Consider the following 121,888-nt stretch of genomic DNA (forward strand, 5'->3'; position numbering starts at 1 on the left):
GGAATGTTATCTATACAACGTAGCCCTTATTTGACGCGATTTTATATCGATTGCAAACGTTACAGAACGATTAAAAATCATGACTCGAGAATGAATTGCCCCTCGGTGAAATACGTATTTTCAAGAATCATCACGCCGAATTACGCGATAAATACTGCGGCAAACACACACGCGCACAATAAATGTAAAGTTAATACATATTACTCTCACCAATTATAAGTCACGACGCCACTCGTTCGGGAGCCGGTCCGTCTCGTGTCTGCCGCGTTACGATGGCAGTGGATGGCAGCCAGCGAGTGAGTGGCGACGAAATGTACGAGGTGGGGCTGATGGGGTGGGCGACTACTGCGCGAGTCAAACGGCTAGTCAGACACCCGTTTGGTTGATCGGAGATAATGAGCAACTTTCGCAGGCGTTGATAGAACATAAACCTCGCCGAGCACCGACGAAAACAACAAACCGCGAGGCCACGCACCGACTTTGCAGGTAACGTCGTTTCAAAGCTTCAATTGAATTAATTCAACGGTAACCGTCTGATATGCCGCGGCCGCTCGCCGGCGGCTCAGAGCTTTCGTACGTGATACTGGCTGGGACGCGGGGGCTCGACTCGCGAGCAGCCAATCGCGGCTCCTGACTTTACGGCGGCGTGGCGGGGCGACGGCGCGACGGCGCGACGGCGCGACGCAAGCAATACGCGACGCATTTCATATCGGCGCGAGACGTTGTCGGTCGTGTATTCCTTTCTCGTGAATCTCGTCAACGAAAAGAAATCCGGTTGCAAAGAATTGCGTGCTGAGCGTGTGCCGAAACTGCCGAATACTCCGTTCCTTCTCGTGTCGACTGCAACGAGCGGAATGCCGTGCTGGACGCCGTGTAGTATCATCCTCCCGAATATGATTTGACGGTTCTCCCGCAGTGCTCCGTGATCAGTGAGTGAACTGTACGTGAAAAACGAATGTTTCGGAGCAAGATACATTTAAATCTTAATAGACAATCGTCGTCCCGTGTGTCGCGGTGAGACGGCAACTCAAAAGTCACGTCTCCTCCGTTTCGATTCCTGCTCCGAACGAGTGAATCGCGCGAGACAGTGCTCTAATAAATTATAGCTCTCATTAACCGCGAGAATTAATAATTAATTGATCGACTGAAGAGAACGATCGCGCGCGTTTAACGTCCTCCCGTGATTGTACGAAGGCCCAGTCGCGATCGCGAACGAGCGAGCGAGCTTGCGTGCGAATAACATCGTGAGTGCGAACAAATTCAAGTGTGCGTCCACGAATATATTCCGTCTTTCGTTAAAGGATTTATTAAAACAGGCATTCGTTCATTCGTCGTAATTCGTCGTAAATGGTACAAATTTATTTGTATATATGCTCTTCTCTTTTCCTCACAATCTCTGCTTTATGGAAAATCAACGTTAAATTGTATCATTTGTAAAGATTTCTTCCTTATCCCCAGGTTCGCGAGTGTTTGCAACTTGGCGAGACGCGCCTCTCGGTACGCGAGTCGGATGGCGTCGCGGCGTGACGTCGCAGTCGTTTCAAATCACGCGCGAGTAACAGCGGGCGCGACAAGCCGACAAGTGTTCGCCGGCTACTCCGGAGTCCGGGTTTCGTCTCGCGAAAGTCGTGACATTTTCTTCGACCGGTGTCTGACAACGACGCGGCTCGCAGGATGGGTGTCACTGTGTAAGTAGCAATATTCGTGTGTCTCTAAAAATACGCATGATTCCTTATCGCGCGATCGGCCGCGTACGAGAAAGAGATGCGTGTCGCGTCTCGCCGGGAGACGCGCAGAGGTTATGTCGCACGTGTGCCCGGCGCCGTCAGCGCGACGCGCCGCGCCGGGTTATCCGCGGTGATCGACGACGCCCGTCCGATCCTACGTGAGCGAAAGAGTGATTTGCGTGTGCTATCGGTGCAGGCTGCAGCAGTACCCGATGATCGAGAACCGCACCGGGCCGCAGACCATCGAGTTCCTGACGAAGCGGGTCGTCGCCCTCGGCGCCGTGCAGGTGGGACAGTTCCTGGTGGACTGCGAGACATACATGTCGGTGCCGCAGCTTGGTAAGTACGTTTTTCCCTCTGCGATTTAGCGTCCGCGAGTTCGAATTGAGTTTCGCAAGTTTCGCGTTCGAGCTGTGCTGCAGCGTTAGCTAGTACGCGGCCGTTGGCACAGATGGCCGCTGCTTGGCCATTTGGAAATCCATTTCGCGACAAAACGCCTTGTTATTATTTGCAATTTATTAAACCTTTGAATACGCGCCGTTATAATGGTTCTTCTACTAATGTTTTTTTTAAACGAAAGAATGCAGTGTCGAACTGCAGTGGCTCTCTGCGTTGAGAGAGTGTCTATATTAAGTACATCATATATATTACTCATTTTTGGTTTACTGCATATTACATTAAATTGCATCAATAAGATTGCGAAAATGAACGTAAGTGTTAATTGTATCGAAAGAGATTTTTTTTCGTAAATTTAATAATTAACGTACACAAGTTCAACGGTGGAAAATATTTTTATTTGGAAAATATTTTTTTAAATTATTTAAGATATATTTTGATATTACAATATCGAAGCATTTTCTAATATTTTTTTTATTCGAAGTTTTTTTAGATAGTTATTTTTGCGGTTGATTATTTCAATGATTAGTTTGGATGAAAAAATAATTATTACTACGGATTGTTAATTCCAATAGTCAAATGGACAGTTCGCTTCAATTACCATATTTAACCATATGGTTTAAGAAGCATACGTGTATATAAATGATGCATTAAATTGCTGTAGTTTAATTCGTTATTAATTTGTAACATAGAGATACGATGCATTATGGTGTGAAGCAGCAGATGAGCAAACTCCGATCACGCATCAATGAAGCTCGTTCCGCAGCTGAGCTATTTGTAGAACTTTGCGTCCAACTCGTAGCGAAAGCGATTAAACCGATACTCTCAATGCCTGCTTTCAAAGTTTTAGAAATCGGCCGTAGAAATTACTCGACACCTCGAAAAATCGATATCATTGCCAGTTTCCAAATTGCTGAAGATCTCTAGGCGTTACAAAATAACAGAAAAATGAGACTCAAAAGAATAAGTAAAAAAACGAAATTATTCGAGTTGTAAAATTATCAAACAGTATTATTCCGAAAATATAATGTAATTAAAAAGTTCATTATCCATTTTCTTTTTGCATCCATAAAAATACTGAAAATCTGTGCAATTTAACGGTATTTTAAAGAATACTTTATAACATGCCATAAGCTGTCTTAAATTTTTTTCGGAAAAAGTTTTCCAAATGTGAATAATTTGGAAATTTAATTTTCTATAGATTTTGTACACTTGTATTTTTCTAACATTGTTTAAAGAATATAAGGTTTATGAGAGGTTTAGGCAACAAATTAATTCAATTAATAGATATACTTATCTTTTTTTTCATAATTTGTCTCTTCTTTTGGCGTTTATACATGTGTATATGGGTCTCTATACAAACACGCAAGTGTTGGTTCCACCGGAAGTAAGTATTAGCGAGATTGTATATCCAATACGTCATTCGTTATATCTAGAGAGGTGTAAACGCAAACGCTAACAAAATCACTTAAGTACATACTTATACGTAACATAAATACACGGTATTGCCGGTCGAGGGGGTACGTATTCTCCCCCTTTAAAGCAATAAACCACCGTCGTCGCGTCGGCAAGATCGCGTTTGTGCCACTATTATTTTAATTAAACGAACGTAATGGCCGGTCTCTGAAACAAATTAAAGAGTTTCCTATTACTTGGTGTTCTCGTTACGTCGAAGAGAAAGCGTAGGAGAATCGATATCCTATATATTCGATGGTAGAATTCGAGTTCGTGTTCGGCGAGAAACCGACGAGCAGTCTTGTCTCACCCTCGCGCAGAGAAGTAATTCTTTCTTATATACGATATTACGCGCTCCGTCGCGTCGTTCAAGTTGATTTTCCCGTTACGTCGCATTGCAGAGACGCAACGATAGAGTAGTAATAGTCTAAATATTAACTCTATGAAGGTACAAATACACACAGCTAATATATATATACCCCTAGGCGTCATTACAAAAATATTAAATCTAGCAAGCGAAGCTAAACGTGGCTCGTTATAGACAAGATCGGTGTGTGTGTGTATATATATATTTATTTCTTTTTGTCTACTCCGTTCTCTTTCCTCTTTCTTTCTCTCTTTTTCTCTTCATTGAAAATACGCCTTCGTAATTTTATTATCCGTGAGGATATAATATGCATATAAGATTTAATCATCTTAGCGACGGCCAGCGCTAATTCCCATTTGAATTGTTTATTGTCAATAAATTGTATAGTGAATTTATTGTCGTTAAGTAGAATTATATACGCGATCCGTTCTTTCCGTGCAGAAAGCTTTCTGATCACGTTCAGATATAGTATATCGCGTGTAATATATAAATTCGAACTCCTAGATTGAATCTCTATTTACTTGTAATCTGATTGCAACGCGCTAGGTATTTTTAATTCGCTAATGCGGATTAAGATTTCAATCTCGAGTTACAGTCTTCGCCGATCTCTAACGTTTGCCATTTTTCGTTTTGCATAAAAAGGACAAAGGGGTAAATTTATAATACCGTGGCACGTCTAAAAGCTGCTGTCATCGTTAATCCACAATTACACGCACACTCATCCACGAGTTTTCTCGCACTCGAGCACATACGTAACCGCGTACGCGACACAGACATCTATTTATCGGGACTATCGTGATCCTAAACGTGCAGTAATGCGAAATCTGATTCCGGAATTTCACTATTACCGCTACATATTACGACAAATTTTCAATTCACGAGAGTGCACAGTGCAGATTTTTGTTCGATATAGTTTAACATACCTACAGGGAAAGGAGGAGATTTTCGTTTATTTTTTTTTCTTATTACGTGTGGAAGATCTGACGCAATGTGGTCGCTGCGAATATTCAATATGCCACTCGGGCAAATAGTAAAGCTCGCTTATTCGGCGCGGTATACTAAGAACGAGATAATCTTATCATATTTTTTACAATTTACGTAAAATCCGGAAGTTGATCGTATATCCTACGTATACTCGTTTCACGAGTATTGCACCGCGTTAAAACTAATTATATAGACGTTATTCAATACTGCATTCAAGCCCTTGAGCATAAAATATACGGTGCTTTGAAAATATATATACCATTGTAATGTTGTCCTTTGACTGGCTTAAACATTCGTAGATGTATTGATAATTCAACAAATTATACTTCCATAGCTTAGATAATTGATGATTGAATTATTTTTTGTAGCAAAAAAAATGATTTGATTACCTAGGCTTAATATTAAAAAATTGAAGAGTAATCATACCGAAATTTTTTCCGATAAAATATTAATTAGAATGCACTGATATATATTTTTTCAAAACACTCTATGTAACATAATTAGTAAGATGTTTTTGCATAGGAAGTAGCGTGTACTTGTTTTCTTGTAGACAGTAATGCCGGTACCGAAATATTATTTCTTACGTGATATGTCGTTTTCCGAATTTACGATTTCGACGTTGGCAATATTATTGTTCTCGCGTATCATATACGTGTCTTTTATGTGTATAAAAAATGGAATGTATTTTACGAATCGATATAGTTTGCGCAAACGCAGATTTTTCTCTCTCTCCCGCCGCATCGATCGATCACTGTCTACAGAAATACGCGAAAATATTTAAGTACAGGGATTTAATGTGCTTCCGCGACTTTCATACACTTCGTTACGTATAGGATATGGCAGGGATATGACTCACGGGTACGATAGATAATTACAGACGATCTCTGTTTGCGGCACGCACGACGAAAAATTTCCTCTTCATATCGTATGTCAGTCTATCAAATCCGATTCATTATACTATACATTCAGCATTTTGTTTTTCGTCGATATTATGTAGTTTTGATATAAGGGATATTATAAGGGAATTTTTCCCCGTGACAATTACCACAGTATACACACAGAAAAAAAAATATTCTTGATTTGAAAATATATTTAGTTTAAAGTTCCAACAACATGGAAATCTTGAAATGAAATTATATTGCGTTAAACGAAGAAAATTTGCTTGAATGAAGTCATTATATAGTTCAACCAAGAAAAAAAATGTTGAAATAAAAAGTTGAAATTCTTATAAGAAGCTTATAGTAATCTTGCGTATATACGAAACAATCTACATCTTCTTATTAGAATTTCAACTTTTTATTTCAACATTTTTTTTCTTGGTTGAACTATATAATGACTTCATTCAAGCAAATTTTCTTCGTTTAACGCAATATAATTTCATTTCAAGATTTCCATGTTGTTGGAACTTTAAACTAAATATATTTTCAAATCAAGAATATTTTTTTTCTGTGCATAGTTACATAAACTGTCTTCCACAAAGTGTAGTCGACTTCTAACAAATATTTCGTCGTAAATCTCTCTCTCTCTCTCTCTCTCTCTCTCTCTCTCTCTCTCTCTCTCTCTCTCTCTCTCTCTCTCTCTCTCTCTCTCTCTCTCTCGACGTTATTCTACAAACTATATAAAAATATAAAATACATACATCATTATGACTTTCGTCTAATCGCGATTTCGCCATTCGAATGGCTACACTTTTGAGATATGCAGGAAATCGTCGAAAGCAGAAGACTTGAAGGAATAACGAACATTAGTTGCGCAGATGAGGGATTCGCCCTCGCATCCGCGGATATTTAGCATAGCTGCTTCCAACTTTACACGTAGTACATATGCATGATTTCTTAATAAAGCTAATAGTACCGAATTTCGCTCTACCGGCTTCGCGAAATTAGCAATTTGTGGTATTGTCGAGAATTTGTTTGTCGGCTATATCGCATCGTATTGTCGCTAATTGCGTAAGTTCCACGAATACGATAGAGACATATATGTATATATAATATACAATAACCAATGTACACAATATGCATCTTATATGAAACATATGTAGATATATCTACAAATCGATATTGTCGTAGTTAAGTCATTGGCGCCTGTGCTACGCAACGAGGCCTGAGATATTCTGAGTTTAGCAAAATTTAGCATTTTGCAAAAAGTATACACTATATATTGTCGTATCCTTCTAGTAACGCGAATGCCCCAGTAGCTCACTGTTTGGCTGTAAAAACATCGTTTTCAGCGTTGGTAATTTTCTTTTACTCTTTCTCTCGAGGCTCATCGCGATATTCTCGAAAGAAATGGTGCTCGAACACCATTAGGTAAACCTGCTAAAAATATATAGTAGCAGAAATTATTGCAAACTCATTGCATATCGATTACTTTACAGAAAGACTAGCTTGGCAGTCTACGAGCAGTCTATCGAGTCTATTCTAAGAACTCTGTTAATATCGTTTTACTCGTGGCATACATAATTATAAATATTTTTATTCGCGTAATATATTGTCGCTTTCTTGCTTGGAAAGTACGGTATACGAGAGTGTGTTGCCTCTTGACGCGAATAAGTCTTGAATATTATCAAAAATTTATTATCATAGAATCTAATTCAACCTGATGAAAAAGAAACTATATCTCATCCGAAAACTAATATAAAATAGATAGTACGACAAGCATGTAGTAGCTCACACGTTACGATTTTAGATCTAATCTGATGCTAGTATATATGTGTAGGTATTATTTGGTATCGTTTTTGATCATTTTTTACAATTATTTGCATCTTTAAAAATATTTCAAAGAGATATGATACTAAGTAATTAGACAGTGCGGAATGAGCATAACAATTTATGTCGTGTATAACAAATAAAAAAATTAATCTAACTCTGTAAGATGACTTTTAAAAGAAAAAGCGTTATCACGCTTTTTTTTAGAAAAGTTACGTAAGAGCAACTATTTAAAGCTCGATGATATAACTTCGTTATCAGTCGAGAAACGATTTAATTATTAAAGCCAGACGTGAAGGCAATTTGTGACTCGGTTACTCAATTATTTTCTTCGTGTCTTTCTTTTTTCCTCACGCGAGTAAATCCTTTTTACATCTTAATAAAGATATGTTATTATTAAAACGATATGAATCTGACGAGGAAGGGAATTTCTGTATATCGATCTCTACTGCTGATAAGTCTTATGATCGACTTAACACAAAAATCTAAGCCAATTTATAGAGTAGAAAATGCTTCCGTTCGTTAAATGCGTCCGGAACGAAAGATTCGAGACGGCCAATCGGCCGTTCGCGCATATCTGCTTGAGATCGTGAGCCACGCGTATCGATGGACGGTCTATCGATGAGAGAACTCCCGACCGCTCGTTTTTATCGCATTTCTCTTTAGATCATAAATAGCACGTCTTGTAGTAAATGAAGGCGACCGTGTCCTTGCCGAAAGTTCTGCATTCCCTCTCGTAGTGCACCTCGCCCGGTCCGTATCTACCGCCTCGCGGATACGTATCTAATCTCGACAGGCTTCTACAAAGCTTGAGATAATCGTCGTCGAAGGGCGGCTCGTCCTCCTCTCGACGATACCTGTTACGTCGACGATAATTGTCGTCGAGGAGTCTCTCCTCCCGAGTGCCATCCCCACCGCGGGCGGATGGAAGATACGTGACGTCGTCGAGTTTCAAATCCGTTAGATCCTGCAGGCTCTTCGGATACGCGCGCCGTCCTCCTCCCTCCGGGGAGTCGCGTGCTTGATCCTTGAAGTTGATGGTCCTGCTGCGCCGCGGCAGGGTCGAATAATACGACCTCTCGTCCCCGCCGTGATTGATGCCGTTTCTCAGAATCGGCTTGGAGACACACGGACCCCCTCTCGCGAGGTCCAGCTCTCGTCTCCAGGTGTCCGCCGTGTCGTAATCCGTTTCCGCGTATTCGCGCCTTCTGGCGCGACGGGGCTCTATCTCGTTAAAACGACGAACGTAACTCGCGTCGACTCGCGTTGGGTCCCGGATATAAGTGCTATTGGAATACGCCACGCGTTTCTTCTGTCCGCCGTTTCTCCGCGGCCGCTCGTAATCACGATTCTCCTGTTGGCGATGACGGTTCTCGCTCGTTTCTCGATCGGTTCGCGGCGGAGGGTCGTTTCTGATCACGTCTCCGTTAATTCCGAGCGCGTCACGACGTAACGTTTCGTCGATCGAGCGACGAATCGGTAGCAAACCGCGGGACTGCATAAAGTTCTCCACGTTCCTGCCGATTCTATTGGTCTTCTCGGCGAAGATGCCGCAGTAATCCGACAATTTGCGGTGAGCGACGCGCGCAGACGGCATCGCGATGCTGGAAGTCGCGATTGACGGATCGCTGCGGTAGAGATCCCGCGGATCGTGCTCGTTCGGATAAGCGCCTCCCGGTAAAGGCTTGTTCGCCTTCTCTAAGTTCGAGAGACCCCCCGTCAGCGAGGCCTTATACTACCGTGCTTGCGCATAATCCGGATTCATCTCGTCCAGCTGCTTGCCCTTCGTCTCGGGCACGCAGCAGACTACGAAGCATAGCCCGCAGACCGCCACGGCGGCGTAAAACCAAAAGGCTCCATGTAGACCGAGACTCTAAAATAAAAAGTTGGAAATTCTCACTACTCAAGTTATTAATTACAGGATTACAGAAGTTAATTATTAGTTAATTGTAGAAAGTACTATTGTATTGGATAAGTAAAATTTTATATCTGGGCGAATTACTCTAACAAAATAATATCGTTGTTTAAACAAAATGTAATGTTCCTTTTTATGGATTTTCTCGTTTAAAATCTTATAATCCTGAACCTAGTTTCTAAACTTGGTCTTCATAATCCAAGCAACTTGTCAGTGTCTTAAGTAAGAAAATGAAAGTCTGCTCACCTGCTGGAAGTCCATAAAGAGCTTGATCCCGAAAAACGCGCAAAAGTAACTGAAGCTCGTGCTAATGCTGGACCCGAGGCCGCGGTACTCCAGCGGAAATAGTTCGCCAATCAATAGCCAAGAAATTGGCGATATGCCCAGGGCGAGGGCGGTCGTGAACACGAGGACGCAGAGTAGCGGTATCCAGTCGTGCTGGCCCACCACCGCTGAGTCCACGTAGCCCAGATTTTGCGTTTGCGACACGTAATACGCGTAGCTGCCGAACCCGGCGAGCGCCAGTGACATGAAAACTGTACTGGCTATCAAAAGCGGCAGTCTGCCGACTATGTCGATTAAAAATCCTGCGGGCGAGACAATTTCGTTTATAAATACGACAAACGCGAGCAATATCTTTAATAAGAGAAAGAATAATTTGTTTCATTTACGATCATAATAATCCCATTAATTACGGAATTTAATATTGCCGAGTATTATCGATATTATTTAATATTGCTTGTGGTACCTGACAATAAAGCGGCCAATAGCTGTACAAATCCGATCGCTATGGTCGCTCCGTGAGGATTCATTCCGCCCAGGGTCTGTCGAAAAATGATTACCGCGTAGTAATTAAATGCATTCGCGCCTGAGAATCGCTGGAAAAACATCAGGCCGCACGTGATAGCAATGGGTTTGTATAGCCTCGGTGTAAACATACTGTTCTTGAAAGTTAGCTCGTACTGCTTAGCCCTCGAAGCCAGAATGTTCGTTTTGATGACCTGAAGGCATATCGTTAACCATCCCGAATTTACAATTATTTATTTATAATAATTATCGAATTATCTCTCGTCGATTTGCATCGAGAATTCGAGAAAGATATGAGAAGGAAGCTATTTTATTCTGAAAGTTATCTGTTTTCCAAAAATCTGAAAATCACCTGCAGCTCGTGTCTTATATCAACATGTTCTCCGCGCAGCCACTGCAAACTGTTGGCGGCCTCGTCATCTTTGCCATTTAGCACGAGGTACGACGGTGTCTCGGGTATAAAGAGAGTCCCCAAAAAGAGCATTGACGGCGCGACGGCCACTAGTAGCGCGCTTTGCCGCCAATTCAGATACGTGCCGGCTATGTATGACAGCAAGACACCAACGTGACCGAGCACCTTCAACATCGCCGACAAACACCCGCGGATGCCCGGGATCGAGATTTCCGATATGTACACCTGCCGAAAGAAATTTGCTCGTACGTCGACCGAGTAGTTTAAAAATCAATTAAATCGAGTCTTTTTTTTACCTGCGCCACCATGGTGATGACCGAACAGCAAAGCCCGCCGATGAAACTTGTGACGTACACCAATTCCACGCACGGTGAGACGCACGTTAAGACCCAGGCTGCCGCCAGGGGCAAGGATGTCATGCGTAAAGCTAAACGACGACCTCTCCGCATTATCCAGTCGCCGATCATGGCACCGAACCAGGCGCCCAGCATGGACAGCGACGCGACCCACGAGGCTTCCTGTTGCGTAACCGAAAAAGCCAACCTGCCGACAAACCGTAAGCGCGATTAGAATCGGCATATTGTCTGGACGCCGCGCCGGGTGTAATTCAGGCGCGTCCAGGAGACACTCTCGATATATTGCGTATTGTTCCCAAAGTGTCCGGGCCGGACGTCAGGTGCAAACGTAATCGCTCTTGGCAGCCGCGTCTCGGCTGTCGAGTATTATTTGTGAACAGCTTCTCAGTAGAGTTCGCGTGTTGTCGTCGTGCAGTAGACGCATCCCGAAATTAGCAACCAGGAACGTAACGCTCGAATAAAGCCACAGCGTGGATATAATTGTCCACGTCTGTCGACGTTTCGAATTGAAATTCGATATTATTTAACGCGACAGATTTTCATCCGTACAACATGAGAATGTTTTTCTTACCTTATATTTATATAATTTAGTTATCGAGTGTAGCAGATCTCCTTACCACGTGTCATTGTTGGGTGATTGATAAAGACGGGGCGGTTGATTATCCAATATAGAGTCCAACGCGGGCGAGGTGTAACCCTTGGCCAAACCGGAGGAAAGAGTTCCCATAGACAGTGCCAGGGTCGCCAGTACCTATCCAGATAAACAGGCTTTGATGAACTCGCGCGTGAAAATGGTCTTTTTATGCTGACGCGAAAGAATTTATGCAGGAACGCGGTGTAACACACCGCCACCGGTGCGAACGTCAACTTCATTTATTTTACGACGAGTGACTGAAACTTACGCCCGTGTATTCATTTTACCGCGTTCTTTGTGGACGCATACCGCTCTATAAAGATCATAGAGTCCGGTAGCGTCGAAAGGAGTCGTAACTCCCACGATGTGATCTACGTTCACCTCGTGTGATATTTCCGTTTGCATTGCGCGCACGTTTTCAATTTAAAAGGATTTATCTCGACTCGCTACATCCGCATTATCGAAAATCTATCGATATAGAAACACGAGTCGGCGTACTCTGTTTTTATTTTTTTGTCGAATTTTCATCTTATAACGTCTCGTCGAAAAGCATTCTGAATAGCGGTGAAACTGCAATGTAACGCTGGGTATAAATCCGTCCATCGCGTACCATGATGCACCAGTAATGCACACTATACATCTAGAGTGAATGCATCGCGAATTCGTGCTGCCACGGGGGTGCAACCGACGAACAAATTGCTAGCCACAAATTGAAAGCTGGCTTGGCTTCTCGCTAGGAATACTAAACATTTCGCGTGGCCCTACATTTATGTGCATGCATATGTATACATCTGCAACATACACATATTCAATTTCAAAGTACCGCGACGCTATATACGCATCCTTCACGCGACGACCGAACGCATGTAAGTTCCCTCTCGTGGATATTGTCTATATGCAACCGCGGGCGTGTATCGCTTTTCTAAACAACGTATAATTTTGTGAGGGATAATCTCGTGACGAAACTTTTGGAACGTGTGGAAGTACAAGATTAGTATTCTGTAGCGATTTTACAGCAGGAAGATATATATATGTATAAATTCGCGACTCTTTTCACTAACTCATTGAACTTAAACGTCAAACTAACTCTTCTGGACGTCTTATCTTTGTCACCGCATGCACGCTCAGCATTCGCGAGCTTACGATGAGAAATGAGTGACGTAAGAATATCTGCGCCAAGCTCTCTGTCTATTTGTTTTTGCACAGTAGATATCTTTACACGGTACGCGTGCATTTCTTATGGTGCATAAATCTCCGAATCTAAGATAAATGTACCAATGCCTGGACACTTAAGACATATGTCTGGGACACCTTTATCATTTTAGTTTGTAAATAAGTATATCGCGAATTTTAAAATCAAAGATAAAAATATAATACAAGAAAAATATTTTTATCTTTGATTTTAATTCGCGTTTTAACTTATTTAAGGACTAAAATGATAAAAATGTCCAGACATACGTGTCCAGGCGTTGGTACATTTACCTTAAATGCGATAACTTATCTTATTGGTATCCCGATTCCCATTGTTTTATCAGTTTTGCGAGATAAGTAGACCAAAAGAAATAAGAAAACTACTACGAAACAATAGCAGTACTCAAATATAAAGCTAAAATATTACGTAATTTCCATTCCATTTATATTATGTGAATGCATTACAGTAAATCAGAAAATTTCGTTCCTGTATTCTGGATCTCTTACTACAATACTAAAAAATGTTGCTTCGAAAGCACTTCCATCGCATTACGCAACTCTAGTTTCTTGATTCGCGTTATTATCCAGTCTATTCGTTTAGACAACTTATCATTTATCTTGTTCCACAAAACACAACGCGCTCGCGTTAATCCATAAAGCCACATTACTCACGATAATCGATTATAAAAATTCGCTGATATTTCGTATTAAACTTCGACGTTTTCTCGACGTGGATGTGTAATTTACAGCGTAATGCGAGCAACGAAAGTGCCGGTAGTTCGATTTTAATGCGCGATGACCCGTCGTAACTCATATTCGCGGCGAGCGGGACGACGAGCGCGTATTCGATAAGGAATTTCAAGCGGCGCCGCCGATCCCACATAAATTTGCATGCACTTTCAATTATCTCTCTCGCCATTAGGAGCAGCGAGCGTAAACGGTCGTATTATGCGATTGGACGTGTCGCCATGTGTAACCTTTCTATCGTCTCGCCAGAGAGGCGCACGATACTGTCGTCTCCCCTGGACGATAATAAGGCGTGTATCGCCCCGAGCGCCGCTTTGCAATTAGACCTTCTTTTCTTTCCTTCGTCTACGTCCGTTGACCGTGTGAAAATTATAATGTAATCTAAAACATAATTCTGCGCGCCTTACCGACTAATTGGTACACGGTGATAAAGTCTTGACTTCGGAGGGGAAGGACAAATTTACGACTATATCCCCGCTTTCCATTTCGACGCTATCGAGATTTGTAATTACGATAGTACGTCGAGGTACAAGTTCAGCCGACATGTCGCGAGAATTCGTACTATGTGCCTTGCAGTTAAAAGCAAATTGCGCGTAGCTTTCGGATTTGTTAGCTGTTATCAATCTGTTATTAATCTCCGTAATAATTTTTATCTTCAACTATACATCGTCGACTTTTTTGATGGCTCGAGCAGACCGCGGAGAAAACACGTCGGATACCGTCAATTTTAATTATTCGTTATAATATCGGTATGCGCGAGCAGCAACAGCGGTAATGGACATGAGTTTACGAGCGCGCTCGGCCTGAGTCGCTTTCTTCGACTAATTATCGGGGCCGCGCGATGAATAGCGCATTCAAGAAAATGTTAGGCACGGTAACGAGCGCCGATATGTTTCCCGTTTCTTAGAGCGGTGATGGAGAATTTGGAATATTAATTACGGTTTACGAGATACGTTAAGGGTATACGAGCCGTGTTTATCTGCGCGCGAGCCGCCGCGCGATATCGCCCCGCAATGCTGATACAGGCGAACGGTTTCTATTAACGACACACACGGGGGATTTTAACGAGCTAAAAAGAAACACGCATACTCTCTCGCGCGCTCACGTGACGAGAGCGTATTTCCCTTCCGAACGTAAGAAATTCGCGCTCCGAAACGCTTCGGGCGATATTATTTTTGGGCGTTCTTCCTCGCGTACCCTTCTTTTGCGCGCCTCTTTCTCTTTCTGCCTATCCTCTCTCACTCCCGGGCACGACGTTAAAAGCTCGTTTGCATCGAGCCGTGCGAAATACTCGGAGCAGTTCCGCAAGCGCGGGGGATGTGCGTCAGAGCGTCGGGTCGAAGTTAGCCGGGGGAGCCATTAGCTTAAAACTATTAGTCGACTGTGGGGTAAAGACGAGAGAGAAAGGGAGAGGAAAAACGAGCTTTAAAAGTCGACTCCCGCTTATACGATTATGAGGATGGTTGGTCTCGGTGATGCTGTGTTAAGTGCGCACCCAGTGTATGTGGGTGTACGACGGCGGTCTTCTCCTGCCCTACCCGAAAGGCCTTCGTGCGCGATATCCATTTTAAACCGGACCACTCAATTACGCTCGGTGCTATCTTCGGTGTTTGCATATCAATATGGTTCCTCGCCAAGCAGAAATAAAAAAATTCGTCGCACTCCGCCCGTCCGATTATTTAAGAACCGCGTCTTGCGAACACCGATGCCGGAGGGGCACAAATTGCCGGCGTGCGCTGAGTAAAAATATCCATAATCGCGTTAGAAATTCAGTAGCTACAGAACCACGAGAAGAATACATCAAAATCGCGCCTTCGATGGACTGTTCTTTTGTTGCCATTCTTATGCCTTTGACAAATCTCTGATGAGATACGTTGCATACGATAGTCATCTAAATTTCACACTTAATTGATATAAAGACGATTATTTATTATTAGCGTAAACTTAACGAATTAATAACTTTATTGATGATATATGATATACTTGTGACATGTGATGCGGCCTCGTCGCCGTCGACGTCATATGTACCACGGAAGCCCTGGGCATTTTGAAATTGTCCTCGTCCTCGTCCGGTATCGTTGTTACCTGCAACAAAATGCAAATGACGATCAATATCACCGATAACTAAACCAGCATCGAATTTGTTTTTCCTTTACTTTGTCGCGCGCGGTTATTTTCTTCGTTTCCGGTCGTACCATTTTTATACCCGTATACGTCTTGTTTTATTTTAACTTCTTTTTGAAACCGTTAGAATCGAAAGATTCTTAAAGTAATTCTCCCTGTCTTCACTTTGAGGAAGTACGACTCTGATATATTTTCATCACAAAACTTTCTTTCCGCTGATAGCACACTTTCCCGCCCTCTCTCTTCCAGTCTGCTGACCACAGAATCGTTAGCTGCCCTTTTGGGGACGAGAGTGGGCCGTCAATCATTTGTATTATCTTACCGACTCGAACGCAAGTCACCCAGGCAATAGCCGAACGGCTTAAGAGACGCTGCTACTGTGAGAGCTGTCATCTTGGTTATCGCGTCAAGCTCGTTGGACCGAATAACGAAAAGATGTTAGATTTATGGGTTAGAGCGCATTAAATACACGGAAGTGCGAGCGATGTTGGTATACTGTCGTGACATTACGCGCGTTATATTTCATTCGCCGAAGTTATTACCTAGCATTTTACGCGTTGATCGTTCGACGATGATGATCAACGCGTGACCCGCATATTGAGATATATCGATCAACTTGGTAAAAGAGACGTGGGAGTGAACGCGCGATAACCCGGGTTTACGCGTATCAGGCGGCCGCTTTATTACGCTCGTTCCGATTTAACGATCGACGGCCGTTATTGTTCGAAGACCTTCGTCAATATGGACGTCGACCTTAATACCGGCGAATTTCCTTTAGAGAACTCCCGAAGCGCTCGCTTCTCCTGAAAAGCTCACCTTAAAATTGTCCCGTTTTTATTAAACCGCGGAGCTAGATGCTATATGCGTTAAGTTTTTCTTTTGCAGCTTTTACAAATTACGGTGATTAATCACGCGTGAACGCTGATAAATTAAATCACTCGCTAAATTTAATTATAATTCCATAGTACAGTTCAATTATAGTCTGATTATAGGCTGCATATGAATATATTACACTTGTGGACGACGGCTGGGCTGCCGTAATACGCTTAAGTAACCTTGAAACGGAAAATATAGAGAGCCAGGCGTCAAGTAGTCGTTAGATCAGACCGCCGTAAAATGACTCTATCTAAATCATCGTCAAGCACTCTCTCCATTATGGATATTAAGATCGGATCTCTTAGCCCGCCGGCGTACCCTTTTCGTTGTTTATTTATGCGCACCTGATGGTGGCCGGGATCCGATTCCTCCGATAGTTTAGACTTGAAGGCTGTCATTGCGACTTGCGGCGTGTGTATTTAAGACGACATTAGATATCCAGCGACACTCGAGGACTTTCCGATATCGCGCAATCTCGTGAGTTATACCGAGGGTCGTTCCGTTCACGCCTTTCGTGAACGGATTTACGACGAACTGGTTCTGTCTGACAGAATTTTGCACGCCGATTCAGCGAACGCTCGCACGAAGCTGTTCCGTAAGAGCTAAGAAGACGTCTATGCATCTATAAAAGAACCAACGCTCGCATGACGAAACGAAGAGAATATTCTAATGCGTGCTGATTGAGGCACTCAAGCTTTAAGTCTCAGATCTTTTAAGACTTTCCCTCAATTAAGAAAGAAAATGACACTTTATATAAACTAGGATTTTTCTCCGATACCGTTGATGTCTTCGTAGACTGCGAATATGTTTCAAATATCCTCTGACGAGCATATAATCGTCTTAGTTGGCATCAAGCGACGATGCGAGCTAATAGCCGAGTACATCAGCGAAAATCAATAAGGAACCATAAGGCGATGGCGAACGACACGAATGTTTCCCACTTAATGCGAGTCTCCTGGTTATTCATGCGATGTTACCGATCTCCCGAGGTTCGCGGTTTTTTTTACCCTCGCCCCGTCGAATCTCCGATTAGTCTATTTCACTTTGTCCTCCCTTCCTTTTCCGTCGCTTTTCTCCTCCCGCGCTATCTCCCTCCCGCTCAGGCTGGCATCGCCGGCGTGACGAATGAGTTAGCCGATTTTCAATAATCGACAAGATGGCAGATAAGTCTCATAGAATCTACCAAATGCGATTTCTCACGTTTCCTTCCTCCACCTAGATTCCATTCGCGGATTTATTTCCCCGAGTATGCGGCGCTGTGGGCATCCCCGGCAAATCGTGTCGCAAAATCAATATCTCGAGATACGCTAGGGAATTCCATGAGGACGATCACGTTTCGGAATAGAGTTTGCAGATAGTTCGCGAACTGTGCAGTATGTAACACTAACCTCCGTCCCATTCGTATCGTCGTGAAAAACATATCACACGAGGGAACGGAGGATAAGAATGGAAGAATGGGTGGGCTTTCTCTCGTATGGAAAATACGCTCGTGAAAAACGCGCAAAAATGATTATCGCGCGCAACAAAACGTGAAACGCGAGATTTCTTTATACAAATAATAATTTCACGTAACAATAACGACGAGTTGTATGGTTTATATCATATTTTCGTTGTTACGTTTCGAAATGGTAATACAATATTCCGTGGAATATCGGAATATCGATAAAAACGGGCGCGAGTCGCGAGCGTCGGCTCCGCAATTTATCTTTTCCAAAGCGGAGCGGCGTAAAAACGTCGTTAAAACGCTTCGTACTATAAATTTCGCTTTGACCGCTCTTTTTCTTTGTAAATGCAGAACCAAAGATAACGAGAGTAAAACGGGCCTTTTTGCACAGCCATCGGCTGCGCGGCTAATTGAACGGCGAGCGAGCGAGCGGGCGGTAAAAGCACGAAAACGCTCGACACGTGTACGCGTTTCTGAATTTATAATTCGACACCGGTCGCATTTACCTCGTCTCGGAAATTGTGTTCGTTATTGATTAATTGAAATCGCGTTTGTACGGCGCGGAGACGGAAATCGCGGGCGGGATAATCCGGAAATTAATAAATCCCGCGCGTGAGAGTTTCGCGGTAAACGAATCGCGCGAGAAGCATGGCACACGTAGCGTAGAACGTTTATAGTCGCGAGTAAATCTGTGCAACGTGCGCCTGGAAGGCGGTCGTACGGCGGATCCTATGGATAGTGCAAGACGCTTAATAATAATTTCGTGCCGAGATTTAATAAGAGATGCCCCGCTCTCGCCCTTAGTCACGAAGAACGGCCGCGCCGCGAGCTAAAAGGGGGTTGGCCGCTGCCGTTTCGAAATCGTTTCATCGCGCGTTCGTTCTTCGAGGGTACCGGGGGAAACGTAACTTAATTACTGATTTTTGCGATAAGGCGGGAAGCTCCGTACTCTGGCCGACGAGAAATAAATGGGAGAAGCCGCGTGTGCGATCTCTACCAACGAGAGGAAATGCACACAGAATCGACCTACGTATAACCGCGCTATTAGAATTTTATCACTGCACCGGGGGACGAGCGGCGGAATAATAACGCGATATACAGGCTCAAGTGTACACTGCGGTGTATAACGATATATCGTCGACCTAAGGAGGGGATCTTTTTAATCCTGCCCGTGATATTCTCTCCTTGCGCCAAAGCCGCTGTGGGTCTCCCCTATCAACTTGACGTAATTAATTTCCAACTTGGCAATTTAATAATTCTAGATTAAACTCTATGTATCGTGCCGATTTTCAACAAAAGATAAACCCAGCATCTCCGTGATTGTACACGCGGCGAATCAGGCGGTAGCGAGTGATTGTCTCTTACGCGGCGTATCACTTCCAATGCAAACATCAAACAGAGACGTGATTAATCCGCGCGCGACGTTCATGAGAACGTATTACGTGTCGTACGTATTAGTGTGAGATAAAAGGTTTTGTACGCGCGCTTGTGTAGTATCGATCCGCGTGTTCCGACATTTCTTACCAAGACATCCACGACGCTTAAGTCCGTGGATGCGACGCTCGTAACTGCACTAATTCACGTGCGACAATTACGACAAATTATAATAGAATTGTGCAACGCACGCTATACTCCGCTGCGTCGGCATTTGTCGTTCCACTCACGTATCTCTTTCGCGAAGAGAAAGAAAAAAAGAAATTGTAAATAAATTATTATTACCATCTTTTCTCGCGAAATTAATCCTTGCACCGTACATAGAATTCTTGATTTTTTAATGGAATAATCTTACTATAAAGAGATTTTCAGGTTAATAATTAAAAGAAAATGTTTTATTAGTCTTAATCAAAGCGGAAATATTTTAATGAATGCGTCCAGTGGCACGTCAAGATTCGAGAGGTAGCAACTTTTAATCTCAACGCTTTTTGCCACGACGTTCTTTACTAGCCTTTACGAGGGGATCCTCCACGGACGGATTTCATTAACGTAAGCGTTTCTGCCTTGCACGAAAACACAAAGAGGCGAAATGAACACCGGAGATATCATTCGCCGGTGTTCATGTAAGACTCGTTGTGGCGCTCGCGCGAGGCGTGCGTCCGCTGAAACAAAATGCGCGTGATACACTTAATTTCTGGAATTTCGCTAAGCGAGAAACTCTTTCATTCGCCGCAGCTGGGTTGGCACGAAAGAAACCTTCAAAGAAGCAACACCTAACGTCCCGCATTCGAGAGCAACCTCCTGGCGTCGTAAAAAATCTTTGGAAAGCAATTTTATTCGTGGCTTTACGTTCGAATCGGAATTCGAAACTTTACTTTTGCAATTTAACGAGAGCCCTGCAAATTCGGTCGGGATATGCCGTCGTTTTTTTCAGGCGCGCTGTAGCGCTCGCATTCGCGTTGCTTAATCACGCAAAGTTGTCTTTAAACTCGTAGCCATTAATTATACATGCATATACGCGCAACTGCGGCGCGTTACATTACTCAGCCAAGACTACGGTTCATTCATTAGAAAGTTTAATTTCAGCTCGCGAGCTCGGAGTTTCTCGCAACGTTATTCCACATCGCTATTTCCGTAAAACCGTAATGTTTCTCTTTCTATCGTCTGTTCTCTCGGGACGAAATTTTAACGATTTAATATTTCCGTGGCGTTCAATTTGACGACATTCGCACAATCGACGAGGTTAAAAGTTGTCAGCGAACTTTTTCCATTGTCCGTCTTTTAATATATTCTTTTAATACTTTAATAATACTCTTCATCGAAATTAATTAACCTGCCGTATATTTGAGGATTATCTATGCAAATTTAAACGCAAAGTCGACATGCTCTCTCGAAGTTTGTTATTAAATTTATTGAAATTCCATTTAAAATATTGGTCTTAATCCAAAAAATTCGTAGCGATAGCGCAGATTCGCAGACAATTAAAAGCGCTGAGAGGAAGCGTTCGGATCTCCTGCCAGCTCTTTTATATATCGTCCCCTCGCCTTTATCTCTTTCATCACGCCAGCACGACGACGTGTCAGAGGGAATTTTTTTCGACGTGCTCGCGTTCACAGCTGAAAGCGATAGAGCTCAGTCGATTCGGCTCCGAAAAAGAGAAGCAGCGGTGTACAACACTCCTTCTCGCCATTCCCGTCCGCGCGAGTCGTTGATCCGGGCAGCGATACTCGCAGGGTTGATTTTCGTTTTCGTCGCGCGCGGGCGGAGAAGCGCGGCAAGAGACACGCGGAAGGAAGCAGGTTAAGGCGGGACGATGAGGGAAGGGACAGCTGGCAGATGCGTTCCATTCGACTATCCGAGGGCGAGATGAGATGCACGGAAGGAGAGCCATGAAATACGACTTACATCCCATACTTTACGTTCTATTAGGCTACTCTTTGCGTCTCCAAGCTCGCCACCCCGCGCCTTTCGCGCGTGCATTCGGGTCAAGTGGCTATGAATACCGTATATCCAAGTGCGACCGTCTTCTAGAGCAACCGGCCAATTTGTCCGTCATATTTCATCGCCGTCCGCCCGCTCTCTTTCCTCTTTTTCCGAAACGGCAATTTATCGCGCGGGTGATAGCTCGCGCACGCGACATTACGGTCTCAAGGGGACCGCGCGAAAAGATGACTTAGAGTAACTTATGCGCGTCCGCCCCTCTTTTGCAGCTTATACGAAGTGAGCTCGAGCGCGAACACTTGGTTCCAGCTGGCGTTTTAACGGCCGCCCCGATAAAACGCGTGTTACGCGCATCATTTGCGTTGTACGCCGCGAGCCGTATACAGATTTTCTGTTTCTAAACAATCGCGTTTTATCCTGAACAGTCATTTATCGCGGAGGGTGGGCCGATTCAGATCCAACTACCGAAAATAAATTCTCTTAGTTCCGCATTAAATCGTTCGCTTAACATGATTATAATCGCTGCACGAGGAAGAAAAATTGCGCTGTAAAACTTCTCTAATGTGAACTGCTCGATTGTTAATCTTCATTTTCGTTGTAACCTGCACCAATTTATATCAATGGCGATTAGAATCGTTAAGACTTGGGCGAAGCATGAATCTTGTGAATAAACGTCGAGGCAAAAAGACAGAGAGAAAGACCAAAGTAAAGGAAAGAGAACGCGTCTCGTCTTCTTCGCTTCGGTAATAAATTCTCGTGAAATTATGAATCGACGCGAAAGCGGATTCGAACGCTTAAGGCATATTTACCCCGTAATCCCCGGGATGCACGATGCATTTGGGCTTGAACTTCGCGGGTAATGACCAGAACTCGATGTAAGTCACGATCTCCAGTATTACGGGGTGAACTCGCCTCATTCTTCTCTTCCACGTTCCCAGCGCACGTCTCCTCTCTCTCTCTCCCCTTCTATTTCTCCTCGTCATTCAGTTATAAGGATTATTAAGGGGTCGAGGTTGACACGACACGAACGTTATTTCGAGACAGTTTCAAGATGCTGCTATCAAAACAATAAACCCCTTCCTAATTTAGACGACACTGGAATAATACATAATTCCATACGGAATTAGATGAAAGAATATTACAGAATTTAGAATCACAGAAATGTATTATAAATTATAATTATTTGAAAACGATAATAAAAATATTATTAAAATAATTATATTAAGAATTTAACATAGTAATAACTTTTTAACCAATTAAATATATTTTTTCTCTCATTCTGTAAGTATCACTCGAGATCTTTTATAACAATTTTCTCGATAAGTAGCATTGAAACAATCGTCTGTATTTTCTTCTTCGGAGAGGAATCTCAGGTGGCACGTTTGGAGCTTGTGCTAAGAATAAATCTACGATGCCACGTGCCACGCGTGTATCTAATACTCGCTTCTAGACAGCTCGCGATCCATTGATGCGCACAATTGAACCTTCTCTCGAGAGAGATACGTCCTCGCATCTCGCTCACGGCGGGCGGCGTTCGTTCGTCGGCAATATTTATCTCAACCCCGTTGCATGTTGGCCTGCTTGCGCGACTGGTTTCACGACGAAAGAAAGCACGTGGAAGAACCGACGCCGCGCCGCGAGTCAGTCGAGAAAAGGAGGTGGACACCAGACACGCGAGAGAGAGAATTATCCGTCCATGTGGCGCGTGGTGATCCATGAATAAATCCGGCTTGATCCGGCTCTCTCGTGTCTACGGTGGCCGCCGCTGATAACTAATCGCGCGTTTGGAGACTTATACGCGCCAGACGTAACGGTGCGAACGCTATTTCATTGGTGCGCGACGGAATCGACGTGTATCGGACGGATATCGGAGTCGAGTCGGTGCGAAGGATGCACGGACCGTATTTCATCGGGGGTCCCTGTTCCGATTTTGCGCGATAGCGCGCTTGCGAAAGGTCGCTCCGCGTCGCGACACTTCCTCATCGACTTTTCTACGCAGCGATATTGGATTTTAGAATTCGATGTCTGCATTCGATGTCTTTTTTTGTTTCTTGTTGATCTGCAATATCTACATTGATCATAAGTACGAATTTCCATTGCAATGTACAATATCGCAATAATATGTAAAATGTGTCTCTAGAATTACCCCAATTATATTGCGTTTAGTGATCTTTTACGTTCGTATCGCGTCCTGTTGGCACGATATACTTTGAAGTATCGCCGAGAGTATCGCTTACCGTGCACGTGATACGATGTAACGCGATGTAATTTCTCTGTGGGGCGACACATCTCCTTCCTTTCGCTGCATTTCTACGGTAACCACCCTACGAACCGCATACGTGCAGAGGGGAGCGTTTCTGACCTGTCGACCCCTTGTCTCTCAGTTCGGTGTCCTATTTCGACATCTCGCGACTTTACATGTTGAAACGGACGGACGATATTCGGAATTGAGCTGTTCGAGTTCCAATTACATTGTTGTTCCCACGTGAAACAGAATCGTTCTCAAACTGAATCGAATATTCAGTACACGCGAAAGTAGATATCAAAATGTTTTTTCTCATCATTTTGATTTTAAATAACACATAACTTTTACATACTTCTTTGTGTATATATATAAGATAATAAAACGTTGTGATGTTTAGAGTTTCAAATGACGCAATCTGAAATATTTATCGATTCACGGAGGATATTGTGTGTGTTCCAATCTAAGGTAATCGCGATAGCGAAGCGTCGATTTAAGCATAGAGAGCGGACTGCGATAGAAGCGAGTGACTTGGAATTTCAACGATGTCCGAAGCTTCCAGTTTGGTCGTGACGTCTGCGAGTTAAGCGTTTAAAAATAAATTTAGGCTTCACGCTGACTAACCGTGGATACGAAACAACTGCTCAGTATTGAATCGAGTTATCAAGAAGCGTCTTGAGTGCCTTGACGTTAATTCGAAACTAGTCCCGGGCTAGAAAAGAGGACGTCTATTTGCGTTGGCTACTAGAGACCTGTTTCGAGAAAACGCCTTCTCGCATGTCCGATAAAATAACACGTGAATGTAGTTAAATATAAATATTGACGAAAATGACTAAATATTTAAGAATATTACGGTGCTGTGAAAGAGAAATGCGATATAGTATCACAAAAAGATTGATAACGATATTAACGATAGCACGGTATATCTATAGTATAACTGGGACACACGAGAGTTGTGTAAATGACGTTCGTGCTGTTTTCAGTGATACAATATTAACAGACAGAGGCAACGTGGAACCCAACGTAATTAGTTTAATCTCATCGTCCATTATTTCCCAAAAACGCATATTTTGGCCTTTGCACACAAAACGCGCTTGCGTCCTATTTATTTGTTATCTATAATTTTATTTACGGATAAAATGAAATAATTCTAGAGAGAATTCTCAGCAATAAAATATGCGAAAGCGTTCTAAAAAGACGAAAAATAATCGATGGACAAGCAATCCGATATCCGGCAACGTGTCTTACATTTATTGTACAAATGTGCTGAGCATTGCGTTACCATGTGGATATTCACCCTTTTTCCCTTGTCGAGCAAATATTTGCAGGTCACACCTACTTACTTCTCTCTTGTAACCGCTTCTTCAGGCCAGATTTATTGAAGTACGGAAATCTTATACGTAAACAGTGCCTTTTCTTGAGACACGACTGACTTAAATTTTACGATTCCCAGAAATGTCAAAGACAGCTTTTGTACAGCCTCGATTAACAATTCATCCCGCTTCTAAATTTTAATATCAATCTCTTTTCATATATTACATATGTGAAAAATGTTTAAAAATATTGTAATCGTTAGAAATTAAGGTGTTATAATTTTAATGGAACTAACGAGCTTCGAATTTATGATGCACCGGTCTTTTTTCGTTCGGATTATCGTTTTTGCCTTTGAAAGCTCGGCGAGACCAATTCTTTTAACATTTTTTTTCACGTTGAAAGCAAGTCATTCGTTTTAGACGTTTGATTCGCGGCATCAAGCCGGAGATAAAGTGAAATGTGCTCCCGTAACGCGACATTCACGCAGCAACGGAAGTCATTCACTAACTCCGTAGACGGGATATTCTAAATGTGGAACGTAGAATATGCGACGACGTGAATAAATAATATGTCTCGTATATACGACAAAACATCATCTGTGCCACCGCACGATATCTAACAAAACGTTTAATAAATGCACGAGACAGACGTAATATGTAGGTACATTCTCATAAAGATACCTTTCTCTTGACACGTATATTTTCGGAAAAACAACTTTCTCATATATTTCTATCGTCATCAATATTTATAATATTTATGAAAGAAATACAAAGTATTAGAAAATTACTGTTTATCGCGTTATTATCGCGACATCTAACGTCGAGAGGTTAAGAAGTTTCCCTTTCAAGATATAACCCGGTCAGGAACGATTTAACTAGGCCTCTCCTCTAGGCGCTCGTTCCAGTATGCGCGAATGCATCTTCGACCTACAACGTAGCGGCGACAATGAGTAATAACGACAGTGAGAGATAACTGTCGCGGGAAAGGTTCTCGGTTCTCGGTCCTCGCTCTTCAATGGTAATCGCACTTTTAGTTTCTTCTATTCGGCATTGTACGACTATCGCGCATGCATTCGTATGTATACCGTATGTACAATCGGGACTTGCAAATGTGCAGTGGCACTTCTGCACCGTAGGACACCCCGGGACACCCCGGCCACCATTGTTCTATGAGCATTTTAAAGAATACATTCGAACTCTGACATTGGCCTCGGCGCGCTTCGGAGGGTGTTATAATAGACGTGCCGCGTGCGCCCGTCCAGGACCGGCGGTGCTCATTCGACATTGATATGCATTACGTGGCCCTGATACACTGTCCGCGATCAGCAGCCTTGAATATTTCTTATTGCAAAACAGGAACCACGGAGACCTGTATGCGTCGCCGGGGTAATCAACGTTTATATGCATAGTAAAGATAATCCTTCATGCATCGCTACGCTTTGCATACGCATGGCTGATATGCATAATAGAGCTGATTTTTTAATGCATCAAATCACCTTATGAGACAATAATAAAAGAAAAATTGGGAGCGGCCTAAGTGTACGGGAAATTTAAAACTTTCCACGCGACGCGAAACGTTCGTCGTTAATGCGCGCGTGTTGTTGTTAATACTGTTATGCGGTGAAATAAAAACCGAGCGTCTGATTAAAATAAAATCGTCCAAAGCTTGAGAAGGACGGAAAAAAATGTCGCCCAGACGTCGAACGCATATCGATCGTGGACCTCCGTCCCAGGTCCATCCTTTCATGCTTCGAGATACGCGATCTGAGCACCGCTGAGCCCTAGATACGCCGGTATATATGCATTCGATGTATTCAAAGGTGCAACCCTTTCATTAGCGTGTAGGCCACGCGCTCTATTATCCCCAACAAAACATTCGATTCCATTGTCACGTCGCGAACAATGCCGCGCCGCGGTCACGTGTTCTACTTTCGATCATTATTCGCGAAGTGTGCATAAAATTGGCAAATTGCGCCGCAATCGCGCAACGGGATGCGCAAAGTTTTTCCCTCTCACATTACGCACGGTCTATCGCGACGCGTTGTTCACAGCTGACGTCTTCGTGGTGGTCGCGCCTCGGAGACAAAGATCGTATCAATTAATAAAAGCGCTCTTTCGACTCTCGTGTGTGTTCCCCTCTCGTTCTTCTTTCACACGATGGCACTCACAAACACTTGCGACCATTGACACATTAGTAATACCAAGTGACTTTTCTCGCCTGTCGCATTTTTAACGAATTGAAAAATTTCTGTAAATTTGAAAAAACCTAAATGACGAATTATTGATGGTAGCTGAAAAAAGGAGACGACTTGACTGAACCATTCGAATGACTGTATAGAAATTTTGTTGCTTTGTTCAACTCTCGTAAAAAATGCACGAAGGCACGTGCTCCACTTTTCACGGGAGGGGACGAATTATGCTGAACAGTATCCTATTCTTCCAACAACCAGTTTGCAAACATCACTCTGTTATTAGGTCCTAAGCGGAGTCTTCGGGGGGGAGCCCATTTTAGAATATTAAGCGAGAATGCCGTGTGTGTTTTCGTTAAAATCACTCATTTTACGTAACACGAAAATTTAGCCGAAAAAAAAAATTACTATATGTAGCAAAAACATAAAATTGTATAATATTATCAAAATATATTTAGATAATTAAAATGAATTTATGAGAAACAATAGATATACAGTAAACTCTCGCTAATCCGACACTATTAACCAGGTAGGGCCTGGATTAATGGATTTGCTGGATTATTGGAATATACGAAATACATATAGGAGATAAATTAAATAATATGTGAAATTGTCATAGTATATATTATATAATTAAACTTATTACATATATTAAATTTAAAAAATACATATAGTTATGTATTGCACTACTATTTGGTGTTTGGTATAAAACAATTTATGCTCGTTTTCACCAACGTCGTTTAACTTTAACCTTAGTTTAACTCACTCTTCGTCTCTTTCTAAGGAGGGCTGCTAGAAAGAGACAAAGAATGAATTAAACTATGTTAAAGTTAAACGACGTTGGTGAAAATGGGCATTATGTTTAGAAAAATAATAGTCTTTAATACATGTTTGCCTTTTTGCAACTACATGTACAGGGCAGTTTCCATTTTTAGACATTTACCAATTTTTGATGTTTTTCGTTTTTCATTTTTCGTCTAGAGCGGAAGCCCGCGACAGTGTCGGGACGAGCCATATTATCAAAGGGTTGAATTAGCCAAAGTTTACTGTACTCTCGCTTTAAATTGATATGGAGAGGTATTTGAGAAATATTATTAAATTATGATAACGCAAATTATATCCACGCGATGGTAATGCATTCCTAACTGTAGCCTAAGGCATTAATAATAGCGCGATATCGGATCTATTACATCGGTCGGATTTCCGCTTATCAACGAGTAGTATAGTAGTAAATATTAGTTTGCTCTAAATATCCGGGTCCTGCACGGATTAAAAGCAACGGATAAGAAGTTGTAAATCTACACGGACTCGGTACGACGCACATATCTTTTATCATAATAGGAAGTACTCGTCGAGTGATATTTCCGACAAGGCAACCCACTGAAATGGATAAAGATCCTTCAGGGTGACTCGGCGCACGTCAACTCTGCGGATTACACGACAAGAATGTCACGTACATATGCAACGCATCCATACATACACATAAAATACGTACACAACACGCACACAACATTCTCGACATGCTCCAGACGAGAGCGTGTCTTATCGCGCGTAATTTCTCATCGCGAATCGATCCGTGCTTAAGTCAGCGATAAAGCAAGAAGATTCGAGCCCCCCCGACATCCATCGCCGCGGGAAGTAGCTTCCGGAGATGAAACGAGCGAGGCGGATGTAGCGCAGGCCGTATTAATTACATGACGTAATTGACCGAAGCAATATGTTTCGCTTGTAAAAGTAACGTTCCTGATTTGCTGTGTAAAATTCAACATATTTGTTCTGGCACCATGTACTTTTTTCAAGTTGAAAGTACTACCGCATCTTTCTATTTCAAGATACGTTATTTTTAGTGAATGTACGTTTCTGTTCGACTTCTGTTCTCGTAATGAATGCGTTGCATAATTACTTTTCGAGGCTCTTTCGGTTTGAAACTTGTATGTCTGCACGTGAGCTCTAGCGCGAATGGCGTGTATCGTGAAAGGCACGTCTGCCTTCGAATGAAATCGATCAGTGTTGACGCAAGTGGCCGGAAGATTCGGCCGGTTGATAACCTCTCCACTTGAACATCAATAATATCTATAAAAATACGACAAAAGTCGCGATATAACCGAAAAATAGAATTTCAACTTTAATGAACTCTGGCTACTTTCACTGGCACTATATTTTCTGACAGATAACTAAACTCTCGGGACATTATCACCGGTTTAGCCTGAACAGCTGACAGAATATCGCTCGTATATATTCTTATCTCGTGATTCCTGATCGTGGTTTAAGTTTTTATCAGCCGTTTAACGAAATCACAGTCGAGCCAAATATTTAAAACGAAAAATCCCATAATCCGGGAATCATTATCTGTTTATATATTATAAAATATCCAAAATAACGAGTCGTTTAATCATAAACGTAGCACACTTTTGGCTTTCATAATGCCAAAGCGGGAAGCGGAACGGGAGTTATGGTCGTCTCCCTTTAATGGAACAGACAATCGAAATAAACAGCGAAGCGCGGATATTCGCGGAAATCATGTAATCACGTGACGTAAGTGCAACTGCGTTAAATTACGTACGGCCCAGAAATTACACGGCTGACCTAGCAGCTAACCAAGGCAGTCTGGTGAGGCCATTCACATTGCTGCCTTATACAGATGTCAGAAATATCTTAAAAGAATCTTCTAATACTTTCTTTTACATTACTATATATTTTATTTCGAGATCTAGTATTGATTCCAGAAAAGTATAATTAATCTTGGTGTTAAAAAAAAATGAAAATTTTGATCGCAATTACCTGGAGAATCTTATCTTTCGTTAATGCCGTCTTTGCATCCATGTCTTCAATGAACGCGCGGATAACAGCGCAAACCGCAGCAGTAACTACAATCACGCGCCTTTGATCTTACGTCGTGTGGAAAGAAGTCTCCTGGCGGCGACCACGTGCTTCGCACGGAGAGGTGGGAGGCTGCGGCAGAAGCACGTGCGAACTTTCCTCGCCGGCGTCCACGAAGAGGTGTACACGCGCTCCGATTTCTTCACAGTGGCTCGCGGGTATCATCGGGAATAATCACGCGTCTCTTCCGTCGGCATGCGCGCGCGCGCGCTATTCTTTCTCATTCATCCGCTTCCAGCTTCGCTTATCGGTCCTTTGATCTCATCGGAGCGCACTTACTGATGGGCTCTTAGGGTCGTCTCGATAAAGCGCTCTATCTCGAGAGCTTTCGTCCCGACCGCTTTCACGCGCGTCAGGCCTGCGAATAGCCGATAATCGTATCGCCACGATATGGATAGGAGAATCGACGAAGCGATGACGACGATTCTGACGGTGACTCCGGCGAGTCATCGACGGCGACGACGACGACGACGATGATGAAAACGGCAAGTCTCTACCGCGCACGAAAATAAATCCGTACATCAACCGTGACACAATTACCCGACAGTCTCTCTCTCTCTCTCTCTCTCTCTCTCTCTCTCTCTCTCTCTCTCTCTCTCTCTCTCTCTCTCTCTCTCTCTCTCTCTCTCTCTCTCTCTCTCTCTCTCTCTCTCTCTCTCTCTCTCTCTCTCTCTCTCTCTCTCTCTCTCTCTCTCTCTCTCTCTCTCTCTCTCTCTCTCTCTCTCTCTCTCTCTCTCTCTCTCTCTCTCTCTCTCTCTCTCTCTCTCTCTCTCTCTCTCTCTCTCTCTCTCTCTCTCTCTCTCTCTCTCTCTCTCTCTCTCTCTCTCTCTCTCTCTCTCTCTCTCTCTCTCTCTCTCTCTCTCTCTCTTCGCCGCGGGTAAGAGCCCCGATGATTTACGGCGAGCGCACGGGCCGCAGACGGTCAATGACAGTGCGTCGCGCGCAATGCACTCGCGAAGCTCCGGATAGACGCGGGCTCGTCTTAATTAGGCGCGATTAAGCGAGACGCGAGCGCTCGCTTGACAATCGGACGAACGGCCGGATGGACGAGAGAGGCGAACGGACGAGGACCGGCGTATGGACCGTAGTGGAGAAGGCTGAGAGAGGCTGCGACCTGTCCGCTTGGTGACCATCGTAGCACTGAGCACCGAGCTCTCTTTCGACCGACGGGTATAGGGCTTCGGAGCAGCACGCGCTCTCTCGCTCTCTTCGTCGAACCTGTCTCGGTCTCTCCGACTCCCGCGCGCCCGTCCGTCGTCGCTCTTCCTTCCTCCCTCGTGTTCCCCGAATCTCTCTTTTTTTCCCTCTAGTGTGTAGAAGGGGAAAAGGGACTGCTGTACTGTCCCTGTGAATGTCCACGCGTGTAATGCACGTGGCGATACGCATTGCCATGTCCTTTTCTTCCGTCGTCGACGAAAAGTTGAAAAAAAAAGAACCGGTGTATCTTGCGATACGAAACTAGCGGCTTTCGGGCGAATTTATTTCGCGCTTTTTTTTCGGCCGAGGATTTGTCGTGCGGAATGTGGATTTATTGCGAAACGTCGCGATGCGATGCATTAAGAATCTTAAAAAATCGAAAAGCGGCACAAAAGGATTAGCGCATTAAACTCGAATTTTTATATCAAATAAAAAACCCCTCTCCTTAGACGTTCTAGGGTCATATCTTCAATAGGATGAAAGGATGACAAAATATTACGGAGGGAGAAACCCTCATATTTAAGATGAAATAAATTCGAATTTTTAATATCCTTGAAATCGGAATATTTTTATGTGGTTGCGCATTTTTACACAGAATTGTCCGACGTTGAATTTCATATAACTGCCTACTTTGAAATAAAGTAAATAAACGTAGCAAGTTCAGTGAACGCGGAACATTGCATTTGCCGCTTTCCCATCGGAAAGACAGAACGAATAAATGATAAAAGAATTTATATTTAGATCGCGAATAAATCTACGCGCGAATGCTTTAACGCAGAAAAATGATAATTTGTGTAAATGGCAACGCTTTATCGTCGCTAACGCCAATACTCGACTAGCGACTTTCGTTAAAAAACAAACAGCTTCGTGTAATAATCTGTTCGCGAATCAATTGTACAATCACCGAACTAAATACACATGTCGTTTATTGTCGGCGCTACGTATAATCTACGCGTGTGTTCCAGCAGTTATAAACTCGCGCCTTGATTCTTTTATTCGTTTCAATAAAGCATTTGCCGATTGTGAGCACGGCGTAAAGCGCACCGGAATATAAATCGACTGATTATTACACGGATCGATTAAAGTCCAGAAATACACGCGACGATTTATGGGTATCGTCTCCGCAGTGAATCGCCCGTGAAAATATGTGTACTGCCAGGCGGAATGATCAGGAAGCGGATGTTGAGAACAGGGATCGGAATATATATATATATAGGAAGTAAAGAAATCTATCTACAAGAAAGATATCTTTATAGAGAGAATATATGTATTTTCCAGACAATATTTATAAACCTTATTTAGCAATCTTTAGGATAAAAAATAATAACTATTCTTATAATTATTTGCTAAAAATTTCTGACAATTAAAACCCTTTGTAAAGCTCAATCTTTTCTTGAATCTGGGATTAATTCACGGTTGATAAAAATTATAGATTGATAATTATAGTTGTAGATTGTCCGAAGATATAAATTGAATTTGCGAGCAAGCGCGACGGAAGAGGTTTCTGCTCGTGAACGATTCCATTCCATTCCGATTCGTTTCGCCATTGAGATTTTTTTAGACGAACTTTGATTTCGCCGCGGCTTGATTTTATTTTCGGCGAGCCTCCAGCCGTCCGTAAAACTCCGGTTCGGGTGATAAAGGCCGTACGGCGCGGCGGTCGGAAAAATGCGCGCGGCCATTTATACGGCGCGCGCCGCGGCGCCTTTCGTAGTAGCGTCCGCCGTCCGCGTCGCTGCGTCGGTCAAATATAAATGCAAATCGGCAAATACTCGCATACCCATTAAGTGCCTGACCGCGTGCCGTTATGGACGCAGGAAGGACTCTCCTTGCATTTCTTCGCAATCAAATTTAAAACGTGGACACTAGGTCGTCGGCAGCATTAGATAGTCGCTTATCGTGCGACTCTATGATTACGTATAATATAATTAGGCATGCCACTTTTGTCCCGTTAACGAAGATATTAAAGAGCCTCGTATGGATTTTTTACGAGGCTCTTTCCTCGAGCGTTTCATAACCAATGTCTTCATTAAAAGCTTGCTTTATCCGTTACGTTTTTATTTATCTGTCATTATCTTTCAATGTATTTTGGACAAGTTATTTTCAATATGCAGATTGGGAGTAATTGTTTTCAAAGCTTTAATTGACGGATCGATTCGTGAGAGAATTCCGAAATTGAATTCCATTGATGACGCTAACTCCTGGCGCGTTTGCTGAATGGTGATCATCGTGAAGAAGGGATCGAGAATCGCTACGCATTGATACGTATGCGCATCGCGCGCTTCGCGCCAAATGTTCTGTACGAGGTGATAGACACGCAATTTCCTCCGACGAAGACACGTTTCCAAGGATGTTGAGAAAACGGTGCCTTTCCCTCGACCATTCAGTCCTAGACTCGTTTTCCAGATGCCTCTGCGCGCAAACAAATGTATCGTAAATACACATCCAACGTACCGCTTGACAATCCCCTTTCGATAAAAAATGCACATTTACAGTGCAAAGAAAGATAGTTTGTTTGTTAGAGGATGTTTTATGATTTAATCCCGTTCTTATCTTTTTTGCCTAAATATTTTCGGTACAAAATCTTGCGTGTTTCAGACAGAGACAAAGAAAAATATTTGTTACGTATTTACTACGGTTTTACGATCTTTTCTTTGAGAAATTATATCGCTTCCTTTATACCTGTTACAGGAATGTTCGAAAAGAAAAACACACCGTGCCCATTGATTCGTGCGATATAGCTTTTCGGTATGTCTGAAAAATGAATGCAATTTCATTCGGTATGTGGACGTCACGTAGTTGGCGATAACGAAATATTTCACATATTTCAAATTAAACGTATATCTGGCCGGTGCCGTCAATTGACATATATTTTACATTGCGATGTAGAAATTCATTTCGGATTTACGATTAACCGTAAATAAAAATTCGCCATCTCGATGAAATGATAACTTCATAAAGCAAATGTATAATTACGTATAAATAAAGCGAGGAGAAACGTAATCTGCGCAAAATAGGCTCGTAATAACTGCGAAAATGTAAATGCGTATCTGGCTTACTCGACGCTGCATAATACGGCATTGCGCTCGTGATTTATTTATAGTCGTACGATGTACCGTCCGCGGTAATAATGCACGCGAATTCATATAAAATCCCGATATTCGCAGATGCATACAATTTACGTTTATAAAGTGAAATTACCAGCGTTGCAGATACAGATTATGGGCGATAAATCAGTGTGATCGATAACCGGCTGAGAGCCACGGTTTATAATACCGGTTTGTGTTAGTAAGAGGGAAAGAGATAATGGAAAGAAGTGTTTCTTCGTTCGTATATTTGTCATAATTGCTGTTTGTGTGTCTTGAGTGCGTCGTACGCGGTGGTCAAATGTCTCCACGGGAGAAATAACGATAAGAGGTTTATTAACGTAAACTTTAACGAACGCGAGGTTTAACTCAATCCCGCTTCGACTGCGGAGAGAGACAGAGAGATTTGAAGATAATCGGCCGGGACGATTAAACGCTCTGTCATCTTCAGGAGTGACTTTCTTCGAGGGAGTGAAAGGGCGACAAAAGTAAAAGGGTCGTCCGCGGAAGAAAGCCCTTACGGATCCCGAAAGTGCGCGTGTGGAAACCTGTGCTTCTACGCGGGCGTAACCGAGAGTAGGGACGTCCCGAAAGATAATATTTGTAGTAATAACATCTCGACGCACTCCTTATACGCATTTGAAGAACGAACTCTCGAGGGCCCCGTCGACGGCGAGGGGCCCTCCTCTCGGAACGCTTTCAGCGCCCTTAAACGCGCGACTCGCGATGGCCGATGTTTGGTTTGATTTTGTGACTCGGAAGAGACGTGACAAGGGTCTTATCACGACCAGCGCAGCTGGTTTGTATACGTGTATCTACTATATTCTTCGCGGACTAGCAGAGATCTTTTTTTTTCCTTCTCATTTCTCATGGTGAAACGAGAGAAAGAGGGAGATAGAAGTGGAGAATCTCTGGAGATCCGTGATTTGAAATTCGTTCCCGCTTAAACTTGTTCTGGGCCTCCGGGAGAACTCGGTGCTTTAGAGTTTAGCCTAAGTGGATAACGTTATATCCGCCTGGATGTGCATCTCGTGAACCAGGAGTGTATGTGATTTATTACGTTCTCCTGCGTAGAGAAGTTAGGGAGAAACCTGCGTCGATAGTGATTTGATTGCAGTTTAGAAACGAAAACTTGGTTACGAGCAAAAGATATAACTATAACGCGTATGACTTTTTTCCAATGTTCAAAGATTATTTGGAAACGAATATTTTTTATTCGATAAAACTTTAACGAGACCGATACTTTCTCGCCACTTCCACAATGATTGAATAAATTCTCGCAACGAAAGAACGTTGTTATCTCGTAACGAGAACTGCGCCACTCCGCTTTAAATTGCGCCAGCAGTCGAAAAAGGATCGCAGGGGTGAAAGGCCTCGGCTGTCCTCCCTGTTTTGGTATCCCTTCCGCGTGTAGACGTTTTCCATGTACGTGACGTTTATAAAGTGTGACTATGCAACGCGCGCCTGCTGAATATTAATTGTTGTGCGTCTTGTTCTCCCCTAAGGACCAAACTTCCAGCTCGTCGTCCCATCCGAAATTACATTCGGCCAACAAACATCCTGCCGTCCTATTGCAAGGTAAATTACAGTAAAAAAAAGAGATAAAAACGAAAAGAAGAAAAGGGAAAACGACAAAAATAAAACGAAACGGATCGAACTATTCGGAAAGGTGCGGAGCGATTTCTCTTTGCTCGAGGACCTATTTGTATTGTTGTGTCCCGATCTGTCCACGATCTCGATCGCGCCATGGCGGCGACGAACTGTCTCTGACTCGCCGGACCGAGGCTAAAAGCGAGTCTAGCCTGCCAACGAAACGAATGATCGCGCTCTAGGAAAAGTTCCCCGGGTTCTCGACTTCAAAGCCGCTCGCCGCGTCAAAGGGCGCGTGTCCGCGTAGTTACCGGCATAAGTTACGGACGTTTACTAGGGGCGCGCGAGATGAAGTTGTACTATTTATTACGGGCCTAGGGTACTTGCCAGTACATCGCTCTGATAGCTGCACACCTACGTGTCCTAAATTTCCCGAGTCGGGAAAATAGACGACGTAACAGCAGTGTCGTAATAACGAATCTGCACAGTGTGGTGTTATTTCGTAACATCCACTGTTAGAATTCACCGTCGAGAATATATATTGTTCTTAACTTCATTTCGAAAGAAATTAAACCTGTGTTGATTTCACCAGAGAAGAACTAGCAATTTTATAATTTTTTATGTTTACATTTTTATGTTTATGTTGTATTTAAAAAGATAGGATAGAGTTAATTCGAATAATTAACGGATGTTAAATTTATACGAAGCGAGAGAAATTTATTCCGTTTCGCTAACATTTTATTACGCGCAAGACCATAGCTTTCCCCTGTCACGCACAGTTTGATTATCTGTTCTCAATGAAATAACCACGATTTATCACGTCGCCCACAACACACTTAGGCGTAATGTGCTATTTAAATGACGATTTAACTTCATCAAATCGCTGTAGAAACACTCCGCGAGCACTAAGGCTAGCCGGGGGCTATTCCGCGTGTCTGGCACGGCGGTGTCATTTTATTTTATACTGTTCTCTCCTCTCCTGGAGAAAGACTCATTTAGAACTGACGCCAGACTGGTTTCCAGCCGGTGCGAAGAATATGTAAAATCGTCGATGATACGCGTCCCGGACTCGTCGATACGTTCTAGGCAATAAAATCGATATGGCCCTTTGTCCCAGGGAATCATCGATCAACTTCTGGCCGACAGACGCGCATTACGCCACTTTACTGCCTGTTTAAGAGCCCGCCGTTAAACATTCGAGCCCTTGACCCTCCCCTCGACGGCGCGGCGCGAACTGCAATTTCGCGATGCGAACGGAGACGGTTCGTCGACCCTCCCGGATAAAAAAATCCTCGTCGCCGCTCACCGGAGAGCTTTCCGCTCGATCTTTTTCACGATCGATCACCACCAATTTTATGCTCGTTAAACAGCCCACCATGCGCGCATATGCGCACACACGCACAAGCACGCGTATAGATGCATTCGCGTTGCACTTCGGCCGTAGTCAGCGGCACAAAGGCAAACTTTTCCGCTCGTTTCGTATGGAACCGGAAGAGCAGCTCGATAAATATCGGTCTCTTCCGGTTCGCTCATTATCGCCTTCCCCTTTGCCTTTCAACCGCCCTTTTCCCGTTCTCTCTCTTTCTCTTTCTCTCTTTCTTTGCTAACTCACTGAGACATCATGACGTTTTTTTTTCCTTGATTACCGCGATGTCAATTGATTAGTCGATGGTAAGGTCTTCCTCTATTTCACCCTTCCTCTATTTTCGTCGTCGTCGTCTCTATTGTCGTAAAAGTTTTAATTAAATCCGGCTGCCGAAGGCATATCCGCTACGATTGTCCCGCGACGGCGATCGAAAATAAACTTTCCTCTCGAAAGGCGCGCCAGGGCAAATGACACCCGTTCCGAGAGTGCTTGGAATTCGCGAATTCGTCGACGGCGAAACAAAGCTACAGAATAACTCGTCCTTAATGAAAGACGCTTATTTCGAGAAAGAGAAGGGTGCCGGGAGGGAAGCCTTGGAAATTTCGCTCAATTACGGAATAGTTAATATTTGATTTGCCTCATATTCCAAAACGCCTTGGCGGCAAACATTATTAAAACATGTGCTGTCGCATACATTGAAGCTTGCAAGGTGCGTTCATGGAGAATTTAACAGAAATAGTAATCTCAGAAAAATATATATTTGTTAATATATTTACTTATAAAAACATATGTAGTATATAATTTATTAAATTCTCTCTCTCTCTTTCTCTCACTCACTCACCCATACTCTTTCACTCGAGACAATTACTTTTTACATCACGTCTGCATCGAGGCGCGACAGATGGATTATCTGAGAAGTCCTGTTACGCTCATCGGAATGCTGAGAATATCCAGGCGTCGCGAGACCAAGTCGGGTCCGTCTCGTGCCCCGTTTTTTGTATTGACGCATAACGTATAATCTCGAGCGTGAAATGATCTATACGAGAGGGAGACGCGACGGTGACGCCCATGTGGAGCATCTCTACCCGTATATTTCTGCATATTCCATCGCGCCGCGATGCACGCGAAATGCAATCTCGCGAAAACTCGGGGGAACCTCGTGTTCGCAGCATCGCCTGGATCTCCAACGAAATAGAGCTCGCCGAAAGGAAGGTAAATTTTTTTTTCCGGAGTCAATCGAGACCGACACGCGGCTGGAGTTTCGCGCGATTTTTGTAGGGACTGCAAGCGAAAACCAATTAAACGGGAACAATGAATCGTCTATGCATGTCGAGCGAAGTGCATACGTGCTGGGATTGTGCGACGCGATCGTATGCCCGTGACGATCCGGCATGTACAATATTTTCGAAAGTGTATGTACACACGAAACTGATGAGCTTCTCGCGCCGATTTTTATCGATGATATTGGAGCAGAATTGTTTTGAAGAGCTCCACGAAATCGGTCAATAAACTCTACCGTTGCCGCGCGCGAGTTATTTCGATGAAATCCCATAAATATAGAGAGACTGAAAGAGAGCGGTACCAGTTTTCATGAGATTCGAATATATTCCGAGAGAATAGATATCGTTGAATCCCAAAACTGTTGGGTTAAATTGTGTAATAATAAATTAACGTTCAATTGCCGTACAATATACCTTGTATCGTGTTTTGAATTTTTGATTAAAATATAATTTGAAACTTTTTTAAATTAAGAACGCGAAATACATCAGAATATAGTTGTAATTAACTCGATATTTTAATATCTGTGAATCACATAGAATAAATTCGGTATTTGTCCAGAATTTGTCAAAATCCTTCGCCATTCGAAATTTATTTGTTGCAGTAATTTGTGAAACATTACGGTTATCGAATAAATAATAAAAAAATATATTCGCTTTGTGCAAATATATATATTTTTTTTTTTGTTCACAATGTAACATAGTGATGTGCGATTAATGCCGAAAGTATCGCGAATTACATTTTAATGACTAATTTATGTTTATATCAGTGATATATGTATGATATAAATCTTTTTTGTTACCCCTCCACATTTTCATTTCTTATTCCAACTTTTAATTCTATAAGTAATCTTCCGAATACGATGTTAAAATATTGATAGAATACATCGTAAAGAGAGACTATTTTAGAGGCTATCAACAAGATTTAAATATGAAATCTTATACGCTTGACGAGGCAATTATTACAAAATCTTTTCTGCATATGGCACGTTGACTTGAGGATACCGTTCCCGCCGCGGAGCAGCACCCGTGTAATTTGTGCATACAAAAAAAGAAAGATATCACGCCCGAAACTCTTTTCGGAAGAAGACAGCGTTTCGTGCCGACGTTAACGTTTCCATTAACCCTCACTTTAAGTCCGTGCGTGACTTTGACGAGGATCTGGCCCCCTCGTCTTTTCCGTTTTTTATGCCACATTATTCGGAAACACTTGGGAGGTCGATGATAATCGCGCGGGGCACGTCTCTTTCTGTTTCCTCGCGGCATTATCGCGCCATAATTTGTTTTCTTCTGCCCTATGTCTTTACTTTATCGCGGCGATATCGCCGAGGAGTCAAAAATTGAAAATTGATAGTTGTTACTTCTAATTTATATTACCATAAAATTTTTTATTACGCTGTAACTTTAAGGCACGCACCTTGCACCGTACAAGAGAGCGAGGAGCTCCAGGGTGCCAAAAATAATGCATTGGACGAATGACCGCGCGTATTTCCGACTGAAATAACGAGCGAGGATGTAAAGTGCAGGGTCGGGCTCGCGAAAAGGAAAGAGAGGTGGAAACGTACGTCGGAACTTTTACGCGATATTTCGCGCCGTGCCTATCGCCCGTGTCCGGCCGTTAATATTGCAGTAGAGCCCATTGTCGGACGTGCGCACAATAATTGGTTACAACGGTAATGCCGGGAAAGAAGACTCGTTCAACTACGGGGGTCCGGCCCGCTGTAGCTATTATGCTAAATGCCGGCAATTAAGTCAGCGATTCTCCGCGAAGTTCCTTTTGTTCCGTCGTTAAAGGCGCCACTTTCCCAATGGTTCCCGAACATCACGCTTATATAACGATTATTAAATGCGCTCGATAAATATTCAACGAATGCAGTATAAATTTTAGCAAAGTACTCGCGCCGTTTTGCGTTTATTTCTGATCCAATCAGCATTCCCAATGATCCCCTCGCGGTTACGTCAAATCGTGAATGCTACGGCGGATCCTGATGCGTGACACATTTAACCCGCCGATAAGCAGGCGGATCGAGTATAATCGCCGATATAAATCATGTTCGCGCGCGATCGGCAGTTTTCTTGATTTGCATGACAGTCGAACGACCGTGCATCTATGAATCTCTAAGTATTTAAGGCCAATCTGGAAACATAAGCGTATAATCTCTCCCTTCGGATATTGCAGATAACGAGACTGCAGATTACATAACAGTAGAATTTTTATCATCCAAAAATTATATTTAAGAATTGCGTTGATTTTACGAAATAACGGATTGAGATCTTTAATATCTGTGAGAAGACTCGAACACATTTCCCACGAAAAATATTCAGAAATGAGAACCGCTTTTGAGTAATCAACACTTGAAAAAAGAGAGATAAAGAGAGAAAGAGAGAAGAAGAAGCAGGTGGCTCAAGAGCGTCTATTTCTCACGCTTAACTATTATTGTGTCAAACTCGTGTCCGAGTTATTCGCTCCAAGAAGTGGAACGGAGCCTCGTGGGGACCTCGGAAAGTGCACCAGTCGTGAATTTCGGAAAAAGAGGTCCTCACGATAAGTCCTGTCCAACGTCAAACGCGAAATAAATGTCATTACACAGGGGACGCAAACATATTCGCTTCTAAGAAAGAAAAGGATAGTTCGGCCACGCTAGATCGCAAAGCCGAGTGTGTGCGTGCACTCGAAGGCCACATTTTGTCGAAAAAGAAAAGAGACCCGGCGCTTTGTCTTCTTTCCAGACGCGGCGTCCGCAATAATCCAAGATTGGACCACCCTGTCTGCCCGTCTGTTTGCCTGCTCGCTTCTTCTTCTGCCGATTTTCTGTCTCATTATGCCGAAACAAGAAAATTATCCACTCGTATTGACAGAAACCGCACGTCGACCGCGCACACATGGTAGCTACGAATGTACTGGTCGCATCATAGTTTCTCGGCGTTCCTTGTTCCCTTTTTTCACTTTCCCAATTATTCCGCAGCGTCTATCAGAATTATCGAAGAATTTCATTGAAGATATAAATGTAGATAGTTTCGAATATATATTTTTATTTCTAAGTAGGTGTATATTAATGAGATACATTCGTAACTTAGTGCGTATTGTTTAACTGTTTTAACCGCGTCTTGCATTTATGTTATTTTGCTACCTGTACATTTTGTTCTAGTTCACGTTCGCCGAACTCTTTGCCGGTTCGCTTGAATATATCAAGTGACAATTGGCACCGAGGAACGCACCCTGGATAAGAAATGGACGAAGATATAAGGCGCTTAAGGAAATCCGAGAAATCTCTTTCAAGCTCCTTTGGCTTCATCTTTCGTGTCACCGTAGTATGCATATCTCAGCCGAAAATGTGCTTTCCTTCCTCCGTTCTTTTTCTCCCTCCCCCTATCCCCCCTCTCTCTTTCTCTCTATCTCTCTCACGTTCTCACGTACATATTTCTTTCGTCATGAATTATGCGCCCTTATCTGGAGGGTCGAAATAAGCTTGCGCCAGTTTTCCGTTGAATTTATTAGCTCTTAGGTTCCCGCGAGGAGGCAGTTAAATAAATATCAAAGATATCTTGCAACGTACGAGCGCTAAATCTGTCGTTTTGGTGACACTCCGAAGGAGTTTAGGAAAACACGGGAGGACCCCCAAAGAGAAAAAACGTTCTCGAATCGTTCTCAGATCACGTTTCCAGCGCGTGCCTCCACGATATCGTGTTATATACCGCGATATTTGCTACATTGCACTGCAGAGTTTTCATGTTAAGTACAGCTGACGCTTCGTCATCGAAATGAGCGAGGCAGCCATCGATTCGACCGACTTCCGCGTCTCTGTCACAGCAGCTTACACTAAAAGCGACGTCTTTTACTCAAATTCATACAGAAGACAGGAGTTGCATCGTCGGCGAATGTAGCGTTAATATTAATTATTATATTTGTTGATATATAAAATACAGTGATTTGAACGTCGCGTCGGATCCATCAAACGGCACACGTTATCTGATACACACGAACAATATAATTTTTATAAATTTGGTGTAAAATATTAATAGAAGCCTCACGTGTATAAATATATAAAGAGGTACAATCGTTCGTGTCGCTTTACATAATCCCGCCTAATCTCGGAAACGATACGCGCCGGGCGGCATTAATATCAAGTTCAATAAAACATCACGAGCGGAGGGAACAGGTTTCTTCCCTTTCTCGAGCGGCGTGTGTAACGGTCCGATTCCTAAATCCCCTAAATGGACCGGTGTTCAATCATACCGCGCCGTGGGCGGTGGGATGCACATCCGAAAGAGACGCGAGAGCGAGACGCCGGCTTTCTACGAAAAAAGGTCCGACAATTCTAATTGCCGCTATTCCGTAGCTTACCCTCCTCCGCTCCGGGGCGGTTTCGTGTGAAAATAAGAAGCCCACGTCCGGGGAAAGCACCTATTTGGACAAATTGACCAATCAAGACGGAGCTTAGAGCCCCTTTTGTCTACCTGCGTGTCGCAATTATCGCATTAGCTCGATATTTATGATCGCGCTTTAATGCCCGAAGTTATAAACGTACTTGGCGTCTTTATCGCAGCTGGCGCGGTCCTTCCAAAGAAAAGAGATTCCCAGACTTTTTCTTTATTATTTTTTGCTTTCTACACCGACCCACGGAACGTGCGGTTCCACAAATTTTCCATTTACTCTCGAAAATGTGTTATTTCAGGGATTACGGTTTCCACTTCGACCGTACATACGACGCTCCAATTCCCGGCTGACGTGTAACGTAGATAATTAACCTAACTGCATTTGGAAGTGCAGACGCAGATCCAATGAAGTAGATGCAAACAGCTTAGCGTAACCGAGACCGATAGTGCGCGTTGCGTTCCATACCTCTCGCGCGCCATAGTAACTTAACGGTAAATACTACGGAAATCCCTTAAAACGTTCTGCTGGTTAGCGAGCAACCGAGTCGACGTTCGCATTGAGCGGAAACTAAAGCCGTCTCACCAATGTTCGCCCCGATGCAATCACGAAAGATCGGTTCGCCAAGCTAGGGGTGGATTGTCGTCGCACTTGAGGGAAATTCGCTTAAGCGTTAGCGTCCCACCCTTATGAGGACCACGACAAAGCAGTGATCGAGTTCTCGCAATGTTAGTGCAAATAATATCGTCCTATCAAATCTCAGAAACTATTTAAACAGTTAAATTAATCAATCATTTCGCCCAGTACAGTTCCGTTTAACAAGATATATCCTCGTTTTTATTTATATTCAGCGAGATATTTTATTGGGATTTGTGCTCGCAGCGTTATGACATCTAGAGTTTTAACGAGATCGTGTTACGCATCGTTACGCATTATTAATCGTACACGCCGCACGTGTGTAGAAACGTGCAAAAACACAAAATAAAACTTGATTCGAAAGACTAGCAATCACTTTTTTATATTTCAGCCTTGAAATAGATACACCACCCACGGATTTGTAGCGAATATTAATTATTACTATTATGTCTATTTTTAGTAGATTGACATTTGTCTGTTGGGATTTATTAATTAATTTAATACTTATCGCATTTTGTTTAAAATATTTCTTTATTGTCTCGCCATAAACGAAAACAGTAATAAATATTTGTTATTTTTGATTGGTCTTCTCAACAAATTTTTTACTGGGTATAAAATTACTAACGAAGGTTGCCACAATAGCTAAATGTTTGCTGTATCAGCAAATTTTTTTTCCGCGAATACTTTTGAATAGAATACTTTTGTCCCGCTAGATTGGGAAAAAGATACACTGTGCGTCGTCAGGCCTCGCTCAATCCCGATCGGGTCGTCCGAGCGTTTTTTACTCGAGTTATTAGAGTATAGATACGGGGAGAAATGAATGGAGCGAGGGGGAGGCGAAGAGGCACGAGGAGATTCATACGGAGTATTCAGCGGTGTGGCCTGTTTCCTGTTTGGCCACAAAGCTCTCGGTCTGGCTCGCAACCCGCTATTACGGATGGATAACATACGCGCCCGCTTCGGTATGCGCGCTGGCACTGTTATATGCATATGCGCGCACACAGTGCGATTATAGCCGTAAGCTACGGCACATTAAAGGAAGTAAGGGGGCTTTGATCTCGGTTGGACAATATTAAATGCGCGCCGCTAACTATTCCAAGTTTTGATTAGTTCCAAGAGTTTCCATTTATTATTATTTACGAAGATAAGATGATTTTTGCACTACAAGGACAATTGGGGGGGGGGGGTTACCGACTTCTCTTAAACTAAAACTAACACAACACCCGAAAAATCATATATGCACATCGAACAAATATTTTTTTTTACAATAGGTGATTTTTTTTTAAATTAGAACAAATTGCAGCACTATACATCGATCAATGACCGCTTGCTCAACGAAATCTAATTTATTCAGGCATTGCGAATCGTTTCCAATCACGAGTCCGCGTTGTCACACTCAGAAAAAAGTGTAGCATCAGATAGTACAATTGTGAAGATCTCTTCTACAAATAATAGTACAAATAGGGACAGGGATAAATTGTAGTAAATGAGTCTAAAAAATTGTTCTAAAAAATTATTCTCAGATTGTCTGAAATCAATTGACAAACTGCTTAAGACTGTAAAATATTACAATAATAATTCGCGCGTTTGTTTCACAGAATCACAGTTTTTGTGTTTGCATGTGACAAAATAAATTTGCTACAAAATTGTAGTTAATCGGCGTATTTCATATTTTCTATTACATTACAATTTAAAGTTACTTATCTGACAAAATAAGGTCTACAATATTGTGTTAACTTTTTCCGAGAGATTTTTCTCAGTGCATTTGCCGGCTTAATCGCGATTTCGTGTACGGATCCGCGACTACTGACGACAGGCACAGTGCTTCGACGGGTTCACGACATTTTTCAGACAAGACGAGCGAGCCCCCTTTGATTAGCTCGAATGGAGAACGTGTCGGAATTTCTAGGTGTATTGTTCCTTGGTACTCGTGACTTGGTACCTTACCAGTTTCGGGCTTCCACCACAGTAGCGGACGCCACTTCCTCACCCCGGTATAAGCGTCTTTTATTAATGAGTTGCCCGTTTTTGCGAGTGATTTACGATTTCCAATATTTTCGATATCTGGCCGCCGTGCTATTTCTCACGAGAAATCCTCTTAGGTTTCCGTAATGCAATTCAAGGACGAAACAATACGAAGGCAATAGATTAATTTCGTGAAACAACATTTTCGATACATAATTAATATTTGTCCATAACTGAACCATAAATATGTTAAGTAATTGAAACGATCTCTTTCTCATAAAGAAATACGATAAATAACTATATCTTTAGATCCTAAAATAGCATTAGATTTCCGGATACTTAGATCTTTCAACCTCTTGATGCCTTTTAAAACAGTCCAAATTTCGTTTGAAAGCTATTGGTTGCCTCAAAGGTGCGTGCGTTTTAATTTAGTTATTGAAACGGTTCGCACTTTTCGTGCAGCTCGCGGCGACAGGCAAAAATATTTTCGTTCATGGTGGAATAAATTGAGTGAAGTAGCGCCGGGCGGGCGGCTGGTCGGCCGGCGCATTTTCGAAGATGGAAAATCGAGAACCACGGTCAAATGAATTAACGCCGTGGGCGAAAGCAGAGACGCGTAATAATCGAGCGCGCCGGCATTTATCGACGATGCGAGCGATGGTCCCGTGTAAAATACGCTTCGTGAAAAAAAAAAGGAACATTCTTTTTCCGGTAGGTCAGTTGTTCATGGTGACGACTGACTTATTACTAATCCTTAATTGCTTCATTATTTTCGTTGAAGTTACCGCTGTCCTCGAGATATCCTTGAATCGAGCACACATGCACGATTTCTTACGCGTAATAAAAGCCACGACGTTGAAATATTATTCTCCTTTCCCTTTTACTCAGAGATAAACCTTCACTAAAAATATGTAAAATATGGTATTGTCAAGGATTAATTGCTAGGCTCTGAGAAGACGAGGGTATCTAAAGCGTGGATAAAAAAGGCAGTATTTCGTACGAAGTAGGGAGGAAAACAGGAAAAATCGAAGCGCGAAAAACAGCGGGGGTAGAATGAGAAATGCCCGGCGGGTAGGGAAGAGGAGTTGCACCGAGCACTTCGTTTGGTATGTAGCCTTTCTGGGTTAAACGCGACTCGTGCGTTTGCTGCGAAAGACGGAAGGTAGGACGGAGAAGAGATACAAATGCGCTCGCCGACAAAAAAATGCGGAGTGGGCGAGGTCGCGGCAAAAACCGATAATTAATTCGGTCACATCGCGGTGTTCTACTCGACAGCTTCTTCTTTTATTTCACTCGCCCCTTTTTGTCCTTTCCCTCCTTTGTCCACTCTCTCCTTCTCGTCCTTTCATCTTTGCTCTCATCAATTTCCTTCGTGACCGCTTCAATCGCCGCGCTCCGATTTTTTTCCGCAAAAAAAAACCGTTTACGTTGTATTGAAATAGAAGAGAGATCGCAATTCTCGATAAAATTACAGGATGCGCTTGATAAATACGACCATCTAAAAAATGCAGGAAATGAAAACACGAACGACAAAACGGATATTTCTTACAATAAAGAAAGGGGAAATGAAAACTAATATCTCAGATTTTCACTTCTCTTTTATTCTCATAGAAATTTTGGTTAACATTATTTCGTGTTATGTTGCATCTGTAGTCCACCAACGGAAAAATATTCAGAATCCAATTTTCAATTCAGAATCCAAAAGTATTGGAAGATATGGTGCATTGCGTATTTTCATAAGTCGCGAAGCGATATTCAGTTGTAGATCGATAAAACATATATCGCAGAAGCAATCCCGCTTTTTGTATGCGCTGTTGAGATTAAATTAAAAATTACACTGATCGCGCCGCCGCTTGTTCCACGTGATAAAGTACCCTTCGCGTTCCCGGCTGCCCTTCACTGATGACTCCATTCTGATCGCCCGTCCTGATTTCGCTTTAGAACAAACGTCCGCGCCCCCTTTTCGAGTGGAAGTGTTCCAACCCCTCTCTGCAAAATATCAGCCGTTGCGAGAGAAGTCTTCGTTGGAAATAATCTCGTTATACGACGGTAAAGCCAATCAGTGAACGAATAAATCGCATCGTTGCGTTTCAAATAAATCTAATAACGTATCCATTTGCGACGGCAATAGCAATCGATTTTGAATCATGAAAAAACAGGGGAGATATAACATAATTTCATATCTTTTTTTTTAGATACTTTACCATCTCTAACGTTAATAAGATGAGGAAATATTTAAAACAACGTTACATAATAAGGGATCTGTATTAATTAAGTTAAAATAATTACTGTCCGAAACCGCGCCGTTCATTAAAATGTTGATACTGCTCGCTTATCGAACGAATTTCACAATGCCATCCCTGCACCGACATTTTTGCGGACTAATAGTAAGCGACGTATTCATCCAGCTTCCGAGCCTGCGAGCCATTCTAACGCGTGCCGTTCGAGTAATTTGACCATTCACGTACTCGCCACTTTGTACATTTAGCGTGACAGTACAGAATGGCACGTACACACACGCGCGAGCACCGGCTCTCGATTTATCTCTCTGCATACAGACAGGCGCAATTTATTTCCTCCAACAGGCGGAAATTAAAATCGATCATTGCCTCGCCCGTATCTCAGCGAGATCCCGACGTATATACCCGTCCTTCTCCTTTCGTCGTCCCTCTCAAGTGTCTCGAGATTGCTCGGCCGATGGGATCCACCTAAATAAATAATGACGGCCAAATTCAATCGGCAGGTTATTCGGGTCATCACTTGATACCCTCGTCGTCGCCGATCGATCGGCCTGCCGTTTTTACAACCGGAAACTCAATGAAATCGTACGACGACTCCAACCTCTTCAGCCTTCCTATCTTCTTCAACGACTCTGACTCTCTCTCTTAAATCGTTAACTATACAATCACAGAACATCTCTACACGTCGTTTGTACAATTCTCTTACAATTTATCGCCATGGTCATTGTCTATTTTTGACCTAGAAAAGTGAGAAATAAAGTAATTGTAAAACTCCGAGAAAAACCTGTAAGAAAGATATCGACTCTTTCGTGTTTTTCTCCGTCGAAATCGTGTCGGGATCTCGTTGAATTCACATTCTTCGTCCACACATTTAATTTCCTTCCGGAAACAAGCTCGCGACACTGGCACACATTGGAAAAAGTGTATCACGGGGACACGTTGTAACAACAAGCTTGCAACTCGCGTTTCTCGATAGTATCGGGCAACAATAGACGGTCCAGCAAGGGCATCGCGTTCGACGATTCCATTTTTCGCCGTTGACTTTAATTTCTTTCGAGGAATGTCGTGCCGCTGGAAAATATCCGTTGCGCAATGCGTCGCTCGTTGCCGGGAAAACGGCGTACCATTCCATTGAAAATGCAAAACAGGAACACGACGCGTCGCCTGTGTATACCTATAGGTTCGACAGTTTTGTGGATTCGACGTTTCTGGAGCGAATTCGATTTCTGTTGCAATTTAACGAGCGGAACGAAAACGCTTTCGATAAAACGAGTGTTGTATTTACGACACTTCGTGCCGCAGATACAAGTAATAGAGAATTGGAAAAAAATTGATTTTTTTTCTTATATTAAACCTAATCAATTTACTTATAAACTTCGTCAAAATTATTAAATTAATTAGCGTATAATGTGTACAATAGGCTCCGAGGCGGTCGAGTAATCCTCGGAGATTATCGGATAAGTTATAATACGATATTATAAGTGCTTTATATATTGGTGCTTCATATATTCGATTACCTATCTCATACTAATTACTTGCCCCAAGCGTACGGTAATATCGCGTCTTACCACCTGCTCGGCGCCGTTGGGTTCTAGTAAAGTACAAGTAACTCCGTTTTACGACTGTATATCTCTCCTTCCGCCGCGGAGAGACGTCTCGTTACCGCACAATGAAGATCTGCGGAAGAGTTATTTCTATACGCGGGCATTCAGCGTTGTACAGCTTGTTCCCAAGCGCCGTGCATTAATGTCGCAACAATACGGAACGTCGATCGTATCGCGAGAGGCATTAGCCGTTTGTCAGAGTCGTATCCGGGTTGTCAGAGTGCATAATAACAGATTTTTCGATCGGCAATTTTGCGATCGTATAAAATTGACGTACACGTTACGTGCGAGAGGAGAAACGTCGAGGAAATATAATATGAGATCCATGTAGAAAAAGCGAAATGCGATTCTGGCATTGCTCGGTATGAGCATTCGGCGCCTCGGTAAACGCAAGTTTACCTCGACGAGCCTCGGGGAGCTCGGATCCGCGACCTCGTCTCTTTGCCGGCGAATCCACGTCTTGCGGAGCAAACATTTGCGACGGAATTTAAAAAGGGCACGCATGTGAAGGACCGTTGAACTGGCTCGGATGAGTTTAAGACCTGAATCTCGTCGGGCTTTCTTGGAGAAGGGAAATTGTTTCATAAATCACGTCCCGGCTTTTGCGCGCGCGTACCGGACCATAGAGAATCCTTTTGCCTCTCTCCATATGCACGAACCTCGTTACTTTACAGCCGGTATGACCGCATCTCCAACGCATTCAGCGAGACTACGTAGAGCGCCGCCCTCGCAATCCGATCTCCTCGCGAACTTTTTCGAAGGGTCTTATTCTAAGCTCTCCTCGAACAAGGAGACGATAACAATCCGCCTCGGGGAGTCCGCCCCCTTCTATTTTATGCGCAGGCTGCGCGCGGACGTGATTTTCAGAGAGAACGCCAAAGGAATACCTACTCTCGACATCTTTGATGCAAAAATGAATATGATAAACGGACTAACAGATGTTTTTGTAAGAAGTAGCTTAAACGTCGTGCGATTTTTATTTCTTTAATAATTTCTCTTCTTCGTTATGATAAATGAAAGTAAATGAGGAATATAAATTAAGGCAAATTAAACGTAAACTTTCTTTATTGCAATAAATTATTTTATTAAATTACATTTCTCACATTATCATAAAAGCTGTTTTATCGAACTTGCCGTTCAAAAATTGACTGCTCGTAACAGCGGGTCGTTTTCCTTGTCTTCCTCTCCGAAGTACGGTAACGAGCGCCCGCGAGCCGCGATAATCTGGACATTGTCTAGATTTAATTGGACCAAGATATCCCGGGAACTTCCTCGTTCTTGCGTCGTCGCGAAAACGATAAGGAGTAGGGCTGGACGAGTGTCGTCGGCGACGCGACGTTTCGAGTTTTAATCCGGTTAATCCCCCGGAGGAGAAAGTTTGATTAAATCCGCAGAATAGTTCAGTGTGTATAATTTACAAAAGCTTTCGGTTCCTCGCGGTGGGCTCGGTACTCTTTCAGACTGTGCCAGCCTTCGACATCCTTCTGAATCCGAAAGTTGCCATCGCCAGACCCCTTCGTTTGTTTCCGCGAGCTGCTTGACAGAAAAGTGCGGGGATGCGAATGTTACGAGATGCAAGGGTCGTATAATTCTGTGGATATTCAGTCCCCCTCGGTCCCCGTCGCTTAACCCAGTTACGCCGGCTGCAATCTCGTCTCGGGAGTCGAATCGAGTTAGCCTGAAAACCGATACGTTTTTCCCGAGCGAGCGAGGAAAAGACCGAACTTTCCCCGGGCTTTACTTCCGCGCTTCGCCGACGCGACGTCGATTATTATTGATTGTCATTCGGCCGCTTTCGCCGTCTCACCCCGCTATCGGATCGCGTCCGACGATGATGGAGTTGGCGAGCGAGCGATGAAGAATATCTCTCTCGATGCACGCGTTTACTCGTGCTTGTTTATCTAACTTCTCGATTAGAAAATGACGGCCGCGCTTTCTCCCTTTATCGCACGTACAGGCCATCAATCTTAATTAAAGACGATAAGCGATATCGTTCCTCTTTCGATTTACACAACGTTTCGATAAAGCGATATATTCCATTTTATCGCAGAGCGGATTCGATGAGGGAGACTGGTCTCTCTCCGGACTGCGAGACTGCCCGGATTTCTGCTCCTAATCCGGAGCGCAATCCGAATTTCCTTTTACCTTTATGGAAACTTGCTCATAAGCATAAATAGCCTGGTATAAACTACATGCATCACATCCACGCCAACGTGGACTCGACAGGGGGAAGCTGTCTCCTCTCCGCTCCGGTGCATTCACGTTTCGTCCTTACTTAATCCTGCGCGCCGGCCGAATGTCCCTTTGGCTCTCCAAGGGAATTAGTTCAGACTACCTTTAGATTTTCGAGCGAACGCTTATAGACGAATTCAAATACGCTCCGCTTAAAATAAATCACTTTAATAAACTTATTTTCGACACGCTCTCGAAAACAAATCAACGAGTTTATTGCCATGTCCTTCGTCTCTTTCGATTATATCCGCGTGTTTCGATACCTCTTTCATTGCAGGAACCCGCTTCTGTTACATTATTCCGCTCTGGCCGGGAGCCAACCGCTCCCGGTGATATTTTACAAACGGCCCAGGCGTACACAATCCACGAGCGAAATTATGACGCTAATTAAACGGGTCGGTTTACGACGCGATGACTCGCGCCAAGTATTTTCCCTCGTACATTATCCATGCCTCGAGAAAGATCAGCTCGCGCGCGTTTACCGCGTGGGGTACATTTTTAATGATCGTTGCGCCAACTCGACGAACTCCTCTTCCGTCCCTTAATAACAACGATAAGAAGCGATACCATTCTTCTACGTGAGTTTTGCGTCCCACTACGACCACTCCGTCATACGAGCGAGCGAGCGTCCTTCTTCGCTCTCACGGACGTTGATAAATAAGTTCGAAAAACAAGCTTTTGTTCTCCTCTCCACGAACGAGAAAGGTCTTCGATCTTGCTCGAGATGCGCTATATCCCGCGTTGCTTGTGCACTTCTTTCCGGTAGCTTACTCTTTCCTCGCTTTCACACCTATACGAAGATTCATCTGACGACGTTTATCTATCACGGTTTCATCTGTCCGTTCAAGTTTCAGCCTCATATTAAAACTTCAATTGCATCTCATATATTTATTCATTCCTTGTACCACGCTTGGCTGTATTTCATTATGCTTTAAATGTAAAAATACAGAACTATTGTGTAACTCGGCGAGCGAATCGATATCTTGATTGCGTGAGCGATGACACCGCAGTTAGGTAGGAAGCACGTAATCTTGAACTTTGGCGTAATAATGTTAAATTTTATAAGGCACGAAGTCCTATAATTCCAGTACCATCTTTAGAATGGTAATATGCATAAACGGATTGTCCCACAAACTTGTACGGGTTAAGTTTACCGCAACGACGACTGATTCGAAACCGCTGCTATCAACGTCATCGCCGTCCGTAATGGACAATCGTACTTTCTACACCCAACACGGTTAGATGTAATTATTGGCAATCTAGAAAAATATCAAAAATAATTTTGTGATGAGATATTACTTTGAAGTAAAGAAATTAAAAAAATCATTTTTATTTCTTCATAAACGAGTTAAGAATAATTTATTTCAAACAAGTTGTTATTCATACATACGATTGTAGAAAATTTAAGCGATAAATCCTCGCAATTTTTGCCGCTTGAAAGCCTATCAATTAATCCGACAAAAGATAATACTTTTGCGTGCGTCCCGCATTCTCGAGGCCGTTGTAAACACCGCGTAAGCATCGCGTAAGATGCGGAAAGAAGAGAGGGAGAGAGAGAGCTGCCCGCGGATATAACGGCGTGTTTAAGTGCACTTCAGTTTCACCGCTCTGCACTCGAAGTAAAATGCATCGCTGCTCCACAAAAGTATAAGCCGGTCTGATAACACGCATCCGCATCTTCGCGCTTGCACACGCGTCAGCGTAATGCATCGGACACCCTATAAACCGCATCGAGTGCGCGTTATCGAAAAAGAGAGAAGGCACGAGGAAAAGGGGGGGAGGTAGCTCTAAAGAGAGATGTACTCTAGCGCGGAACACACAGAACACTACAGAAATGAATCTTCTCTCCTTCGGTTTTCGCGATGCGTCTTTCTTTCTTTCGTTGCCTTTTTGTCGCATTTTCTGCATCCAGTCTTTCTCCCCCTTTCACTCCGTTACGTCCTTCCCTCTCTTTCTCCTCTCTCCCTCCCCCCCTCTTCGGCTCCTCTAATGTGTGTCGGTGGGTCGATCGGTATCTAGGTCGCAGGTTTTGGCAGTACGGCCCACACCCTCCTCGGCCTCCTTTCTGCACCACTGCCACCCCTTCATCGAAACGCAACATCGCGCCGTATCCACCACGGATTTTACGCAAATTTCAATCCTCGTACGCGTGTTCTCCTCTGCCGAGATATTTTTTCTATCACATCCTAAAGATTGTTCTTGCTAGTTGTTAATTCATTATGTAGAGATCTCATTATCGTCACTTTAATGATATTTTAAACGAAATTTAAATAAAGGGACGTTATTTTTTCGTTTATAATATTATTTGAAGTTGGATAATAATACGCTTTACGTTGCGGCAAGATTATGACGGAATATTAAATATCCTGTTTTCGTCGGCCGATCGATCGTTGTGGCGCGATCGGTCTAATAGCCATTAATGCCGCATAAATACGGCGTAACGCGTTGTTGACCCAAACAAAATTTCCCAACCGTATTATCGGCCCGTCGCATTAGTCTCGAACCCTATTAAATCCCACGTTTTCGTCAAGGGTTCGTTACGATAACAGGACTGGCATGGGTCGTCCTCAATGCTCATATTCGTCAAAGCACTCATGATAATAATTCAATAATTTTTCCATGGGAAAAGCGAGAGTTCCTTTTTTTTCAACAGTCGTGTATCTTCTACTATCTACAACGATGGAGATAATATAACACTTTGGTCGAAATTTAATACAATTTCCCGGCTTCTTCGGAGAATGTATCGCGTGAATAGTTTCGGGAACTCGATATCCTTGACGCGTTTTGGTGAATTGTGACAGAATATTAAGTCGTGAACTCTGATTGCCACAACACGATCAGCCTAATAGCCATTAACGGCGGCGTAAAGGTAAAACCCATCGTTGACCCACACGTCAAGTCCCCGGTGCGTGTTAGCTGAACATTTCATTAGCGGTACTGTATCCCGTGCTCTGTGGCGTGCAGTATTTATTACGATAACATCGTAGACACCGTCGTGACGGTCGTGACACATTGACGGTAACGATGAAAGTTCGCGCACGACGGGCTAACGTCGTTAGATCCACTCGCCATCGGAAGTCCCGATATAATTCGTCCTCGTAAATTCGCGCGGAATTCTGATCGAGTTCCTCGCGAACCCCCTCGACCAGCTACGTGCCACGTAGCGATATTGATAATTCAACCCTCTATTGTGGCGGCACTTAATCCCGTTAGAACTCGATCAATCGACCATAATACCCTTCGAGGGCTACGTACACGGTGGCGATCGTCTCTCGCTTCAAATTCGCCATTGATCCACGGACCGTTTGATCGCAGGATATCGCGTGTCTCAACGATCATCCTGAAGGAAACGGTAATAAAAAATATTTATCTAAATACAATGTGGTTTCTTCATTTTGATCGCGACAATTTCTCGTATCACTTTTTATCCTTAGCTTCGTGATTTTAGCTATCCAAAATAGCATCAAGCATTCATACTGCCAGCTCGACAAGAAATACTAACGCTCTATCGGATGGAAACGTAGAAATATTTTTTTCCCGCTAAAAATTCATACTTTGTAGTAAATGTGAAGCGCATTCGATTGCTTGCAGAAAGCTTGTTAAAGCTCGCGAAACGTTTCTATCGAAAAAGAACGATGGCACACGCGGGGGCGTGCGCAAAGGAAAATGGGTTAATGCGGATCTACGTGCCGGCACACGTGAATCAATTTGCGAATCTATATTTGCGCCCGCCGCGCCGCCGCGCCGTCCCGCGTCGTGTCATTTCGAGAGAAGTCACTGACGTTGCGTCGCGATCGTCGGAAAAGGTATCGCGAAGGCAGGGTGTTGATGCGATGCGCGCGTCAATCAGCCTGCGGACGGGAAAAATCGAGAGGACTAAAAAAAGCGGCGGCCCAAGAGTAGGCTTTTGCGAGCTTTCGCGAGTGCAACAAACGCGACGACGGACGTCAACGGCGGGCAATCTTGTCCGCGGCTCCAACGTGCGTGCGTAAACACGTACGCACGTAAATTTGACGGCTTAAATAATGCACTTTACTCATGTGTCTGGATATTTATACATCACGATTATTCATCACGAAATGAGAAGCACGTATGGAAAGGAAATGTATGGAAAAAAGGACAATGTACGCCTAGGAAAAACACATTACTGTATATTTGACATGTATATTGTGCCTCGAATCTCGTATCTTTTACACGTGACTTTATAAAATCTAAGGCTTGTCAAATACCAATCTTCGGTCGCTTATTTTCCGTGCTGTACATACAATCGTGATATATATTAGCGTAAACATGATATTTCGGGGTCTAATGATTATTAGAGGCATTTCTGATGCCCAGTGCGCACCCTCGTCTACGAATAGGAGATGATTCACGCCGCCTTTAGAGCATCTCGGCCCGACAGAGCAAAAGAACAATGCAGCACGATCGGAGCAGCGGATTGTCGCGCGTGTGCAACACAGAGCAGGTTTGCACGCGTGTGTAACGAGCGTCTGCGTCGCACGTGGTAGCCGAACAACCGCGTCTATGAATAAACATGTGGCGAACCTGCATCGTTCTGCACCGATCACCTGGATTTCGCGGGCGAAATATCGGTATGGTCACACCCATACGCGCGAAACTGGCATGCGTTCGCCGTCGACGAGAAATGTCGAGGCGCTGTCCTTGACCATATTAGCAATATTCCTGCGTACTAATTGTAAGACTTATATACTTCTGCAGATATTAATATTTTAATTGGTCGTCTACAGTTTCAGATCTTAACTCAGCGAAACGTTTAATTTTCAATCGTTCGTAACGTAAAACTTCTTGATATCTCGCGTGCTCTACGATTTAATATATCTCCGTAGGAATTAATACTTCAACTGGTCGTCTGCATCTTCAGACCTTAATTCGGCGAAACGATTAATTTTCAATCGCTTGTAACTTAAAATTTCTTGGCATCCCTGCCGAAGAACTATATTGCTGCCAATATCTCTATGGTTTAAAGGAGATGTTCTAAACAGTCTGTATGTGTATACGTGTGTTTATGTAACTATCCTATGCAATAATTTTTCATTACCTCCCAACAAAGTCTTTGATGTCTGGAACCTTTGTTCGTTGCTAAGTGCTAAGTATTCTTGCCAGCTAACAATAATGGCTTTGATGTCCTCGCTGCAGAATTCGCGGAACACTGCGAGTCTTAAAAGAGTGGAACCTATTACCGCTGTTGTTCGTTTCTAATAGACGGACTGCTAATGGCGAAACCTACTTTAAACAGAGACACATGACATAAAATCCTTCTATCTTGTTATTTCTTACCTAGAGTCTTTCGTCCGTTTAATTCTGTCATTTAAATTACTTCTCAATTATTAGCTCTTAAGCTATTTTTAATGTTATTTCCTCATGTTGCAATTAATCATTTTCTAATAGAATGAGGCGAAGATACTTTGCGATAACTTTACAGAAAACTGTTCCGCTAATCTACTCTAAAATTCTTTCGTTCAGAAAACATTTTTCGAATGATCGGTCCGTGCAATCAGTCCTAATCCCAACTCCGCTGATCAAACTTCTAGCGAATTTCCTTGTCGTCACGATGATAATTGTCCCGACGTATCCGTGGCTCTCTTAAGGGGCCCTGCGAGCAAGACAGACGCGAAAAGCCGTAAAATTCGATCGACATCGATGCCTATCTCTCAAGAAAAGTTCGGCGCGGTCCGCTTTAACTTCCCGAGCTCGGTCGGCCGCGCGATGACTTAAGGGAGGGAACGAGAGACGTGTCCCTGTATATCGATAATTTATTCCTTCGGCTGCAGTAGCGATTTTTCTAACGTGTCAGCGACACTTTTACCGCTATATTTTATACGTCCGCCCGCATGCCAACCCCGTCGATGCAGCTGCTCTTGATGCGCGCTACGTCTCCTCGTCAAGCACGGGAAGGTAATAATAATAATATACGTCGTGTTGGCGCGAAAGAATCGATATACAAGATGCATACATGCATAAATAATCTCACTCCACTTGGCCGCAGACGTGGCTGACTCGGCATATGAGCGATACTTCCGATGTTGCGTCGAGGAAAAAAAATCGAACGTCATCGGTTCGCAACGCTTGGCGTGACGAACGTATCGGTTACGCAAGACGTGTACGTGGATTGATTATATAATGATACAAGATACACCTTGACGGTACATTCTGCAGAAATTCAGGGAAAAGCTCCGTAACACAAAACGTAAACGAAGAAAAAGCTACTTGAATTGTTCGTAATTATCCGAGCGCGCGAGATACGTTTCCCGTTTAGACATATTACGACGAGGGTGAAGGGATTTTAAAACGGATAGCTTTAATTTCTCGGACGCAGTTGCACCACGGGAGATACACAGGAAGGATAGGAGACAGCGGCGGTCGATATCCAAGCGGCAGGGCTGCCGGTTGGCCTACGAGGTCCAACGCTTATCTGTTACGTTCTGGCTACGGCCATTCCGAACAATAACCACCACCGTACTGCGGTGGAGATTCGAATTTGTCGTCAAGTACGCCGCATTGTAGGAGTGGCGCGAAACAGCCGTGTAATCTCGGCATACTTTATTAACTGGGGCAACGTAATTTGTGGCGCGACAGAGGGAGAAGCGGAGTTCTCTTACTCCGAAAATAGTTCAATGTACCTCTATTCGTAATTGCAACGTATTCATGACGAATGTAATATTTTCATGATTAATCGATCGAGGCTGCTTGAATTCGCGATAATCGCGATTGCATCTCCCGGTTAAATTTCACTTTAATATTGATCTCTTCATCTTCGACGCGCGCGAGCCCAACGCGACGCGCCCACTAACCGACTTTAAAGTTTACAACAACGAGTGCTTCCTCAGCGGTGCTCTCGCGACTAAAAACTTTTACTCGCGTTAAGAATGAATACAACGACGCGCGAATCGGGGCGTGTCTCACGAGCGCGAAAGAAAACGGCTTATCTTCCAAATCAACATTTGAATTTGGAATTCACACAGAAACCTTCTCTTTATTCAGTTTTCCTCGTTTTCATAACAGCTTTAATTTAAATGCCGGACATAACAAGTCACAAGTTTCGTTGTTACGGTATCTTATATCCTTTCCCGCGTTTTACTCTCCTGAGAACAGATCCAAATTACTTACGTAATATCTGTGATTCAGTGACATCTCTTCTTCGTATCTTCGTCGGCCACTTTCCTCGCCTAGGAACTCGCGCGTCACGGCGTCGCGGGGATCTTCACGGAGTCACGATCGGTGGAGCTGCTCGCGATTTCCATGCCTCTCCTCTTCGTTCGCTAGCTAGTCGATATTCGAAGTATCCCAGGTGTCCTCGAAGTGCTCTGTCTTCGCGGGAAGGTACACGGAGCGAAGTTTCTCGGGAAACGAGCGTCTCCTCCACGCGGGAGAGAACAACGGAGGATATTTGGCGCGCGCGATCGATGCGTCGCTATCTCCTTCCTACATGGGCAGTGTTATCCTTTCCTCGGGGGTCACGGTATCAGTCTTACATATTTATTGTCGGGATTCCGCACTTATCTCCAGCGTCGTCATTATTGTCGTTTTTGCCCGCGATTGTTTCCTATACATCTGGGTCATACGTCGTCGTTGTCGTCGTCGAGTTATCTCGCTCCTTCTTGGCTTCCTCACCACCGTCTACGTGGCACAGATCTTATTTCGTCGTCCGAAAGACCTGTCCTACGAAAAGAATTCTCAGAGTGTTTCGGAGAACATTGTGCCCTGATGAAACATCTCGAAGTCGGCACGGAATCGCGCGACCGCGTTTTTCCGCTTCCTCTTGCCTAGACACGAAGGAATCGCTTTAACTACGAAAGCCACGTTTATTTATTTCGCGATTGTTCCTCCCGAGTCGAGTTAAATTCACGAGATACTCGGTGATCCGCTTGTTGGAAAATATTATACGAATAATAAAAATTTTAATGCGGACTCGGAAGCAGAAATGTTACACGTATATTTTTAAGAGAGAGAAAAATCTTTCTTTTCCGAATAAATTCTGTTATACGGATAGAGAAAGAAAAAATTTACTCCATGGTTTTTTTTCCACTGAAACGCATCGAGCGTAAGTTCTCGACAAAAAAAAACATAATCTCGAATGCCGAGCTGCTTAAAATTTTAGTGGATACCTTTTCGTGATCAAGTCTCGAAAGAGATAATTCACGTGAACTATATCAGGCTTTTCTCAATTATTAATCTCTTGTGTTACGTTAATTTTTTTGAAAAATAAATTAAATGGTAGCACGAAAGATAAAAGATTTCTCGTACATATATCTTGGGATTTATATTTTTTTGATCGCTGTCATTGTCGATGCGCTTTTGCGCGAACGCGATTCGCATTTCCAACGTCTTTCTCACCCGTCCACAACCCGTGTCTTATCGTATCGGGCCGGCTAATAGTGCACAAGTATAAATAGTGCGCATGCAAAACGTCACTGTTACGGGTCGGGGCTTTTAACTCCGCCTGTAAAAACGTCGCAGTCCATTAGCGATGCCGTCGACGATGCGACGTCACTTCGCGCGCGGCACGATGCAAAAATTCAACGCGCTCCTCCACGCGCCCGCGGTCGAGGAATGCACCGTCCGACCGTTATTATCCGTGCTGTCCGTAACGAAACGGAAATAAAATCGGACGCAGAATGTGCCTTATGGCCCGTCCGAGGTGTCAAAAAAAAATACGGCGTCCATCGGCATGCAAAGCGTGACACGATTTCTCGAAATATTCCGCCGCGCGCGTTTGATCAGTTATCTATTTTATAATTTCTTTTTTATCGCATTATTATTATTTCATTATTAATATTATATATGAATTTTTGCAAAATAGGCGAGTAATTAATACTTGCGCTAATTATATCACTGCTAAGATATAATAAAAGTGTTTATTTCATGATTATACGCGGCTTTTGCGACTTTTAAGGGCAATCTTGAAGACAAATATATTTTTCGCAATCCGAGGCGATGGAATTCTGCCGGCCAGAGAGATCGGCGACGTCAAAGATAGCGCGACTCGCGCGTCGCGCCGGCTATTGTTCCTCTCGTTCCGAGATTCCGAAGTGCTGCTGCCGCTGCCAATATCGGGACCGACGACGCAATATCGGGTCACGAAGTCCAGCCTCATGTCCCTGGCAGCAGCCGGCCGATAACTCACGCGACGCACTGGCGGCACGGCCATTAATTCGATTGAATTTACCCGTAATTACCGTCGGATTAACCAACGATTTTGATTCACGGGATTTCATCGTGCGATCGGCGCGCGCGCTTTAAAACGTTCGACAAGAGATTTCGTCAAGCGATTCGCTCTAGAAGATCTTCGGATCTTATTAGGCGATACATCGCAGACGCGACACATCTAGGCCCAATCACGGATACGGACGTTGATCGTCCGAGGATCGATTCCGTTCAATTGGTCCCGTTTTGAATACGGTATTTGATTCTGACGACGGTCGTTAGCGCGAGTTGGCATTTCGAACTCTTTCACGCTGCAGTAATTGCATTTTCTTTAGAAAAATGTTCACGTGTCTCATATCGCAACCAATGTCGAGTAATCCTCTTCATTAATCAATATCCTAGATTTACGTAATATGAATAATTGTCTGTTACGTAACGGTTCAAAGCTATAAGAGAGATACGCTACTTGTCAATCGGTTATCGTGAGTTTTGCAGATTTACGTTGACGCATTGTTTATACAGTTTGTCCAGAATTGATTGCGAGTCGCGTTTTCACGTCGGGGCACATTGTTCGCGCCGTGAGTGAACGGAAATCGCTCGCTTTTATCGCGAACGATTTATTTCCGATCTCCATGAAGCGCAATCGGTGCAGCGTGTCTATCTAGCGCGACTAGGGATCGATCGATCGAACATTAATTACGCCGAGCACGTGACGCCGGCAGAAACGTTGTATTTTCCGCAACACCCGCGGCGGAATTCCATCGGTCCATCGATCGTTAATTTAAAAAACATGCATCACGTTTCTCTTTCTCTCGCAACCCTCTTTTAATCCACGTGCGACGTTCCACGTAGCCAGCCTGTAATTCCTAGCGCATAACTCTCGTATATCTCCGTCCTAGGATTAAATTATTGTTCACGGTTATTGCGATCCGACGTTCAACTATGTTTGGTCATATATTAAATATTTATTCTCTCTTGACGATAAATGTCGCGAATCGCGGCCGCGATGTGCCACGGTAGTTAGGGGGAAGAAAAATGAGAGACGCGTAAGAAAGAGCGAACGAACAGACAGGCCGGAGTAATATGTCCCGGCTCGTTTGTAAGATTTGTGACGCAGGCAGTGAGAGGATATAAAAAAGGGGACGCAAAGAGAGAGAAAGAAAAATCTCTCTTCTCTTTATACTCGGTGGCAGGTTTCTACAAAGCGTCTCTCTCTCTCTCTCTCTCTCTCTCTCTCTCTCTCTCTCTCTCTCCTCTCTCTCTCTCTCTCTCTCTCTCTCTCTCTCCCCCCCCCTTCTCGCTCGCGCAGGAATAAATTATGAGACGCCGGCTGACTCTGGCTGGCTGAAAAGTTTTGATCCCTGTACCGCTACGAGAGAAGAGGATCTTACGACTACCTATGTCTCTTCTACGGCGACCTCTCCATTCGCGCCGCGCGAAGGGTACGACCGCAATCGCGCCACGAAAACGACGATGGAGGGATCCGTTCTTCTTATGCGCGAATGAAAACGGGCGCTCGCTTCCGCGTGGCTTCGCAATCGATCAGAATTAAATGACAACCTTGGACGCGGATAAATCGCCGGCAAACGACTCTCCCGCGGGTCGTCGATCGTCGCGAGTTAATTTTATTAAAAATTCACGAGGTCTCTCTATCTCGCGACAATTCACAGGTGCGAGAATCCGAGAGTTACGGATGCTCGACGGAAATCGGAGAATCAAACAGCCGTTCTTGCGCGAACATTCCGCGTATTGTTCATTTGACTTTGTTATAATTACCTACTTTTCCTCGTAATGCGCGCAGAGTATATCTTCCGCGGTCCCAGGATGCTGTTATCCGCGTACGTATACAGCATTTCGATGCGCGCGACGTCGCTTCGATTGTATTCGACGTCGATGTAATAACCGTGAATGATATTCGTTTGCGTGTTCGTTTAATATCGGGAAACGCTACTCGACGTCACGTTCAATTATACTCAATCGGAAACCCATTGCAACGCGCGGCGCGCGAATTTTTGCGAGGAGAGCAAAGATTGACGGTGTACCGTAGATTCGCCAAAGCGCGTCGGATCCGCCGTTGTGAATGGTCTTTAATTACGAGTTTATCGATGTCGATCGGCCATCGTCGAACATTCACCGGCGCCTCGTCGCGACCACAAACGAATTCGCAAACGAGAGCCGGAATACAACGGAACAGTATTTTCGTATTTCCGAAATTCCCTTTTCGCGCGAGAAACATTTCGCGCGGTAAATATTACCGTCAAATGTCCTTGCAACAGCTTCATCAGATTAAATCTCGGAAATTCCGCAATTTGTCCCGTTTGTAGCACCTACATATTTACTAATTACTTCACTTTGCTCTTTTACGAATTATACAGCTCTAATTAACCGCAATTAGCAACTTACAGGTCTTCCATTGAAACACAAAGGAAAATCCCTGTCGCATCACGTCGCGAGCGATCGTATTTCCGGGAAATTGGCTTGTCACTTAAGTTGCTATTCGTTCGAATTGCACGTCGCTTTCCTCTCTCATCGTCACGCACGCGAAAAATCAAAACGACGATTATCGTCACGGAAACTAAACTTTTTCCATAAGCTGGGCGAGAGGAAAGTGGAAAGTACTTTGGCGGAGGAATATATACGCTCAGCCATACAAGCGCAATCTGCAGCATCGTGAATCGGAAATTTATCGCCCACACAGGTGTACATATATACAGGCGTCGCATGTCTTTCGTTTACTTTTCGCCACACACCCATCACGATTTACGAACGCGTCGCACGTTCGCATGTTCGAATTATCTCTCGCGCGCGTGAGGTCCGAAACGTGCCTCCAAATTTTAATTACGAATTTTCTTTATATAAAAAAAACGACGCAGCCATATTTTTCTCACGTAAGCCGGGAATAGCCGGATAAACCTGTCGTACAGAGAAATAATCGCGTATCAGTGAGTCGAATTGTAATATTGTGAAATTCATTGGACATATATATTCATTTGCGTATTAAATCTTGCTCATTTCGCACAGTGAAGTCAAATAAAAAAAAATTTTATTCGTCATTGTGCAGCGAGTAGAAAAGAACTCTGTCCATTGTGCGCTGCATTTATCAGAGAACATTGCAGTGTCATTATCGATTCTGGATTAATTTTAATTGACGAGCGAAAACGGAGTGTGCGATACGGTATGTTCTTGTCACGTGTTGCGAACATTAATCTTATTTTACATGCTCGGGTTATCGCGAGCATGATCGCCGTGATTTTACGTGGAATGGAGAAATCGCGATCTACGCGGGGAAAAATCGCACAGCGCGCGGCGATAATGCGCGCAGATAGAGCGGAGAAACACAAAAGCCCCGATGTGCATTAAACGCCCACGCGCAATCACGCGCGTGTGTATCTACTCTGTAAATGTCTCCATTGTAAATGGATTCTGTCTTGCGCGCGAATTACCGTAACTCATCGCGCGCGAACGTGTCAGAGGCCGGATTGAGCCACGCATTAAATCAATTGTCGCCGCAGCGACGATTAATTTAAATTAACGTGCAGGCACGCATGCAGAAACCTTATGCACGAATTTAGGATGCATCAGGGGGACGCTCGCGATCCCCCGGTAAATGCTGAGGATGCGTTGCAAAAATTGCACCATGCAAAAATCGTCGTGGGTGTGAAGGTTGCGAAGGTTGCGAAGGTCAGTAACGGAGCCACAACGCGGAATTCGATATTCCATTCTGTAAAGGTCGATACCTGACATTTGCTTTAATCGGCATCAGGTCGAACGCGTAATCTTCGCGGAGATTTCACCGATATTTTTATCACAGTTGTCACATAACCGCTGATTTTTCTCTTTCAGTTCAGCTCTGAATCATAATATCTTCCGAACCATAATCTATTCTAAAATCAGAGATTTAATTTTATGGGTTCTACGTTTATTGTAGCGAAATTTAAAACTTTAAAATTGATTTTAATCCATGGAAGTTTAATTTAATCCATGAAAGTTTAATTTAAAGCTAATTTAAAGCTCTTCTTTTTATCCGCGTTGGGATTATAATGCTTTAAAATATTTATGGCGCGTCAGTGCAGATGATAAATATTGTAATAACTTAACGATCATCGCGAGAGCGCGTTATCGTCGATAGTCGCGGAGCGGAAAATCAGCGGTCGCTATTGATAACGGAAAGAGAGAAAGAAAGAGAGAGAGAGAGAGAGGGAGGAAGGGAGAGAGAAAGCGACGGCTTTGCTCTTTCTCTGCAGATTAAATTCTTCGATCGATCGCCGAGCGTAAAATGAAAGGATCCATAGAAGAGGAAAGATAGAGAGAGCAAGAGCTGGGGGCTCCTCTCCACGTCCCTCGTGACGCTCCAAGTTTGTACGGACCAATAACCTTCCAGAACGCTATTAAATCGTATGATAAACCCCGCACATCGCCGGAGCTTACGCGACCGGGATATAAAACGGCGGGGAAAAGGTCACGCCGGTGCACAATAAGTAAGCCCCTCGCGCCAGTGAATTTTTGCTGACGCGAGACGATGCGACACGACGCCGCGCGCGTCCATGATGCAGCTGTTACCGATGGACCGATGTGCAACACTGCACCGACACGCTATTCTTTTCAAAGCGACATGAAGTCCCGCGATCACGCCGGACACCCCCAAACCATTCCCGTGCTCCTCTATCGAAAATATTCCGTGCCGGTATCTATATCAACTATCAACTTTCCAACCGGTAGAAAACTAATTTCTCATTTTCTCTCCTAGCGTTGCTCCTTTAATCAGTGCAGAGAGAGAATCCCGTTACTTTAAATTTATTAATATAATTCCTCTCACTGTTCCAATTTCTCGCAAGTCCTTCTTTTTGGGTGTCACGTTTTAATTTCGGATAAATAATATTCTACCGTTTTTATATAAAGGAGAAATCGCTACTTGCCACGAACGCAGCGGTCGATTTCGCTGACGTAGCCTTTAAACCCGCGTCTCAAGCCCCGATACACTGTAACATCGATATCGTCGCTGCATCGTTTCTCGCGAAAAACTATTAATCATCCCGATAACGTTTAGTCACGGCGTTTCCTCGAGATCAACGCGAGAATCCGTGACCGATCGCGGCGACTGAGCCGCGATTCCGGCGATTCCGTGCCGCTTCTCATCTCTCGATGTTCTCGCGACGAATAGGACGTCTCACCTACGCCGTGTAATCCTCATCCACTCTCGTCCGATCGCGCGCCGATCGGCTACGAGACGACCGAGAGGATTTGCGTGGGCGAGTCGCGGCACGCGGGTGCAGCTGCATCGACTGGTCAATGCATCCGCAGCGGCGGGGTGATTAATCACCTTGCTCCGGTTTCGACGAGATGCACTTCCTTCCCCCTGGTAGTCCGCATCGCGCGCGCGACGCCGTTAAAAGGGAGCGAAGAGAGCAAAAGAAAAAAAAAAGAAAGTGGAAAGAAACCGTGATCCCTCCCAGAGTAGCGGCAACCAGTCCGCGATTTTTCAGTCTCGGCGGAATCGACGACGAGAGTTCTTCCGTGCCACGCGACCAGATCTTCTCTGCGGGATTCCCCTGTCCTCGTTCTTCTCTATCGAGGGACAGCCGATCGCGCGATCGGCCGTCGTAAAAACGCGATCCTCGTCGCGCCGCGTGGAATCATCTCGTCCTCCGCTTCTTCTCCCTCGACGAGGAGGCGGACCGGCGCGCGGCGGATTATGCAAAGCCGTCTTGCTCGTCGCTCGCCGTCGGTGCTTACTCCGCGAAATACACTCGCGCGTTCACCTCCATCCATTATCGGTCGGATCGGGTCTCGTCGTCACGCTCCTCGTCGTCGAGCGCTCTGCGGAATCGAGAGAGTCGCGCGAATTGTTAGCCTCGCGCGAGGTCGAGATCACGCCCGTATCGTCGGCTTCGCCCGCGTAACGATTACACCCGCGCGTATAATCGCTAAAGCCATCCGCAATGACGCGAGTGCATTCGCGACGGTCGTGATGCAACGGACCGTTTTCCCGATTCGTATGTATGAGAAAAAGTCTCCGACAGCGCGAGAGATAAATATCATTGAAAATTCCGTACAAATATATGAAATAAAAGTTTCAGTATTAGGACGAGAGTGGAAAGAACGTTTATTTTATTAATTTTGGAAAGCGAGGATACACGAGAGGGTCTCGAAGATCCAACTCTTGAAAGCCGGATGTACAGGCGGATGAATTTAAATCCTGTCTTTAAGAGGATTGCCTCGATAAAAGGAAATTTTTCTCTCCGAGAGGCGGCACCGTGCTCGACAGGATACGTCACCGTATTAGCCCCCAAACGCAGACATACGTTGAGCGTATTGGCAGCTTTTACTCGTAATTATAAAAAAAAATCCGTATCTTAATATACATCAAGGTTTAAAATATAATGCGACGAATGCAATGAAGATAACATTTGCATTTATCTTCCGTCTGTGTCTTTAACTTTGTTAATTAAATGTTTTTACGCTGATTGCACAGGATTCGTTCTATAACTCTTTACTCTCGTAGCTTTTACGATACTTCTTATTTCTCGATTACTTTTTAAAAGAGAAAGAGAGCACGGTCGATCGTTAAGCGTTCGCCTAATGATTAATCAATCAGCTGTGCTGGCCATTTAATCCCGATTTCCCTGGCTCGAAATTTCGCGTGCAATTGATTCCGCAATTTCATTTACTTCTCGCATTTTCCCCGGGAATGTAAATGCTCCATTAATTCGCAGGTCGCGCAATTCAAGAAGTTCTCTCCAGGCGTTAATTGTCGCACCAAGAGCGGGGTTGCATTTTTTCGAGGGATTGCTGTTTCGAGATACCCCTCTTTAATTGGACGCGAGTAAATTCTCTCTGCGCTATCGAGCGACGACCAAATTTAGCATTAATCGAATCGAGACTGTCGCATTAATTTCAGCAATTATCATGCGTGCGACGGCGTTCGATCATCGACACTACCGTTTCCGGCAATGTTTGATTTTTTCCGATTCGTCGCGCGTTATACTCAGCATCCGCGAGCTACTTGCACATTCACGACGATGCATATTGCTTCGCGACGACTTCGCGAGCGAGCGAGCGAAAACGCCGGAATATCAAGAAGAATGGAATAATCTTGAAAGCACGTTGGAGCGAAAAATTCACATCGCAAAATTGAAGGAAGCACGATCGATTTTATCGTAGGATTAATTGATTAATGGATTGCATGATTTCACGGTTCGACATTGGTCGAGACGATCTCGCACGTCGGTTTTAAGATATCGCAGCATCCATACTATGACGAAGATGTTCGCGCATTTCTTCGTTACTTTCTTAATTATAGCACACACCTTTCCCGTCGTTGTTCAGCGTGTGTGTACGTGTGTGCGTGTGTATATCACCACCTCGCCGCACTCGCGTCGCATCGGCGTGGCAGCCGCGTTGCACTCATCTCGCAGTCGCGAGAGCGTTGTTTTCGCTCTTCCGCGAAAAAAAAAAGGTCCCCCGCGAGGTCGTGGAGCGACTTTAACCCTCTCTCGGAACGCGACGCGAGGAAGCAGGAGGTAGAGGAAGAGACGGAGGAAGAGGAGGCGATGGGAAAGGAGGTGGAGAACGAGGGTTGCGACGGAAGCGCGACCCGGAGTCCACCCTCTCGCGCTTCCTCGACCTGCTGCTGGCGTGCCACCCGGCCACCACGACGACCGGGACGTACATACCCGGCGATGAATCGCGGCCAACTGAGAGAGGGAGAGAACGCAGCCCCCTAGACACTACCCCCGTCGGGTTGGCTGTGGCGTCGCGCACGAAAACCCCCTGCGCACAACCCCCCCTCTTCCCCCCGACAACCACCCCGTCGCCTCCGCCGCGCACGAATCCGCATGTTTTGTACGTGCGGGGGTAAGTAGGGGACGAGGAGATAAGGGGAAGAAGAGGGGGGGATATTGAAGAGGAGAAATCCGGAGAGAGAGACGCGATGTGGACAGAGAGGGGTTGGGTGCTGCCTCAGGGTTACAATGACCGCGAGTGGAGTTACTGGGTTAGGTCTGGGTTGGTTTAGATGGATCGGGGACCCTTAGAATGTTCGGAAAAGGGGTAGGTCGAGGCACCCCTCGGTTAGAGAATAGCGAAGTGGGTGGCATTTGTCGGCTTGTCCGGGAAGTTCCGGCATATATTTTTCAATCGACGTAATGCGCTGCTTTTTAAGTGCCCGCCATTTGTTCGTTTCGCACGCGGCGTTTCCGCTTTCCCATCTCTCAGGATGATAGCCGTCTGTCTCTCTGAAATTGAATAAATTAGGTAGGACATCACGAGCCAGAATAAAGATACGTCAATTTCCAATACCGAGAAAAAAATTTTTTTAAAGAGAATTATCGAATAATAGTTTACTTTCTCCAGCAAAGGGTTCGATAAAAGTGTCCTTTATTCGCCGCAGATGGGGCGACTCTTTTTCATTTGCGGTTGTATTTAGATTCACGTTTGCAATTTGAGCGCGATTGTAAATACGATTAGAAGCGAACGATTATACGCGTCTGTTGCGGTCTGTTACACGAGCGACCCATTCTGGAGGGAGAAGATAAAAAAGACCGGTGCCTAGAGAATCGGAGGGAGAATTTAACGTATCGCGACCAGCTTGTGTACAACAGCTTAATCCGGATCGATCCGGGGGAGATTATGAACGAGCGAGTCGCCTTACGGCGATGGGACGGACGCCGTTCAAGTCCGACCGGTATAAATAGTCGCTAATTAATTCGCGCGGCGAAGAGACATAACGAGATACGTATCGATGCGACACTTTGCATTTTCGCTGGACGTTCTCCGAGGAATGTAACGACGACGTAGAAGGACGCGCGGTATGATTTTATCCTTGAATTACCGCTCGTAAAGCGAGCGCACAAGGACGCGACGCGATAATATCGTAAACGTAACAACTTCATATGATTCTAATTAATGTCGCGATAAAATATTAAAATACGAGGGGGAAGGGGAGAAGGATCACGCGGACACACCCAGTGAAAAGCTCTTTCTCGGCACGACGAGCTGAATGGAGGATAAATTGCTCGACAATAAAGTCTCGTGGCCTCTTCCTCCCCCCCCCCCCTCGGGTCTCCCGCGGGGTTCGTTTTGGAATTGGGGTGGATATACCGGTGGATCGAAATACCCTGGGGGTCCGAAATACAATAGCGCCTGGTGATGCTCCAAGTTGTTTACGTCACAAACGACGGGAGGGGGTGAGGGCCGAAAGCGAAAAGGGGTGGACCATGCTCGTGACCGTCTCTTTTCCTTTCTCTTTCTTTTTTTTTTTCTTTATCGACCCGGCCCGACCGCGTCACGGCCGAAATTCTCCTCACCGAAAGGATCCTCGCGCGGCCGAGGCTAATCGAGAACCTCGTCCTCGTGCCTGCCGTTCGACAGACCCGTTCGAACATTCGAACGTCAATTTGTCACGATATCGCCGCAAACCGCGCTTCACACGCGTCATTGCGTCTCGTCGTGCAGCGGGAGAGAGAATTGCGCTCTCGCGTAACAAAGTCACGCTTCGATTCGGATGTATCGGATACGACTCGGCTAGAAATTCATTCGCAGATATCGACATCTTGATACATCCTGACCGACAAATCCGAACAAGATAGACCTTTGATTATCAGCTCATCGGGTTTCACCTTGATATTAATAATGCGCAAGATGCTAGACGCATGAAATTCGCGAGCGCAACGGAGCGAAGACGCGAATCGTCTCGCGGCGTCGAACGCGATTTCTCCTCCGTTTTTCGCCCGCCGGTGGTACAAGATAGGTACCGGCTTTGTGTGAACTTTCACTGGGTGGTGGATCGTTCGGCACACGACCGCTGGGTAGCAGCTGAAACATTTAATAAAGCGATCGCGAATCTCCCCTCCTCCCCGACAGACGAACGAGAGGAGAGGAAAGAAAGTGATCCCCCTCGATCCATCCCCGTTGCCTATTTGCTATAATACCGCATCAAATTATCCCGTCAAGTTGAACGCTTTTTCAAATATCGGCCGGCCATCGGTAGCTGTATAACTTAAACGCATTAATCGAATGAAATCGTGATGAAAACACCTGTTGTGAAATGCCGCAGTGCCACGTTCAACGTCGCGTTTAACGTTAAATATTTGACGTCGTATTAATTAACAAATTTATTACGCAGGTATTTATTGTGTTCTATCTCTGACGGATAAAGTAAAAAATTTGTCGGCGAGAGAGAGCGAGCGGCAAATCTCTTTGAAACTTTTATACATCAGAGAGAGTCATTAAAAAATAAATTATGCGTTTTATCCAGTTTACCTTTAACGTCCTCAAGAATACGTATTTCTTGAGAAGAATGATCTAATAATTATAAATCTAATATTTCTACAGCTAAAAAGATAATATTTCGAATGCGATTTGAAACATTTTGTGCCGAGAATAATTTGTTCTATATTAATAGGTATCACTGGCTGACACATTTTGAAATATTCCCAGCACACGAACCGGATGCTGAATAATTGCGAAATTCATCTCCTCTTCTAGCCGCAAATTCTCCGCGCTCTTGTTTTAATTATAAGGCTCCGGAGGCATTGTACAGCGTACAACCCGTCCGACGTATATTTTGCGGCGCGTCCGAAATTACGTTTGATTTATCGCGCGAATAATGCGGCGCTTTATATAGTAATGCTTCATCAATAACATTTCTCTTCCCCCTCGCGTGCGGGACGCGATTCCGGGACGCGCTCGCAGCTTGAAAATTGGATCAGCGGCACGGCGGGCGCCGAGCGACAAAGCAGATGCAACCCGGAGCATGAGAGCGGGCTCGATGAAAGTAATTAATTGCCGCAGCGCCGTTTCACACACAACGAGACACGTCGACCGACGACGGAGATGGGGGAAAACGAAACGCGATCTGACGCGACGCGAAATTTTTAAAAATTACGTTTATAAGCGAGCAAATATTTTATCGTTCTCTCGTCGAAGAAACATCGATCATCGATGTAAGACATGACGAAAGAAAATGACGCGATAATTAGTTGGTCGAGTCTATATGATTAACATATCTATCTTGTATTAAAAGCAATTCATCTTATAGTTTTACGTTTACGTTTGCGCAAGCACACGCTCAAACATCCCTTTATGGCGAATCACTTATAATTTAAAATGTTTGTCTGCATTAAAGTGCAACTAGGAATTGGATACGCAATGCGAAAATTTCGTCAGCGTCAAATTCTCGCCTCATATCCGGACGAATTAGCGAAATGCTGCATTTCGACGGCCGACTAATCGATGCTATATAGCTATAATCGGATAACAAAGGAATTACCTGCTCTCGGTATCGTTGCCTGATAATTGACACGCGTCGCATTACTGGCGAAATTTAAAGTAATGCGTTTGACGATGACGCATGATTGCATTATGCTCGAACGATGAATACAGCGACGGGTAATCTGAATTTTAGCAATAATTTTGAATTGAATAGCTCATGCATTAAAAATAACAAAAGAGAGAAACTAGTTTGCAGTTTGACGCATGAAAATGTCTCGATACGTTTTATAATTTCGAACGCGGCTTCTCTGGCCGATGTGGCAAGAATTTTCTCAATTTCAAAACGTCAAGGAGGCATTATCATTTATCACGTCTATTCAGTCACGTAATATATGTATTTTCGCAATTGTGCGAGCTCCAAGTGAAAATTCGATCCAAGTAAAATCCGTCTGAAATTAACCGAAGATCTTGCCACCCGTTCCCTTTCTCTTTCGATGCTCAATTCATCAGCAGGCCTCATTATTATTCTCAACCGTTAATCATTCAAGAATTCAAGAACTATAGACACCGACGTTTTCGCAGGTAGAGAGGAAATATCGATCTGACCTAAGAATAGGTAGAAAGGGTATCCCTCGTTGATTTTTCTTCTTACCCCCTACCCTTTTTTACGAAGACGCAGATGACGGCGGGATCCACGTTTGCGGCACCTGCGGTGCGTCCGCGTAACGGCGCCGCATAACGTGCGATGCAGACGATGCGGTATGCGGCATGCGGCGCGTCACAGTACCGATCGTTGGTGTAAATTGCAACGAAGGGGTTAGGAGGAGAAGGAGGAAGATCCGACGACGGATGGAGAGAGAAAGGGGGATGGGGGGAGAGAGAGAGAGAGAGAGAGAGAGAGAGAGAGAGAGAGAGAGAGAGATACAGCAATCCGGTCGTTCGTTAATCTGCGGCCGTTCGAGCGCGAACGAGATATATATGTCCACCGTTTTGCAGAAGCCGCGCGTATATATCGGAACGCGCGTAAAGCTGCTTAGAGTACACCGAGTTTCAACGGCACGTTTCGTCCTCGCTGGCCGAATTATTTGCGTTACATGAACACGGATGTAATGCCAGAGATCGGAAATAGTATTTGATGCCTCGGCACGGTCTCCGAGCGTCCGGTAACAATTTTACAAAATATCAACGCAAATACCAACTAGCAGCGCTAATTAGTAGAATTATAAAATTGATAGAGTTATTTCCACATGATACGTTATTCTGAGAGACTGATGATTTCGATGGCATCGGATTTTGACGATATAGACACGGCGGAAATGATTTCCGAGTAGCCCGGAGGGCGGTTAGATCGAATATTATACCAGAGCGATAAATACATTGGCCGGCAACCCGAAATTAGAGCGCATAAAACTGTCCGCGGTCGTTCGCCTCGCCGGATGAAAAATCGTGTCATTTGAATCGTGTTGCGCTAAAAGGGCGCGTTATAATTTTACTATAAATTATTTATACGTTAGGGGCCTACACCCGTACCTTGTCATTAGGTGGACGAAAGCACGAGCTGAGCGGGAGCGGTGGTGGACGAATTATGAATATTCAGAAGAGTTTCACACGTCGTAAATTTAAGCTCGTCGCGTGTTTCTGCTTTGCGGATGAACAATGGACGTGTAATGGCATATAACTATATTCCAGCAGCGCGTTCCCTTTTTTTTCTCCTAATTTCGTAACGAACGAGTTTACCCTGCAGCAGCCCGCGGACAAGTCGCGGAATTACCTGCTGGCGCAGTTATTAGACGAGGATTGTTATTACTCGCGCAATATCAAGCTCCTGGCAAAGACGCGCCGATCTCGCACCGACAATCTCGACAGACAATCTCGGAACAGACATACCTCGTGTGCGGATCCGCGATATGCGAGTCGACGGCGCGCAACTGCCGCGCGATGTAACTTCAACGACGGGGGTTGAAGTTTCAGTTGCCGTCTTATTTCACCGCGCGATCGCAATATACGTGCATATGGGCTTCCACCGAGAAGAGATAATGTACGCACCGCCAAAGGCCTCTCGCGCGTGGTTGCCTTTCGACTGCGATCATCCTGCTCGTCGTTGCACGGAAGCCCGAATTAGACGAGACGCTATAATTGCCATTTGCACGTATATAAATGCTACTTATCGTCTGTGTAAATGCAAGGTCGACCGCGTCTGCGGTTGCACAAAATAAAAGCAGAATTGATAATTATGATAATTATTAATAAATCAAATTTAATTTAATGATTTTAAATAAAAGACAATTCTCTTTAGCGACACGATAATGATAATAAAGACTCACTTTGATTATTCGAGCAATTCGATGCTGATATTTATTATTTCTTGCTATTCCTTATACAGTTTGATAGACACGTCATCGAACACGTAACAAAATTTGTACTCAAACATGATACTTATATAATTTTGCAGGCGTTCAAAGGACCGTGCACGTGCTGCACAATTCGGAGCAACCGGCCTCGGTGTTCGCGCTCCTCGAGTCGGGCAGCAAAGTGGTGCCGTTGATAGCGGATGGCCTGTTCGATCTGCTGATGTTAAAAATGACGAACATTTACACCAGTAAGAAGCAAACGAAGATCGAGTCCAAGGGACCGCGATTCGAGATCGGCGACTTCTGCGTCAAATTGGGCAGCGTGACGATGAGCCAGAATTTCAAAGGCGTTCTGGTAGAAGTGAGTACTCCATATTTCTTTCGAGAAGAGAAGGAATTCCCCGAAAGAGCGACGTCGAAAAATCGTCGGTCCATTCGCCCTCCCTACGAGCCTTTGATCCACGGAAATTTCCAACTTTAAAGTGATATCTTTAAAGTGATATCCTTCATTTCGATTCGCTGAACGGATCGTCGTTTCATCGGTATTTTTAATTCGGCCTCGATTTTCTCGTAAAAATTCCCTCACGCTTAAAGTCCGTTTTACCTCCACGTGTAGAAAGCTCATTCGGGATCATCTCTTTTCATTCTCGACCGTCATTTCGCTCCCACCCTTTGATCGTCACGAAAAACGTGAATCGTCCTCTGCGTCACTCAAATCCGGCCGCGAGCGAAACGAGCGAGTCGATATGTTCTGGATCTTGCGACTTTGTAGCACACTCGGAAAGAGACACCTCGGGATGGACCTCTGCTACTTCCGGTATCCCCTCTGCCAATCACGCGACGAGTGCACGTTATCGATTTGATAACTCGGCTACGAGAGCTCACTCCTCCCCCTCCCCGCCCGCGGTACGCGTGCAAATCACGTATGTACATACGCCAGTTATAGATATGCTCTAGGGGAACGTGGACGCGCCACGCACCCTTCGCCTCCTCGTCGCGCCGCATATGGCGAATACGTGTCTCGCGTGTCAAACACGGCACGCCAGAGATATTTCATGCCGCCGATGCACCGCCGCTGATCAGGAGTGCATGGGAATAATCGCGTAATTAAGTCCGGATGCCAACAATAAATCGCCCCCGTCAATGCGGTATTATTTTTATTCGATTTTACGCGTATCCTTTCGTGTATTAAGGGGGAGGATCGGAAATCACGAAAAGAAAATTACTCGTCTTTAAAAGCTTTAAGAAAATCTTTCAAAAAATAAAAAAAAATGGATATTTTGGTCATTTTTAGTGCATTCTCCTCTTTGTTTTAATAAAAAATAATTCTTTATTCTCTCTCGTGGACAAACAGATCGATCTAAAAGGGCTTACGGATCTGAGAAATAATTGTCATTAAAAGTTTTTAATATTTTTGTAATTAACACAACATCAATACACGACAAAGCGATGATGCTTCTTAATTAATGAGTAGATAACAATCACAGTCGGAATGAAGATCGTTTTCATGTGGATCGAAGCGAGATCGCGGACACGCGCGAACATTTCGGCACGCATCACCGTGTTTCACGCACACCCGAGCACGTGCTATCGGACACAGTTCTCGGATGCACTGTCGCGTATCTGTAAACATGCAGAATACATATGTGCACACCGATACGGAGCGTTATTACGAATTGTATTCGCTTGCCCCAGGGGGACTATGTTTGACACAAAATCACAATCTCGCTTATGCAACGCGTGTTCTAAAATTATCGCTTTTTCGTTCGCCTCGTCTATTAACATCGCTAATAACTTAATCGGCTTGCGAATTATTAATCCGCGAGTTTGAACGAATTTTAGTTCGTCTAACCGGCTTAACGCGCCGAGTTCATCGCGCAAATCGTAGGTACAGTTGAATAAACATTTTTCCTGACAATTTTTTTACTCCGAGAAGTAAACGCGACGAACAATATACGTCACTTTTCGCGCCCGACCCTCATAAGAATCGTGAAAGAAATCCCGAAGCTATTTCCTTCCCTTTCTTCGGCGTCGACGATCACCCAGGCTCCGCAGCGTTTTCCCCGACGATACGGCTTCCGGTATATCTTCCGCAGCCCTCTCTCCCTCGACAGATTCATCCGGCCGTGCGGCGGCACGTACACCACACTCTCGCGTGTGTACACTGTACACACATCCAGCGCGACATCGGCTTTAAATGCTCCAGCAGCAGCCATTCGTATCGGTAACTGCGCCGTTTGTACAGCGACCGCGACGTCAAATACGTCACGATAACCCCCGACTCCCTCCATTAATTTCAATGGAGGAACCCCCGCGAGTTTCGCGCGTTAAATCCTCGCTCCCTACCTCCCTCGTCGACTCCCGAACACTTTTCTCCGGGAAAGTCTGCTTCCTGCAACCCCGGCAACGGCGAACGCTTCCTTCCTTCCGCCCTCTTATTCGCCACCGCGACTCCCACACTTGACTGCAATCACTTATCAGCGCGTTGAACATACAAACATATCGCAAACACCCGATGACCCGGAAAAACTTTTCACTACCGTTTTTCAGCACGAGAAACTGACTGGCGTTGCAGCCTCGTAACAAACGCACTCCCGGTCCAATTCGCGCTTGCAGACCCGCAAGTGCGATTTTTCGCTCGGATCGAGATTTACCGTACCGTCATTGAATGTCCGCCGGTATGGTCCGGAATAATGCCATCTCGTCCGTGATTTCCAACCGCTATGTGGCCATGCACGACCGAATTGCCGGCGAATTCCGCAGATTTTCGTTTAATTTGCATCGCTGGATCCAGAATAATCTCGGGAATTCAAAGTTTCATCTGAGAGATGCTCGGCCGCGTAAGTGAGTCAACTATGACGTATAACTGAAGTAAAAGAAATTACACGGATATACCTTTTTCATCAATTTATTTCCTGGAAAAATTGCTATCTCACACGACACGCAGCCGTATTTGTACGATCCGCGTTACCACTTTGTGTTCTGGATCCATGATGCTTTCCTCCTACAAAATGTAGAAAATTAACGATCGCGCGGAAAAGTTTATAGTCCGGGTAAATTCGTGAAATTGGATTTTAGATTTAAAATTATCGAGCAAATTTTTGCGAGCCGAAGAATAAGGCGCTGCGCGCCTCGCTTTCTCTCTTTCGGCGAATCTTCCAGTTCCCATTTTTCCGGCTTCATTCCGCTTATCGTATTGCCCGGCCGAAGTACCAATTTCGCAGCGAGGGCGATATTAACTTTTAGCCGAGCTTCCTTAACGTAGCCGGGGGGAGGAGGCCGTAAGGCCGCGCGCGGTGGAAGGAGGAATGAAGAGAGAATTGAAAACAGGACGAGAGAGAGACCGACATCCCGACATCGATATCGTCGTACATATATCCCGATCCTGACACATCCAGACGCGATCTCTCTCGTCGAGCTTTCCAAGTGGCCGACAGTATCCAACGACGTGTGCGAAATCGAATTTTTGACATTTTTAGGGATTGACGTTCCAATCTAAAGAGGACTTGTCTCGTCACGTCTCGCGCGAGCTATTCACTCGGTGACGACGCGCGATGGGGGGACCCGGGGGACTCTCGGTCCGTCGTCGCGTCTCTGCTTACTTATGGATACTCGTACGATGGTTTCAAGCGGGATTATCATAAGCGCGCCGTTTTACGTCGCTGCCCGTCGAAGTTCGTCGCGCGGATCCCCCTGATTACACATCCGTTCCGTTTCCTCCCACGATTCTCCCCCGTCGACACACGCCCGCCGTAAGCCGGATTACGCGAGAGACGTACGAGGTCCGTGTGTCGCGGACGTTCCGCGTCTTCGGGTCGTAAAATCCCGCCCGCGGTCCGGAATAGCCGCGAGCGTCTGTCGTCGTTCCCTTGATAAGCATTAGCGATATCGCGCGACGATTCGACATGCGTCGCGATCTGATGGTACCAAGGCCGTGATATAATCCTGCGATATCTTTTTTTTTCTTCTTTATCACTTGCATTTCATTCCCCAGGTCGAGTACAGACCGTGCGTCGTGGCGGCGAGCGCGTGGGAACTCATACGCGAGTTTCTGCAGGGATTCCTGGGCTCCGCCGTGTCCAATCAAGCGCCCCAGTATCTACAGGTGAATACTCACATAGAAAAATATGTATTTATATTGAGGAGTTACGTATAAAAATTTTGAGTAATTTTGCGAAAGAAGCGTTTATCCCAAAACATGAATTAAGTTTCTTTTTTTCTTGTAAACATTGCAGAACCGAATGAACGAAATTTATCAGCCGATGGACACGATACAGCAGTATCTAGAGCACTTCGGTCAATACAGGAAAGCCACAGGAGTGATTTAAGGGGGGCCATCGCGGCTACTTGGGCCGTTATTTATTTCACGACGTGACGTTAACGGCGAGATCGATCCGAGACCCTACCGATCCCGCTAATATTTATTATTATGTGCCTGCAACGATATCACCATTCTCAGCGCATTTTATTTGCGTTAATTTTATTGCCGGAGAGATTTGTATTATATATTATTTAAATTTTAAATAATAATTAATAAGTATTCTGTTCAGGATAGCAATTTGCGCGTGAAATGATATTTAAATGTTCTTGAAATAGTCGCGAGGTTCCATCAGAAATTCATGATCCTTTTTTCATCCCTCACGCGTTTCAATTCTAGTTTATTTTTCATAAACGAGCAAGGATTGAGAGAGAATATTCCGTTCTCGATTTAATTCAACTTAATTTAATTTAATTTTTAACATATAATTTGCTTATATTGGCTGCATTCCGATATTCACTATCAATACTGAAAATCTACATTTTTCTATATTTTACGTCATGTATATTATAGATTTTCAGTATTGACGCTTGCTGACAGTAAATATCGGAATCCAGCCATTGTGTGTTTCGGAATTCACCCGGCCGAAATAGCATCTTCTTTATTTAATTAATTATTTCGGAATTTATAGAAATTCCAAAAATATAGCTCGCAAAATAATAATATGACACGATGCGTCATCTGCGAGAGAATGCGGGAAAATATGAGCTGAATGGCTGCGCATACGGTCGATAACAAAATTATTATGAATCGAGAGTCAATGGTAATTATCCACTGTCAATAAATTGATTTTCATGTAAAACTTTAGAAGTAAATTTTGTTTCTAACAGAACGCCTTTTTGTCAATTGTAGTGTTGTCAATTGTTAAACGCAGTACCTACTCTCTTGCTCGCCAGTTATTTATCGCTCCGACGCACATGTGTATAATTATCTTTTGAACTTTTATCTCGTAATTACAAAGCGTATTATGAAGGTCATTGTTATTATAATTTTTTATTCAATATTTTTTAACAAGTCGCTATTACGATTGCTATAATTTTAACTGCGATTTATATTAAAGTGCAGTATATTTAAGAATACATTAGTTAAACTCACATATTTTGTAAATTTTTTTGTAATTAAGATTATTTCTTTTTAATTTTAATCATTATTTAACTCTAAAGTTAGAATTCAATGATGAAATCATAACCAGATGAAGAATTTATGCTGGTCGCAATTTATTGTATGACTTGAGTACCTATTTGACTTGTATTTGATGATACAGCGCAATTACAACACTTTCGATCAATTTAACAGCGTTGAACCGGTGTTCAGGCACGGAAGTCCGAAGGTCTACCTTGTGCAGCGTCATGTTTTAAATAAACAATTAGGTGACTTTAAATTTTCCTTGTGTGCAATATATTCCAACGAGATATCGTAACCAAAAACAAGCTCAAAAGCAACGTTCTAAGGCCGGTATTCATAGTCGGTTCTTATATTTAAGACCATCCTAAGTACAATCTTAAGATGTCATTAACCAATCACAGAGCCGTATTAGCATCTTAAGATATTACTTAAGACGGTCTTGAAATAAGATATGATTATGAATACCGGCCTAAGAGCAAAAATTAAAAAAAAAATCTCTACAATTTCCGCTCGCAAAATCCATGAAGCCCACTGAATATTTTTCCATAGTAAATACCCAAAAATGTTTATATTACATCATGTATAAAAAAAAACTTGAATCGCAAGGTTAGCAAGTCAAAAATTAATTATCAGCGATTGATTGCTGCTTATTTTTTTAGAAAGTATTACGTAAGTCGATAAAGCTTTGTGCTATCATGAATAATATTGATACGATATGCATTAACTATACGCTATATATTATTAGTATTATTATTATTATATGATTATCATACATCGTGTTGTGATTATGATAATCGCGCGATTATGTAAGAATCACGCGACACGCGCAATCGGCGAAAGAGAGATGAAACGATGTTTAAACGGAAAAAAAATATTTGCTCGCGCCTATACATATTTTTCATTTACGTTTTTATTTATGTGCCTACGTGGAAACAGTCGCGTCATTCCGCGACGAAATTATCCATACGCTATACAAATTTTGAATGTACATATCCAGTACATAGTGAGCCGACTCATTTTTACATGCGCGACTGCAATTCATCGGCGATAATCGCGAGCGACGCCTGATTCGAATTTCGTTCATTTTATTTATCTTTTTCCCTTCATAACTCAACGCGAATTATCGTCGCGTCTCGATTTATCAGATTTATCAGAAAAGAGGGTCATGACCACGTGACCATGAGCGCGGCGCCGCGTGGCGCCAACCGCATGAAGTTGGCCACGGACGGCAAGACCGGGTTCGGGACTACCGGGAGCGACGGACAGAGTCCATCAGCCGGAGAGAGTGTGACCCCCGGTGCGGAACAGTGCGGAAGGACGACAGTGTTCTCTACGCGTGAGAGTCGGCCGTATCGACGAAGATGGAAGTAAGGATTCGCGGGAGATCATCGTCGCGCGAAGGAATTCGACGGTGCGCGTATATCGCGTGTATTTATCCTCCTTTTTTTCCACTTTCAGATCCAGGTCTTGTCGGCGAAATCTTCGAAGCTGATAGCTGACGTGAATGTGAGTGATAGCGATTAACGAATCCTGACACGAGACTGTAAAGCCGGGATATTCGATTTGGAGTTTTGATTAGAATATGATAATTCGAAGTTCGATTTGCGAAGGTATCGAAGGTCTGCGAACTGAACTTTGTCACCTGACGCGACGTGCGTCTTTATTGCAGGTAAACCCGAGCACCACGATAGGGGAGGTGAAACAGCAGTTGTACAAATTAAAGAAGGCGCCGTACGTGCAGAGGCAAAGTCTGAGAACGGAAACCAAGGGGAAGGCGTTGTCCGACTCGGAGACAATTAAATCCCTGTCGCTGAAGGAGGGTGGCAAGTTGTATTACAAGGATCTCGGTCCTCAGATCGGTTGGAAGACTGTGTTCCTGCTGGAGTATGCGGGACCTTTAATAGTGTACCTCTGGCTGTATCAGCGTCCCTGGCTGTTCTACGGACACGTGAACACCAGTAATTTTCACTATGTAACTAAGTAAGTCACTGTAATTAATTGTATGACATGAAAATTATGATCTATATTTATATATAAGCATTTCTCCTGCGGTACTGTACGTAAGTAACTTTCTTTCTACTTTTTTCAGTTGGGCGGCAGCTGCCTGGACAGTGCACTATGCGAAGCGTCTCTTGGAGACCGTATTCGTCCACCGTTTCAGCCACGCAACAATGCCGTTGCGTAACTTATTTAAGAATTGCTCCTATTACTGGCTCTTTACTATGTACGTGGCGTATCATACAAATCATCCGTTGTACACGGCCCCCTCCGCGCTCCAAATCTACATCGGAGCGGCGACATTCGCGCTGTGCGAGCTGGGCAATCTCAGTATCCATTTAGCTCTGAGGAATTTGAGACCGCCGGGCACTACGGTCAGGAAAGTCCCGATGCCGACCGGCAATCCTTTCACCGCGCTCTTCAACCTCGTCTCCTGTCCCAATTACACGTACGAGATAGGCAGTTGGATCGGCTTCACCATAATGACGTCGTGTCTTCCAGGTACGTCTGTGCCACTAAAATTTTATGCGCAAACGTTTGACCTTTAATATTGTATGCAAACGAAGCTGTATGATGAATCGTATGTTTTAATTTTCAGCTGGTCTGTTCGCGTTTGCCGGCGCATATCAAATGACCGTGTGGGCACTGGGCAAGCATAGAGCGTACAAGAAGGAATTCTCGCATTATCCGAAAAACCGCAAAGCCATCATTCCATTCGTTCTCTAAGTTAAGGCGCTTATTCACAGAATAACGTCGGTAAATTCGCGATACTCCATTAATTTTATTTTGTTGCTGTTTTTATTTTTGAGAAATATTAAGATTAAGGATATATTTAATGGATATATTTAGCAATTACAGCGAATGTCGCAAGCTTGTGACAAATGATGGTGTCAATTTCCAGTAGTAAAAGAACAAAAGAGAGATATGCATTTTAGTTCCAATTTTTTATTTTTATATAAATCTTAAGGTGGGGTTTATTTTTTGTCTATAACGAAATAATATATATTATGAATATAAGAGCGCTTTTTTATTTCTCTGAATAAATATATACAGTATATACTCTTACATATATAATTACAATATAGAAGGAATATGTATATATACGTACAAAATTATTTTTACTATATGTAAAAAATATGTTGAAACATTAATTTGTCGTTGAAACTTTACAATACTTAAATCCGTGAGAAAACAATTAAATGTCACAAATTTACTCAAGACAATGTCTTTTCTCCTTCCGTCTCTTCGCAAGGAACTTTGCTCAATAACAGCTTGATATCTTCCTTTAATGCTAAAATAATTTGCTGATGTTCCTGTATTTGCTTCGTATATTTCTCCTGCAACTCCTTGTATCCGCGATACGCTTGCTCTAAGATTTTTCTCGCTTCCGCGGGCTCTACGTCTTTTTGCGTTAAACCCAGCAGGCTCTCCATATGCAGAATGCGTTCTCGACCTTCCTTCAACTCTTCCCTCAATGCATTCAATTCCACAATAAGCATGCTGTTCTCCTCCGTCATCTTCAAATCCTTATCACCGACAGACGTGTCCGGGCGCACCTGCTTCTTCAGAGACGCGATAGTCCTCTCCAGATGATCCCTCTGCCTGAAAAACTCGCACTGCGCATCGACGTCCGCTTTGCGACTACGTAGAAATTCATCGTCCGCGCTGTACTTGTGATATAAATTCGTCACCGCCGTTTTCAGAGCGTTCGGCTCGTGGACAAGTTCCGAAGCGTCGAGAATGTCTACGCGAATTTTTCGCAGCAGCTGCTGACACCTCTTGTTCTTGTGCACCTCGCGATCGATCTCTTGACGCGCAACGCGCAATTTCTCTCGCTCTTCGTTCAGTTGCAGCTTCAGGTTTTCGTTGGTCTTGTGAAGACTCATGAGCTCCTCCTCCATGCTCCGAATCTTATCCTTCAGCTCCTGTATCTCCCGATCCCTCGGCTCTATCTGACTCTTCAATTCCTCAATCTTGTAATTCAGCACGAACCTGAACTTCTCCAATTCCTGATTCGTTCGCTTCATATCGTATATCTGTTGCTCTTTGCTTTCAATAGTAGTGTCCCTCTCGGCGATCTCCTTCTTCAGATCCGCTATCTGCTTCTCGAGGTCCTGTATATTTTTGTGGAACTGCGCGTATTCGCTTTGCACCCGATGCACCTGCCTCTTCAGATCGTCCACGTCCCTCTGGCTAGCCATGAATTTGTTTCGCATCACCCCGGCCTCTCCTTTCAGCTTCAAATTGATCTGCCTCTCCTCGTGCAGGACGTTCTCGTACCTCGTACGTATCTCGAGAATCTCACGATCCGCGTCGTCCTCTATCTGCGCCATCAGACGCTCGTGAACGCGCTCCTTGTGCGTCATCTCGTCGGACGCTTCCTCCAATTGCACTTTCTTCTCGTGAAGCAGAGCCTCGTATTTCGTCACTGTCCTCTGTAGCTCTTCCGCGTCACGTTTCGCGAGATTTTTTAATTGCATCTCGTAATTCTCTCGCATGGAATTAGTACGTTCCTCGAACGCCTGATACTTGTCGTATTCCGTAATCAGCTTGGCCTCGTAATTATTTTCCATTTGCTGCATCGCCTCCTCGTGAGTCGCCTTCATCTTCACGATTTCCACGTTCATGTCGTTGATCTCGCTTACATGGTCCTCCTGAAGCTTCTCGATCTTATCCCGAAGTTCCCTGATGGCCTCGCAATAGCCTTGGTGCACGTCGCGTAATTTATCGTTGTGCTGAACGTCGATCTGCCGTACTTTGTACGCGTGTTCGGTTTCCAGTTCTCTCAGTCTCACCGTCAAATTCTTGATGCTGTGTATCTTCTCCTCCAAATCACCTTTACCGATTAATACTTCGTTCGTGTACGGCAGATCTCGGCTCATCTTCATAATTTTCCCCTCGGGAGAGTACAGCTTCCAAATGCACAAACTACCGTCCTTCGCAACCGAAATTAGGCAATTTTCGTTGTAAGAGAGCGCGATCTAAGACGAAGAAAGAAGGGAGCGATTAGAGAAGGCAATTTATACCCTAATTAAATTATATACCGCTTAACTCAATTTAAATCTTAATTTGTTCTTAATGTATTTAGAGGTAGAAAGATACCTAAACGGAGCGATTAGGAAAAACAATTTATATCTTATAATAAATTTATATACGTCTTAATTCAATTTATATCTTAATTTATTCTCAATGTATTTAGAAGAAGAGAAATACCTGCGTAATATCAACGCAGTGTATATGGAAGTCCGTTGACTCTATCGGAGATTGAAGTGGGCTTTTCAACGAGATGATGACACCACCAGGAGAAGTTATGAACAACGTCAAGTCATCTTTCCCCATGATCATTTGCTGCATTGCTCTGCCGGGCAATCGAAACTCTCGTATTATCTAATAAGGGAAAATAAAAGATCTTTCAATTCCAAGAATAATCGCATAATTTCTAAAGTAAAAATCAGAGATATCAAGGTATACCACATTCTCCTTGATTTCGCGTATGTGATCGTCGTGCGCGATGCAGTAGGTGAATGATGTGTCTGAGGAAAGCGCAATGTCACGGAGAGCGATGCCCTTCCATATGAATTCGCCGGATCGCGTGCCAGTGTTCATGTCCCATTCATATATGGCACCTTCCGCGCCCATGCTCAGCATTTTCAGATCCGTCTGCGACCAGAGAAGGGCCTTCACCTTACCTGTGTGCCCCTTGAGGATGAAGGGATTGTAGAAGCCGATGGTGGTGTAGACCTGCACGACGTTGCCGTTGACCGCGGCAAACAGATGACCGTTGTAACTGAAGCGAACCGTCTTGCAATTTCTGATGGCGATCTCGTGCATCGGTAGTAAATCGTCGATCAGGATGCTCATGAAGCGCAGTTTGTCGGTGAAGCCGATCAGGCAGAACAGCCCCATCGGATGTAACGCGATGGTGGATATATCCTCGTCATATTGCTTCAGCATGATGAGGCTCTCGGTCTCGAAGTCCCACAGTCGGACGCTACGATCGAGCTCGCCACACGTCATGAAGACTGGCTTCCACGCGCACATGGCGAGACCGCTGATAGGGCCGTGATGCAACGGCTGACCCATGATCTTCAGTTTCTGCGGTTCCGGGTCCATCTGCAGGTCCGGGCCCCACAGCGTCGCGTAATACAGCTGGGACCAGCCGGCGGCGATGATCAGCCGGTCGAAGCTGGGATTCACGTTGATCGTGTTGATCCTGTAGAGATCCGGATCGTCGTCCCTCACCACTCGCTGCGGAATCACGTAGACGTTTCTCTTCGTGTACTTGTGCTTGCCCTCCTTCTCGTAGAGCACCACGGTCCCCGCACCATGCGCGTAGGCGAATCCACGTGGGAAAGCGATCAAGCAGTCCACGTTCTGCTGCCAGGTAACATCGTCACCGGCCTCCAGCGTTATCTGCGAGCTGGCGGCGGTGGGCATAACGTACTCCTCGCGAATCTTGAGATTCATCGACACCGTGTCGGACATCCTGTACATGTTCTTGAGATCACCGTTCTCCAGATAGAGCACGCGACCGTCCTCGGTGCCGACCAGCAGTCTGTCGCCGTCCAACCAGGCCATCGAGCAGACGAGGAGATTCTCCGCTTTCGCGAAGCCGTACGGGCGCCACACCGTCTCGGAAACGGTGAGAAATTTGAAGGTGTAAGGCCCGCCGATCGCCACCACCGTCGCGTCCGTTGGATTGCAGGCCAACACGTTAGCGATCGCCAAAGGGTTTTGTGAATTAGTCAGCTTGTACGTCGACTCGACTTTGCCCCTTTCCCAGTTGTAGAAGAGCATCGTCTGATCGGGCTCGCCAGTGATCGCCACTAGATTCTTACTATCGAAAGTAAAACCTAGACACGTAAACTTGGTCACTCCCGGAGCGTCGTAAGGTATTCCAAGTAGCTTCCTACGCTTCAAAGAACTGATGTCGTAAACGGATATGACAGGCTTGTCCCCTACTTCGGATAAGGCAACATATTTCCTGAAATTATAGATTAATTAAAATTATCTATGTGCAATTAACAGAGAGATTAAAATGTTTTCAGACATTTGACTTGTAAAACTATCTTTCTATTTTTTTTTCGTCTTTGTAAATTCTAACAATTGTTACGTTTCTTTTTGTCAAAATTGAAAATGTGAGAATTTGCTTCAATTAACGTTTATTTTCATACGGCACGAGGTCTTATTTTATTTATTTTTTGCAGGCAAGTGTGCCCGTCGATGTACTTCATCAAGTTCGCTCACTTGTTAGGCGAGATGCAAATGATGTTTGCGTGATACTTGTCGGGTAATCGAATCAATTTCTGCTGATGCTGAAGAACATTATGAATCGCCAGCGCATTGCCAACCGGATATAAAATTTCTGCATCTGTGACATAATGCGCGTTACCGGCGATGTCCGTTTTCAGGCCGTAAAAAACGCGTGTTTGCAGAGACACGGCCATTTCGCTCGAGAGCTTTTTATGAAGAGTCAACAATAATATCCCTGCTGTATGTAAAACGAACGGTTTCCTCTCTCAACCGCATCCTCCACGAATTCCTCGCGATTTCTTTCCCTTTCTGCTTCTTTAATATTCGAGGCATGTCAGGCATGCTCTATTTCATGAATCAGAGTAACAGAGTTGTTTATATCTCCCAGGTAACGCATCCTAAAACTCGTACATTTACTCGCTACATATCTAGACCTAATTGAATACTCGCGCGATTTCGTCGCGAAAGAGTGTGTTGATTCTATAATAAAACCTATTTTGGACAATCTATTATTCCTGATAAAATAATGATAAAAAACATTTGAAGAGGCAGAATACGCACGCATGTAAAATACAGGGTGATTCTTTTTTATTTAAACAAGTAATCTTTTAAGACTTAAGAAATAATTTATTTTTCGAAAATATCATTTCCAAAAAAAGTTGTGCAGTTCTCAGGAAGGAAATAGAATTTAACGATCTCAGTTTGCTTATGGGCAGAATTTTCAAGATCATATAAAGATCGACTTGACTTTTTTTAAATAAAATAATATATATTTTTCGAAAATAAGTTTCTAAGAAAAGTTGTGCGGATTTGTCAGAATTGTCAGATCATATCAAGATCGGCTTGGCTTATCTAAATAGAAATAGACATTTTTATCTCATAAAGGCTACGGTCAACGTGACGCTACAAATGCTTTGGAGCGTTCTTCTTCTCTTTCTTTCTTCATTGAAAGAAAAGAGAAGAGGAATGCTTCGAAGCATTTGTTGCGTCACGTTGACCGTAGCCAAAATATCAAGTGGCAGAAGGATTCTGTTTGGCAGCTGTTTGAGAACGAAAACTGAAAAGGGAGATTTAATTCATTTAAATTATCAATTAGTAATTATTATACGCTCGATTTTTGCGGTTTTAAACCGCAAAAGCCCTACGCTAAAGTCATGGATTAAAATGCGAGGTTTTATTGTAGAGAGCCAATCTTGGGCTTTTGTGACCATCAAATAGGATAATTGAAGAAGAGTATTGACATTATCGACTGTCAATATAAATATTTGAACAATTATAATTTATAATGTGTAAAATTCATGATTTATTATTATACGAATACTTAAATAAGTTGCACATTTACAACACAATAATATTATATATATCGCTGCGAAATTGTATTTTTGCAGCAATCATCAATCAAATGAATAATCAAACGCGGATGATAACAACGTAAATGCGGTTTTAAATATAAAAAATTGAACATTATCGAGTCGCAGTACATGTCCACAAAATGTCGAAATAATAATAAACCATCAAATTAATATTCTATTATGACAACCGTCGAAATTTCAACAATCTGCACGCGAAAACTCCCATAAGACTGTCGGTAGTGTCGGTCTTCGATAATATCTTGTCGGACTTGTCGATGATTGAAGAAGCAACAGGAACGGTCTCATTCCAGAGATCACTTTGCTCGAAACCGTCGTGTTTTGGCGCCAAATCACTCGGGCCGCAGAAATTAAAGTAAAAGGCTTCAACCAGCTTCGACCGGTTAATCTGATCGTGCACGTCGACGCCAGGTAGTTGTCCGTTCCCGTCGACGTCTCGACGTCGCTTCCTCGCGGCGCTCTAACCTATATCGAACCCTATTTCCGAGGTCAGATCCTCGTAGTCAGAAGGAGTCGTTCGGGAATTTTAACGGTCCGCACATTGTTCTCCCGTTGATTTTCTTCCTTGGGAAAATGGAGGACTCGATGACGGCGCGGCTGAAGAAGCTGGTGACGGACAGCAACGAAGCTCTGGAGCTCAGGTTGATCCGCAACCTTAACGACCTGCACTCGGAAGAGGCTGTCTTCAAGCCAGAGATGACTTATCAGGTGTTCGGAGATAGGTTCGTCACTGTAATGTTGATTTATTAAAATTCATGCTTCGTCAATTACTACACAAAAAATTACATACGGACATATATGTGTATTATATATTTTCATGTATATATATATATAAATTGTTATCCTTGTTCTCTTTATTCTTTATAGGGAGATAATATTTGGTTATCTGGACTTGAAAATACACCTGTTCTACTCAGCGGGTTGCTTGGAAACGTATCTGGGAATGAAATATACCGAGAAGGTAAACGCAAAGCTTGAAGGAGTCGAGGCTGACGAGGTGTTATCAAAGATCGCACCAAAGCTCGCCCCCGACGTTCACTACAGCTTGGCCAACTTCACCAAGGCACTCGCCAAGGATGATACATTCACACCGTACGGAGAATTGATACACTCTTTCTCAATAGATGGTATCTAATATTCTTCATATACGTGATAACTTCGTTTAAAGATAACATTTAAACATAACGATTACGTTATTGCCCTTTTTTTTTTGCTGTATGATGCACAGATGAAGGTACAGCGAGGCAATTTGTGGTCTACAAGGCCGATATGGGTTACAAAGGATTTAAGGAGTATCATCAAAGGATTCAAACATTCCTTCTTTGGTACATAGACGCAGCTCTTTTCATCGATCTTGACGATGAACAATGGCAGTATTTTAATTTGTAAGTATGACTCGACGCTACCTCTGAATCAATGAATAGATAGCTGCATATAATATAAACGTCTTCGTTAAACAATCACTCTTTCCCGAAATAGATTCGAAAAATATACCACGCCTATGGGCACCACTCGATATGCGACGATTGGTTTCGCAACTGTATATCGATATTACGCTTATCCGCAACACATTCGTCCGCGCATCGCTCAATTCTTAATTTTACCACCATTTCGAAGGATAGGTCTTGGCAAGCATTTGCTGCAAGCGATTTATCGCAAATACATTGCAATGCGTGAAGTTAAAGATATAACGGGTAAGGAAGGAATATTTGGCAAAAACATTCACGCGTTAATAACTGTATTTTAACGAGCCTATGTTCACAGTGGAAAGTCCGTCCGAGGTATTCCAACGACTACGAAACTACGTAGACGCCTTAAACTGCAGCGCACTGTCCAGTTTTGCGCCAAAACGTTTGAAGCAGGGTTTCAACAATGAAATGATCGTTGAGGCTAGGAACAAATTGAAAATAAACAAGGTGTCTATATGAACATGCGATTTATTTTGTATTATTACCGCTTGTTTTCCTCCTTTCTCTTTGTTTTACTTATATAAATATTTTTTTTTCCCACAGAAACAGGCCCGCGTAGTGTATGAAATCCTACGATTGCTGGCGACAAATGTCGCGGACGCGGAAGAATATCGAGCGTACAGAATAGACGTGAAGAAGAGACTGAATATACCGTTTAAGAGAAAACAAAATGAGGAGCTGAAAATAGAACGCGCGTTGAAGAATACCGCGGAGAAGAGCACGTGCACGAACGGCAATGGTCTACCATCCGACGAGCAACGTAAAGAGATACTAGAAAAGGAATACCGGATCTTGGAGGAGGAATATAAGATGGTCATTGAACGATTGGAGTCAGAACTGTGAAAAATGTGTAAATTGATTACGCATTGATTAAGAAATTTTTTAAGCTGTGAAAATTACAAAATATGTCGATAATTTCCAATGTTTTATATTTGTGTATAGACATCTTTCTTCATTAAATTTGTCTTGCTTTTCTATTTCTCATGATGTTCAATTGTTTCTTTCGATTTGTTACTTCGATAAGCACGCGACCGTGCTCGATTCGCGGTCATTGGCACTCGTGTCATCTTACATTTCGTCAAAATGGTTAAGTAACCGCCAGTACGGACTCTACAAAATTTCTAGTATATAGATTCGTCATCGTCGCCGGCAAAGAAGTAGAACAGTGCGGTAAAGGTCTTCATAATTTGCATTTGTCGAATGCACAAATGGGGATTCTACGTCATCGGATTATCCGCATTCACGATGCAATCCGTGTCTAAACGTCGAGCAAAGTGAGAACGGCTAATTACGAATTATGGTAACGCGGTGGATAGAATGCCGTCTGTTGTCCCACGAATCTCATGTCGCACCTGAGCCAGACACCGTCCGAGGAGGCCACACTGCTAGCCCGGGGTTACAAGCTTGTGAAAAAGCTCGGCGAAGGTTGTTACGCAAAGGTATGTTACCCTAATTAAAAAACTTCTGTTATTCTTCTCTTTAAACTCAGTTTAAACAATGTTTGTTGTTTCTCGTTTATTGTAGGTGTACTTAGCCGAGTATAAGCCGGAACATGAGTCGGAGAAAAATAGCACCTTGGCCTGCAAGATTATCGACACCGCACACGCGCCAAAAGACTTCGTTCGGAAGTTCCTGCCTCGCGAACTGGACATTCTGGTGAAGCTGAATCATCCGCACGTCGTGCACGTTCACAGCATTTTCCAGAGGCGCACCAAGTACTTCATATTCATGCGCTTCGCCGAGAACGGTGATCTTCTTGATTTTATCCTGAAGAACGGCGCGGTGGCGGAGAATCAGGCCCGCGTGTGGTTCCGGCAGCTCGCTTTAGGTATGAAGAAATGGCCGTTAACTTATTGAAAAGATTAATCGCGAATAAGAACAGTTGTGTTAGATGAGCTAGGCCTGTGCAAACTCAATCATATCTTTGCGCGTTCACTCGTACCAAGCGGGGGTGCTTTTCCTAACGCATATTCACTTTCCAGGTCTTCAGTATCTACATGAGATGGAAATAGCGCATCGTGACATCAAGTGCGAGAACGTTCTTCTCACGTCGAATTACAACGTCAAACTGGCGGACTTTGGTTTTGCTCGTTACACGATCGACAGCCGTGGCAAGCGCGTTCTGAGCGACACGTACTGCGGCTCGCTGTCGTACGTGGCGCCGGAGATCCTCCGCGGTTACCCGTACAATCCGAAGATATCCGACGTATGGTCGCTGGGCGTGATCCTCTACATACTGCTGAACAAGGCCATGCCGTTCGACGAGGACAATATAAAGCGTTTATACGAACTGCAGATAGCGCGCAAATGGAAATTCCGCAGCAAAGTAACGGAGAGTCTGACTGATCGCGTGAAGAAGCTCGTGAGCAGTCTGCTTGAGCCGGACGTGTCTAAACGCTGGCGTTTGGATCAGATCGTGCAGAGCGACTGGATCGCCATGGATCCGCGCCTTCTGGTGCTCACGCCAGCGGAGCAGATCGCGCTGAACAACGCGATCGAGGAGCGCAAGAAACACGAGGAGAAGTTTGCGAGGAGGGAACCGGTACGGGCGGAGAGCCCAATCGTACAATCGTTGCTCCTAAACATTCTTTATAAATCCAAGTGCCTCTTAGTATCGTTTCCATCATACATCATGCTGATGATACGTAGCATACTGCTGGTCATTTACTTGGTGTACACGCGCATCTTATCGCACATTTGATTGCGAGACTAGCCGAAATAATTTTGTGATACGCGTTTGCCATCGAGCGTGTCGATTTTCTTACGTTTCGTAGATCAAGTCTATAATTAGAGAGGGAGAGAGCACGCGTGCGCAAGTGATGTCACAAAATTACGTGTGACCGATTTTCAGAGACGGTACAAAGTCGAGGAGACAAAAAAGATCAACGAGTACAAAACCCACGAAACGGAAGAAGTAATGGTCCTCAAAGACGCCGCAAAAGTACGTGTCATTGCAATTAATTACGTTTTATAGGTAATAATAAACTTTTTTATTTCTTTCTTAGGCGACAGTTTCCACGATAATGACGATCAAAGCTTAACTTACAAATTGGCCCTACCTGATCTCTGTAATATTCGTTTTTTACATCTTTATCTAGCATTTGTGATAATAAACTAGAAATAATTTTAATGCAGTTCAATATATATATTTTTTTCGACGCGGTTAACATAGATACACAATTATTATGCATATCTATAAATTTTCTTCTCGTATTTTTCTCCCTCTTTTTATTTCAAGCTACTGCAAGTAAAAATGATAAATATATACGAGTGTAAAAGAAAGAACCATTTATAGATATACATTTTCTGAGTTTGAATAAACTCACCGTGGGAATTGCTAAGAAACACTTTACGTATATTAATTCCCTACATATCGTGCTTTTAAAACAATTGTACTGTTTTCCGTTGTCGCTTTGACGTAGTAATCGGCGCCGAGAGCGAAGGTCTCTATTCGTCCCTCCAGAGGCATTTTAAAAATGTGCTCAGGACGAAAAAGCCCTCCAAGATTCCACATGCCGTCGGATCGTATTAGCAAATGTTGACTATTCGGTGTCTTACTGATTACAAACGAATCCGAGCCTGGCAAAACGTATTGCTCGAGTTCATTCCACGTATGATAACGCAATATCAAGGTTTCTTCGGACAATCGCAAAAAAATCCACAATGAATTATCAATCGGTTCCACAGATACTTCAAATATACCAGGCACATATAATCCTGTCAAACATTATTTCGTAACGTTATTATATATCTTCACTGTTAACGTGACTGTAAATAATTCTTCTCTATGAGACTTACCTGCTACTTGAGAAAGTTCCTCATCGATAAATGAATAAATCGAGACAAAATCTGTTGACACTAATACTAAAAATATAGTATCGTTCAGCAGTATCAATTTCTTCGTCATAAACGAACTGATATTTGTACCGGCTACAACGTTCAATAATTCCGTATCGTTACAAAACGAGGAAATATTTTTTGACTCGCAAAGACAAGTACTGTTAAGATTCATGTACTTCACGTCCTCTACGTTAGAAATGTTAGAAGCGGTTTGCAGCGCATCCTCGTCCACCGCTTCAAATTTGCTCACATAAATAGCACGATCTGCATACAAAATAATAATATATTATCGGATTAACACTATCAATACTCGAACACCGTTTAACGATCTAAATGTGTAACTTACTTTGCAATGCAGTTTTTATGTCTTCCGTCAGTGCTACGACTTCTGTCATTCTATTCAAGACGACATCTATTTCATTTTGACTACTAATATTTGTTAAGTTTATCCCTTCGTAGAGTCCATCGATTGTGATATTTCCGTAAACTTCTAAATTATTTCTGAAATCCATCTTACTTTCTATCGTCTGCACCGCTTTATGTTTCTTCATTTGCTCGTTCATTAACTCCGTCAGATTTACGTCATTCACAGTGCCATCAATAATAAGAGACGGTGCATTAAGCTGGCCTTTTATCCTTTTGGTGCCGAATAGTGTTTGATTGCCGAACTTCAGTAACGCGTCGTCGATGTTGCGACCCATAATCGTATGTCTGACACTAAAGAGAAAAAAACTGAGTTCTTAGCGATATTTAATAAGAATATCACTCCGGCAAAAATATTAATTCGGCAAAAAATACCTCAAATTGTTCAAAGTAATGTTGTTAAAGATTTTTTGACCCTTAATTACATACAGTTTCCGACATCTTTGAGTTAAAGCATGTTTAGTAAAGTTCCAAAAGTTTATATTTAACGACCAGAGATTTTTAGTTGTCAAACCCAATATCGTTTTCTTCCCGACGACAATATTCTGTTCTGCGTCACGCCTAACGATATCCGTGTTTAAGTCGATGCCATTAAATTTACCATCCCAACTCATATTATCTAAGTTGTGTGAGAGAAATAATTAATTTATCTTTTCTTTTTAATGTTAAGAAAAACAATATAGCTGTCCTCTATTAAAACTGCCTTACTTATGTACAATTCTTCAAAATTCCATGCAGCATCTATAATTTGCGCCGTATTTCTCATCAAGGAATTAGTCAGCAAATTATTCAAATTCAAGTCTAACGACTGGAGAGTTGAATTATTCTCTGCCTTGATAGCAGGTACCTCGACATTCTTAAACGACGCAAGTACACTAATATGCTGTGGTTTCGTTTTGCTTAAAATTCTGTGCTTCATGTTCAACCACATTTTTACATTCAACGAATTATTTTCATTCTGAAAGAACGATTAAATTCTTATATTTAATATTATCCTTTTTTTAAGTAAATAAATCTTTCGTTGTTCTTACCATTAATATAACATCTCCTTCCAGAGTTATGTTTTCAAGGTTTATGTTGCTACCAGATAAAACTGTGTCCTGATTTGCCATCCATAAATCCTCAGATAATTGCTTCAGATTCATATCATTTATATTTTGTATAGCTGGTTCCTCTAAAAATCTGACTGATCCTAAAATAGAAATATTAACACATTATTTTTAAAATTCTTTCGTTATAAAATGTAACTAGATTCCGTTACTGTGTACCTTGTACAATAAATGTCGCTGGTGCATCGCTCGCGACGTAACCAAAGGTCTGTGGCACGTTTATCGCTTCTGCACTTAAAGTCGTGGAAATTCGTTTTGAACCAAAATTGAGATGCGTATCTAAATGCGAAAGTTTTAACGTCGAGTGGGAGGCATATACGTTGTTTGATATAAAACCACGAGCTGCACAAAAATAGAAAAAAAAATTACGCGTTGAATTCTTATTCATTTCAAATTAATGGGAAATATTAGATGTTAAACTTACCGAATGTTACGTGTCCTAAAGAAATCGGGTCGTCCACCTTTAATACATTTTCCATAAAAGATTGTACATCTATGTTGTTGATTTTTCCGATGTCGCTATCCCCTTTTACGACTACGTTCTTTACTCTCCTAGGTAAAGAGAGATTGAGGTAGGCTGGCGTTTCGAGATTGTTAACGACGAGCTTCGCAATATTTACTGGTCCTTTGAAGCGGTTTACGCTTACCCATTCGTTCATTTCAATTTTCAAATCTATGTAATATAGATTATAAGTATAGTGTGGAGACTCAGGCGAATTTAACTTGTTTTTACCTTTTAGATTTGTTCCCATAATTTTTGACGCTGATATATTCTTCACGAAGACCCGACCTGTGAATAGTTTCGCTGAAAAGTCAGCGCTTTGTAAAGCTGACACCGAATCGAAGACGGTCGTGTTCAAATTACGAGCTCCAAGAACGTGCGAGACATTTAAATGTTTTACAATTACATCGCCCATTTTTATTGGAGAAGTTATAATTTCCGGGATGATAACTTCCTCAGCACACAGGGGAATCGTCAATCTGCAAATATATATTTTTAGAAATTAATAGAAAATCTAGGACAATCTATATGCTTCATAAAGCAAAGAAATGTGTGTACTTTGGAATGGGAAGATTTTCATAAGCAGTGCTTGACAAAACGACACTGTTATTCGTGTATTTTGTACCAGAAATAACGATAGTTTCAGCAGAGTTCTTCGTTACCCAATTCGTGGTAATAAAGTCCCACAAAGTCACGTTGCTCCATTGCTGAAGATCAAAATGTAAAATAAATTTGAAATCGTCACATGCACATACAGATATAAATTTTAAAATAATTACTGTTTTGTTGCTAGATAATATCAAATGCGTCGATACATTAGAATCTAGCGGTACGCTATTCTCTAAGATTTCCTTCACCGACAGCCCGCGAGGTCTGACGATATCCTTAGCTCTGACGAAGTTTCTGAACGTCACGTTCTGCAGGAAGCGATCACCATACAATGTCAATGGTGTAAGAATCTCTTTCAAAGGCTTTAATTTTTCGCTTTCTTTGCCTAATAATCTTATGCTTGACGCTTCGACAAGTCCTGTAACTCGCACTTTCGCAGCGGTTAACGAACCATTCATTACAGTGGTGGAACCATTCAGTGGTAAGAAGAATGCGTCCTCGGTTAGATATAAATTTTTTACTTTTGCCTCTTTCATATACACTGTTTGGTTAAAGCTTCTCGTTGCAATGTTTAACGGAATCGAAACGTTTGTCGCATGCAAGTTGGTGAAGAGATGATTACCTAAAACACATATATCAAGTATAACGTAATACAGCATACATCAAATGTAATGAAAAAGAAACCAACATATAGAATGCATTAAATCACCTGAAATTACTTGATCTCCCGAAACTTTCAAAGTTCTCTCTTGCAGGTCTCGCATCAGTATCCCGTTAACGGATTCCTTAACGAATATATCATCTATCTTAAAATTAGGAACGGGACATTTCCAGTTATTTATCGTCTGTACTTTCAAATTGGCGAACTGCAGGACCTGATTAGGTTCCGATTCCACAGTAGGTTTAATTCCGCCATCCGTAATTATACGATGAACATGACAATTCGTCTTACACTTGACTGTAATTTTTTTACCATGCAAGATTGCATGCTTGGCATCTTCTGTCCTTTCTGCCAACAGGCTGCGCGTTAGATTTAATTTGGCAAATGTACTATTGTACTGTTTCGTCAAACGGACCAATTCCTCTGCGTTCTGACCGTTTATCTGGCAACATTTAAATCCAGATTTGTATTATTTTTATTAATCGATTTAAAATATAAAATGCTATTTTTTATTTAAACTAACAAAGAGTGAGAGACAATATCTTACGTTCTGCACACGAAGCTGACCAATGTGTGCGTTCGAAATCACGGGACTTTTTAAATCTGGAAGTTTTACGAAGGTTCTCTGAGACGCCTTGCGCTTTGTCTCGGAACACCAAGCAGCTATTTCCTCCTGCAAGGATTCCCATGTTTTCTTCACGGTCCAAGTGGGTCTCAAAAACTTCCATTCTCCGACCTGATTATACGCCACTAGCACGTCTTCGTCGTACAAGCGAATAGAATGAATTTGTCGAATGTTCGATAATTTCGTGCTCAATTCCAGAAATCTCCAGCCGTTGTACTGATAAATTCTCGCGGTACCCTGCTCTAATGAGAGAAGGATGACAGTGTTTCCCATCGTCAGGGAACGAATATATCTCGCCGGAGCGATTCTTTGAAACGGTACAAAGCGGCCGTACATCTCCTTATACAAGATTGTGGACTCGTTACCGGCCAAAACCAGAAAACGCTCTTCGAAATGACCCTCTTTGAAATGAAACGAACTGACGTCGTTAGCATAATGTAATTTCTGCATTTCTACGAATCTATTAGAGCGCACGGAAAACCGGAGTATCTTCGTGAGCGATCCTACGACGACGACGTGCATGAAACTCTTGTTCTGGAAGGGCAAGAGCTTTCTCGCTCCATAGTGCAACGTATCGATCTTGTCGAAATTCTCGCCAAGCCAGACGTATACGAATATTCTCGTTTCCGTCGCGATTCCCAAGTATAGCTGATTCATTCCGAGCCACATAGACATATGCACCACTTCGGGAATTTCGAACTCCTGCTTGAACCGCAATTCGTACCTTCCGCTTTCGTTTTTGCTGAGGCGCAGAATGATGATTCCGTCGGTATCTTTCTGCACAGCTATAAGCGTACCAGCGCTGTAATTATTTACAATTATCCGTTTTCCATTGAATTGCGGATACGTTCCGACGAGTTGAGCTTTATCATCCTGAAAGACATTGTTGTAATTTTTAAAAAAGCTAGTGTTTTTCCTGTTATTCCGGCATAAAATAAGATGTGCTTGAATATAACTGTAATCGACATACAACAAATTGATAAAGTAACATGTTTGAAGAATCGACGGCAGCTGCAAACCAGAGCAATCGATGTCCATCTTGTATGGAAAAGAAGGCCGCATCTTGAAAGTCCGACAATTCGAGTGGTAAGGTCTCTTCGAAACCTTGCAACACATTCACACCTGTAAATAAAATTAGTTTGAAATTGCAATCAAATGAGAATTCGTAAAATTCATTTCTCATCTCAATTACTTATATCTACAGAATTCGACGATGATATCTAATGATTTTTTTCAGGCTTATAAAGCAATGACAAGAACTAAAGTAACAAAATAAAAAAACAGATGATTTTTTATTATCGCTAATATTTATCCATAATCTATTAAATTCTAGAAATAATACTCTGTAAATGAGCATTATTACATTTGAAAACTTGCAATTTCAAAACTTTCCCTTATTTTATTCAGTTTTGATTTAATTCTTGAATACTTTGAGACTTTTATTATTTCAAACACCTTTTCCTTAAAAATATCCTTATTCACGGTAATAAATTCAACAATTGGATAAAGTAAGAACAATTTTTATAAACAAGGTCTCAGAACGAAGTAATTAATGAACGAAAAAGTATAACGAGGCATGAATAAGATAAAAAGAGTACGCGCGGCAACGTGCTCCGATTTCGAAACGCAACCGCGCGGTAGGATTTCCTATTGACATCATCCAACATCAGCTGATCTCTCGATAACCTTAACGTCGGGCCGATCTACACCAGTGTTTCGTGTTATCGTCTCGGCTCGACCGAACCGATCATCGTCGAAAACCGAGCGCGGCGCGCAGCAAATCGTGGACTGATCCATCGTCCTGTCGTATGTGTCGTCGTTCGAAGCATGTCCACTCCGGAAGAGATGACGGAGACCCTGACGGCGCAGGTGAGCGAGCTGCAGGCACTGCAGTCCGTCTATCCGTCCGAGCTGACTGTGGCGGACTATGGGGTTTTGGCTGACATCAACGAGTACATCGAGCGCCCCGACCGGGACCCACCGCGATGGCTGGAGTACGCTATCGCGGTCCCGTTGAACGGTGTAATATAACATTTACTTATGACATAACGTTGCCACGGTGTGTGTGCGCCTTAACTGTTTTTACTTCAATGTTTCTCCAAATTTTTCTTCTACATATGCCAGCCACATATGTTGCATCATTAACATGTTGCTTGTGCCACTAGGGGAGTATCGAGCTACTGGTGAACTTGCCGACTAACTACCCGAAGGAGCAGCCCGAAGTGTATGCGAGAGGCTCTTGCTTAGACCGTACGCAGCAGGCACTGCTGAACAAAGAACTCTCTGTCCTCGTCAAGGCCCAAGAGGCTGGCGAGCCTTGCATCTATACCCTGATATCGTGGCTGCAGGACAACGCCGATACTTATCTCGAAGCTTCCGTGCGTAATCAAACGGTTAAGCACAGCGACGCGAGTAAAAGCGGCACGGAAGATCGGGTCCCGGTGGCCTTCTCCAGATATTGGATCTACAGTCATCACATATACGGCAAGTCCAAGAGACAGGACGTGGCTAGCTTGGCGAAAGAGAACTCCATCACGGGATTCTGCTTGGCCGGCAAACCGGGGATAATTTGTATGGAGGGAAGTCTGGAAGATTGCGACTACTGCTGGCAGAGAGTAACGTCAACAATGATCTCTTCCGTATCTTAATATTTAATATAATGAGAATATCTCACACCTGTACAATTCTTTTGCAGATCAGGTCTATGAACTGGCACAGGATATTAATAAAATTATTGGAGAAAGAGGAGGACTGCAACAATGTGGACAGAATGCGCAAATTTACGGACTTCCAAGAAATCTCCTTTCCCACTACTGAGCGTCACAACGACATGGGTCAACTTCTCAAATACCTAACTGATCGCGATTGCCAGCACGCGTTCAAGGAGCTTTTTGGAATAGAAGGAAAATTCAGCAAATTTTCGGATTGATACAATTATATAAAAGTAGCAGCGTGTTAAATATATATCTTGTCTAATTTCTATCAATCTCACGGGATTTTTGTACAAATGATACGTGGGAAATTTTTTGCTCACCTCTACTGCGCTCATTCTGAAGGCCCCTCTTTTGGCGCTTGGTTTTCTGAAGGATCGCTTCGGTCGTATCATTCATATATTTCGCAATTTCGTTGTTAATATTATTCGAAGTGTCATTGTTTAATGCATCGTACGCTAAAAATGTTTCAGAAATAAGGACGGTAATTTTTTATAATATTCAAGTACCAGGTAATTAATATTTTACCATTACTGAGATTTTTGAAGTATTCCGTCGTTCGATCGAGTATCGCGTACAAATCTTCCGTTGAATAAGGGGAATGTTCGCACTGTGTCACACATATTAACGTGAAAATCAAGAGGAGCTCTCGTAACATATTCGCACAAAGTAGTCTCTCAAAGCTACCGATCACGACTGACTCACAATGCGAGCTCGCCGCCCAATAGTGTGTATTGTGTTTACAGTTTTTCTGTACATAGTTCCTACCTTTCCGCATTCCAGTCTGTAACAGGTATACATAAACGCCGATATAAATCTCACTGTGTATGTACATATGCAGGAAGCCTTAGAATTTCTCGTTTACATTTACACTTCAATAGAATAATCAATTTATTCTTACCAAGTAAATAATAAAATAAATTGAGCAAAATAAGTGATTGAGAATGAAAGAGTTTGTAAATATGTCGAATTGAATGTTGATGATAATAAAATTTTATTTTATTTTATATATATATATATATATATATATATATATGTATACTTATGTATGTTCAGAAAGTTCAATTTACAAATCTTATCTAATAGTGGCGTAGCGTAAAAATTCATTGGTAAGAAATTGCCCTGGGATGTAAGGCGCCGGCGGGCCAAGAATATCTTGCGCGGGGCTGTGGATCTTGATCTGCCTCATATGGGTGTCCCTGCCATTTTGATGATTACTGATGACCGCTATTTGAATCATGAATGTCCTAATAGGCCGATCGTTGATGTTCTTAATGGGGATCACTATCCATCCGCTTGGCTCATTCAGGTCCATCACCTCTACCTCCTGCAGATCGTTAAAGTTGGTCCCAGCTCTGATGCTTATCCTGCGAATTAGCCAGAACGCATGTGTCAATAACGGCCAGTGGTACGCGCTCGCCGGTATCGCCGGTATTACCAAGTAACGGAAGATATATCCACACCTGTTTGGCGTGTAGCTCTCGTCCAGCTTGTAATCCGTATAGATGCATATGTCGCGAATGGTCGTCTTCCTCTTGAACTGTATGTTCACCAGGTGTGGCAACTGTCCGTCCGATTGCCAGTACGTCTCCGTGATATCGTCGCGAAGCTGGTCCACGCCGAAACCCGGTTTACAGCTGGACAAACTCCAGATCGCGTAGTTCCCAACCTCTCGTACTCGGCCGGTCAGCTGCTCCTGCACGGGATCTATCTCTCTTGCAGCAAATGCCTTTTATACAGGAGACGTCTCAATTGTGGATTTATCATTGATTGAATCGTCGTCGTGACGAAAAGTATCGAAGGAACCGCGATGTATGTACTCACCGCTGTTATTAGCCTTGTTGCTCATTGTTAGGCTTAGGTTAGGCTCCTTCGGACCGTTGTTCCAGCGTAGCCTCGCGTTATTTTAACGCCTTTCCGACACTCGCTGGAATATTATGCAAGATAACAGCAGGCCACACGACTCCCGGATGCATTACAACGCTATTTCGAATTCTCAGCGAAACTTCTACCATCGCGCATCTTCGACTCGAGTGAAAACAATAGAGAACCAAGTACCACTCTCCAATTCGGCGTCTCCCGTTTCGAGTTGTTCCGAGTTCGACGCGCCGAGCAAGAGAGAGAACGTCATTCCCTCCTTCTCCGACTCACAATTGTCAGCTAATGCAACCAAGGGTTTCCCTGTTTCCTTGTTTTACTTTTTCGTTTATCATCGTCCTTATATCGATGGACGTTTTAAATTTTTCCGCGACTCGGTGATTTCGGGGAACTGGCTCCGCGCGTCGAAGATATCGATACTTCTCGAACTTCGGATTCAAAATCAATTTGAAGTTCGATTTGATTTCGAATCTGGCGGTCGCATGCGCGGGGTAAATAATTTGAAATTCAATTTGCATATTAATGAGATGAGAATTCAGCGCGCGAAAGATATCGCGCCCTTATCGATGGACATTTTTTATTTTTATCGCAATTTTAGGGAAACCGGTTTGTTGTGCCACGCGTTGTCATGGTTAAATCGATCGTGGTATATTATATCACTTTACCGCCGCAGTATACTCTCTCGTTGCTACTCTTTGCGCCGAGACTCGCGGAATTCACGAAATTGATGTACTAATGTAAAAAAAAGATACACGATGGTAATTTGAGCTGAGTTGAGACTTCGTCAAGACAATTCCAAGATCAGCTGATCGATCAGGCCGCGATGACGTTGGCGCTATCGAGGGTAGATTACACGACGGTGGGAGTCACCTCACGTGGCACAACCATCATATTTCCGCCTAACGAGGCAACGAGGCAACCGCAAAAATTCGCCGTTGCAGATCACGACGGTGTGCTGCATATTTATGGTATAAATATATATATCCTCGCATTTCGTTGCAATCCAAAGATATCCTAACGAATGAATAGTAATTAATTTATAAACAAATGATTTAATATTAATTCATAATGGATTGATTACTCTGATGACGATATTAATCGCGATAAGTATGAAAAAAGACTTTAATATGGTAATTGTCTTTAAAAAATGTTTCGATATTGATGTCTCTATTGAGACAAATATTATAAGACGAGATATGAAGAAATATACAAAATTATATATTCCTTTCTTGGCAGGCATGAAAAGGGGGGAGCTGCAATTGTCGTTTAAATCCTTGCCCGGCCCAAAAATCCAGAGAATGGTCCTTGGTGGCTCGATAGGTATGGTGAAGGATAAGATTTTCATTGCGTATGGTAGCTCTGTGAAGGGATTCACGAGAAAGGGCAAGCTGTTCTTAGAGTTCGATACCAGCCTTATAGATCCGATTTCCGCGATGTAAGTTCGCTCACACTTAGCTCATACCACGAATGACACCTTCGACGTGCTTCGTAATCCCCGTTACCATGTTTATCATTACGAAGTGTCCCCCACGTAGGTACGTCCTCGGTCCTGATCTCGCGGCGTGCGCGCGCGATCTTTATCACCGATACCGAGACTGCAAGGACGCCGATTCGTATTTGGCTGGAGAAACCTTGCACGACGTCGTGCTCTTGCCCGGAGATGGCAACGTGATGTACGCTGTTCTAGCCTGTGCGGATTGTGCGGTAAGACATCGCGATAGATTTTATATAGAGCATGGATTCGAGGATCCGTCCGGAAAGCATCTTTCAGATTCCAGTCAAGCGAAGTGCGGTAGTCTCAGCTGAAGAAGCTGTATCTTTAAGAAAACAACGGTCGATTACTTGATTCCGTTTCTATTCTTAAAAATTACGTATCTTTAATATTTTCATGATTTTACCTGGAATATCTTTTTATTCTTGCAAAGTTTCTGCAATTTAAGTCTCATTGCACTTCTGAACAGAAATTCACGGAGATTCGAGGATGGAGTTGTTATTTTTCAGAAATGCGTCTTTTTTGTAGTTGATTCATTCAATGCAGCTCTGCTTTCCAGGTGCGCGTTTTGCATGGCACAAGTAGTCCAACAGTCCTAAGATTGCCGAGCGCTCCTACGGTGCTTTCCATATACAGGTATTATTAATCTTTTACCCATTGCATTTCGAGTGAATTATTTTGTGTTATTCATCCCATAATTCAGAGAGGGAGAGATATACTCGAGGGACCGCGTTTTGGTCGGTACCGCGGACGGTAGAGTCGGACTACTGATCCTCCAGGGCAACAAGACCCTCCGAGTCACCTGGCTGCTGACTTCGACGGGCTCGGAAATCACTTCGTTGGATACTCATCAGTTACAAGACGGTATAGATATCCTCATTGGTCGACAAGACGGAGTCGTCGAGGTGTACACGTTTCCCGACGAGGACGTATCGTCCACTCTGCGTTATCACTACGTGAGTAACGATAGCCGCATTCATAGTTTTCACCGAATTAAATCATGCTAGTTTAGATATGTATCATTACAGAACGCCGGTGAAAGCATTAGTACAGTCGTGGGCGGAATAATCGGCGTCGCCAATTACCCTGAGGTTCTCGTCACGACTTACTCGGGCCGAGTATTCGGATTGACCACCAGTCCTCCTGGTCTGCTAGAAGCGGGACAGAGCGACGTCGGATTGGCCAGGCTAAAGTTGGAGATACAACAACTGCAGGAGAAGCTCAATGAGGAGAAGGAGTCGTCCAATTTCATGCCGGACCCTCTGGCACCTTTGATATTAGCAGTGAATCATAAGTAACTGTAGCAAAATTATTTCTACAAATATAAAACTGATTAATCGGGATTGAAGTTGCAACTGAAACCAATTCACAGAATGGTGCTGCACAAAGAAGACGCTTCGTATTGCCTGTCCGTAGAACTAGACGCGTCAATCGACAATATTCTAATACAATCCGATACGCCCGTCGACCTGTTGGAGACGGAGAGCAATAGCGCAGTGGTCAGCTTGTCCGCTTGCGATCCTAGAGAGGGCAATTTTGTTCTTGCCACTTATCGATGCCAAGTATACAATATACGCGATTCTCTGAAACGATACAGAATCTTTTTGAATTTTAATAATATCTCTAAGAGTATAAGCTTTTTACGAAATATAATTTACAAATAGATCAATACGAATCGTCTGGAAATGCGACTGAGATCCATCGAGGGTCAGGCGGGTACCTTGCAGATCTACGTAACGTCTCAGGTATTTTACACGTCGCTTTTCGCATCCTATGTAGGTGTATTCACGTTGTTAACGTCTATAATAATTCTCAGATACAGCCGAAGCGTTGCCGTAAAATCTCAGTTCCTATTTACGCCTTATCTCTGCACGTCAGGCAACACGATGATGATGACACCGCGTCCAGTGGTCCGTTTAATGAATTGAAACTAAACGGCAATTTCACTATTGCCGAGGTACGTTTCTTTGTCCTGTTAATCTTGTTATGAGAGAAACGGTTTTCCATGTTCTTTCCATGGATCTTCTCTCTAGATGCACGCGTGGCTCTCTTTAGCGTTACCCGATGTGCCCGAGAGACCTCATATCCACGAGGGTGAAGCTGTTTTAGTGTATATCTCGTCCTTCATCGGAACGGTCCTCAAATGCAAATACAAGTAAGTTTACAACGTAAAATCAGACCTGCATTCGTCATTAATCTTTTGCTAAACTGCAGGAAAGGGAGCGCGCTTTTTCTCGGCGAGAATATATCCACCATCATAATTCTCCGAGATATCTTGACGAAGGAAGCGACGAAACGAAAGATAAAGCTAGACGTGTTCTGCGGTAATTTGTCGATGATTATTGCATTTCTCTTCGAAGACGCAAAACGATCGCAAACGTAAATCTTTCCGCAGAAGTAGCAGAGGGAAGTGTATCTAGAGTCTTGGAGTTAATTCTCCCGCGACTGAACGCGGCCTACGATTTAATTCAGAAGATAAAAATTCTGGACGCTCTCGGAGAATGGGAACTCCAATCCAATCCGAGGGAGAACTTATGTTCCGAGTACCAAGAGCTGTTGGAGAAGGAGACGGAGATTAGATCGCTTATGGCGAAGGACACCGAAATCCTGAACAGACTGCACGCTATCATTACCGACTTATACGTAGATTGGGAACGAGCAAAGCGATCTCGAAGGTAAAGATGGGACTTTTTATCGTGGCCTAATTCTAACAATACGTTTCGTGTAATAGGATTAGTAGCATTGAGGCTACGGCGAAGTTAAAAGATGCCCTCGAATCCAGGGATTTGGCTACCATCTTGCAAATTTTCATCGGTAAAGCCGACGTAAGCGTGCCGACTCTGATACCCGCTGCTATTTAGATTCGGAGATTGCGAATGAAGTGGACCAATGTATTTCTATAAACACGTTGAAGTAAAAAATATATTTCTTAACGTCGATTCACAATATATATAAAGCGCTAAATTGTACAAATACACTATTGTACAATCCTAGTTTTAAAAATGTACAATATTACGATTAATGTTAATTACAGTATAATGCGCATTCGTGTGTGTATGTATATATATATATATATAAATGATATTGTTTCTTCATGAATCTTGGAACTATTGCAATACAATTTAGTTCTCTACTCAACCTCATACAAATTACTTACTCGCTCTTAAAAACTGAAAAGTATGTTACGCATTATCTATGTCGCAGAGATTTCGTGTTATTCTTTTTTTTTTTTTGCAAAGTTCCAGGGAATCCACAAAAAACTTGGATATTGTGGAATGAATAAAAATTATTGATATAAATATAAATAAAATTTATAAATATAAATTTATATAATTATATTTATGATAAGATAATTCATAATATATTTATAAATATTTATAGATATAAATTAGTAAAAATTTTAACTCACGATTTCACTGACAGAATCTAGGATTTTGCAATCACTAGTAAGATTGTGAAATTTTTATTCCATAATAATCCGTTTTTTATGGATTGTCTTGGAATTTTACAAAAAAAACCTAATTACAAAAAATCCTTGCAACATCTAGGCAGTGTTAATGCAGTTTACTTGCCAAATCTTAAATTGGCATTTGTCTCCAGTTGTTTGCTTTCGAATAAGAACAATGCCTTCTAGATCTTACAATACTTATAAAATTATATATGCACGTAATTTCTTATTTCAAAATAAGTTATAATCGAATACGTCTGATCTGCTATTATAAAATTAATTTCATGAAACGTAATCTTTGTATTACAGACCGATTTTGAGTGCCGATATTCCATAAATGATCAATCTTGTCGTGCAGTAGAATATGTTTTCTTCTCTTAAAACTTCCAAGATTACATAAAAAAATATGGCCTGCAAAAACATAGTAGATTAATCGAAAGAGATCTTTTACTATCGATCGAGTCTTCATCGAGATATAATTGATTCTACTCACATATTATCAGTCGTTCGCACAACCGCTTCCAGAGGATCTCTGTCTGCAGTTACAGTATCCGCTGTGGATGTCACGGTGTATTCCAAGTTTTGTCCTGTATGCGGCAAAATGCTTTCCGGATTGTCATCCGGCGGAACGATTTCTACAACACCCGTCGCTTCGACCTCCAGTTTCAGATCTCTCACGAGATCCTGAATCGTTTTTGCCTGGGCTCCTTTATCGCCCACCATCTCCTCCGTGTTCTTCCCCGTCAGGATTCTGTTCAGCGACTGCTTGTCATTCGTTTTCGTTCGGGAGTGCGTCTGCATATGTCTCTTCATGTCACTTCGTACTCTGAACGGCTTGCCGCACACCACGCACGGATGCGGCTTCTCGCCGGTGTGTATGCGTCGATGGTTCTGCAAGTAGCTGCTCGCGCGGAACGTTTTGTTGCAGTAGTCGCAGCGGTAATTCTTCTCACCGGTGTGGATACGCCTGTGCACGATCAATGAATATTTCCGTGCGAACTGCTTGGAGCAAAATTCACACTGATGATGCTTCTGCTCCGAATGGATACTCGTCGAATGATACTTTAAGTCGCCCCATTGTCGAAAGTGTCGCCCGCATTCCTCGCATTTGTACGGTTTGTCACCGCTATGAAGTCTTTTGTGTACCTGTCAATCGCAACCGAATAGTTAGATTTTTATATATTGTTGGTAAAATTAAATATATCCCTTGCGCGAACCAATGCAATCGATGCTTACCTTCAACGCGCTAGCGGCAAAGAAACGTTTACTACAGATATCGCACTGATGCGGCCGTTCCCCGCTGTGAGATCGCATGTGATAAACTAAGCTATTTTTATGGTGGAATGAACGATTGCACTGAGTACACGTTAATTCGTCACCTACAAGAGAATATCGTTTTTAAAATCCCTCTATCTTCAGCGCGTCAAAGGGTTTCCGGAGGAAAAAAAAGGGATTATACAAACTTGACTTTCGCGTTTTCGGTGATTTCTTTTTTTTTGCCGTTTGTGGAATGTCAGTCTTTGCCTTCTCGTCGGAACTTTTATTCTCGCTAACGGCCGGTGGTCTTATTTGTTGGTCCCTCTGTGGTACCTCTTCCGTGACACCGGTGATGGTCCATATAGTCGATTCGTTGTTCGCACTGGGTAACGGAGAGTCCGTATCGTCGTCGATATGCGCGCCAGTTTCTTCCACTGCAAGCGAAAAAAAAACCAATTACAATTGCATCGCAAAATTAAAAACAAAAATGTTAATGTCAAAGATGTTCTCTTACCTACGCCTCGAATACCCTCCATAAGATCTTCGGGTTCACTGAATTCCTCGATCACAGTATTGTCTAGAGTGTGTACTGTTTCCGGCACTGATATCGAGATATTAGTATTAGTCGCTTGAGCTATTCGCGTCTCCTGTTTTACCGGTTCGTAATGCACCTATAAAAATTATTCAATTATTTTTCATTTCGTAAAGATACATACGTATTAAAAGGGTCTAACTAGTCACTTTCGATAATGTATACCTTTAAATGCTCAAAGAACTTCAACTGACTGCTAAACTTAGAACTACACAATTCGCACTTGAAGATGTTAGCCTGAACTTCGCTAGTCAACTCAATCGTCGCATTATCCTGACTCGATTTGCTACTGTCCTTCCGCGGCGCGTTTTTCTTCGTCTGCTGTTGCTTCAGTTTACGAGGTATCCTCTTCTTGTGCGGCAGAGTTCTCTTGGGTCCGGACGCCGACGCGGCGTCCTCACTGCTTTCCGTGGAAACCTCAACGTCGTATTCACTTTTAACGTTGATAAACTCCTGCTTTACGTTCTGCGTGATCCTCTTGAAGGGCTGCAGAGACGGGTACACGGACGGAGCGGCGTTCGGTTCCGGCACCGCTTGAATGGCGTACGAATTCACTGGCGTCAGGGTCTCGAGGTGCGAAACGTCCGGTAGAGTCGGGTCCTCGTGCTGCGACTGGATGTGGAGCTGCTGCTGCTGCTGCTGCTTCTGCTGCTGATGCAGCTGTACCGCGACCAGGGCCGCGGCGAGTCTACGGTCCTCCTGCATCACACAATTCACATTCTACGTGCAAGGTAAAAATATACAGTCATACGGGCATTAAGTAGCATATTACAACCTCTGTCAATTCGTGCGGCAGCAAGTCGTCCGCCTCGTAATACTGCGTGCCGGTGCCGTAGTCGGTGCCAACGCCGGCGTTGATCATGTCCACGACCATGCCCTCCGAGATTAATTCGCCGTTCAGAGTCAGCAGCGGCACCCCCTTGCTCAAGGACTCCCCGTCGGCCCTCTGGATGGTGATGTACTGAGCACCCTCCATTCCCTCCAGGAGCACGGCTTGCGCCTCCTCCGTTGTAACTTCCATAACTGAGTATTCTGGATGCAAAGACTAATAACTGTCCTTCTCACAAGCTTTCACCTATCTATAGATGTCAAACCTGGTGGATCATAAAGAAGAGTATAGGTCAAAAATCAATTTCCTTCGATTCGACTCTATGCGATTAAAAATAGTTCAAAGCTAAAATAGAATAATCAATTCCAATGTACACAAAACGTTAAAATTACTCGCAGATCTTTCTATTGTCGTGTAACAATTTTAAAATCGTTCTCATGTTATAGTAATAATAATTTTTGTTCAAATCAACGAGAAAGTCTATATTTTACGAATTTACTGAAATATTATTGTCTACTACCACAGTGGAATCCACACATTTTCAATGAAATTTTCAAAATAACACATTTTCAATACTATCCACTCCACATACAATACTCCAACAATGAAATAACAAGTATACTTAAAATGTTAACTAGTCATTAATCTTTTTGTCATTGTGTGACATCACGCATTATTTTTATATTCCGTATATACAGTGACAGTAACTTTTACTCAAGTCAACGAGAAAGTCTGTATTTTGCTTTTCACGCGCAATATAATATTCCTCAAACTCTTTCACTACCAAGAGGCTTTTGTTAGCACTAAAATCCATCGCGACTAAGATTAAACGATAGCCCTCCTTATCAGATAGCGGGCTCTAACGAGATAATACATTCTTTTTAGCGCTTCTATTCCAAGCGAAGTAAAATAAAAGAAAGAGAAAAGTGATTCAGTCCCGAAAATAGTATCGGCACCGGTGACCGGGCTCGCCGGCGGAGTTTGAATTTGGCGGGGGGTGCGTACTTGAGCGACTTGACAGCGGGACCAAGGTCACTGCACCCGGACCACCGCATCGGAAAATCACGGCCGCGCCTCGATACGCGCCGCGCGCGCCAGAACACGCTCGTCCTCACCTCCGTTTAGCGTAATTCACGCGCCCTGCCGGGCTCCTCGTCCTCGTCCCGCGGACCGCGGGCGACATAAACAAAGCGAAATATTGAAACACTGTAGGGCAAAATGTGACAACAGTGCTTGGCTCTTGACGCCATTAGACCGGAAGTACCCCTCCCACGCGCAACGTCGGCCAACGTACGCGCGAGGGGGCGACGGAAAGCCCTAGGGTGACCGTCGGCGGTCGGCGTCGGCCGACGGCGAGGGTGGCCCGCGATTTTCCGCTTTCCGTTCGCGCGCGGCGGACGCGATCCGATTTCTCTCCCCTCGCGCGTCTCGCTTCTCGCTCGGAGAGGAAGCGAAAGCGCGACGGCGCCGCGCGGGACTTCCCCGGGTCCGTTCCGCGACTCTCGGCGTCCCCGCGAGATATTTCTCGCCCGCACCTTGGCCGTTGGCGATCCTGAGCCGCCCGCGGCTTCCCCTAAAACGGCAGGGTGATGGGGGGGCCAGGGGGGTGGCGACCTTCCGGTTTCCGATGGCCGTGCAAAATATTGCGAAATGTCAAATTAGCATACCCGCGGCGAGGTGCGTGTTGTGCGTGACTCCTCGGCGTTTCGGCGCGGCCGCGATCGTGCCGGCGGTCTACCGCGGCCGGTGACGCATGACGGTTTGCGGCACTCGGCCGCCGACGGAACGTCGATTTACGTCGTCGTCGTCGTCGCTGCGAAACGGTGAGCCGCCCGCCGCGCGCGTCATACCCGGACCGACGGCGGTACTGAAGGGGTTAAGGAGGAAGCCCGACACCTACGCCACAGACTCAGCTGATTCATTCCCCCCGCCGCCGTCGCGCGGCGTCTCTCTTTTTCCCTCTTTCCCAGTTTTCCCACTTTCTCTCTCTCTCTCTCTCTCTCTCTCTCTCTCTCTCTCTCTCTCTCTCTCTCTCTCTCTCTCTCTCTCTCTCTCTCTCTCTCTCTCTCTCTCTCTCTCTCTCTCTCTCTCGTGCACGATCGCGATAGTGCGCAGAGATTTCTGCCGAGTTTGACGTTTCACGGGCGAGGAACGCGCGAAGGAACGTGGCCCGTTGAAGGAGAGAGATCGAGGGAGAGCGTCGCGCGAGCGTATCGTGTTTTTGTACGAGCAAACCTTGTAATTGTGGCCGAATAATTTGTAATTTCGCAACGAAAGGCCTTTACTTTCTAATACAAATTGATACGCGCTTCTCCTTCCAGATAGCCAATTCCGTCGAAAACAGACTTTGCTGTCTGTTACAAATTTCATCAGCAGAATGCCAGCAGAAATATAGCAGAATTTGTAAGAAAATGTAATGATGGACTTATTGAAAATTGTAACAAAAAAATCTGCCATTTTGTAACCATTTGAATGGAATAAATGATCATTTGACGCGCTCTATTTAAACGGTTACGAAATGATAGATTCTGCTTGCAATCTGCTGTTAGATCAGCGGACCTTGCTGGCAAAACACGATTTTAATGCAGGCACAATTGTTGCTGCGACGTCCAGTTTTTAATGACAAACGCTCGTTTTCAGAACCAGACCTGGTTGCAGTCTGAAATTATCATGTGACGATACCCGAAGCATCCGAGGAGAGTGATGGCTTCGATCTGCCGACGCTGGAGATTATGGATATTGCCTGTGCTGACCTGCCTATATGCGCTGCTCATCGTCATACTCGTACCGATCTTGCTGGTCAACTCCGTCAAGAATGGCTTTAAGAAGCAGGATCAGGGTGCGCTGGTGGGTGGCGCCTTCGTCCTGCTGGCGTTGCCCATTGCCTTCTACGAGATTGTGCAGCACATGATATACTACACGCAACCTAGGCTACAGAAATATATAATAAGGTGAGCTATCTTTCGCCAAAAAGATTTGCTGATTTAGCTTTAATATTTTTCTTCAATTAGGTATTAAAAATTGTCTTCTTTTTTTTAGGATATTATGGATGGTACCCATCTACGCGGTGAATGCTGTAAGAAACGTTACAAATCCTTCTCACGCCAAAAGTACGCAAATATTTGCTCAGTTGTTTAACGAACGGTTTCTATTTGTACAGTGGTTAGGTTTGGTATATTCTGAGGGAAGTATATACGTGGACAGCTTGAGAGAATGCTACGAAGCTTATGTAATATACAATTTTATGATGTACCTACTGGCCTATCTGAACGCTGATCACCAATTGGAGCATAGACTGGAGATCTCGCCTCAAGTGCACCATATGTTTCCTCTATGCTGCCTTCCCGATTGGGAGATGGGCAGAGAATTTGTACATATGTGCAAGCATGGGATTTTACAATATACAGCTGTTAGGCCTATATCAACTTTAATATCATTGTAAGAAATTTTGACCGGTAGAGATCTCTACACCTAATATTACGCGTTACAACATTTAAGTGTATATTTTCATACTTTTGTAGCATATGTGAATTGAATGGAGTCTATGGGGAAGGTGAATTTAAGGGGGACGTCGCTTTCCCGTACATGATCGCTCTAAACAATCTGTCGCAATTCGTCGCCATGTACTGTCTGGTACTCTTTTACCGTGCCAACGTAGAGGCCTTGAAGCCAATGAAGCCGATCGGGAAATTTTTATGCATCAAAGCTGTCGTGTTCTTCTCATTCTTGTAGGTATCGCTGTAATGTTGTAGTAACTCAGAAAAAATGTATAACGAGATAGAAAAATATACATTGTGCTCTCTTTGTTACAGTCAAGGAGTGTTAATAGCTCTCTTGGTGTATTTCGACGTCATATCGAGTATTTTTAATACGGATAACTCAGATGACATCAGGAGTATATCGTCCAAATTGCAGGATTTCCTAATTTGCATAGAGATGTTTTTAGCCGCGGTGGCGCATCACTATAGCTTCTCCTATAAACCGTTTGTCAATTTGGCGCAGGGTCAAGCATGGTGGGATGCATTTAGGTATGCAAAACAATTAATAATGAATGTTGAAGCACTTTTGAACAAATTAAGGCATACACTTTTTAATTAAAAAAAAAATTACATTGGCACCAGCACCGAAATTACATCGTACCTTCTCTATAAACTAATATACGTTTGCGTTATCTTTATAGAGCAATGTGGGACGTTTCTGACGTGCATAACGACATAAAGGAACACTTGGGAGTCGTCGGTTCGTCCCTAAGCCGTAGAATACGCGGACGCGGTGCATATCAGCAGGCTTGGGGAAGCGCGACGGAGCGTACGTCGCTCCTGCCTGAGGCCACGGTGGTGAATCAAGCCAGGAGCGCACCTGCCTGCTCGTTTTCGGGCTACAACACCGAGGCCGGACTGAACAATAATCCATCCGTCGGGGAATCCGAGGAGGCGACCGCGAACGCGCTGGATAACAATAATGCCGTCAATACGTAGCCAATACGTCCGAATCCGTCTGCGTGAAAACGGTACCCCGGTCGAATCTGTTGCGAGACAGACCGGCGTACTTTAGCGAATATCGAACCTTAATGTTAATTCTAAGGGGGGGGGGGAAGGGAAGTATATAGTTTTGCAACAGCATTCTTCAGCGTACAGTTGTACAAATCATTATGATCACTTATTATACCACATGCATACCACGCGGTGTCCTGGGACCGCGGGATGTTCACATGAATCGATTCGGTCGATCGATGGTCGATTCGGAGATGACGAACAAGAATGTCGAAACAATTGTATTATTGTTGTATTTGACATTTTTTTTCTGAACTTGAATAAAAATTCTGGATTTAAAATATCAGCCGAAATTAATCGGAATATCTTGAGATCTCGTCGTCCATTCTCTCCACTGAATGATCGGCTTCGAATCGGCTGAAAGGATTTCTGGAGAACATCCGGTAGTCGCAGGGCATCCTGTGGCGCGATGCGATCTACGACTTAAGGAATTTGATACGACGAACGGTGAATTTTGTGAGAAACGTGAACTTGCTTGTTACGTTTTTACTTTGCGAAAGGCACTCGTGCAATTTATGTTACCAAATGATATAGTACCAAATACGATGTACATACATTTATATACGTATACGTAGAGAGAAAGAAATGTGATCCCGTACGATATTTGTACATATCTCGAACGACCAACGCATCACACACACACACACACACACATACATTTTATGTTTTATCACACGTCCGACAGATGTATTTTTCTTTTTCTCTTGATGTATCGAACAAAGGCCACAAGAACGAGCCGTCCGGATGTCGGACGCTCGGGATTTCCAACCCTTTATGTATATCTATTATCTATATTCTTTCTCGCTTTATATGTACACACGCGAATGTGTATGTCGCACTCTGTATATTAATTTACATTTATTTTACGATTATACTAAGTCAGAAAGAATAAAAGCTGTGTACGTTTGCATTGACCCTCACAAAAAACTGCCCCAGGAGTTCGTTTTCACAAAAAAAAAAGAAAGAAAACTCCCTTTTTATTCATGTATCAAAGGGAACCGATTATCGCGCGCGCTTGTATTTTCGAGCGTGTGAATCGTGTTTCACACTGAGTCACGTGTCATCTTGCGTTTTCCCGCGTTCGAAGCGCGTATAACCATCGACCCGGCTAAAATATCTCGAAAAGGCGTATCGTAACTTAAATTTTTTTCCTTAAATAATTTCGGAACGGCAGAAATCGCAGGCATTTATTGTGACGGCTTTCTCTTGAAATAACGATTTCCGTTTTATTGTACTTGCATTGTGTCTCGGATATCGCAATACGATACGCACGATAAGATGTCGAGTGACAGCGTCGAGGTGGAATCGTTGCGAGGAACAACGCGGGACGTAGAGCAAAGGATGAACGGGAAGGCGAGCGAAGAGCACGAGGAACGTCAGTATTTGCGGCTTATCGAGAAGGTTCTTAAAACTGGAACGAAGCGGGGAAATCGCACCGGCGTCGATACCTATTCCATCTTCGGCGCCCAAATGCGATTCAGCTTACGAGACGGTAAGTGTGTTATAGTTTTACCCAGGATATACTATCGAGTCCATTTGATAGAGCAAAGGTAGCCGGCAATAATTTCCAGGCACGACAGTTGCATCCACAGATCCTTCATGAAGCATCCTTGCGAAGTTATTTATAATTCTTCATATAAAGAAGTTGATAAGTTTTCTTTGTTATTTCTACCTAGATATATCAGATCTGTCATCAGTACATTTTGCAAAATGTTTATTGCATATTTTGTTGGCAAATTGCTAGCAGAAATATAACGGAATCTGCTGGCGAGATACGAACTTAATACGTACGCGGTTAATGCCGATCTGTCACAATATTCTCTTCGAATCTGATAGCATTGCTAACGTTTTACTTACTGGATGCAGGTGTTTTCCCATTACTGACAACTAAAAGGGTGTTCTGGCGAGCAGTGGTCGAGGAATTATTGTGGTTTATCAAAGGATCGACGAATTCCAAAGAGTTAACGGATAAGGGTGTTCACATTTGGGACGAGAATGGCTCGCGAGCTTTCTTGGACTCCAGCGGCTTCACTGACAGAGAGGAAGGCGATCTGGGACCTGTCTATGGTTTCCAGTGGCGGCATTTTGGTGCTGAATACAAAGACATGCATACGGATTACACGGGACAAGGTACTCTTGACGGAAGTTTTCTTTAAAACAAGAATCCTTCTCTTTTTAGTACATTCGTTGAAAGCAAAAACAATGCAGTTAAAAATTAAACTGTATTTCTTATTCTAGGAATAGACCAATTGAAAGAAGTTATCCACAAAGTGAAGCACTCCCCAGACGACAGACGCATAATAATGTCAGCCTGGAATCCGGTTGATATTCCAAAAATGGCATTGCCACCGTGCCACGCTTTTGTACAGTTTTACGTAAGTAACGGAGAATTGTCCGCGCAGCTTTACCAAAGAAGCGCGGACATGGGTCTAGGAGTGCCGTTCAACATAGCGTCGTATTCCTTGCTGACCTATATGATCGCTCATGTTACTGGACTGAAGGTGAGGATCGAAGATACTCACTCCGGACTCGGAAAAATTCTAGACGAGTGTTGCTCTACTTTCTATTTTCTTTTATTTTCAGCCAGGAGAATTTGTACATACAATGGGAGACTGTCACGTCTACGTCAACCATATAAGCGCCCTTGAGGAACAGATAAAACGCGAACCGCGCGAGTTTCCAAAATTAAGGGTAGTTAGAGAAGTCAAAGGTATTGACGATTTCACTGCCGAGGATTTCGAATTGATAGATTACAAGCCATACCCCAAGATCTACATGAAGATGGCTGTCTGAGCTACCTTCGCTTGAATAAGCTCGATCCTCTGGAAAGATCTATGTGAAATTTACATTTCGCTCCCGTAACACTTCTGTTTAACGAGGCATTATTGATTTTCCTGTTTAACGTACTTAACTAATAAATCAATGAGCTAGAAGCTAGCCTTTCTACAAACTAGTATTTATGATCAGTATTCAGATACACCGATTAAGTGGTAGTACTTTCAATTACAATATTTTCGATTTAAGAGAGACGTAAAAAAATTACCTCTAGTAGTTCGATTTCTCTTTCTGTTGTGTATGTGTGTGTGGGCTGATGGTAAAAGTGATGAATATATTTTATATTGTAACTCCCTAGCTACATATATATCGTAAGTGAAGTCTTATATACGCATATACATCTATGCCTGTATGTATATATGTGTATATTTAACTAAACTTTACTTTCTAAGAAAAATTATATTTTCAATAAATCTGTATCTTAAGTGTAGATCAATATCTTCAATACCCATCGCATGGGATTCATGCATATCTATCACGATTCGTCTCTTTATTCCAATAAAAATCATCGCACGCACTCTATTTCAACTTCTATATTACACAAATTTAATTTTTCGGTCGATTACATGTGATCGACAAGCATGGACGATCGTAAAAGGCCTTATGTAAGCAGCTTCTCTAAGTATAACAAAATTATGTAATTCTATATATAATATAATGTATAAATTCGTTATTTTTATATAAACCATTATGATAAACATTGGAAATCGTTCCTGCACTATGAACAAAGAATTATCTCTAACGAAAATTCCAGATACAACTTTTATTGGAAATATGTTCTTATTTTTAAAATGCATTATTTTTTTAGACTAACTCCGCGTCTCTCCTACAAATATTTCAATCAGGGTAAGAGTATAGCCAAGTCTATTGCATCATTTATTAATAGTATATCTTTGCTACACAGCAATTTCTCTTTTTTTACGAGGTGCAGGAGCAGCAAAAAAGCTCCGTTGTGAAAAAGCGATCTATACAAAATTTAGAAACAATTGTCGATTCTCACAACGATCCGAGAGATACGTCTTATACAATATTCCGTAAATCTTTCTTAGGGGAGACTTTTGTACGTCAAAGGCTAGCACATTTGTACATCACTGGACTGTGTACTTAACTGATGCAACTGTTGAGTAACCGCCAATGTGCCGCATTCGTTCACCGTTATGATCACCCAGATAACATCTACGAAAAAGAGATACGGGTATTTGTTGCGAATTATGACTAAATCAAATCGATCGGAGCGTTTTAGAAAAAGGATCAACGAATTTCATCATAGAACTCAACAGATCAACGAACAATGCGCGCTTAACGTTATCAGTTTAATTAAGATATCGACAAGATAAGTAAATATCGCAGCTCGCAACTTGCGTGCGCATCTCAATTAATATGCAATTAGAGCTTTCGATAAGATAAATTATCCTTCCTGGATCAAGGTTGAGTTACCGCTTCTATATCAGCGGAACATTAATTTCTTTCTTTTGATACTACACGCTCCTAAATTTGCTGATCCTTTCTCTATGTCACGCTCTTTATCGTACGGAGAAATGCTGCGTAGAATTCGTGACGTACCGCCGAAGTAGACGCCGTTCGACGTCATCATTCTCCATTTACTCTGATGAACGCCGGTTTCGGCCGGACTTTTCAACGTCACGCTCAACTCCGTGGTCTCTTTGGGGGCCAGTGGTGGAACGGGTATCCGCGCGCAGCCCATTTGCACGCCGCTGGAATGCTGCAGGTGGATCCCGCTGGGCCACGCCTCAGTGCCACTGTTCTGCACGCGCCACGACTTCTGAAAGTTTGTGTTGGGCGGCACAGCCTCTCCCTCGCCGATCGTGCTGTCGCATATCAACGTCATGCACGGTGTATTGAAGGGATTTCCGAAATCAATGTAGCTACAAATCGCCGCTTGTAGATTCCTGAAAAAGAATTTTTATATTACGACAATATCCAGCAGGAAGAAATTCTGTTTATATATTTAAGCGACAAGAGACTCAAACTATGTTTAGTTCGTCTCAACGTAACAATGACAATCATTCTACTTGATCGGTTTGTTATCTGCAAACAATTACAAGACAAAAGCAAGGACACCTAGATGTGATAGGAGCAAGCATTTGCCGTATGATAACATCTACGACGATTGGAACAACAAATCTATATAAATTTCGAAATTTTTAAATCAACAATGTTAATTGTTAATTAAGACCATCCGACTGTTAGCATCGTCGATCGCTATTGAAATGTTCTTTTTACGCTACGGCTTCCATTTAAAGAGCCTCCCTTCCCTTCATCCTCGAAATACGAAGACATACATATTCGGGCCATTTAAATCACCAATTTAAAGAGCACGGCCCAAATCAACTGTGAACAGTTAGGCTCTGAAATGGGACACTGGCAATGACACGGATTTGCCAAAAGCGGGACAATGGCATCTCGCGGGGAAGAAAAGAAAGGATGAAAGGAAGACTGACACGTATTGCGAGGGGTTCACGTCGAATTGGGGGAAAAAAAAAAAGAAAAAAAGGAAGCCTTTCAGAGAAGCCCGAGGAAGGAACGATGTCCCCGGGGGGTCGCAGTAAACATGGCGATGCGAGGTTAGGTGCGTGGGCAGCGTACACGGACGGCGAGAGGCGTCCCGAGACGAGAGGGGACGTTTACCAATTGTTCATATCAAGGAAAAACGCGGCGGTGGTCTCATTGAGGTGGCTGTCGGCCAACAGCTTCTGCAGCTGCTTCACCAGGTCGTCTTTGTCCGTGGTGCCCAGGCAGCTGAACTGGTGCAGCAAGTGCTGGTCCAGATCGTTGTCGAGATCCATGATCGCTGCTTCTCGAACGTGTCCCTCGCACAACGTGGTGGCTCAATGCCCCATGTGACGGGCCGTTAAGACTGTCAACGTGTTGTTAACCCCGTTCACTCTTCCTTCTTCTTACTTCGCCTCTTCTTCGTCGACGTCGTCGTCGTCGTCGTGTCCTCAGTCACGGATTTTAAATGTCATTCTCCCGAGCCGTGTCCGTACTGTGCATAACTGCTGCGGTACCGAGTCCAGCGCCGTCAAATTCTGGAGCCTTACAACAGAGGGTCCCCCTCCTCTTGGCGCCACGGAGATACAGGCCAATACAGGCTCACCATAATTTGGGCTACGGTATATAGAAAAATTTGAGCAATTTGAGCAGGACGCAAATTGATCAATAGCTATCTTGAGTTTTCGAGAATTGAGTGTGATTGGTCAATTTGCTCGCTGCTTACGCTTACTGGCTAAGTTTTTCTACGTATCATTGTCCCTTTCTCTTTCGCCGGTCTCGTTTCCGTTTCAAACTTTATCATTTCGATCTTTCTCGATCTCCTATTCCTTCTTCTGCTCGATCGCGTCAAGAGGACTCGTCCGCGTAATCTCGGTCCGAGCCTGGGCCTCGTGATTCGACGTCACGCTCCTGCGCGGTACACTCCGCGCGAGAAATCGAATCTCTCGCGCGACAGTCCGCGTAAAAACGATGCGATAAGCCGTCGCGCGCATTTACCTTGACCTTGTCGTCGCTGGAACTTCTCCTGAAAATGATGCACAGGCCCGTATTCATCAGTCCGTTCTTATTTCAAGGCCGTCTTAAGTAATGTCTTAAGATGCTACTAATACGGCTTTGATTTGTAACATCTTAAGATTGTACCTAAGACGGTCTTAAATACAAGAACGAACTTTGAATACCGCCCACAGAATTCAGACAATTTAGCGGGAATTTCAACAATCATCAGAAAGTGTCTCTTTCTAAAGGCCTGTGTCCACGATGCTGGAACTTGGTCCAAGTTCTCGGACCGAGGGAAAGTTATACTGAAACTTGGATCGTGCATGGACACACCAGTTTTGCATCCAAGTTCAGTGTGTCCACGATCCGAGTTTCAGTAACTGTTCCTCGGTCCAAGTTCCAGCATCGTGGACACAGGCCTTAAGGGATGCTTATCCCACTTTATACGTCTCCTCTCTCCTTCTTTTCCTTTCAGTAACTTTAAATAACTCCGGAAGCAGCTCCAAAAAATTTTTTACTGCTCTCATTGTATTGTTTATCGCGAACGAGCTTGATGCGCGTTTAAAAATGTAACATTTGCCCCGCTAATCATGCTTTTATCCGCTATCTCGAGATTACAGGTAAATACGATAGCCGGAAAAAAAGATATTAGTTTACATGCTCGGACATCACGTACGCCGTATATATATAGTCAAGAGTAAAAACACTATGCATTTTATTCAGGTACGCAGGGAGGTACACTTCGTTACCATCCTATTTACGAGAAATAAGTAAATTAATTGATTAAATAATAATTTAAATTATTTTCGAATATCTTTAAGTCATTCCACTTCGATCAAATTCTGATTAATTCAAAGGGCAATTAATTCAATTGACAGAATTGTTCAAAGTAAAATTTCCAACTGAACAATTCGTCATCCTTAATAATCGTCTTTCTTAACGTGACAATGAAAAAAATGATAATTCCTTTAACAAAATACTGCGGGAAAAGAAGAAAGAGTGAAAAATGCCAAAAGTTTATAGCTATACAAAGAACGGAGCTCA

General features: G+C 43.5%; 14 protein-coding genes and 1 long non-coding RNA gene across 37 annotated transcripts; 8 read left to right on the forward strand and 7 right to left on the reverse strand.

Moving 5' to 3' along the window:
• The first annotated feature begins 721 nt into the window (after positions 1-721).
• LOC139768262 (mediator of RNA polymerase II transcription subunit 20-like) lies at positions 722-80,136 on the forward strand. Its single transcript, XM_071698277.1, has 6 exons — positions 722-1,350; positions 1,459-1,688; positions 1,924-2,066; positions 74,539-74,798; positions 78,432-78,542; positions 78,673-80,136. The coding sequence occupies exons 2-6, from the start codon at positions 1,675-1,677 to the stop codon at positions 78,763-78,765; spliced, it is 621 nt and encodes a 206-aa protein (XP_071554378.1). The 5' UTR covers positions 722-1,350; positions 1,459-1,674; the 3' UTR covers positions 78,766-80,136.
• LOC139768259 (facilitated trehalose transporter Tret1-2 homolog) lies at positions 3,404-68,555 on the reverse strand. Of its 6 annotated transcripts, none has more exons than XM_071698271.1 (9): positions 68,183-68,555; positions 58,839-59,390; positions 15,683-15,784; positions 11,745-11,878; positions 11,068-11,314; positions 10,712-10,996; positions 10,301-10,553; positions 9,799-10,139; positions 3,404-9,510 (listed from the first exon to the last, which is right to left on the reverse strand). In XM_071698271.1, exons 2-9 carry the CDS (start codon positions 58,860-58,862, stop codon positions 9,373-9,375), a joined length of 1,524 nt encoding a protein of 507 aa, XP_071554372.1. In that variant the 5' UTR covers positions 58,863-59,390; positions 68,183-68,555; the 3' UTR covers positions 3,404-9,372. The 6 variants fall into 6 exon arrangements, with proteins under 6 accessions (XP_071554372.1, XP_071554374.1, XP_071554373.1 ...); XM_071698273.1 differs by lacking the exon at positions 68,183-68,555 and adding an exon at positions 66,047-66,513 and having other exon boundaries at positions 58,839-59,385; XM_071698272.1 differs by lacking the exon at positions 68,183-68,555 and adding an exon at positions 66,047-66,513.
• Positions 80,137-80,916: 780 nt separating the features above from the next.
• LOC139768261 (very-long-chain enoyl-CoA reductase-like) lies at positions 80,917-85,045 on the forward strand. The gene is made up of 5 exons (XM_071698275.1): positions 80,917-81,247; positions 81,339-81,386; positions 81,550-81,860; positions 81,970-82,379; positions 82,477-85,045. Exons 1-5 carry the CDS (start codon positions 81,242-81,244, stop codon positions 82,602-82,604), a joined length of 903 nt encoding a protein of 300 aa, XP_071554376.1. The 5' UTR covers positions 80,917-81,241; the 3' UTR covers positions 82,605-85,045.
• Tous (testes of unusual size) lies at positions 82,852-87,340 on the reverse strand. The gene is made up of 4 exons (XM_071698278.1): positions 87,126-87,340; positions 85,350-86,862; positions 85,092-85,265; positions 82,852-84,859 (listed from the first exon to the last, which is right to left on the reverse strand). The coding sequence occupies exons 1-4, from the start codon at positions 87,323-87,325 to the stop codon at positions 83,093-83,095; spliced, it is 3,654 nt and encodes a 1,217-aa protein (XP_071554379.1). The 5' UTR covers positions 87,326-87,340; the 3' UTR covers positions 82,852-83,092.
• Positions 87,341-88,730: 1,390 nt separating this feature from the next.
• On the forward strand, positions 88,731-90,947 carry Hat1 (histone acetyltransferase 1). 2 transcript variants are annotated; one of them, XM_071698298.1, is made up of 7 exons: positions 88,731-88,912; positions 88,995-89,223; positions 89,369-89,628; positions 89,730-89,886; positions 89,981-90,195; positions 90,266-90,417; positions 90,514-90,947. In XM_071698298.1, the coding sequence occupies exons 2-7, from the start codon at positions 89,075-89,077 to the stop codon at positions 90,811-90,813; spliced, it is 1,233 nt and encodes a 410-aa protein (XP_071554399.1). In that variant the 5' UTR covers positions 88,731-88,912; positions 88,995-89,074; the 3' UTR covers positions 90,814-90,947. The 2 variants fall into 2 exon arrangements, with proteins under 2 accessions (XP_071554399.1, XP_071554400.1); XM_071698299.1 differs by having other exon boundaries at positions 88,731-89,223.
• On the reverse strand, positions 90,423-92,052 carry LOC139768276 (uncharacterized). Of its 2 annotated transcripts, XR_011717323.1 has the most exons (3): positions 91,913-92,052; positions 91,545-91,792; positions 90,423-91,419 (listed from the first exon to the last, which is right to left on the reverse strand). It is a non-coding gene; the product is annotated as an uncharacterized lncRNA (long non-coding RNA). The 2 variants fall into 2 exon arrangements; XR_011717322.1 differs by having other exon boundaries at positions 90,423-91,792.
• On the forward strand, positions 91,274-93,104 carry LOC139768270 (testis-specific serine/threonine-protein kinase 3). Of its 2 annotated transcripts, XM_071698301.1 has the most exons (5): positions 91,274-91,409; positions 91,495-91,798; positions 91,953-92,512; positions 92,822-92,911; positions 92,976-93,104. In XM_071698301.1, exons 1-5 carry the CDS (start codon positions 91,314-91,316, stop codon positions 93,009-93,011), a joined length of 1,086 nt encoding a protein of 361 aa, XP_071554402.1. In that variant the 5' UTR covers positions 91,274-91,313; the 3' UTR covers positions 93,012-93,104. The 2 variants fall into 2 exon arrangements, with proteins under 2 accessions (XP_071554402.1, XP_071554401.1); XM_071698300.1 differs by having other exon boundaries at positions 91,953-93,104.
• On the reverse strand, positions 92,946-101,285 carry LOC139768264 (uncharacterized). 4 transcript variants are annotated; one of them, XM_071698280.1, is made up of 17 exons: positions 100,979-101,285; positions 100,774-100,908; positions 98,710-98,861; positions 97,662-98,612; positions 97,163-97,556; positions 96,624-97,075; positions 96,403-96,551; positions 96,076-96,323; positions 95,767-96,015; positions 95,502-95,684; positions 95,265-95,425; positions 94,942-95,191; positions 94,609-94,852; positions 94,157-94,527; positions 93,769-94,074; positions 93,297-93,687; positions 92,946-93,211 (listed from the first exon to the last, which is right to left on the reverse strand). In XM_071698280.1, exons 1-16 carry the CDS (start codon positions 101,283-101,285, stop codon positions 93,329-93,331), a joined length of 4,911 nt encoding a protein of 1,636 aa, XP_071554381.1. In that variant the 3' UTR covers positions 92,946-93,211; positions 93,297-93,328. The 4 variants fall into 4 exon arrangements, with proteins under 4 accessions (XP_071554381.1, XP_071554382.1, XP_071554380.1 ...); XM_071698281.1 differs by having other exon boundaries at positions 92,946-93,687; positions 95,502-95,621; XM_071698279.1 differs by having other exon boundaries at positions 92,946-93,687.
• On the forward strand, positions 99,567-100,719 carry LOC139768273 (RWD domain-containing protein 2A). The gene is made up of 3 exons (XM_071698303.1): positions 99,567-99,761; positions 99,905-100,354; positions 100,435-100,719. Exons 1-3 carry the CDS (start codon positions 99,567-99,569, stop codon positions 100,666-100,668), a joined length of 879 nt encoding a protein of 292 aa, XP_071554404.1. The 3' UTR covers positions 100,669-100,719.
• A 142-nt stretch (positions 101,286-101,427) lies between the features above and the next one.
• Positions 101,428-102,847, reverse strand: Apc10 (anaphase-promoting complex subunit 10). Of its 2 annotated transcripts, none has more exons than XM_071698307.1 (3): positions 102,275-102,847; positions 101,914-102,157; positions 101,428-101,817 (listed from the first exon to the last, which is right to left on the reverse strand). In XM_071698307.1, exons 1-3 carry the CDS (start codon positions 102,297-102,299, stop codon positions 101,526-101,528), a joined length of 561 nt encoding a protein of 186 aa, XP_071554408.1. In that variant the 5' UTR covers positions 102,300-102,847; the 3' UTR covers positions 101,428-101,525. The 2 variants fall into 2 exon arrangements, with proteins under 2 accessions (XP_071554408.1, XP_071554407.1); XM_071698306.1 differs by having other exon boundaries at positions 101,914-102,165; positions 102,274-102,847.
• Positions 102,848-103,008: 161 nt separating this feature from the next.
• On the forward strand, positions 103,009-106,919 carry LOC139768265 (BBSome complex member BBS7). The gene is made up of 13 exons (XM_071698283.1): positions 103,009-103,296; positions 103,565-103,763; positions 103,864-104,032; positions 104,380-104,456; positions 104,524-104,776; positions 104,849-105,114; positions 105,193-105,382; positions 105,485-105,565; positions 105,637-105,777; positions 105,854-105,975; positions 106,035-106,144; positions 106,216-106,495; positions 106,552-106,919. Exons 1-13 carry the CDS (start codon positions 103,152-103,154, stop codon positions 106,679-106,681), a joined length of 2,163 nt encoding a protein of 720 aa, XP_071554384.1. The 5' UTR covers positions 103,009-103,151; the 3' UTR covers positions 106,682-106,919.
• LOC139768266 (uncharacterized) lies at positions 106,729-111,752 on the reverse strand. 5 transcript variants are annotated; one of them, XM_071698287.1, is made up of 8 exons: positions 111,614-111,752; positions 109,893-110,211; positions 109,283-109,837; positions 109,040-109,196; positions 108,732-108,959; positions 108,505-108,647; positions 107,762-108,414; positions 106,729-107,679 (listed from the first exon to the last, which is right to left on the reverse strand). In XM_071698287.1, exons 2-8 carry the CDS (start codon positions 110,136-110,138, stop codon positions 107,661-107,663), a joined length of 2,001 nt encoding a protein of 666 aa, XP_071554388.1. In that variant the 5' UTR covers positions 110,139-110,211; positions 111,614-111,752; the 3' UTR covers positions 106,729-107,660. The 5 variants fall into 5 exon arrangements, with proteins under 5 accessions (XP_071554388.1, XP_071554387.1, XP_071554389.1 ...); XM_071698286.1 differs by lacking the exon at positions 111,614-111,752 and adding an exon at positions 111,482-111,609; XM_071698288.1 differs by lacking the exon at positions 111,614-111,752 and adding an exon at positions 111,062-111,207 and having other exon boundaries at positions 109,283-109,816.
• LOC139768268 (transmembrane protein 184C) lies at positions 111,626-115,393 on the forward strand. 7 transcript variants are annotated; one of them, XM_071698291.1, is made up of 8 exons: positions 111,626-111,769; positions 112,268-112,359; positions 112,587-112,897; positions 112,986-113,022; positions 113,107-113,384; positions 113,468-113,674; positions 113,759-113,974; positions 114,127-115,393. In XM_071698291.1, exons 3-8 carry the CDS (start codon positions 112,650-112,652, stop codon positions 114,422-114,424), a joined length of 1,284 nt encoding a protein of 427 aa, XP_071554392.1. In that variant the 5' UTR covers positions 111,626-111,769; positions 112,268-112,359; positions 112,587-112,649; the 3' UTR covers positions 114,425-115,393. The 7 variants fall into 7 exon arrangements, with proteins under 7 accessions (XP_071554392.1, XP_071554397.1, XP_071554393.1 ...); XM_071698296.1 differs by having other exon boundaries at positions 112,268-112,349; XM_071698294.1 differs by lacking the exon at positions 111,626-111,769 and adding an exon at positions 111,997-112,184 and having other exon boundaries at positions 112,268-112,349.
• Positions 115,394-115,552: 159 nt separating this feature from the next.
• Ts (Thymidylate synthase) lies at positions 115,553-117,764 on the forward strand. Its single transcript, XM_071698302.1, has 4 exons — positions 115,553-115,991; positions 116,366-116,629; positions 116,738-117,000; positions 117,083-117,764. Exons 1-4 carry the CDS (start codon positions 115,778-115,780, stop codon positions 117,290-117,292), a joined length of 951 nt encoding a protein of 316 aa, XP_071554403.1. The 5' UTR covers positions 115,553-115,777; the 3' UTR covers positions 117,293-117,764.
• Positions 117,055-120,371, reverse strand: LOC139768274 (protein ILRUN). The gene is made up of 3 exons (XM_071698305.1): positions 119,984-120,371; positions 118,898-119,244; positions 117,055-118,510 (listed from the first exon to the last, which is right to left on the reverse strand). The coding sequence occupies exons 1-3, from the start codon at positions 120,139-120,141 to the stop codon at positions 118,407-118,409; spliced, it is 609 nt and encodes a 202-aa protein (XP_071554406.1). The 5' UTR covers positions 120,142-120,371; the 3' UTR covers positions 117,055-118,406.
• Between the last annotated feature and the right edge of the window lie 1,517 nt (positions 120,372-121,888).

The sequence above is a fragment of the Temnothorax nylanderi genome, unplaced genomic scaffold, assembly GCF_030848795.1.
Source record: "Temnothorax nylanderi isolate EJ_2023f unplaced genomic scaffold, tnyl_v1.0 TNYL_tig0015_pilon, whole genome shotgun sequence".
NCBI lineage: Eukaryota > Metazoa > Arthropoda > Insecta > Hymenoptera > Formicidae > Temnothorax > Temnothorax nylanderi.

Bases quoted from the DNA above. Each gene is read 5' to 3' on its own strand.
- LOC139768268 (XM_071698291.1), top strand. From the start codon at position 112,650: ATGGCTTCGATCTGCCGACGCTGGAGATTATGGATATTGCCTGTGCTG. The intron at 113,023-113,106 runs GTAAGAAACGTT...CTATTTGTACAG, and splicing joins CCATCTACGCGGTGAATGCT to TGGTTAGGTTTGGTATATTC. The intron at 113,675-113,758 runs GTAGGTATCGCT...TCTTTGTTACAG, and splicing joins GTCGTGTTCTTCTCATTCTT to TCAAGGAGTGTTAATAGCTC.
- LOC139768270 (XM_071698300.1), top strand. From the start codon at position 91,314: ATGTCGCACCTGAGCCAGACACCGTCCGAGGAGGCCACACTGCTAGCC. The intron at 91,410-91,494 runs GTATGTTACCCT...CGTTTATTGTAG, and splicing joins GCGAAGGTTGTTACGCAAAG to GTGTACTTAGCCGAGTATAA. The intron at 91,799-91,952 runs GTATGAAGAAAT...TTCACTTTCCAG, and splicing joins GTTCCGGCAGCTCGCTTTAG to GTCTTCAGTATCTACATGAG.
- LOC139768266 (XM_071698287.1), bottom strand. From the start codon at position 110,138: ATGGAAGTTACAACGGAGGAGGCGCAAGCCGTGCTCCTGGAGGGAATG. The intron at 109,197-109,282 runs GTATACATTATC...TAATTTTTATAG, and splicing joins AGTTCTTTGAGCATTTAAAG to GTGCATTACGAACCGGTAAA. The intron at 108,415-108,504 runs GTAAGCATCGAT...TGCGATTGACAG, and splicing joins TTGCCGCTAGCGCGTTGAAG to GTACACAAAAGACTTCATAG.
- LOC139768259 (XM_071698269.1), bottom strand. From the start codon at position 30,085: ATGGATGCAAAGACGGCATTAACGAAAGATAAGATTCTCCAG. The intron at 15,785-30,043 runs GTAATTGCGATC...ATTTTGTTGCAG, and splicing joins CGAAAGATAAGATTCTCCAG to GTAACAACGATACCGGACGA. The intron at 11,879-15,682 runs GTATATCATATA...TTATCTGGATAG, and splicing joins GGCCGCATCACATGTCACAA to GTACTGGCGACCCTGGCACT.
- Hat1 (XM_071698299.1), top strand. From the start codon at position 89,075: ATGGAGGACTCGATGACGGCGCGGCTGAAGAAGCTGGTGACGGACAGC. The intron at 89,224-89,368 runs GTTCGTCACTGT...TATTCTTTATAG, and splicing joins TATCAGGTGTTCGGAGATAG to GGAGATAATATTTGGTTATC. The intron at 90,418-90,513 runs GTGTCTATATGA...TTTTTCCCACAG, and splicing joins ACAAATTGAAAATAAACAAG to AAACAGGCCCGCGTAGTGTA.
- Ts (XM_071698302.1), top strand. From the start codon at position 115,778: ATGTCGAGTGACAGCGTCGAGGTGGAATCGTTGCGAGGAACAACGCGG. The intron at 115,992-116,365 runs GTAAGTGTGTTA...TACTGGATGCAG, and splicing joins GCGATTCAGCTTACGAGACG to GTGTTTTCCCATTACTGACA. The intron at 116,630-116,737 runs GTACTCTTGACG...TTCTTATTCTAG, and splicing joins TACGGATTACACGGGACAAG to GAATAGACCAATTGAAAGAA.
- LOC139768261 (XM_071698275.1), top strand. The intron at 81,861-81,969 runs GTAAGTCACTGT...TACTTTTTTCAG, and splicing joins AATTTTCACTATGTAACTAA to TTGGGCGGCAGCTGCCTGGA. The intron at 82,380-82,476 runs GTACGTCTGTGC...TTTAATTTTCAG, and splicing joins AATGACGTCGTGTCTTCCAG to CTGGTCTGTTCGCGTTTGCC.
- LOC139768274 (XM_071698305.1), bottom strand. From the start codon at position 120,141: ATGGATCTCGACAACGATCTGGACCAGCACTTGCTGCACCAGTTCAGC. The intron at 119,245-119,983 runs GTAAACGTCCCC...ATTCTTTTTCAG, and splicing joins TTCCTTGATATGAACAATTG to GAATCTACAAGCGGCGATTT. The intron at 118,511-118,897 runs GTACGTCACGAA...TCTTTTTCGTAG, and splicing joins GAACGGCGTCTACTTCGGCG to ATGTTATCTGGGTGATCATA.
- LOC139768273 (XM_071698303.1), top strand. From the start codon at position 99,567: ATGTCCACTCCGGAAGAGATGACGGAGACCCTGACGGCGCAGGTGAGC. The intron at 99,762-99,904 runs GTAATATAACAT...TTGTGCCACTAG, and splicing joins TCGCGGTCCCGTTGAACGGT to GGGAGTATCGAGCTACTGGT. The intron at 100,355-100,434 runs GTAACGTCAACA...ATTCTTTTGCAG, and splicing joins GCGACTACTGCTGGCAGAGA to ATCAGGTCTATGAACTGGCA.
- Tous (XM_071698278.1), bottom strand. From the start codon at position 87,325: ATGGCCGTGTCTCTGCAAACACGCGTTTTTTACGGCCTGAAAACGGAC. The intron at 85,266-85,349 runs GTATACCTTGAT...TTCCCTTATTAG, and splicing joins GCGAAATCAAGGAGAATGTG to ATAATACGAGAGTTTCGATT. The intron at 84,860-85,091 runs GTATTTCTCTTC...TCTTCGTCTTAG, and splicing joins ACTGCGTTGATATTACGCAG to ATCGCGCTCTCTTACAACGA.
- LOC139768262 (XM_071698277.1), top strand. The intron at 2,067-74,538 runs GTAAGTACGTTT...ATAATTTTGCAG, and splicing joins CATGTCGGTGCCGCAGCTTG to GCGTTCAAAGGACCGTGCAC. The intron at 74,799-78,431 runs GTGAGTACTCCA...TTCATTCCCCAG, and splicing joins TCAAAGGCGTTCTGGTAGAA to GTCGAGTACAGACCGTGCGT.
- LOC139768264 (XM_071698280.1), bottom strand. From the start codon at position 101,285: ATGTACATACACAGTGAGATTTATATCGGCGTTTATGTATACCTGTTA. The intron at 96,016-96,075 runs GTAAAAACAAGT...TATATTACATAG, and splicing joins TATGGGAACAAATCTAAAAG to ATTTGAAAATTGAAATGAAC. The intron at 95,192-95,264 runs GTAAGAACAACG...TCGTTCTTTCAG, and splicing joins AAGGAGATGTTATATTAATG to AATGAAAATAATTCGTTGAA.
- Apc10 (XM_071698306.1), bottom strand. From the start codon at position 102,299: ATGAGCAACAAGGCTAATAACAGCGG. The intron at 102,166-102,273 runs TGAGTACATACA...ATTTGCTGCAAG, and splicing joins AACAAGGCTAATAACAGCGG to AGAGATAGATCCCGTGCAGG. The intron at 101,818-101,913 runs GTGTGGATATAT...GCTAATTCGCAG, and splicing joins GAGAGCTACACGCCAAACAG to GATAAGCATCAGAGCTGGGA.
- LOC139768265 (XM_071698283.1), top strand. From the start codon at position 103,152: ATGACGTTGGCGCTATCGAGGGTAGATTACACGACGGTGGGAGTCACC. The intron at 104,457-104,523 runs GTATTATTAATC...CCCATAATTCAG, and splicing joins ACGGTGCTTTCCATATACAG to AGAGGGAGAGATATACTCGA. The intron at 106,496-106,551 runs GTAAAGATGGGA...TTCGTGTAATAG, and splicing joins CGAGCAAAGCGATCTCGAAG to GATTAGTAGCATTGAGGCTA.